The 118,095-nt window shown below is 42.5% G+C and overlaps 4 protein-coding genes, 1 long non-coding RNA gene and 1 other non-coding gene across 15 annotated transcripts; 4 read left to right on the top strand and 2 right to left on the bottom strand.

Annotated features, from left to right (window-relative positions):
* The first annotated feature begins 5,296 nt into the window (after positions 1–5,296).
* On the top strand, positions 5,297–8,698 carry RAB42 (RAB42, member RAS oncogene family). Its single transcript, XM_074297625.1, has 2 exons — positions 5,297–5,688; positions 7,065–8,698. Exons 1-2 carry the CDS (start codon positions 5,453–5,455, stop codon positions 7,486–7,488), a joined length of 660 nt encoding a protein of 219 aa, XP_074153726.1. The 5' UTR covers positions 5,297–5,452; the 3' UTR covers positions 7,489–8,698.
* Positions 8,699–14,718: 6,020 nt separating this feature from the next.
* LOC141563872 (ras-related protein Rab-39B-like) lies at positions 14,719–17,425 on the top strand. The gene is made up of 2 exons (XM_074305600.1): positions 14,719–15,010; positions 16,771–17,425. Exons 1-2 carry the CDS (start codon positions 14,778–14,780, stop codon positions 17,198–17,200), a joined length of 663 nt encoding a protein of 220 aa, XP_074161701.1. The 5' UTR covers positions 14,719–14,777; the 3' UTR covers positions 17,201–17,425.
* Positions 17,426–18,234: 809 nt separating this feature from the next.
* TAF12 (TATA-box binding protein associated factor 12) lies at positions 18,235–36,465 on the bottom strand. Of its 2 annotated transcripts, none has more exons than XM_074305603.1 (6): positions 36,370–36,465; positions 28,092–28,343; positions 26,179–26,256; positions 25,419–25,533; positions 18,987–19,075; positions 18,235–18,694 (listed from the first exon to the last, which is right to left on the bottom strand). In XM_074305603.1, the coding sequence occupies exons 2-6, from the start codon at positions 28,257–28,259 to the stop codon at positions 18,659–18,661; spliced, it is 486 nt and encodes a 161-aa protein (XP_074161704.1). In that variant the 5' UTR covers positions 28,260–28,343; positions 36,370–36,465; the 3' UTR covers positions 18,235–18,658. The 2 variants fall into 2 exon arrangements, with proteins under 2 accessions (XP_074161704.1, XP_074161702.1); XM_074305601.1 differs by having other exon boundaries at positions 36,317–36,462.
* Positions 36,466–42,534: 6,069 nt separating this feature from the next.
* LOC141563871 (uncharacterized) lies at positions 42,535–61,318 on the bottom strand. Its single transcript, XR_012488528.1, has 3 exons — positions 61,195–61,318; positions 59,313–59,439; positions 42,535–42,778 (listed from the first exon to the last, which is right to left on the bottom strand). It is a non-coding gene; the product is annotated as an uncharacterized LOC141563871 (long non-coding RNA).
* LOC141565266 (U11 spliceosomal RNA) lies at positions 42,639–42,781 on the top strand. Its single transcript, XR_012488942.1, has one exon. It is a non-coding gene; the product is annotated as a U11 spliceosomal RNA (small nuclear RNA).
* On the top strand, positions 59,745–98,753 carry GMEB1 (glucocorticoid modulatory element binding protein 1). 9 transcript variants are annotated; one of them, XM_074305594.1, is made up of 10 exons: positions 59,745–59,763; positions 71,947–72,104; positions 89,692–89,774; positions 90,189–90,313; positions 90,998–91,101; positions 93,174–93,331; positions 93,780–93,914; positions 94,671–94,808; positions 95,196–95,318; positions 97,892–98,753. In XM_074305594.1, exons 2-10 carry the CDS (start codon positions 71,977–71,979, stop codon positions 98,590–98,592), a joined length of 1,695 nt encoding a protein of 564 aa, XP_074161695.1. In that variant the 5' UTR covers positions 59,745–59,763; positions 71,947–71,976; the 3' UTR covers positions 98,593–98,753. The 9 variants fall into 9 exon arrangements, with proteins under 9 accessions (XP_074161695.1, XP_074161697.1, XP_074161692.1 ...); XM_074305596.1 differs by lacking the exon at positions 59,745–59,763 and adding an exon at positions 60,375–60,506 and having other exon boundaries at positions 93,783–93,914; XM_074305591.1 differs by lacking the exon at positions 59,745–59,763 and adding an exon at positions 60,375–60,506.
* The last annotated feature ends 19,342 nt before the right edge of the window (positions 98,754–118,095 follow it).

The raw sequence follows: 118,095 nt of genomic DNA, 5'->3' as shown, positions 1-118,095 counted from the left end.
TTTGGTTGCATTGGTTTTGTTTGTGCAAAAGGTTTTTAATTTTATATGATCTATATTTTGTTTGGTCCTAATTTTTTCCTTTATAGATTTGACAGATAAACTATTATTCCATGTTCTCCCAATTTACTTAATAGTATGACTTTTTATGTGTAAATCATATACCCATTTTGACCTTATTGTGGTATATGGTGTGAGATGTTGGTCTATAGCTTATTTCTATTGTATTGTTCCCTAGTAGTTTTCAAGAAATCTTCAAAGAAAACTTTCCAGTTTTCTTAGAACAAGAGTGTAGAATAAAAATAAAAATAATTCATCAGTCACTTTCTATAAGAGACCTTAAAATGACAGCTCCCAAGAACATCATAGCTCATATCCAGAGCTTCCACATCAAAGAAAAAAAAATACTGAAAGAAACCAGAAAGAATTTAATTAGGAAGCCAGGATCACATATAATTCAGCAGTTAACACTATTAAAAAATGGAGAACTTCCAATTGATCAGTAATGAACTGAACCAGCTACACACAGTGAAAGAACTCTGGGAGATGACTATGAACCACTACATAGAATTTCTAATCCCTCTATTTTGGTCCACCTGCATTTTTTATTTCCTTCACAGGGTAATTGTACACTATTTCAAAGTCCAAATCTTTTTGTACAGCAAAATAACTGTTTGGACATGTACACATATATTGTATTTAATTTATATTTTAACACATTTAACATGTATTGGTCAACCTGCCATCTGGGGGAGGGGGTGGGGGGAAGGAGGGGAAAAATTGGAACAAAAGGTTTGGCAATTGTCAGTCCTGTAAAATTACCCATGCATATATCTGGTAAATAAAAAGCTATTTTAAAAAATCTGCTATAGTACAACAAGTAGAAGGAATCATCCTGGCAAGAACAAACTGATAGCTCTTTGTTTCATAGCCAAGGCTATAATCCACTGCTCACAGCTAAAATGAGTCCATAAAAATTAGCTGGAATGGACCTCAGCTTTAATTAATTAATTAATACATCTATGTATTCATGTGAAAAAAAAAAATGGAGAACTTGGAATACAATATTCCTGAAGGTAGAGGACATAGCCTTTCAGAAAAGAATAACTTACACAGCAAAACAGAATAGTAACCTACAGGGAAAAAATGGATTTTTGGTGAAATAGATAACTAATCCTTCTGAAAAGCCAAATTTAGACAACTTTATTAAGATCTATTGAATTGATGAGATAAATACCTAATGATGAGGTTTGTACCTCATTAAAATTTGGATTGAGGTCTAGTGGCAGGATTGGGGTACAGGGAGTCACTTGGAGCTCCCCTGCAACCCCTTTGGATTCGGCACAAGGATACAAAGTTAAATCAGGTCTAGTAGCTGCGAGAATCCCTTATAAATGAATTTACAGGCCTGAAAACCTAGATTGATAAAAAGAGGTTTATTGCAGGGTTTGGAAGCAAGGTGAAAATCTGATTAGTAAAAGGCATTAGATAGAGGAAGAAATACACCGAAAGCGCCAGGACAGAGTGTCTGATGCAAAGCATAGTTGCTGGCATCTTTCAATTCTCTGCCAAGGGATGATTCCACCTTGGCTCTTTTATTTGCTTCAAGAAGCCTAGGCTAGTGCCAAATTCTTGGCGGGCTTTTCAGATAAGGAAGAAACTGTTTTGGGGAAACCTGAGCAGCTAGTTGGGGTTTGAGAAAATCCAAGCCAGCTCAGATCTGGTGGGGGCTGGGTACAAGCCCAAACTGGCTCAGATAAGGATCTTTCCCCTGGGAATACAAAAGGGTGGTTTTGACCAGATCTTGAAAATCAAAGATCAGTCCCAAAGGAAGATGGAAATCAGACAAGGAATCTTAAAGGGGCTATCGCCCCTCAAAATGTTCTCAGCTCTAATACTAAATCTGCATCACTCATGTATCTAAAGTTGAAACAGATTGTCTCTCTCCCTTCCTTGAGGTCCCTTTAAGAACCCCCCCCCATGGCTGACCTTTGATTTACAAATCCTGGTCAGTGGGTTTTCCCCATCCCCCACCGGATCTGAACTAACTTGAGTTTTCTCAACCCCCACAGTTTAAACCCATTGAATTCTATTCAAAGCTGACCCTGGCTAAAAGCCCACCAGGAACCTGGGACTTCACCCACAAGCACCTTTAGGTAAAAAAGAGCCAAACTGGAGCTCTCTTTTTGCAGGAGCCCTTCCCCCCAAACATGGTACCCTTCCAGCCATGGAAGGGTTCCTGCCTGCCCAGCGACCACCTCTGGCCCTGGCATCTTTCTACCTTTAACTTTACTTCCAAATCCCTACAATAAACCTTTTTATCAATCTAGGTTTTTGGGCCTGTAAATTCCTTTTATAGGGGACTCTGCGCCATCAAGAGACTATCTTTACGCTGACCCAAAAGGGGTTCCCCCTTCCCTAACTCTCAACACATACACACATATATGTATGTGTATATATGTATATTTTACATATTAAATGGAAAATTAGATCAAAAGAAAGGAGAAAAGCTTCCTGCAAAAAATGGGATTTAAGCTGAGTGTTGAACAACTAACTGCAGGTGAGAAGGCAGAGCAGTACAGTCATGGGAAACAGAGAAAAGGCATCAAGTCAGGAGTTGGAGGGCAAAATGAGGAGCATCAAGAAAGCCAGTGATGGTTTTTTTTTTTCAGTGATGTTTAATCTAGCATACTTGCTGATTGATTTCTCAGATTCTTTCTAAGTCTAACATGATAACTATAAAGGTTTAAGAGAGAACATTAGATCCTTTTTTTTTCCAACATGTTTTCTAAAAGCATTTTTCTATATTTCTATATCGTCAGACTGAGGGGAAAAATGAAACTATACAAGTTGCCATCACCTGCCAAAACTGCCTTTTAACAATTTACTTTGCTTTAATTAAAATAATACTACCACCAACAAACATACAGTTTCACTAAAAAGTATCCTACTTGATAAAATAATACATTTACTGAAAATATTGCCAGTTTCATTTTGCATCAGATGTCTTTAAGAGCTGAGTGATATAGGAATGTATATTTTTATTCAAAATAAAAACATTGTTTTAATATTACTGCTACTCAACTCATTCCCACCTAATTCAGTTCCTTAAATGTCAAATATGAAGATACAGTAACTAATTCACTCAATCATTCAGAATACAAGTTTGGATGAAGATATTTTGTAGGAATGAGAATTCAACAAATAACTTCTTTAAAGTGTAGGAAAACAATCCTGAAATCTCCACTCAAACGTATTTGACAAAAAAGGAAAATGACAAATGTTGCAGGCGTTGTGGGAAAAAAGGCACACAGATGTAGCTGTCATTCTGGAAAGTAGCAGGAAATGCTCCCAAAAATATTCAAAACTAACTATTGCTAAACTTCAAAAAAACCTCTTATCCAACAATACTAGTAGGCCTATCCTCCAAAGAAATTTTAAAAAAAGAAAGGCATCCAGATGTACAAAAATAATTATATCAGTTCTTTTTATAGTAGCAAAAACTGTAAACTAAAGAGGTGCCCATGAATTGGGGATGGTTGAAAACATGATGTGTGAATATCATAAGAGTATTATGGTATAAGAAATGATGAAGGGGATAGCTTTAGAAAAATCTGGGAAGACATGAACTTGTTCACAGTGAAGTGAGCTGAGCCAGAAGAACATTTATTAATTCCTAATCATATTGTAAAGAAAGACGACTTTGAAAAACAGGAAGCTTGACCAGCCATCATCTGAGAGGATCAGTGATGAAACATACTAGCCACCTCCTGACAGAGGGGTGAAGGGCTCAAAATGCAGAAGAAGACATCTATTTCTGGGCGGAGCTAATGTAGGAAGTTGTTTTGACTGATACTGCATTTTTGTTCAAATATTTGTTTTTTTTATTTTTCTCCTTTCTTTTCTTTTTCCTTGATGATGTGAGGAAGAGAAAGAAAGTGGGAATAAGAGTGGAATCCATCTCCAGAAAAAAAGAAAAGAATAAAGGGTCATGGAGAATGTTTTTAACCTCTCAGAAAAGAGGCAACTGAGGGTATTCTCCCATCAGCTGGAGTTCACTGGGATCATGGTACATTACTTTGGGCATCTCTTTCTCATCCAGGCAGCCGATAGTCAACAAGCATTTTATAAACACCTACTCTATGTCAGGCACTGTACTGAGCCCTAGGGATACAAAGAAAGGCAAAAAGTCCATCCCTACTCTCAAGGAGCTTACAATCTAATGGGGAAACAGCAGGGCAAACAACTGTACAGACACAAAATGAGAGATTATTTGACAGAGATCGGGTCCAAGCCTTATCGGGGCCTGGGCAAGGCTTCTGGCTTTGAGTTGCTGGTTGTCCATCCTGCTGAGATTTATTTGTCAATAGGGCTTTTATTTATATGGATTTTGTAAATATATAAGAAGCATCTCCTTCCCCTTAAAGCTCTCAGAGATCGGGTGTGTTTCACCTTTGTCTCCGCATCCCCAGGGGCCGCCAGCCGGGGCTCGGGTCTGAGTCACAGAAAGGACCCCAGATATCACCTGCTGCTTTTCTGAGAGGAGGGACCGGGTCATTTTGCTGTTTGTCTCTCCTTAGTCTGTTCCGGGAACCCTAAAAAAATGCATGCTGCTTGACGGATGGATTCTCTACCGGTAAAATAAACGGGTTGGATTGGACGATCTTCAAGAATCCTTCCAGCCCCGGGAAATTTTCTCTAGAAGAGCGGGGAGGGGGTGGGGGGGGAGAAGCTAGGCGGGAGCTGAGGGAAGTCCCCGGGGCGGGGCTGAGCTCTCATAAACCCGAGGGTCTGCTTCAGCTCCCACATCCTCCCGCTGTCCCGGGGCGGCTTCTCTCGTCCCCGTCCGCCTCAGGTTGCTCCGGCTGCCGGCCTTCTGCTGTTCTTTCCTACTCCCCTCGGCCTCATCGTGCCTCGGTTCCTCCCGAAGCCGAGCTCAGAGGTTCCGCTACGGTGCGCCCCATCTATTCCTGGTCAGTCCGGTGGGGCCCAGGTTCCCACAGCACCCCGCCTGCAGGAGGCTCAGCTCAGGTCCGCCCCGTCAATCTCGGGCTCCTCCAGCACGTGCCTTCCAGAGGGCAGCTCAGGACCCCTTCAGCACCCCGCTCTCAGACTCCTCTCGAGTCTGTCCCGTCAGTCCCGCGTTCGGGAACCTCGGCTTGGGCTGCCCCGGCGGTCCCTGCTTCCTCCAGCACCCTGCCCTTCGGAGACTCCGCTCCGACCCTTCCGGGTGGTCCCTGCTTCAGGCTCTCCTCTCCGGTCTGCCCCGTAGTTCCCCGGTGCAGCACCTCCCCCTCCCGCCCCTTCGGGTTAAATGGCTTATGTCGGTTCCGCTCCGAGAGTCCCCAGTTCAGTCTGAAGTTCGGCTTCAGCAGCTCCCCTCTAGCGGGCCCACAGCGTCGCGGTTCAGCGGCTCCCGTCGGGTCCGCCCCGTCGGCGGGGCACGAGAGCCCCGATGGCCGGGGAAGCCCCGCTCTCGTCCTGCCAGCTCCAGTTCCGCGTCTTGCTGCTGGGGGACGCGGACGTGGGCAAGTCTTCTCTGCTGCGACGCTACGTGGAGGGAGACTCCTGGGCTGATCCGCCCCCCAGCTCCACGGTGGGCGTCGAGTTCTACAGCAGCATGCTGGAGCTGGCCTCGGGTTCGAGGGTCAAGCTGCAGCTCTGGGACACGGCGGGTGACGAACGCTTCAGGTCTGAGGGAGCAAAGACTGGCTGGAGAACTGGGGGAGAGGGAGGGGTGGGGGGATGCTGCTAGAGCTGGCTGACGGGGAGCTGGAAGGGACCCCGAGCCCCATCTACTCCGAGCGCCGCAATTTGGCTGTTGGGGAAACCTGCGTGTCAGCGAAGGGAAGGGACTTTTGTCTGAGGTCACACGTAATATGGGGCAAATTCGAATTCGAACCCAGATCCTTTGGGCTAAAGCAGTAGGAATGCTAATGGAAAGTTAGAATTCTGCCGCTCCTTTTCCTTGTTTCCTTGAGCAAGCTGTGCCAGCCTTAGTTTCTCCAGCTCTAAAATGGGAGGATTGGAAGCTGGAAGTGGCTGGGAGGGGGTGAGGTGGAAGGGGATCTTGGATATGGAGCTGGGGGTGACCTCATAGGTCCTTTCTCCCCATTTTACAGATGAGGAAATTAATTAAACGAACCAGGCTTTTCTTAGTGTTCCCTCACATCCAACAGACATTAAAGTGTCTACTGTATTTCCTGCCAAGTGCTAGGTGCTGGTAATCTATTATATTCACTTATTATTATATGCATTATATATTATATACCTAAGGTGACTTAAAACAAAAATCTCTGCTCTCATTTTACCTTACACCCCTAAGAAGACTGTGCAAACGTTATCTCAGGGGGAGTAGCCCTGGGTTTGCTGTAGGATTTCAGTTCTGTCACCTTGATTTATTAACAGTGAGACATTGGGCCAATCACTTCTGATTCAATTTCCTCATCTGGGGGCCGAGGTCTTTAAGGCGCCTCAATAGCTTCTGAAACCCTTTTCAGCTGTGTTTGAATGCTCAGGATCCCATTGAGAAGGATAACTAGACCGGGGCTAGTTTTTAGAAGACCTGAAGGGAGTTGTTGCACCCTGGAAGCTGAGGGGGTTGACTCTAGGCAAAGGGGTGCAGTTTGGAGGGAGACAGGGGGGACTCCGCATTTGTCAGCAAGATTCTCAGAAGTCTCACCTCACAATGACCAGCAGGTAGAAGGGATTTTCACCGCTGGTCTTTCAGAGGACCAACTTCTTGAGATAGAAGCCTTAGTTTAGGAGTTTTCTCTTTCTCTTCTTTAATGTATTTATTTTTAATACACACTGTTTCATGAATATGTTGAGAGAGAAAAATCAAAACAAAAGGAAAAAAAAAACATGGGAGAGAAAAAAACCCAAAATGAACATAGCATATGTTGATTTACATTCAGTCCCCATAGTTCTTTCTGGATGCAGATGGTGTTTTCTATCCAAAGTTTATTGGGATTGCCTTGGATTCTTTTCTCCCTTGATAGTAGATATGACTTTTTCTGGGGTACAGGACCTCACCCATCTCTGACTCTTCATTTCTCTCCTCCCAGGAGCATAACTCGGTCCTTTTACCGGAACATGGTAGGTGTCCTGCTGGTCTTTGATGTGACCAACAGGAAGTCCTTCGACCACATAGAAGACTGGTACCAGGAGGTGGCTTCCATTCAGGGACTGGACAAGGTTGTCTTCCTGTTGGTTGGCCACAAGAGTGACCTGCAGCAGGCTCGTCAGGTGTCAACCCAGGAAGGAGAAACTTTAGCTTCAATTCTGGGTATGTCTTTTCTGGAGACCTCCGCCAAGACCAATAGCAATGTGACTCTGGCCTTTGAGACTCTTGCCGATGGAATCCAGCAAGCCCTTCAGAATGGGGAGATTGAAGTGGATGGAGCCTGGAGGGGAGTCAGGATTATTCAACGAGCCCAGCCTCCCCAAAACCAGCTCAGAAAAAAGCCAGCCAGTCAGTGTCAGTGTTGACTCAGGGAATTAGGTCAAGATGGACAGAATGGGCTCAGAGAACACAAGCCTGAGCTAGTTGGTCCCATTCTCAGGACCCAAAGAAACTCAAAACTGGAAAGAATCTCAGGTCCTCTAATCCAGAGGAGAATAGAGAAACTCAGAGAGGTCGAGTTACTTGTCCAACCTCACACAGCTCCTCAGTGACTGAATCTCTTTAGAATCTAATTCCCCTGACCTGTACATCTAATGCTATATTACATCAAGCTGGTTCTCTGTGTCCCTATTCCTCTGGGGAAAGACCAGCAGGCCAGATTCCCTTGGATACACATTGAATTGTCTGCTGGTAGAAGATGGGGAGATCTATTACCTCTAAGATAATTGTCTTCATGCAATGTTTTAAGGTTTAGGGACAACTAAATGACCCAGTGGACCTAAATATGGTCAAAAGAGGTTGGACACAATTGAAAACAACTGAATGGTGATTGAGGTCTACAAAAGGGCCTTACAAATGTTATCTCATTTGATCCTGATAACAAACTTGGGTGCTGCTGCTCTATTATTCCCATTTTACAGATAAGAAAACTGAGGCAAAGTGCAATTAAGTGAAGTCCGTGGTCACACTGCTGGGAGATTTGCAGTCAGACCTTCCTAACTCTCTCCATTGTGACATTTAGCTGCTTCAATAAGAAGTCCTCAGCTTGGCACTAAAGGCCTCAGGAGCCTGGCTCGCTGCCCGTTATTCATCATCATACACTTCACCTATTCTTTGTTTTAGACTAGCTGGCCAATCATGGCACTGGCTGATCTCGGCCCTCACAACCTTACAGCGTTCTTCCAGGCCCAGCACCTGGTGCCTTTCCTGACCTTCAGCCCCTCCCCAAGACATTATTGCTGTCTTCTCCCTTCAAATGACTGTGGGTAGGCTCCTCTATGCACATATTGTGGACCCTTCCCATTCCAGTTGGGGGCCCTCTTTATATTTCTGGGCCTCAACCTAGAGCCTTATACATAGAAGGCACTTAATGTTTCTTAGCTAGAACTGGGATCTCATGCCGGAAGAGAGACTAAACTGAAGGCTGGAAGTGCCCTAGGGAGTCTTCACCTGAGTGAGGGAAAGGTTCTAAAAGGTAAAAGCTCTTTTTAAAAACCCCATTTGTCTGGAATGGCTTAATTTCAACTTTCTTCTTCATCATGAATTTAATAATTACCAACAAGCATTCAGCATCCAAGGGACAAAAAGAATCTTTTGTGAACTTCTGTTAGATTTTAGGTTTTTTTTTTTTTTTTTAAATATATTAAATTTAACAAGGTAGTTACAAAATTGTCCTCACTGGACCTCCTTTTGAACTTTTCAGTTTAATGTATTTTTAAAAAGTGTTTTATTGCAACTCATCTCCCACTCTAATATAAATTGCAGTCAAGCAAAACCCATCAACACATTAGTTGGGTTTATCTCATTCAGCATCCCTGGTCCACTACCTTCATGCTTCATCATCAGTACTTCCAACTTTCATGGCTCATTACATTCACCAGAACTAAAATCTTTTGAAGTTTTCCTTTCCTTTCCTGCGGTCATTATATAAATTATTCCCCTGGTTCTGCTCTTTTCATTCTGCATTTGTTCTTACAGATCCCTCTACATTTCTGTAGCCCGTCACATATGTCTGTTATATTCATCTAAAGTTTGCAAAATGATTTATAAACACTGTCTCACTGGATCTTCATTACCACCCTGGGAGGCAGGTGCTATTATTATCCTCATCTTACAGATGAAGAAACAGATTGAGAAAGATTAAGTGCTTTTGTCCACAGTCACATATCAACCCTAATTTATCCAGTCGTTCCCAGTCAATGGGTACATAACCATTCTCCTTTTCAAAATTTTCTAGTTCTCCCCTCCAAGAGATTGCAGAACCCACTTCCTTACTGCTCATGACCCTCAGTCTGGAGAAAGATCTTAGGTAAGGTCTTTGGTCATTGTTCAGAGCTTTCCTGTATGGGCCACAGTCTGTCAGTCTGGTGGCTCTCAAGAACCTACTAATTTTTGCCATCAATAAAGAAGGGCTAAAAGCCTGGTGGTGCCTGATTCAGTCCAGTTTTATTGTGGGTGGTGGGGAGGAAGGGAGAGAGGGAGGAAGAGCAAGGGGGAAAGAGAACATTTAGCATTTTTCTTCAGGCCTGAGTTCCTGCCATGGCCCAGACAATCCTTTCACTGGGGGGGTTGGAGGGGTGGAAGATGGGTTACCTTGTATATCAGCCTTTCTCCCTTGGGTTATTTGAACTCCAGGCTCAGCCTAGATATGCAAACAGGGAAGTTGGGTGCTAGCCACCCAAGTCAAAGAGTGGGGAGGGAGAGACAAGTTTCCAGAGTCTGTTTTGGAGAAGAATCAGCCAGAGACTTTCTTACTCTCCCCTCCCCTGCTCCAAAATGGGAGTGGTAGCGGGGGATGGGATGGACTGATAGACTAGACTCAGAAATCATGAGTATAGGTGAGTAATTCACTCAATCTTCCCGTATCCATTTCCTCATCCCTTACAAGGGTATTGACAAGACAAATATATATGCATATATATACACACACACACATATGTATATATATATATAGTTTGTGTATGTGTGTGTGTATATTTTGGATGGGGGTCTTAGAGGAAAGGAAGAACTGAGCTTCTGGTGTCACCAGTAGAGAGACCTAACACTGAAGGAGCAACATTACCTTTTAAGCATCCAGGCTTAAAAAACTACTTGGGCTACTCACAAGCTAAGTGATTTGGCAACTAGGTAAAGCAGTGGATAGAGTCAGGAAAACCTGGGTCAGAATCTGGCCTCACACTCTTAACTAGCTGTGTGATTCTGGGAAGGTCATTTATCCTCTGCCTCAGTTTTCCCAACTATAAAATAGAGATAATAAGTGAAAATACAAATATCTCCTGAAGATGTTGTGAGGATCAAATGAGATAACATTTATAAAGGACTTAGGAGAGCCTTGTTTCTTTCCTGGGCAATCATTGGACCATGGGAATTTCCAACTTCCCAAGGAATTTACCTTGTTCTGGGAATTTCATACTGTTTGAGAGACTAGAGAGGAAACATCACATTTTTTTTTTAATATTTCTTTTCTTTTCTTTTTTTTTAAATGGTATTTAATTTTTTCCAAATACATGTAAAGATAGTTTTCAAAATACTTTTTTGTAAAATTGTCTTTTGAATTTTTCTCCCTTATCTCTCTTCCTAAGATAGCAAGCAATCTGATATAGGTTAAATATGTGCAATCCTTTTAAACATATTTCTATATTTGTCATGTTGTACAAGAAAAATCAGACCAAATGGAAAAAAAATCGTGAGAAAGAAAAAAAAAACAAACAAAAAGGTAAAAATATACTTCTATCAACATTCAATCTCCATAGTTCTTTCTCAGGATACAATTGGCATTTTCTATCCCAAATCTAGACTCTTCATCACCAATAGCTATTTTCCAAGAAAAACTACTGAATTGGGGGTGAGCCACACTGCCCAAAGCAAGGATGTGGTCATTTTACCCATCTGAAGTAGATTCTGATTGAGAAACACTGACCTTTCTAGGCCTAGTACATTCTTTTTTTTTCTTGTGTTTTTTTTTCCCCCTAGGTCTGTGTTTTCTTTCATAACATTGAATGAGATGAGGTGAGATCTTTCAAGACAGTTGTAAAAATTGAGTAAGGCTTCATCTACTTCAGAGTTTGAGTAGGCCTGAAGGACTTTGAGCATTGATTCTCCAAGAACCCCATGAGGAAACGAGGGTTCTCTAAGATCTCTCAAACCTCTAAATCTATGATTCCACAATTCCCTTCAGCCCAGAGCTCTTCTCACATTTTCTCCATCTCCTGTTTTATAAACCCCAGCTTTATAAAATTGTTAAATCTTATTTTTATTATAAACTCAGCATTAAATGAACATGAGTATTTCAATAAAAAGGACATAAAAGAGATGGAAAATCATTGCAATAGTTCCCTGCTTTCTATGTCCCTTTCCAAGCTTTCTCTGCTTTTTCTTTCCTCTGTTTTGTTTGTTGTTTTTGCTTTCAGTATCTTTACCAACTCTGTCTCCATGCAAATAAGTTTCCTCCCTTACAGCCAGTAAGAATAGTCAACACAGGTTGACACTTGGCTGTGATGGAGAGTGCCGATCTTCTTCCTCTCCTCTAGTCTATCACCAGTCTGTTGAAAGGCAGTTTTTTGAAGTCAAAGTTAAAATGAATGCAAGTTCTGGAACTTTTCAAGGTGTCTTACTATTAAGATCCTCCTTTAAATTGTTCTCCTGAACTTCGAGTTGCATCAGTTCACACAAGTCTTCCCAGGTTTCTCTGAAATGACTTCAAGGTTAGCATGTCATCTTTTGGCCCCCTCACCGAGGCTGGCTTCTCTTGTCTCCCAGTCCTTGACACTTGACAACAGGAGGAAGGGGTTGGCTCACTTCCCCCTCCCCAATTTCACTTTCAAGCCCTCTGTTTGTCAAGTCCATTCTGCAACCACCTCTGCCCTTTCAAGGTTCACTCCATCCCGTCTGGTTCCTTGCTACTGGAATCTCTAGGTCATTTTCTCTCCTTTTGAGGAAGTTCAGTATCTGACTCATAGTTTTCTTCTTTGCCCCAAACACTCACTATGGCTTTCAGGCTCCTTAGCTTCCTTTACTTCCATGACCTCTGGCCTCCTGTCTTGTCTGGCCCTACATAGGAATGGCCAAACTTTGGGAACCTCAATTCTCTGCAATGCAATCTGTACCAAGTGCTGAGGTTCTGCAGATATTCACACATCACAGATGGAAGAACTGCTCATCCAGTCTTTGCTCTATTGCTCCATGAAGTGGGGAAGTGGTCCTCACCTACTGGAGCAACTCATTCTACTTGGGGTCAGTCCTAACCATTACCAATCATCATCATCGTTAACATTTTATTATACACTGTGCTAAGTTCTTTACCATTATTGTTTCATCCTCATAACAACCTTAGGAAGTAAATGCTATTATTGTCCCCATTTAGAAGAAAGAGGGGAAAAAAAAAAAAAAGAAATAGGGACAAATTAAGTGACTTACTCAGGGTCACACAATCTGAGTCAAAATGTGAATTTAGGTCTTTCTGACTCTAGCCCATTGAGCCCACTCAGTGTCTTAGACCACTATAAATACTGTCTGGTTCCAGAAGCCAAACCATACTCCTCCAAAGCTTGTTTGGCTGCATTAATCCTCTATGGCTACCAGGTGTGAATCCTTCTGGTTCCTTCCCCTTCACTCCTGACTTCTACTACTTTATATGTCGCTGAATGTCAGCTTCCACTCTTAGTAAGCTCCCAGTCTGGCATCAGACACTTAACACTTACCTGTGTGACCTTGAGCAAGTCACTTAATCTCAACTGCCTCATGGAAAGAAAAAAAAAAAAGAAAGTTCCCTCAGGTCCTCTCCTGATCCAGGTGCCAGAATCTACAGTGACAGCCCTGAAGCAAGATGGGGAAGGTCGGGGTCAACAGATTTTGCCATATTGAGCTCCTGGTGACTAGGGCTTCATTCAACTCAGTGTGGATATTGTGGTCACTAGTGACTCCTTCATTGATCTCAGCTACCTGGTTTATATGTTCCAATATGATTCCGTGCATGGCAAGTTCAAGGACGCGATCGAGGCTGAGAATAGAAAGCTGGTGATCAATGGAAAAGCCATCACCATCTTCCAGGAGTGGGACCCCACAAATACCAAATGGGGAGATACTGGAGCCCCATATGTTATGGTGTCTTTACCTCCACTTGAGGGGTGCCAAACGGGTCATTATCTCTACCCCTTCTGCTGACACCCCAATGTGGATGACAGGAATGAACCATGAGAAATACAATTCCCTTAACATTTGAAATGGGGAGAGTTTTTGTTTGCAGATACTTAATGAATGCTTGCCCATTGACTGAACTCCAGTTTCTGCAGAGGAAGCGGATTTAACCTAGAGATGTTCTAGGGAGGGATGCTGGGCAAGATCTGGGAGAGCTGGGAAGGAGCCCGTGGGGACTTTAGTTAAGCTTTGAATCCATGGGAGTAAAAATCCGTGTGCTGGAACTGTCCCATATCTGGGTTTGGGTTGTTTTCATCTGGGAACTTGGGATTCTGCTTACAGGTAACAGGGACTGCCCAGAAAGGGCCCTTTGCTGTTACTTTAGACAAATACTTAACCTCAGTCTCTTCATCTGGAAAATGGGGTTAATAACACTTGTACTTCTCACCCCTTAGGTGTTGAGAAATAGGACTTTGCAAACTGTGCCAGGTAGAGATATGATTTATTTTTTCCCCCCTCCTCCCCCCAGGATTAAATGAAACCATAAATCCAGAGTACTTTGTGCACGACAATGCTTTACTATATACCGTCCGCTGTACTTGGCAGCTTGTTGCTGGCCATGGGTCAGGTACGCCTCCTCGCAGAGAGCCCATAATGGGCCTTCTTGGCCACAAGCACCGGCCCTCCCCTTCCCCATCCCCTCGGCAGACCCACCTTCCAAACCTTTTCCTCACTTCTCCCTTCACCGAAGACTTGTTCTCCACAGAATCATTCAGACTCTCCCAGTGTACCGTAGAATTTTACAATCTCCCCTGAGAGGAGGCCGTTGGGAGGTTGGCCATGTCTGGGAGGTGCTCAGGCTGTTGGAGTGAAGGCTCCCGTTACTTTCCCTTCTTCCCCACTCTCTCTCAGAGGCTGGAAGTCCCCTGAGTAATGAGATCCCAGACCAAGGTCAAGATTAAGGGAGGGGGGAGGGAGGTGTCCTTAAGCCTGAACCGGCCTAGAGCGGTGGGGGAAGGCAGCGCCTCTCAGGCCCCCCCAGCTTCACTCTGGCAGCATTCTGTGAAGCAGAAATCAATAATATGTTCATGATTTGTTGTCTGAATACCTACTCTGCTGCTTGCTGTCCTTGGAGGCTCACATAAAAAAAGGGCACAGAAATTGGAAGACCTGAATTCAAATCCTACTTGTGCCACTGGGGCAAACTGCTTGCTGGGGACTCCCTGTCCTCCTCTCCAAAATGAAGGGGCTGATTTTTCAGGTTTTCTTCCAGCACCTCATGGTGGGGAGCTGGGATCTCTGCTCTGGGGGAGTCCTGGCTTCTGGGTCTGGCAAGGAGAGGCTAAGAAGTTTCAAATGACGCTCTCTTGGTTGCGGAACACTGGGTGTGTCCCTGGATGTTGGGACCCAGGGTTTCTCCTCCCCTCCCTGCCTGCACAAACTTGCTGGGTTCTGAAAGCTGCCCAGAGCCCAGAAGCTTCCCTCCTGCTCCTGGTAGGAACTCCCCCCTTCTCCTCTCATGGCTCCCCCCCTGCCCATGGATGCCCTCTGGCAGTACCAGTTCCGCCTTATCCTTCTGGGGGACTCTACAGTGGGCAAGTCCTCCCTGCTGAGACGTTACACGGAGGGCGTCTTTGTGGACTGTATGGACCAGACGGTGGGAGTAGATTTCTACGTGCACTTTGTAGAAGTAGAGCCTGGGGTCCAGGTGAAGCTCCAGTTCTGGGACACGGCGGGCCAGGAGCGATTCAGGTGACTATGTCCTAGGAGGGGCTCAAGCTGTGTTCTCAGTGCGTGTTTTGTCCTTGAATGACCTTGGCCAAAGCTCTTCCCAAGTGGAGGTCAATTTTCTTCTCCACAGAATGAGAGCCCTCCCAGCCCCTTCCAGCTCCAAGATTCTGGGAATCCAGAGTACTCACGGGCTAGTGGTATATGGGGGCTGGTAGTTCTCGGGGCAGCCCAGACAGGGGTGGAAAATGGGGCTAGAGAATGAGGGTAAGGAGATAGAACTGCACAGTGGGCAAGGGGAAGACCCCAGACCCTCCAGAGCCCCACCAGAGCCCCCTCTCAGCTTGATCCTGGGTCCTGGGTTAACAGACCCCCAGGGTTACCATGGACCCCTGGAGCCCAGGCTGAGCTGCTCCCAGGGACTCTGCCCCCTCACACTTGGTGGCAACAAGCCCAGGAGTTCCCTACTCATGAAGAACAGAAGACATGTACGTGGGGGGTCTGGTCATTGCTTGTTAAGGAAGGGGGCTGGTGCAGCAGCTTCCAGCCAGGCAGGAACCCAGGCGGGGTGGCTGGGAGGCTTTCCTCCTGCCCTTGGGGCTTGACAACTGCTCCCACTTCCTTTTAACCCTCCACTGGCCTGGGATGGGAAGCTAGCAACCCAAAAACCCTGGCTGGGCCCAAGAAGAGCGGATCATGTTTTTTATCTTTTCTCTCCCCACCTCCCAGTGCTCAGAGCAGAAGAGTGCTGGCTTGCTTTTGGCCTCCCTCCCCCCCTCCCAGCGTGTCCCATTCTATTCTTCCAACTTCTTCCTTGTCCCATCATCAGAGATTGGATGTGGGCAAGTGTTTGAGGGGGGCCAATCAGGGGTCAGACAGGTCTGAGTTTGAATGCTCCCTGAGCTTATGGCCACAGGTTTAGAGCTGGAAGAGGCCTCTGAGGCCATCCATCTGTCAATCAACATTAACGAAAAACTTACTATGTACAAGCATTTTGCAAAGTAGTGAGAATGCAAAAAAACGTCAAGTCGCTGACCTCGAGTTTACAATCCAATACAAATCACATAGGCCTATATGTATGTATATTGCACATGTGTTATAACCCAGTGGGATACAACATACAAATCACACATGTGTACGGACACATTGCACATATATGTATTGTGGGACAAAAAGAAGACAATCAGCCCAGGAAGGGTGCTCCTGTGGGGCGGGATTTTCATTGGGATTGACAGAAGCCGGGAGACCAGGGGGAGTGGTTGTTCCAGGCGTGGGGGCCAGAGCTAGAGATGGAGCCTTATGTAGTCTGACATATCACGTCACACATCTGAGGCCCAAGAAACTGACTTGTCCAAAGCCACACAGGTAAGCAGGATTTGAACTCGGGTCTTTTGATTTCAGAGCCACTAATCTTCCCACTATATACCTCAGCTTCCTTACTAGATGTGTCACTGAGGTCAAGTTATTCCATGTCTCTGAGCTTGGGTTTCCCCATAAATTAAAAAAAAAAAAAAAAAAAAAAAAAAAAAGAGTAAAAAAAACCTCCTGGGGCTATTTATTGCAAAGACCAAATGAGATCAAATGTCAAGCATTATATAAATGTAAATTATCTGGTACTAAAGTCTGTGAGGTAGGGAAGGTATGATCATACCAATTTAGCAGATGGAAAAACTGGGGTGAGAATAAGATGGCTTGCCAGAGCTGTGGGAGGGGCTCCGTCTCTTCTGCCCCCCACAGCCTTCCTTTAGCAGGGAGAAGTGACTGCTCTCTCTCTGCTGATGAAGGTCAGTGACGCGGTCGTACTACCGGAACTCGGCGGGGGGGCTGTTGCTGTTCGATGTGGCCAACCGAGCATCCTTTGAGAACGTTCCCAAATGGCACCGGGAAGTCCTGGACAAAGTGAAGCCCTTCGAGGTCATCTTCCTGGTGGTGGGGCACAAGAGTGACCTGGTGGCTGAGAGGCGGGTGAGCCCTGAGGAGGGAGAGCGGCTGGCCGCCTCCCTGGGAGCTCGTTATGTGGAGACCTCAGCCAAGAGCGACAGCAACGTCGCCCTGGCTGTCCAGCTGCTCACCCAGGACATCTACGCAGCCGTGAAGAAGGGGACCATGGGCCCGAGCACAGAGTGGGACGGGGTGAAGAGCCGGGTGCCGGCCCGCCCTTGGCCACAAGAGCAGAAGGCCGGCAGGGAAAGGTGGAAGTGTCCATGCTGGTGACAGCTCCTCTACATGCATGAGGCGCAGCACTTCAGCAGAAAGATCTTTTCCTCTCTTCCTCTTTCATCCATTCCTTTCTTCTTTTTCTCTCTCATTACCAACACTGGGCACAGTGAGCACTTAAAAATGCTTCATGATTGATTGGTTTCTGGTCAAGTCTCAGTTACCTGAAGGATGACTTATCTACAAATATTTGCATTTTTCACAACTTTGGTCAACAGTACTGAAGGGCACCAAGGAATTAAATCAATTGCTAGCTCTGTTACTGAATGAGTTGCTTCACTTCTCAGCCTTACTTTCTTCATCTGTAAAATAGGCTTGATAAATACTAAAAGCCAATTAATGACTAATAACTCATGATAATAAAGTAGGCTAATACCCTACTCCTTTCATGAGGGTTATCATAAAACAACTATTTTGTTCAAATGATTAGGTTTCTTGGTTTTTGCTCACTGGCCCTAGTCTTAACTAGTTTTCATTGCCTAGAATATTTCCATCAGTCATACAGGCATGACTATAGGAACAGCTTCTGTTGATGTTCTCTAACTGTAAGGCAGGTTCCAACCCTTAATCAATTGCTCCAGATTCCCAATCACAACTAGGCATTGATCCCAAAAGAGGCAGGGAACAAAGGTAGTCTTGGAAGAACCATTTCCTGGGTTGTTTTGATGATCCTGGCCACAGGAGGTTTCAATCTGAACTTTTAGTTCTATGTGGCCCTCTGGATTGATTGTTTCTTGAGGGGATGGGTAGGGGCAGAAAGGGGATGGTGGCTTTTAGGCTATACTGCTGTAAGAATTCCTTACAGGACAGGTTTTTTTCTGCTCAATTGCAATAATTAAGCCTGTCCCAACCAGTGATCTGACTGGCTTTTGGACAGAATACTGGAAAATTCTATGAGTGGGTCCTGAGACCTCTGGTTAGAAATGCAATTCAATTAACACTGCCCCCTGGCGTCTATAGTTTTCCATTATCTTCTCTCTTCATTCCTTCACCCCCAAAGTAGATGCAGCAGGACTGGGCACCCTGCACTGTTAGATTAATAACATCTTTATTTTTGAAAAACAAATCAAAGTCATATTTTATATAAACACTGACATTACAAAGTATGGGGAAGGAAAGGGAAACAGAACTTCTACCGTCGCACCAAACAAGACCAGGATGCTCTCTGTCCCTTGGACAACCAAAACCACTTAGGATAAACCACAAACAAAACCTCCTTTGGGCCGAGATACATTGCTCTCTTCTGAGAGGGCATGTAAAAGGAAGGGGAGCTGGGACCATATAATGGCTAGGGTTTTTGGCAGGTCTCCTCAGTCACTAGAGATATTGCTGTACTGTTAATAAAAATATATATGCTTCTCTTTAAAGCATAAAAAAAAATTCCATAGGCGATACTGTGGAGACCTATCTGGTATCTTCCAATGCAGTGCCGTCTTCTCCCTGCCCTCCTGTGGGTTATTTCTTGGTTGTCTTGCGGATCAAGGCCATTCTCTGAAAAAGAGAGAGAGAGAGAGAGAGAGAGAGAGAGGGGAAGAGAGACTGAGATCACATTCAACGGACTCTTAAGCCCAGAGTGAGGTACGGTAGGTAAAAGGAAAAGGAAAAAGAAAATGCTGGGAATGGGGACTCATGACACTAAAGACCAGTAGTGGGCTCAGGGGACAGAGTCGATGTCCACTAGAATAGGATGGTACGTGCCCATCAGAGGGGGTTCTGCTCCCCACCAGCTTGTCTTGGGGGTGGGGACTAAGGGATACATGGACAGCCGCTTTGTCCCCCATACCTGTTTGTGAGCCTCTGTGGTGCAAGCCTTTTTGTAGGGCCGTATTTCTTCTGAACCAAAGCCTGGGATCCACATGTTCCATTGGCGCTCTGGAAAACAGAAGGATGCCAAGGTGAGAGGAGGAAGTCTGTGGAAAGTCAGGAGGTCCTGAAATCCCAGCAGGGGAGGACTGGACCAGGCCCCAAGCTACTTTCATCCCTCCTAAGAGGCCAGGATTCTCTTACCTGTCTGAGCTGACTGGTTACTGGCTCTCAACCCAATGTTCACATTCTCCCGTGGCAGGAGAAGGCCATACAATCTGGACAAGTCTCTGGCTACTGACTAGAGAACAACAGCTAGAAGCGACAGGCAGAAGAAAACACTGCAGATCCCTGTTGTGTCTGCCTTAAGTTTGAGATAAACCACACATACACACATCTTTAATCCCAGAGAGAAGAATGTACATTTATCTGTACAGGCTACTGTTTCCTGCTCCCTGCCCATGTCACGCACAGTCATCCTACCACCCCCCACATAAGGTGCCAGCTGCCCAGTTCCCCCATGCCCAGAGATATACTAACTACCCTGGGCTTCAAGGACCACTTCGGTCTTCAGTTCCAGGTGAGCCATGCTGGTTGGGTTCTTTCTAGCCCTAAGACTGATTCTTGTCTTCTCTGCCAGAGAACAAAGGAAAGTCGGACACCTCTGCCTTAACTGCCCTATTATTCTATCATGAGCAGTGTTCCTGTCTATTCTGTGATCTTCTTTTCCCAATATAACTTAAAAAATTCTTTTGGTTGTCCTTAGTTCTTCTGTATCCAATCACTGAAGCTCTCTCCTCACTTTGTCCCTCTCCAATTAGCCCTAGGTACTAAAGGAGGAAAAAAGCATACAAAACATAGACAAGGGATGGTTCTTGCTTAGATGAGGTTTATGAGAAATTATAAGAGATAAATTTTGCTGGTGGTGGGGATATGGAAAAACAGGTACATGAATGCACTATTAGTGGAGTTGTAAACTAAATCCAACCTTCTGGAGAACAATTTGGAACTATGCCCAAAATGTGCATATTCTTTGATCCAGCAGTGTCTTTACTGGGTATGTATTCCAAAGAGATCATAAAAGAATGAAAAGGACCTCTAAACACAAAAATATTTATATCAACTCTTTCTGTGGTGGCAAAGAATTGGAAATTGAGGAGGTGCCCATCAATTGTGGTGTATGACCATGATGGAATATTATTGTTATAAAAACGGCAAGCAGATTAGGTTCAGAAAAACATGTAAAAACTTATATGAATTGATAAAGAGAAGAGAGAAGAACCAGAAAACTATATAAGAGAACAGCAATATTGTTAAAAATGATTAACTATGAATTAATTAGCTACTCTGATCAATATAATGATCTAAGACGATTCCAAAGGACCCATAAAGAAAAATGCTTTCCATCTCCAGAGAAGGAACTGATGAACTCTGAGGGCAGAATGAAGGATACTTTTTAAAACTTTTTTTTTCCCATCATAGCTAATATAAAAAATTACTTTGTGTGACTTCACATATAGATGGTATATTCCTTGCCTTCTCTATAGGGAGGAGTAAAGGTGACGCAGAGAATCAAACTCAAAAAACCACTAAAGTAGTTAAAAAGTAAAAAAGAAAAATAAAATGTGAAGTGACATATAATGTTCAAAGTATGCAAAGAAGTAAAAGTAAAGCTTATGCAAGGTATGAAGGGAACAAGGCAAAGTCACTATCACTTTGGAGAACCAAGAAGTCAGAGAAAGCCTTTGTGGAAGGCCTAGAATTCAACATCAAGGGTGGATATGTGAGGTAGGGATGAGGGGAACAGTACCTAGCCCTACTTTAGCTAGGTCAATTCAGAGTCAGTTTGAGGGGAGAAGCTGCCAGACAACCTTTGGGATCTTGCCTTGTGGTGTCTGGAGCACCTTGGGTGAAGATTTACTGAGTTGATTTCAAGGGCTCAGGACCTATTTATTGATCTTGTTATGATTAATAACTTACTCAGGCTGTAGGTGTACATATGTCATAATAGGATTTGCTTCAAGGCAGCATGGGACAGCAGAAAGAATACTGGGCTTTGGGTCCAAACACTGCTTCTGTTCCTTACTACCAGCATAGCATTGGAAATGTCACTTACCCTCTATGAACCTCAGTTTCCTTATGTATAAAATGAGGTGTTGGACTACCCAGCATCAGTTGATAAGCATTTATAAAGCACTTTCTATAGCCAGGGAGGAAGAGACAAGGCAGACCCCGAATAGGTCTCTCTTTCGGTTCGAAAGCTGTGAATCCTTTAACATGAGCTCAGTGAAGCACTGGTTTGGCTTCATACCTACTATGAGCCCTGGGATCTATAAGCAGGTGGTAACAGCAGCCAACATTTACAGACAGCTTGAAGGCCTGCAAGGCACACAGCAACCCTTCTCTCACTTACAAGCCTGTGAGAAGGGGCCTGTTATCTTCCAGAGGCTGTCCCAGGCTGGGTGACTTGGGGACCTTTCGGCTACTCAGCACACACACTTGCACACAACAGCTGCCCATCCTGATATGAGCATTTCAGGGCTCTGTTACTATGGAGTCCTTCCCAGTCATGTCTGATTCCCATTTGGGCTTTTCTTGGCAAATACTAGAGGGGTTTGCAATTTCCTTCTCCAGCTCATTCTACAGGTGAGGAAACTGAGGCAGAGTAAAATGACATGCCCAGGGTCACACAGCTAGGAAATGCTGAGGCTGAATTTGATCTCAGAAAATGAGTCTTCCTGACTCCAGGCCCGGCATTGTGTGCTATGATGCCCCTAAACTCTTGTTTTTATTATTTATAAAGTGATTTTTTTCACAAATATGTGGGACAATAATTGTGAATGATTATCATCCTCAGTTTACATATGAGAAAATGGATTTAATCCTGGGATAAATGCCCTTCCCACAAAGATGTGGCCTTGGAGAGCTGGCGGGGAGGAGGGGAGCCCATGGATGCTGCTTCTGAGCAGACATGACTCAAGAGTTTCCCAGGACTGGGAGGATTTTGTCCTTCTGGGCTTGGACAGAAGGAGAAAAAGAAAAGGGACTAGGTCTGGAGGCCCACCCGAGGAGAGTTCACAGCCCCTCCACTACCTCTGGCAGGAAGCAGTAGGAGAGAGCAGTCTGAGAGGGGAGGCCAGATACTGACCAGACCAGGGTACCAGGAGCAGAGATATCTGCAGATAAAGTGGGACCAGGCAGAGGAACAGAAAAGCAGCACATGTGAAGCCTCTGGCTGGTGAGATGACTGATGTCCAGACTCTTCACTTCCCCTTCTTCCTTGGAGAGAGCCCAAGGGAATCTTACTCCCTTTTACCTACTTGACCATGTTTCTTCTTGTGACTACTAGGGAGGAGAAGACACTCTATCATTTTGTAGCTTGCTATACCTTGATCTCTATTTTTTGCTGATATTGGTATTAAAGTACACGTCCATCAATTATGACTTCTGTCCTAGTCAATAAAAAGTTTGGGATTGAGATGAAACTCCGGGGCAGCTAGGTGGTGCAGTGGATAGAGCACCAGCCTTGAATTCAGGAGGACCCGAGTTCAAATCTGATCTCAGACACTTAACACTTCCTAGCTGTGTAACCTTGGGCAAGTCACTTAACCCCAGCCTCAGAAAAAAAATAAAAAATAAAATTTAAAAAAAGAGATAAAACTCCAAAGGGAGAAGAAAATTTCCCCCCTACAGACTAAAGTGGGAGTAAACTAGACTTCTTATGATCCCAGAAAGAAATTTAACAAGTAGAGAGGAGCTGGGCCTGGTATGATTTATCCATGAGCCTCCTCCTGGCACTGCTGCTGGAACCAGCTCTTGCTGTCCCAGGGACTCCTAGCACACAGGCCTCTACTTGAGTTCAGAGTCCAGCCTCCACATAGATCAGTCCTCTTCTCATCCTCTACTCCATGCACGAAAGTTTAGGGTCACAAAATCAGTCAGTGCTGCAGCTGGGCCTTGAACCCAGGACTTCTGATCATAAGTTTATGTTCATCCTACTTGATGTTCAGCATGTTCATGTAAACCACAAGAGACAGAAACTATGCTCTAGGCTATTGTCTGGGTCTTGAACTTCTTCCTCTCTAAAAAGAGAAGTCTCTTAGGTCCCTTTCTAATAATTCCCATACTCTAGGATTCTATGAACTGATGTACTAAAATCCCAGACTCTGCATTCATATGCATTTATATGCTCAGTGTTCTGACCCACTGTACCACTTTGTCTACTGAATGTATAATAAATGATTCTAATATTTAACAGGTTAACTTTTAAAAAATAAATATGTTTGAAATGTTAGGTGCTTTGGACTTGAGTAAGGGAAACAAAACAAAAATTTGGTGTGATTTGTTTACAAAGTCTTGGATTGGGGTCAAGGTTAAGTAAATTAGAACAGCTCATGTTAGTTTTTGATTTAAATCACTGACTTAAATACAACTTTTCAGATATGGGCTTTTTGTATAATTCAAGACACCATTCAATCACACTGGGCATATAGTGGGAGGTAGGATACAATTACTTGGCAAGGCAAAGACCATCACTACCTGCTGCTGACAGGGAAGCTTAAGGAAGAGCTGAACAGACAGCTGGGTGCTACTTTCAGAGCCTCTTACACTTCCACCTACTGAGGAGCAGACCTTTCCCATGTTCAGCCTTGGGCTAGAGGTTTTACTATGCTATTACTTGCTCCTGGGTCTCTGAAGTCACTAATTTCACCCTGGTTTTTTATTTTTAAACAGCTTAAAACAGTTGTTGTGATGAGTATCATTTTCATGTGTCATCTCTTTGGCAACAAAGCAATTAATGAGGTTTAAAATGGTGTCCCTTCTTCTATCCCTTGGCAGAGAGCAGGCCTTCAAGGACCTTTATACTGAGACATGAAGAACTCACTTTGCACAACTTCCACTCTAACCAAAATGACTCCTTGTCAAGCCCCAAGACTGCTCTGCATTTCCCCACTTGCTAAAACATCCTTTTTCCTGTCTTGTACCCCACCAGCTCCCACCTCCTCTAGGAAGCCACTAAAAGACCACAGCTCTTGGCTGGACTTTCACATTAGAGCTGATGCTATGATTATTAATACAAGTGTCATTTCAGAGCACAAACTCCCAGAGAGCAGGCCCAAATCTTATTCCTAGGGTCTAGGGCTAAAAAGATTATCCCACTCCCTTTGTTTTACAAAAGGAATTGAGACTCGAGGGTTTAATTACCTAGCCCAAGACTACCCCCGGTAAAAAATAATGGAGCCAGCACCAAAACCCAGGAATTGTGATTTCACCTCCAGTGGCTTCCCCCATCCTTTGCTACAAATGCCTGGACCATGGCCCACACTCCACTGCTCCTTGGTGCTTTTCACTTATGGGGTGCTCAGTAAAATTACTGCTTAGTTGCATTAATGAAAATGGCTTCTGTTCCTGTATCCCAAAGAAATCATAAAAAGGAGAAAAGGACCCACATGTGCAAAAATGTGGCAGCCCTTTTTGTAGTGGCAAGAAACTGGAAACTCAGTGAATGCCCATCAGTTGTAGAATGGCTGAATAAATTATAGGATACAAATGTTATGGATTATTGTTCTATAAGAAATGATCAGCAGGATGATTTCAGAAAAGCCTGGAAAGACTTACATGAACTGATATTAAGTGAAGTGCGCAGAACCAGGAGTACATTGTATATAACAACAAGATTATGCAATGATCAATTTTGATGGATGTGGCTCTTTTCAACAATGAGATGACAGACTGAATCTGCATTGAGAGAACTATGGAGATTGAATGTGGATCACAACATAGTATTTTCACCCTTTTTGTTGTTTGCTTTTTGTTTTTTCTCAATTTTTTTCTTTTTTGATCTGATTTTTCTTGTGTAGCTTGATAATTATGGAAATATGTTTAGAAGAATTGCACATGTTTAACACATATTGAATTACTTTCTGTCTAGGGGAGGGGTGGGGAAAGGGAAGGAGAAAAAATGTGGAACACAAGATTTTTCAAGGGTTTACTATTTTTGCATATATTTTGAAACTAAAAAGCTATTATTAAAAAATAAAATAAAATACTATTTGCTCTTTTAAAAAGGCCCCTGCTCCTCCACACTGAAATGTGTCCCTGTGAATTAATTTCTTAGAGCTTCAAAACCATAAGAGCAGTAGCTCACATTGCCTCACAACTCCATTAAAGTAATAGCTCCATTTTACAGATTAGGGGTCCCTTGCCACAGAGACAAGAATTGGATTCAGGACCCCACTCTATCCCTAGTAGGGATCCAATCCAGCTCTTGGCTATTTCTCCCAGAGTAACTTGGGGCTTTTTCCCTCCAGTGGTCTCACACCTCATCACAGTGACTCAACTCCAGCCAGCATTCCCATACCTTCTCCTTTTAGGTCTGCAGCAGCCATTGCAGAGCACAATTATCACTCACCTAAATGCAGCTGGACATCTTTGACCTCTAAAGTGTTAGATTTTCGATGCCGGGCCAGTTGGCACGCTGCCGTCACTACACTCTCAATGAAGTCATCAGCGATCTGTAGTAGCATCTGGAGAGACAGCAGGAAAACAGTCCAGCTCTGAGCTCTGGCAGAGACTGGCACAGCTGCCTGAAGTGAGCAGGACTGCTGGGAAGGGCCTCCAGTCAGCAGTGGGTGAGGTCGTTACTCTTAGGGGCAAAGGAGGACCACTTTGGCCCCAAATATGATTTCTTTGAATGCCCACCAGTCACTTGATCCTATCATTTAGTGGGAGGAAATGACAGGTATTTGACCAGGTCTGCACACACATACAAGAAGGGCAAGAGAGGCCCTGGAGGATGAGAGGCCACAAGCTATATCAGCTCTGTTGACTTAATTCCTTGTTATTCTCTCCTATGGATCCTGAGTACCACATCAGGCAGAGGACATGGATTTGCTATTTAATACCTTGATGGGGAAATCTGCTTTTCTCTGGCCTTTAATTTCTTCCAATACCAAAGGGGTTGGGGAGAAATTTTAGCTCATTCTAAAGAAAACAATTACAGTTGCCATGTAGAATTGGATGATCCCTCACCACTGAGAGTACTCAAGTAGAGGCTGGGCTACTATGAAAGGAATTCTCAGATTAGGTTGAAGGCTAGGAAAAGCCCATTATGAGTGAGTGTAACCAAGGTTATCCTCTTCCCTCATCATCATCATCAGCTGGTGTCCTACCTCTTCCACATCTTCATCCAGCTGTTCATTGGGATCTACTTCTCTAACCAGGTCCTGTAATTTCTTCTTGGTCAAAACCTAGCAAAGAGGGAGAATTCTTAGCCTTGTTTTAAGAAAATACAAACAGGTCAATTTGTGAGGAGAGTTAAACAGATGGTAAATGCAAGGTCTTTGCACATCTAGAGAAACCATGTAAACCATGAAGGTGTAGAGATTCTGAGAATCTGGCAACTCCAGACACACCTGAGGATCCCAGCAATGGGCCCCCATTTTGTTGTCCCTGATGCCCCCATGGCTGCCTCCTGGCTTTGCTAGATCTATGGGGAGCATGCAAGGAGGAGACCAACAGGAGGTTGATAGTGAAAGCTGGCCTTTTAGTCCCACCCCAAAGGGCTTCCTTACTGAGCTTTACTTCCTTGACCTTCTCCCACTCATGCAGGCTGCATGCAAAAAAGGCTTTATCTTTGGTTCATATTGTTGTCTTTTGTTTCTCATACCAAATCATTCAGTTCTGATGATTCTTCCTTTAAAATGTTTTTCAGATTTGTCCTTCTGTCAGCTGTCTCTACCCTGATTCGTGGCTCACACTTGGGTAACTTCCCAGCATGGCCCTTCCCATCTCTTCTACACATCCCATACCCAGAGGTCTCAAACTTATGGTCTCCTAACTCTGAATGCAGCAGAACAAGATCAAAATGTAACTGGAAACATTTAACAAAATAAGTAAAAATACAATTTAACAGAGGAAGGAATGCTGAATTTGGAGACAAAGGACTTTTGTTCAGATCCTGACTTGGCCCTTTGACCTCAGAACTTCAACTAACCTCTCTAGATCCCAACTTCCTCATCTATAAAATAGGGAGGTTGGACTAGATGATGTCAGAAGTCCTTTTCGATTTTCAATCTCCTTAGAAGGAGATGGGTGGCTAAAGTGCTGGGCCTAGAGTCCAAAGACCTCAGTTTAAATCCAATCTCAGACACTAGAGCAAAGTCACTCCATTTGTCTAAGTTTCTACAATTGTAAAATGGGGATAACATTTACCTCACAGAGTTGTAAATGAGATGATAATGTTAAAAAAAAAAAAAAAAAAAAAAGTGCCGGACATGCAGTAGGTACTGTACTATATGTTTATTCCCTTGCTTTTCCAAATTTACTTCACAGTCCTATCTAACTTCCATTCCATTCCAGTCAAGTGGGCCCATTGGTTTCTATATATAACATTGTGCTTTTGCAGAGACTGTCCCATAATTGGAAAATTCTCTCTCCTTATTTCCAGTTCCTTTCAAGACTTAGCTATAGGAACCCTTCTCAGGAGAGCTTGTTGAGTGTCCCCCAGATACTAATGTTCTTTCCCCCATCCCAAATTACAATGTATCCAATATGTATGTATGTTGCAGACTTTTGAGCACCCAAAGGATAGGGGCTGTCCTGTTTCTGTATCTCTAATGCCTGATATAAACTCTCTTTTGTGGTCTGGTCCTTTAATTGCATTTGTATAAATATCTGTTCCCAATGAAACTTCCTCTGCCAATGCTGATGGGCAACTATTCTGCTATTCATAGTTTTAAATCCAGGGTAATACAGCTTCAATGTCAGAGGCAGGATTTAATCCTAGTTTGTTTTGACTGAGTCCTGACTTCTACTTATTACATACTTTTGCCTCTCACCTGGTATGTAGTAGGTGCTTAATTATAGCAAAACTGAGTTCTCAGAATAGTGGCTGGGTTGAAAAAATATATAACTAAGTGGAGAAAGTTACACCGCATTGGCTCAAACATCTTTGTCCTGATCTTTTCTAACAACTTACCCCAATGCTTGCATCAATTCCCTTTATTACAGAAAAATAAGAGTACAGAGCACAACATGGCCATTAGAAACAATGAACAAAACTCCCAGAAGGCCAAGCTGATACCTGATTGCTTTCTGGACTAAGACGCCCCCCTGCCCCTGGGGGGCCTGGCATCTTTCCCACTGTGGTACTGTTGGCCATGGACCCCTGAGGGGGGGTGCTTGAAGGTTCTGGTTTTATGGATGAGAAGTTGGAGAGGTTGATCAAGGCTGAGGGGCCAAACTGGTTCATAATCTGTCGGGCTTTGGCCTTCAGTTCATGGAGCTTGTCAAGATCCTGTTTTTTTTTGGGATTGTGGGGACCAAGGCCAATCAACTGGGGAAAGAAAACATAAAAATATATTTCAGAAGCACTAGTAACAAAGGGCAGACATTTCACAAAACTGCATGTTTGTTAGAGGTTTAGAACCTGGGTTCATTTGAAATAGTCACAAGTTTATACCTTTGATTATAAAAACAGAGATGGAAACCAATGCATAACTTACCTGACATTTGGAAACCATCTCTCCTTTACCACCTATCTGAAATAGTCTTCAGAACAGGAAGAAGGCAAATGAATCAAAGAATCACATACAGACATTGACTAAAAAAAGTAAGATATTTCTGAGGTTTACATAAAAACAGAACACTTGATATTGATAAAGACATAGGATCATTTGGAGAAAATATGTATTAAATCCAAATAATATACCAGACTCACCTCTGTAGATAGGAGCATAGCCCTAGTAATTCAGAAATGATTAGTAACCCATGTTAACACACCACATCATGCACCAACACTCAATGCAGTTATGTCCAACAAACGAAGCTCAACAGTTTTTAAGAGTAAGTTATCTTTTATCAGCAACAGCAATTTTGGTTCTGTTGTTAATCTTTAAGATGCCAAATCAGCCTTTTAAAAAATATCCTGTTAGCATGGCAAAGATGATGCATACTCAAAACTCTGGCCACAAATGCCATGGTCCCATTCATTAGCTTACTTACAGCTATCTGAGTGTCTAGATCTTTAATTACATCAGCAACTGCTGTGAGCCCAGTGAAAGGAGGGGCAGCCATTGCCTAAAGTTTTCTCAAAGGAAACAAATGGCACCAAATGCTTTCTCCTCCTATGTCACAACTTGGGCTGTCAAGTCTTATTAGCCAGAGAAAGAAGGCAGTGGAGGCTGCTTGTCCTTAATGAAAAAGGGCCCCGAGTGGCCAAGCCAGTTTTGTTAAGGCTTGCTCTGAGGGGTGCTCACCAGCTCCTGGAAGGGTAAATGTCTATTGTTAGAAATGAGCTCAGAGTCACCGAAACCGACTGCAGCCAACCAACAGGTGGATTTGTGTGGCCTGGCTGTCCCACAGCAGGGTCCTGGGGCTAGAATCGGGATCCCATACAACTCCTTCCAGAACTCTGGTCTCCTCTGTGTTCTGTGCCTGGCTCACTGCTCAGCAGCTGCTCATTAGGGTCACTAATGATGACTGGCTCCACATGGGCAAGCTCTGCTGCCTCACAGTGGGATCTTGGGGCCTACACCAGTGAGGAGAAAACTGGCCAGAGGTAGCACAACAGAAGGGCTGCACCATGTGCAGCCCTTGTCTAGGGATCTGTCTTGCTGGGGTTGGCCATTGGGTTCCCTTCCCCTACCCCCCCCCCCTTTGAGATTCTGTCACAAGGTTGGCACCAAGATTTTTTTTTAACCACATGAACTCATGATGACTGTATACAAACGGGTAGAGAGAAGTTATAAATCTGTGTTGCTGAAATGTATATTTGTTTAAAAATTTTCACTTTTTTTTTTTTTAAAGGTTATAACTGTACATTCATTTTTTACATATTTTCATATGAATCATGTTGGGAGAGAAAAATCACAACAAAAGGGGAAAACCATGAGAAAAAAAAAAAAAAAAAAACAACAGTTGAGAACAGTATGCCTTGATCCACATTCAATCTCCATAGTTCTCTCTCTGGCATTTTCAAAAGTTTATTGGGATTGCCTTGGATCATGAATTACTAAGAAGAACTAAGTCTATTATAGGAGATCATCCCATTTTGCTGTTACTGTGTACTGTTTTTTTGGTTCTGCTTGCTTCACTCAGAATCAGTTCATGTAAGTCTTTCCAGGCTTTTCTGAAATCAGCCTGCTCATCATATGAAATATATATTTTGAGGTATTAAATAATGAAATATTCTGTAAAAAGCTACAAACGGGCCAGAGAACCACTGGAGATCAATGTAGATGTGCTCCCTTTTAACTACTGACTCTACGACAATTCCCATAAATACTTGAAAGAGTAGAGAATATAAAGGTGGTGTTTTTCTTTCTGGCTCTAGGTTCATGTTTCAAATATTTAAGGTAAAGTTTCTAATATGAGTGGCAGTATTAAAAATGAAATTTTTTTTGGAGATTTCTCTTTAATGGACTCTTATCAAGACAAGATTTGAACTGCATAGCCATATAAATCACAGATGACAACATGAACACATACAAACAACAAGAACCATCACAGATAACTCAAGAGTAACTTAAAGCATAATTCCAAAGACATTTATCCTTCATCTCCTCTCAGAGCACTTTGTATTTTTACACATATATCACATGCTAAATCATCCTCTACGTGTTACAATCTCCCTTTTCCCTCTAAAAGTTAAGATCTTTGAAAGCGAGACTTGTCTCACTGATCTTATCCTCTGCCCCTTGGCTATATGTCCCACACAAGATAAGGGACACTTGCTAAATGAACACACATATTAGGAGACATGAAAATTAGCCATGTCTTCTAAATTCTCACAGGTGATGTCTACATAAGCTGTTTCTTCCCTACATGATAACCAGGTCCTCATGATTATGCTCAAAGATCTAAGTCCCAATTTCTTAAACTGTGATAACTGAATGTAGGAGTTGCAAATTAAGATTAATTATACATAAATGTTTGATTTGCATATCAACTTTATATACCTTCATACTTGGGGTCACATAAAAATTTCTTGGGCAACATGGGGTCATGAGTGAAAAAAAATTTAAGGAACCCTGGTCTAAATGAACCAGGATATTGTCAGCAGCAACTATTACAAGGAGTGGTTAGGTGAGAATGACAAAACTATGTGATGTAAACAATTTGTTTTCCATGATGTAAGATATCATGGCTGTCTCTGCATTACTTTTGCTTTCTTTCCCCTATTGCCTAGAAGGTTATCGTCCGACCATATAATCCTAATTCCTAAGTCATTTCCCCAGTGACAAAGTGATTCCATTAACATTCAAATTCAGTTTCTGGTTTTTGTTCCAGATCAAGGTCAACCTCCTTATTTTGAGTGGTACCAAATTCAACATGTAGATCACAGACAGCTTTGGAACTATTAGTGGCTTTCTGAACAACCAACTCTGTCCAATTATCTCTGGCAACTTAAAATGCTTTTTCTGCACCTATTGAGATAATCACATGATTTCTGTTAGTTGTGTTATTGATATGGTCAATTTTTTCCTGATACTGAACCAGCCCTGCATTTCTGATATAAATCTTGAAGAGTTTTTAAATATGTTTTAAGTATAGTGTTGAATTAAATGGAACAATATGGAAGAGTACATGATGAGATCACACTTGTTCTAGGGGAGGCAGACATGATATTTGTTTTTGTTGAGGCAACTGGGGTTAAGTGACTTGCCCAGGGTCACATAACTAGGAAGTGTTAAGTGTCTGAGGGCACATTTGAACTCAGGTCCTCCTGACTTCAGGGCTGGTCCTCTATCCATTTCACCACCTAGCTGCCTTGTGATATTTGTTTTATGTGGATTTTTATTTGCTGTTCAGTGCTACTAAACACGGTCCCTCAGCTGTTAATAAGCTTTGTAACTTATGCAATGGCAAAATAGGTCTGGGCTCTGAGTTGTGACTTGTTTTAAAATAAACTTTTTTGAACTTTTTTTTAATGGGTCTCTCTTTCAGGAAACTTGGCCATTAAACAAAAAAAAACAAACAAACAAACAAAAAAAACCCTGCAACTACTCAAACTATTCAAAGACAAACCAAAAATTATAAGAGGCATGGGAATGAATGCTGGATAGAATACTGCACTTGTAATCAAGAATATTCTGGATGCCAGTTCAAAAACTTACTAACTGTGTGCCTTTAGACAAACAGCTCTGTACCTCAGTTTCCTTATCTGTAAAATGAGGTTAGACTCAATCTCTAAGGTCCCTAACAATTCTAAAAATAAGATTCTATGAATGTATTATACAAAAGATATTATTAGAATAAGTATGTGGCCAGAAAAATAGATGGGCTGGTCACAGAGCAAAAGTGAAAGATACTGACACAGGTTGCATGCTCCACTGGGACCCACAAAGTGCCAAGAGAACAGCAAGCTCCCACAGACTGGGTGGGGATCTACAAAGCTGATTCATGGATTAAGTATGACAGGATGGGCAAAAATGGATGAGTTGCAATCTGATGGAAGAAACTGCCTACACTGAAGAGACCCCAGATCCAGTGGATATTATCTCCCTTACTGAATGGCAAGGTCCTTGAGGCAGGAATGACACTTTTGCATTCTCCTACATCCCCCACTCCCAAAGAAGAAACAATGATAGGACATCATGTAGGAGCCTGTGTCAGAGCAACACATAGAGGGCCTACAGTGAGAGAGAGAAGGAAGAGATCAGAGGACTACACACAAATCTAGAGCTAAAAGGACCCCAGGGTCATCTATCCAATTCCCTGGATGAACAATAAAGAAGCTTTCAGAGAGGGAAAAAATGACCTGTCCAAGTAACAGAGATATTGAATGATGAAACTAGATTTTAAGAGTGGGAATCTCAAAAGAAAGTGAAAGAAGAAACAGAGAGGACCCATTTCATTTGGCCCTTGAAAGGCCTGAATGGGAAAAGTCAGCATGGCAGGAAGTTGTGGGTACCGCAAGATCTACAGGGAATATAGCATCTACACTGAGGGAAGGATGGCTTGCTGCTCTCTCTGCAAAAAAGTTTTCTGATTCCATTGTTGTTTATGTTGTTGGGTTAACCAATATCTGTATTATAATACCAAGGAGTATTAAGGACTATTAGAAAAACACAGACTAGCTGGAATGACGGTACAGGTTTGTAATCCCTGCCTCTGGAGGAGACTGATGCTAGTGGATCCCCTGAGTTTAGGAACAATGAGCTGTAATCTTAGTGCCAAATGGATGTCTACATTAAGTTAGGCATCTATACAGTGAACCCTGGTGATGGTGGGGTAAGCAGGCTGTGAAAGGAGTCAGAAACCAAACAAGTCAAATTAGCACATAAATCACCTGTAGAGTCAGGAGAGGGTTGAGGGGGGAAATAATGAATTCAGTTTTAGACATTTTGCCTTTAAGATATGCATAGGATATCTAGTTTGAGATGTCCAATAGGCAATTGGAGATGTAAGACTGAAAACTGATAGAAAGTTAAGGGTTGGACTTGTAGATCTAAGAATCATCTATAAAGATAATATTTGAAACTTTGGGATCTTAGCTGATGAGATGACCTTGTAAAATGAAATGGGGTGGGAGGAATATGGGGACAGAATCTTAATGGTCTTCTATGGTTAGTGGGCATAGAATGGATGAAGATCCAGAAAAGGTGAAGGAAAAAGGGTGGTCAGGCAGTTAGAATAGAGAAGTGTCACAAAAGCCCATAAAGAGTGTCAAAGGCTGATGAGAGGTCAAGAAGGATGAGGATAGAAAAGCCCATTAGATTTGGTGATTAAGAGTTCATTAAGAACTGAGTGTGGACCACAACACAGCATTTCACTCTTTCTTTTGTTTGCTTGCATTTTGTTTTCTTTCTCATTTTTTTTCCTTGATCCGATTTTTCTTGTGCAGCAAGATAACTGTAAAACTATGCATACATATATTGGATTCAACATATATTTTAACATATTTAACATGTTTTGGACTACCTGCCATCTAGGGGAAGGGGAGAAATTTGGAACAGAAGGTTTTGCAAGGATCAATGTTGAAAAATTACTCATGCATGTTTTGTAAATAAAATAAAAAGCTTTAATTTAAAAAAAAAAGTTCATTAATGACTTCAAAGAGGGCCATTTCTAATTATCCTGATCTCTCTCTGGCCACTGGCTCTGGGAGGAGGAAGTGAGGCAGGTGACTTTGCCCAGCCCCCCCCTCACTTTGGTGAATTCACTTGCTGTTGTGGCATCCCCTCCCTTTATGTCATGGCCCTCTGAGAACGAAGGACAAACAACAGCAATGACTTTGGAAAGAGCAGCTTTGCTTGAATGGTGGAGCTGGAAGCCAGACTGCAGAGAGTTAGGAGAGAAACAGGAAAGGAAACAGAGGGATCTACTGTAGACAGGTTGGCCACCAAAGGAAGGAGAGAGAGTAGCAAGGATGGATGGACTGAGTGAGGGTTTTCTGAGGATGAAGGAAACATGAAAGGGCCAGCAGACAGGAAGAGACTGAAGACTAGTGACAGAGTAGAGATGATAGAATCACTTTTATAAGTGAAGAGACTCTTTGGGAAGGACCACTTGAGAAACAGGAATGAGGAGAACAACAGCAGAAGGCTGCAATATAAGCTAAGATTCTCAACTGAGAGGATAAAAGGAGACAGAGCTATGGAAGGTTTGAAGGATGAAAAGGTGTGCAAAGAGTAACCATAATAGGAAACATAAATGTGCATTTAAGGGACTGAATCCCAGATAACACACAGGTAACAGGTAAATTCAACTCCCTGTTAGATTGTAGGCTCTCTGAGGATAGGAACTATGTTTTGGCTAGGACGCCTTAAGGAATGCTTGTTGCTATTACTACAACTTTAAATAAAATTAGAGATTGTTAGTGCCGAATCTAGGGGCTGAATCAAAAGAGATTTAAAATCTCTTTTAAAAAAATGTATGTGTATGTGCATTTAATTTATACACTTATTTTATCTACCACTGAAAGGAACGGTATTAAATTACATGAAAACACAAAATGCTTTGAAAGTTCATATATATGTATATATATATATATATAAATAAAACTTCTGCTATTTACCGACTCAATCGTACTCTAAGATGTGTGTATGACCATTAACAAAGTCCTTGTTTTCCCCATCTCTCCTCATTTCCTTTACTGTGTGTGCATCACCAATTACGTGTCCTTGTTAATTATATAGTTGCTGTTACTTCATACTTTCTGGTCCTATTTTCTTAAGGTTTGGAAAAAAAAAAAGCAGTACTTGTGTCAATTCATTTGATCCTCAAAACAAACCTGAGGTAGGTGCTATTATGATCCCTATTTTGTAAGTGGAAAAACAGAGGGTACCTATGTTAGGTGATTTACCCAGAAGTGTTTGGGACTGAGTCTTCCTGATTCCTGAGAGGTGTGTGTGTGTAAGGTGGGTGATGGTGTGTTGTGTAGGTGTACACCTAGTTGTGCTTAATGTATTAAAATACAATTTATACATTTTCATTAACAATTTTTGGCTTGGGGGATGCTTTATGATTTTACAAGATTCTAGAACATTCCTTGAACTTTTGGGGGTTGCTCAGACTTTTCTCTCCCATCTTCAAACCAGAACAATCCCTCAGAGATCAGTTCAGAAAACTCCTCCAGCGGAACTTCTCCGTCCCTCATCTCCGTCTAAACCTTTGAACTGACTGCCCTCCATAAAGCACCTGTGGCCGTTTCATGGCTTACTTGTATGCATGCCTTATATCTGCTACTAATTAAAAAGTTCCTTGAGAGGATGCATTGCCTTACTTATATTTAAATCCCCATAATAACCAGCTTCTCGAACAGGAAGGACTGCCAAGAGGAAGTGATTATTACTGATTTTTAGACAAGGTTCTAGAATAGCTCCAGAGTCAATGATGCCGGGAGAAGGGGGGGGAGGGAGGGTCCCGGCACTTTTCCTCGTCCTGACTCTCGGCTGTCTCCTAGAAGGAAAACTACTTGAATTCTGCACGAGAGGAAATTACCCTAAAAAGTTGGAAGGAGCGATGCTGCCTCGAGCCCACTGCCAGCTCCCCTCGCCCCCAGACCCCCTTCATCCCGAAGACTGCTCCCGTCCCTCCATCAAACCCAGCTCCGACCTACTCTCCGGCCCCAGCCACGCCCCCTCCCCACCCCGTCCCGGCTTCCCCCAGACGCAGCCCCCTCCCCTGGGCTCTCCCGGACCCCGCCTTCTCTCTCACAGCTCGGGCGCCCTGCCCCCTGACCCCAGGCGCCCCTTCCTTCACCCTGTCCCTGCGCTCAGCACAGCGCCGGGCACCGGCAGTTCCTTCTGCCTCACTGAGCCTGGCACACGCCCCGTCCCCATTGCTGGCCGGCCCCGCACTCACCCGCTGCCAAGCCTTATCTGTCCATGATCTCCGGGCTCCCAGCCGGCACTTACTTGCACTACTAACTGCCGGGTCCGACTGTGCTTTCCTCAGCGACTACTTCCGGCAATCGCTCTCCCCGCCTCGCGACCCGGAAGTCCAAAGTCGTTTCCGGGCGGGCAGGGTTCGCGCGCTCAGGAGCACCTCCTCCACGTGATCGGTGCCGGGCGCACGCGTGCAGTTTGTAAGCTGCATTTCCTACTGCCCGGTCCCGGAGCTTTGGGGCTCACTCCTGGCTGTCACCGGTCCCTGCTCCGGCTTCGTTGGGAAAGCCAGCCTGGGGAGGGCGAGACCGCGCCGGCCGGGAGCCCCGCCTCCTTCCGCCTCCATTCATTCATTCATTCATAAACAGTAAACGCCCCCTTCGACCGGGCTCTGAAGCTGAGAGCAGCCGAGCTCACCGACGGGAAGCAGCGCCTGCCCCCAAGGAGCGCCCAGTTGACCCATGAGGGCCGGGGGCCGCTGTTGCCTTGAGCGCCTGCTCGCCCCCCTCCCCCCACTCCACCCCTTAGAAGCCTTCTTGCATTTAACTCCTTTCCTTGCCTCCTGAGGTCCTTCACCCCTGACACTGTACCCGCCATCTCTGTGCCTCTGCCCGGGATGTCCCCCCAAGTCCGGGACGTTGCCCTCCCCGCGCTGACTCAGACCCCCTTGCTTCTTTGAAGATAACTCGAGGTCCGGTCCCCCTCCCCCCTCCTCGTCCTCCCCAAACGCTAGTGACAAACCCTTGTCTCCCCCACTAATTCCTCTTAGCATCTAAGACGGAGGCTGGCTTTGCTTTTCCGCGCTATCCCTAGCTCACTAAATGCTTAGTAGTTACGTGATTCTATTTTCTTGCATATGTTATTTCTTCCCTGGGAGGTTTGTAAACTCTTGGAAGGGAATTTTCATCTTTTTTCCCCCCAAGTAAATGCTTGGCGCCCAGTGCAGAACTGCCGCTGGTTCAGGACAGTAGCGGTTTGTAAATATGTGTTGAGATATATAGGAGTGTTAGCTAGCCAGGTGGGTCAGTGGCTCGGAATCAGGAATATCCGAGTTTAAATAGGAGCTCGGATTCATTAGCTGGAGAAGGAAAAGGCAAAGCTGTCCAACATCTCTGTGTGACCACTGACCCACCTCGCCAGGAGACTGCCGAGGGAACCGCGGTTCTGGAGTCAGGAAGGAGGACCCGAGCTCAGACTCTGGGCGTGGACTTTGTGATGAATCACGAGTGAGTCACGGTGGGAGAGAAGTCCAGGGGCTGCGCTCCAACATTTACTGCCTCTCAGCTCCCTTCGTTGTGCCATAGCCCCTTTAATTGTCCTGACTCAGTTTCCCTAATTGGTTCTGCCTCAATCCCCTTAGTTGCAAACCCCTCCTCTGCTTCATTAAGACTGACGGCCACTTGCTATAAGGTTATAAATTGTCAATGTGAGACTCCAGATAAGGGGGAGTTCAGACTTCCTGGCTCCTAACTCCTGTCATCAAGAATTTATGGTCCTGAAACTTCCCACTCTTTTTTTTTTTTTTTTTTTTGAAACAACTTTGTCAGTTTCCTCCTTCATACATAGACAGTCTTCTTTTCTCCTTGCTCAATTTAAATTTATATTTCTGGATCTTTCCTTACACATACATACAGAAAGAATCTGAAACTTCTTTTGCTTAAAACAACCTCATTTCAGTCTCTATCATTACCCATAGACAGTATCCTCTTCTCTTTTATAATTATACTTATAAATATTTATACATAATATATATATTATAATTATCTCTTTTATAATTAAAACACTTTTTTTTTAAACAGCCTAGGTAAGAATGTGATTTATGATCCCTTCCTTTTCTCTCCAGGTCTTCATTAAAATATTTTTTGCTTGTGGTATCTTGATTCCAAGAAATTCGAATTCATTTCTTCCTTTTCTTCTTTCCTTTTTTCTTTTAATTTATTTGTTGGATAACTATGAGATTGTTCGTTGCTGTTTTTTGTTGTTCTTTCAGACAGGATGGACTTCTAAACTATAGCTTTCTTTCCTCCTGGAAGCAATTAAATAGTGACTCATCGCCTATTCTTTCTTTGGTTTATGGACTAATTTACCTTTACCTAGTTTCTTTTACTGCCTACATTTGCATTTTTTGAATGTTTGTTTCCTTATCTTTATTTATTTTTTAAATTAATTTTATAATTATAACTTTTTTTTTGACAGTACATATGCATAGGTAATTTTTTACATTATCCCTTGCACTCACATCTTAGCCAATCTGACAGGTGTGTAGTGGTATCTCAGAGTTGTCTTAATTTGCATTTCTCTGATCAATAGTGATTTGGAACACTCTTTTCTTCCTGCCTTTGTTTCTAGAGTCCTATAAAAAAAACCAAAAATCTGGGATTCTCACATTTGCCACTGGATACTTTGAGATGAGAGTCTTGTCCAGTCAATTAAACTCTCCAATAAATAAAACATTAAAATTCTCTAATCTCTTATCTTGCCTCAGTTTCTCCAGCATTACACCTTAAGGAGAGATGACACTGAGCTGGAAATCTGGAGACCTAGGTGAGAGTGATGTGGTTAGTGGCAGTGCAGAGAGTTGTGGGAACCCACTCTGTTTGAGGCAGGTCCTATGTGAAAAGAATTCACGAACTAGGAAAGTTTGTATGGCAAAAGGAAATTTTTATTCTGTTGGCACTAAGAAGCCAGTTTTGCTAGGAAGACTGACTTCCTCAGTGGCAAGGTCCTGGCAGAGAAATAACAAGAGGTTTTCACTGAGAAAAAGGTCTTCTCACAGCAGGCAGAAATCCTGGTAAGCAACTGTGCCAAGAGGTCCCTTGGCAAAACATAATTCTTACTTTGGACTTCTGCAAGAAAATGTATTATGTCCAGGCTAGCTTTCTGGAGGGCCTCAGGATCAGTCAGAGTCAGGATCAGTCAAAGTCCTTGGTCTTTAGGAGGAGAAGTAAAGGAGCAGGCAAGTTGCCACAAGGCTTGGCAAACATGAATCCTGGACTGGAGTCTAGAGTCTGAAGTCCTCTCTCCTCAGCGTGCCTTGGCAGAAAGACTGTGACCCTTTCCCTCAGCCCTCCAATTCTTGCCTCTGATTATCTCATCACAACATTCAGCAAGTTCCAATCATGAAGAGAGCCATCACATCATCATATGTTTATATAACCATCATCACACCTTGAGTAGGTAATTAGTCTTAAGCATCTGATGTCTTAGATTCAAGTACACCTTTTCAGAGTTCCAGCCCTCTACAAAAATGAGTTTAAAATTGTCTTTTTATAAGAAAATCTGAGACTGGGGTTTTAATCCAATGAGATTCCTTCAATGTTGTCACTGTCCCCAGGCCTAGATTTCCAGTTGAATGAAACCACTTAAGTTTGAGCTAAGAAGGAGTGGTCCTGGATTAATTTTCAACTCAATAGAGGGTACAGCTGGTGTTATGACCAGAACTTGAAACAAGGTACTGAGTGGAACTGAAGATACAATGGTTAAATCTAGTTTATCATTGATTTAATTCTACAACAAATAATGGTTTCCTAGTGATACAATGATTGGAGTATAATCAGTATGGAACATATAAGGAGGGACTGAGAGCCAAAGAGGGGAAGCTCTTAGCTTATTATGCCCCTTCAGTGGGCTCTCCCCATGAAGTTGAATGACTTTGATCAAATTCCTTAGACTTCTGTTTCCTTTTCTTTAAAAATAAGTCACTGGACTGCAGATACCAAGAGCTTTTTGGACGGTCTGAAGAATCATTCAAAATTCAAACATCTTTTCCCATGGCCCCCTCAAGTCTCAAAGTCATAATCAACCTCAAGGGAGTGGAAAAGGCTCACTTCTCATTTGTGCCAGGTGTTTTTTGTTTTACTATTATGAACTTAAAACCAGGTCTATCTAGATCAAGATTTCCTGAAGCTTCCAAAATGATTAAATCTTGGGGAGATTTACTCCATGCTCAAATGTAGCCAATGACTGAATTAGAATAGTAAGTGGTTAAATGTGAGAATTGGGTGAACCACATAGATTCCATGTTGTGATTCAATTCTGGAGTCATCTAAATTCCTTCTCTATCCAGTCTAGTCCAATTTCTGTCTTGTGAGAAAATTTTACTGCATTGTTTGAATCTAGTCTTGCTTGGCTGGGAAGCTGAACCTCTCCTACCTGTTGTTTAGAGATCCTGAACTAAGGACCTAGGTTATGTTGACCAGAAACCTAGCAAAAATCAGAGATGAATGAAAGGACCTTCCTTACAATAATACATCTAAAGCAACTCAAGTGTCTTCACTCAAAAGTGACCCTATACTAATCAAATGGTTGTTTTCCTTTCATTGAAAGACTTGAGAGGAAGCCTCTTTTTCTGGCTTCAGGAAATTCACTCTTCTTCCTTCTGATTTGGAAAGTCCCTCATCTTTCCTCCAATTAGGAATCAGATTACTTAATTTTGTATTCTGGTTAATTGTTTTCTTTTAATTAATTGGTCTTATTTGATTAATTGTTTTTAATGGGTTAAAAAAATCTGTTTCCCTCTTAGTGTTCAGAGCCAAAGCTGAGGGGCCTGATTCTAGTTTTTTGGATTATTGGCATGGATTGTTTAAGAAATCAATATATTTGGAAGTGCCATTTGTTTCCTCCGTTATTTAAATTTTTGCCTGCCATACCAAGAAGTGCAAGCATTTCAGTTTATTTAAATAGGAACTACTGAGGTGGTGCAGTGGATAGAGCACCAGGCCTAAAAGTCAGGAGGACCTGAGTTCAAATTTGACCTCAGACACTTAACTGTGTGACCCTGGGCAAGTCACTTAACCCCAGCCTCAGCATAATAATAATAATAATAATAATAATAATAATAATGAAAAACAAGATAATTTCTTTTAAAAAAAAATAGGAACTATTGGATGAAGGAAGTTGTTTTGTTTTGTTTTGTTTTGTTTTTTCCTCAAGATTGGGTAACTCCTCACTTTACTTTCCAATAAAATGGAAAATCATTTCTCTCATTTGAAGAGAGGCTCAAAAGATACCTTGCTTTGCAAGCATTGAACTTCCAAACCTTAATTTTCTCATCTGTAAAATGAGGCTAATAATCACAGTTTTAAAATCCATGCAGGCTATTTATAATGATGGACAATTCTTCCTATGTCTCAAAATCCCTCAAATAAGTAAATTACAGGTGAATTAGAGACCTGCATTGCTTGGATCAAAATGATAAGGCTGAACAATTTTTAAAAAATACACAATATATGTCATTTTATTCTTAAGCAGCTGGCTTTGAAGAAAGTTTTTAGATTATTCTTTTTTAGCTATTTGTATATAACATCATTGCTGTTAATATAAGTTATGAAATTTATTATATTTGCACTATTCAGATTAGCAATTAAAGGCTGTGCTTACGAATTGCATTTAAAATAAGTTATATATTTGATATAAGAATTATATATATTACATTTGTTATGCAGATTAACTAAAGACGTGAGGAACTTAAAACACTGAGAGTAAGAGCTCACTCTCTTCCTATTTTTATTCCCTATCTTCTTACTCTATTTCGAAGCCTCAAGTTCATTCCAAATGCCCTCTAACAAATCTTTCAGCAAAGCTGCCCACTACTTAGCAGCCTGGACTCAGGGCTCGGACAGACTGACAGCCTGGGAGTTAAGAAGAATCTGGAGGACCCGGGAGACCCGGGCAGCCAGTTTGTTAAGAAGCATATGTTAAGTACTTACGCTCTGGCAAGCCCAGGTCTAATACGAGAAAGATATGGACAGGATAAATTAGATAACCTTACAGGGGGAAGGTACCAGGAGTAAAGTAGGTCGGGAAAGTTTTTTACCGAAGGCGGGGGGCGGGGTTAGCTGAAACTGGAAGGCAGCGGCTATTCAAAGCAGCTATTCTCGACTCAGGGCAAGACACCTCACCAGCGACATTTACAGGTGAGGGAGCTGGACCACAGAGCTTTTTCTAGGACTCGCGGAAAAGTTGGGACTAAGGGCACCCAAATCAGTAGCTCTCGGATATATCCTCCCACTCTCCTTTTCTACTGGAGACAACCCGCACCCGCTCCCAGTTATAGAGCGACCAGCCCCTGACTTCCCAGAAGGAACCGCGTGCTCATTTGCATACCAGAATTTGGCTTCAAAGACCGTTGTGCGGTGAACTACCTTCCAGCCCCCTCCCACCTAAAATCACGAACATTGAAAAAAAAGAACATACCCCACAGACTCGAGTTTTGTAGAAAGAAGCTCCGAGATGATCTCACCCTTACTTTAGGATATGTCGCTCTGTATCGCTATCGTAGTCCGGCCAACGCTCGCGTTAAAAAGGGCTTCTGTCGTGCATGGCACACGTCGAGCGGCGGGGTTATCCTCGGCCGTTTTTCGTGCGGAATCGACATCAAGAGATTTCGGAAGCACAATTTTTGTTCTCTGGGCAGCTGGTGATCGTTGGTCCTGGCGCCCTATATGTATTCCAAAAAACAGGTTAACTTTCAGCCACTTAATTTGGTGTGCGGCGAGTGGTGGGGATTTGTTAAAAAGTATTCGCATGTTTCTTAAGTCTCTATAATGTATCTAATGGTTCTTTTATAGTATTTTTTTGTAACCTAGAATTACTATCCAAATTCTAAATTTCTGAGAAAGGCTGTTTTTGTGGTCTGGTTTGGTTCACTTCACTTGAGTCGTTTTTTTTTTCTCCCAAAAAGTAATAGTTAAATTAGCTTTGAGAAGCGGGAGCCAACTCACCTGGAAATTTCTGGAACCAATGAAATCAGATCTAATCCTCGATTTCAATTGTCTTTTTTCTATCGAGTTGTGCTTTCCCTCATTTCAATATTAACCAACAACTTTTTAAAAATTAAGTTTCTATTTTTAGCAATAATTTTTCTCCACCACCCCCCCTATTGAGAAGAAAGGAAACCTTTGTAATAAGTATAATCAATCAAAACAATTAGCTATATTGAGAAATACACATCTTGAGCCCATCACCTATTACAGCTCCTTTTACATTCGTTGAGTCCATCACCTCTCTGTCAAGATGACTAATCACCGCAGCCTGGTAAGAGTTGAAATTTTCAAAATTGTTTACAAGCCTTTTTATTATTACTCCCTCACCAGGAGCTAAGCTTTATGTTCGTTTGTCGCCAGGTGCCAAGGCTTCCCTTGTCCACACGGTGGTGCCAGCGAGCAACGAAATATACAACGAGGAAAAGAAGGAACTGCTATGCTATCTCCTTCCCTGAAGAACAAATGTAATCAATATTTGGGGCTTAAATGGACAAAACACCAAAACAAAGCTTTTCTTTTGTTCCCCACCCCCACCCCCACCCGAGATAGAAATCGAAATCCCCCTTGGAGAGGAGTGGGACAGATTCCAGCTCTATCCATGCAACCCATTAGTTGCACCTATACATTTAGACAATCTAGATGGATGACGATCTCACATATGACCATATATGTTCCCTTTATATAATACACACATACACACAGATAAAACTTATCTGTATACATTTCTATAGAGAAAAATATATAAATATACACATGAATGAAATGTATGTGTGTATACTTATCCCATATAAACTTCTGTTGGGCATTTAAAGTTCTTCACAAACCGATCTCTTCTGACTGTTCCTATTTTATATATTAGAATGCTCCATGTTCTCCATAGTCTGGTCATACTGGCTTTCTTCCTGTCCTGAACATATGACTCTCCATCCCCTAACTCTGTGCTTTGAGTTGGTCAACAAATGCCTGCCCCGGATCTGCTTTGGGCAACATTACCCTTTCCTAGTGCTGGAAGGTTTCCTTATATGAAAAAGGGGTCATTTGGACTATATAACCTCTCAGGCCCCTTCCAGCTGTAAATGTGCGATCCTTCAATTATAGCTCTGAAGGGGGACTTACATTATTCAGCCCCCACTGGAATTCCCTCACAAAGGCAGAACAACATTCTTAGCTTGTCTTAGTGATTATTTTATTCTTCAGAAGGTGAAGGGATGAGGGGGATCTATTATTCTAGACTAGCTTTTCATCCACATGGAAGTTACTGAAGAAGAATGATGTAACATTTGAGGGATGGGGGGATGTTTTGTCTGGCTTCACATGTATAATTGATAATATGCTGTTTGTCTTCTCATTGAGTGAGGGAGGAATGAGAAGGAGATAAAGATTTTGACTTGAAATTAAAAAAAATTATGTTAAAATTAAAAAAAAATACTTGGAGAGAAGTGACTACTTCATTTTAGAATTTTTTTTTTTTTTTTTTTTTTTTTTTTTTTTTTTTTGCTAAGGCAATTGGGGTTAAGTGACTTGCCCAGGGTCATACAGCTAGGAAGTGTTAAATGTCTGAGGTCAAATTTGAACTCAGGTCTTCCTGACTTCAGGGCTGGTGCTCCATCCATTTCATCATCCAGCTGCCCCCCCATCTTAGAATTTTTAAAGACCAGAGATTCATGGGGCATCTAGGTGGTGCAATGGATGGAGCACTAGCCTTGAATTCAGGAGGACCTGAGTTCAAATCTGTTCTCAGACATTTAACACTTCCTGGCTGTGTGACCCTGGGCAAGTCACTTAACCCCAGCCTCAGGGAAAAAAAGAAAAAGAAAAAAGAAAGACCAGAGATTGTTAATTACAAACCCCTTTTGGCAGTCTGATGAAAATGAATCATGGAAAGAATTTTTAATCTTTTTGGTGTGTTGGTAAATGTTTAACAACCAACATTCTGGAGGGAAAAGAAAACATATGCATGATGCACTTTTAAGTTAAATCTGTATCATCAGCATTTTTCCCAACACTTTCTTAAATCTAGGAAAAAACTAACAAAACAATAAACCAAATCCTGATTTATAGCATTTGCTCTAGCACATCCGTGAATGGACCCCTTGTATAGTCTGGAGAAGTTTATGAACCTCTTTCCAAAATAGCGTTTTTCTTTTTCTTTTCAAAAATTTCTTTCAGAATAATGTTTTTCAATGCATAAAATGAAACACACAGGATCACAAAGAAAACCAAATGTATTGAATGATAGTTATTAAAATATAGGGTTGTGTTGTTCATCTTTATGCCCACATGATTTTGTCAAAGTTCATTTCTTTCAATTAAGAGAGTTGCAAGTAGATCTATACTATACTAGTGGGGATCCTCATCTCACTCTATCAGAACTAGATAAATCAAACCACAAAGATAATAAGAAAGAAGTTAAGGAGGTAAGTAGAATTTTAGAAAAATTAAGTATGATAGTCTTTTGGAGAAAATTGAATGGGGATAGAAAGGAATTTTTTTTTCCAGTAATACATGGAAGCTAAACAAAAATTGACCATGTTTTAAGGCAAAACCCCCCTCAAAATCATATGCAGAAAGGCAGAAATAATTAATGCATTCTTTTCAGATCATGATGCAATAAAAATTGTATGCAATAAAGAGTCAAGGAAAAATAGATAAAAAATTAATTGGAAACTAAACTAATCCTTAAAAATGAGTGGGTAAAACAACAAATCATAGAAACAATAATTTCATCCAAGAAATAGCTGGGATGCAGCCAGAGCAGTTCTTAGGGGAAATTTTTAAAATTAATTTTATAATTATAACATTTTTTGACATTACATATGCATAGGTAATTTTTTACAACATTATCCCTTGTATTCCCTTCTGTTCCGAATTTTCCCCTCCTTCCCTCCTCCCCCTCCCCTAGATGGCAGGCTTTCCCATACATATTAAATATGTTATAGTATATCTTAGGTACAATATATATGTGCAGAACCTAATTGTTGTTGTTGTTGTTGTTGTTGCAAAGGAAGAATTGAATTTGGAATGTAAAAATAACCTGGGGAGAAAAACAAAAAAATGCTAACAGTTTACACTCATTTCCCAGTGTTTCTTCTCTGGGTGTTAGCTGATTTTCCACCATTGATCAATTGGAATTGGATTAGCTCTTCTCTGTGTTGAAGATATCCACATCCATCAGAATATATCCTTATGTAGTATTGTTGTTGAAGTGTATAATGATCTCCTAGTTCTGCTCATTTCACTCAGCATCAGTTCATGTAAGTCTCTCTAAGCCTTTCTATATTCATCCTGCTGGTCATTTCTTTTTCTTTTTTTTTTTTTTTTTTTTTTCTTTTCAAAGTAAAATCCATTTAATCAACATAATAAAAAAGTAATATCAAAGCTTACTCACATACAAATAGGCATATACTTTTCCATAGCTTGTAGCACCTCATTTAGGAAGGTAACACATAGCAGAGATAATAACATGTAAAATAAGAGGTCAAACATGCAAAATACAACTGTGTCCAGTGAACACATGGAAGGGAACACACAGTACACATTTGGCTATCATAATGCATGTGTCTGCTAGTCATTTCTTACAGAACAATAATATTCCATAACATTCATATATCATAATTTACCCAACCATTCTCCAATTGATGGGCATCCGTTCATTTTCCAGTTTCTAACCACTACAAAAAGGGCTGCCACAAACATTTTGGCACATACAGGTCCCTTTCCCTTCTTTAGTATTTCCTTTGGATATAAGCCCAGTAGTAGCACTGCTGGATCAAAGGGTATGCACAGTTTGATAACTTTTTGGGCACTTAGGGGAAATTTTATATCTCTAGATGCATACTTAAATAAAATAAAGAGAACATCAATGAATGGGTAATACAACTAAAAAAAAAAAAAAGGTAGAAAAAGAACATTAAAAACCTTCCATTAAATACCAAATTTGAAATTCTGAAAACAAAATTCAGTTCTCCCACCCTTGTCTAGATTTGTTTGTTTAAGATAGAATAAGAAAAGGTAATGGAAAATGGATATAGAAAAATTTAAATAACTGAAAAATAGTATCAGAAACACTAAAGATCCTAATGAGATAAATTTGATAATAAAAACAAAAAACAAACAAACAAAAAAGACCTTTTTCTGCTCTATTAGGGGAAAGAGTAAAATTAAAGATTAAAGCTGATTGGAGGGAATGTATTGATACTAAGAGATGCCTGAGATAAGAAAGATTTATTGACCTTTCATTTTAGTGTTCCTTCTTATAAAGAGAATACATTTTAGATTAGAAAAGATGGAACAAAAGTAGCCAAGAGGAATATCAGACCCAAGGAAAAAAAGGAAGTGAGACCAGAGCACCACTGCTTTTGATGAATTCTACTTGCTGGCATCTTACAGCATTGGAGACTGGTGACTATGGTTGGGGAAGTATCCATAGTGTGATATTTCAGTGATAAAGGGAAAGAGGGCAGAAGACAAAAAAGAGAAGACAAAGGAATCAGTAAGTTAAAGGCCTGTGGTTTTATACAATGGAGGGATTTTAAAGGAATTTCCTTAGGAAAGAGGGAGGGAGGGAAAGGGAAAGAAAAGAAAAAAGAAAAATAAGGGGAAAAAAGCTTCAATCAAACTTCAAAAGAATATACATAAGAGTTCAGAAGAGATTAGCCAGGCAGTGTTGATGTTATCATACTAGGACAACGTTTAGGACTGTATCTGAGATTTCATTGGTATTGGATGTGGTTCCTATTCTCTACCAATACAAATTTTACTTTCTTTGCAACATATAGTCTTTTCTTTCTTTTTTTTTTTCTTCTTTATTTCATTAAACAGTTCTCAATTACATGTAAAATAATTTTTAGCAATCTTTTTTTCTGAAACATTGACTTCTATATTCTTTTTCTGTCCTGCCTTTCTCCCCTTTTTTGAGAAGGCAACGCTTTTATTTCCATTATACATGTGAAGTCATGCCAAATTTATTTCTATATTAGTCATGTGCAATATCTTAGTTTCCAGGGGCCACTAAGACAGTGAATGGCTTGCTCAGGGTCATAGAGCTAATGTAATCACAGGCAAGATTTGAACCTAGACTTTCTTGGCTCAAAGAGGATGTAACTAATCATTATGTCATATTGTCTTGCTTATATGTTAAATTTGTTATATATTTTTTAAAGAGCTGTACACAATAAGCATTCATTTTGTCTTATACAACCCTCTTTTCCTACTCTATAATGTAAAAAATATATATATATAACATGTTTATTTGCTATTTGTTATTTGATATTAACAAGACCAAAAAAAGACAGCAATTTTGACTAATCCTTTGAAAAAATTAAACATATTTTATTAAAGAAACAGTTTGTGACTATCTAAAAAGAAAAGGGTTGATCACTAAGAGCCAGCACTGCTTCCTTAAGAACAGGTCATCCCAGCAGGTGAATTTCAGAAAAATCTACAAAAAATTACATGGATTGTGCTGAACTGTGCTGAATGAAATGAGCAAAACAGAACATTGGAAACAGTAGCATTCATGATGATCAGCAATGATAGACTTGGTTCTTCTCAGCAATACAGTGATCTAAAACACTTCAATAGACTTGGGATGGAAGATGTCATCCACATCCAGAAAGAGAAATGTAGAGACTGAATTGATATAGAAGCATACAATTTTCATTTTTTTGTTGTTTGCTTTTTCTTTCTTGTGGTTTTCCCTTTCTGATTGGATTTTTCTTTCACAACATGGAATATGGAAATATGTTTAAAGTGATTATACATGTATAACCTATAACAGATTGCTTGATGTCTTGGAGAGGGAGGAGGTAATCTAAAGATTACCTATCTAAAGATGTGATTGGAAAAATAAAATACTAATCAGAAATTTTTTAAAAATAAAGGTAATCCCAGACTAATTTGATTTTTTTTCTTGACTTATGATTCTTGGCTTTTTATTATTAGCTTTATAAATGAAGAGAATGCTATAGATCCATCCATCAATAAATACTGATTGAATGACATGGGCCTATTATTTGTATTGTGCTGGGAAGACAAAGGCAAATGAAGTTCCTGCCTTCAAGATGCTTACATTCTTAAAGGGGGGGGGGCAATAAGTATAATTTCTTTCACACATATATTCCCTAAACATACATCTTAATACCACTGGCCCCTAAATTTGTGCCTGCTCTTGCCTCACTGTGTGTCACTGTGGGAGAGTATGCCCCAGATCTTCTGGTAGGGAATATGTTATAGCAAGTGTTTTTACTAAGTTCCTTTGCTAAGGGCTAATTATCTGCCTCTTAGTAGGAACTGTACCAGTGAAACTACCCCATGAATTTATGGTTCTTTAATTAAACTTTCCAACTTCCAAAGGCAGAAATATAGAGGTGGGGGAGAGAACTTTGTAAACACTGGACCAGCAAAGGCACTACAAGGTAGTTATAAGCAACAGCAAAAGGGTGGTGTAAAGAAATGCTCGTTTTACTTGTTTTTTGTTAAATTTACAAGAAAAATAAAATTTTAGATATTTTTTAAAATAAAAAATAAAGAATACTTGAAAAGTAGTAATAGATGAGTATAACTGACTACTCTGGCCCCACTACCAAGGACCAATATGTTAACTTTCACCCCTCTGATACCCTTAAGGAAGTTTGGGGGATAGTTTTTGCTGTTGGCTCAATTTCTCCATTTATTGTATTTCTTCAATTTTAGGGGTCCCTAGAACCCCAGTTCTATTTAACCACTTAATAGTTTGATTAACTTTTTTTAAAATTAATTTTATAATTATAACATTTTTTGACAGTGCATATGCATAGGTAATTTTTTACAACTTTATCCCTTGTACTCCCTTCTGTTCCGAATTTTTCCCCTCCTTCCCTCCACCCCCTCCCCTAGATGGCAGGCATTCCCATACATATTAAATATGTTGTAGTATATCCTAGGTACAATATATGTGTGCAGAACCGAATTTTGTTGTTGTTGCAAAGGAAGGATTGGATTAAGAAGGTAAAAATAACTTGGGGAGAAAAACAAAAAAATGCTAACAGTTTACACTCATTTCCCAGTGTTCCTTCTCTGGGTGTAGCTGATAGTATCCATCATTGTTGATTAACTTTTACAAAGAGACATCTACTTTAAAGGTATAGTTATACCAAGCATGTAAATATTTCTTCCTATAACAAAATGATATAATTTTCTCATGTGGCCCCTAGTTCTCAAGGGAAAAAAATGGAATATTAGGTTCAGAGTTTAATTCAGTTCCTTTATAGCACAATTAGATCCCATGCTGAGAGTTCAAAGCCTCTTGGGCTTTCATCCTGGCTTTTCTTCCATCTAGCCTGGATGCCTCACTTCAAAGCTCCATTACCCATCGCTAGACCTGAAAAGGACAAATAATACAGTCTGAAACCCCAAATATTTTTCCCTAGGCCCACAAGGCCCAAGGCAGAGGAGGGGAAAAGTAGCTCTTCTCCCCATCTGGCTTAAAAAAGGATCTTTGCCCCCCAAATCAATTAGAATGAGTTTGTCCCTTTCTGGTAATTTTAGAGAAATGGAATTAGGGTTAGACATAGTGACAAGATCTGCACTTTGTGGAAATGAAGAATTTCTTCTCCCAGAAGCAAATCCCTGACTACATAGCTGCCTCCTTGGGCAAAGTCCAGTTACCTGAGAAGGCAGGAAAGGCAGGGTGAAGCTAAGTTGTGAAGGACTTTACACATCAAATAAATTGATCTGAGAAGTAATAAGGAGCCCCTGAAATTAACTGGGAGTGTGCGTTGTGCATGTTTGAGTGAGAGACAAAAAAACTCGGTTAGATCAGATTGTTTTGGCCATTATGGAACATGGCCCCATGGAGAGGAGAAAACTTGAGACAGGATGATGAGTTAGGGGCCACTGCCTCAGACCAGTGGAGAGGGGACTGAAAGCTGGGACAGTGGGCCCAAAAGGCCTGATGGTAGCCTGCTAGGGTATGGGACCCTGCCAGGAGGGAGTATCCAGGCCACCTTGACCTTTGATGCATAGTAAGTTTTCTGCCACATTTCAGAAATGCCCTTGTTGAGCAAGGAACAGTGATTTGTGACCATGGGAAAGGTTTTGGTCTGAGGGTCACAGCCAGTGGCTCTCATGAGCAGGGATCCTGGATAGGGCTCTCACCTGTGAGTGGGTTGTGAGATGGCGGGATCAGGTCTTGTCCCAGTGGCAGATGCCATGCATATGTAAAGCCCAAGAGCCACTTCTCTGAATGGTAACTGGGGATTGCCTAGTATCCACTCCCTGATCACGCTTGCAAAAATGCATGTCAATAAGGCTGTCCAGCATAATAAAGGAGCTCTTTTCACATTCTAAGAGTCTCCCACCTCATTCATCTGTCTCTGAGATCAAAGGGCTCATGTGCTTTGAGCTCTCAATCAAAACATCAGCAACAGGAGATAGATTGGAGACAGAAGGGAAAAGACAAAGCAACTCACAAGACATGGGTGAAGAAGGAAAATCAGGGAAAGAGAATGTCAAGGTGAGTGACTGAGAGGATCCATGCTGCTCGAGAAAGAAATATGTGGTTTGGAGGATAAATCCTAAGTTCTATTTTTTAGAAGAGACTGGTAACAGAGTAGACAGAGAGCAGAATCTGGCCTTAGATATTTATTGTGTGACTCTGGCCAAGTGACCTAACCTCTTATTGCCTTAGTCTCATCAACTGAAAAGTGAGGAATGAACTAGGTTTAATCTTTGGATGCTTCTGAATAATTATCTCTTTGGTACTTCCTGCTAAAATCTGGCTTTTATCTACATGTCTACTACAAATGGAGAGGGTGCTAAGCTCCTATGTAAACATATAGATAAATTTTAGAGTTTTTTAAAAAAGTATTTTATTTTATTCTAAACAAATACCAAGTAAAATGAGCTTTTCTGTATGTACAATAAAAAAGAGAAATAGGCCATACAAGAAGTGCAAATCTTTATTGCTTTTTTTCCCAAAACATATAATAAATTCAACATGTAAGTTTTAGTTGTCCTGCTTATCTATATTCTTTTGTGACTTTTTTTTCCTGTTTTCTGTGCATAAATAGAAGATTTCTGTGACTCTTTTCTCTCTTCTTTTTCTGAGTCTTTCTCTTCCTCTTCTTCCTCTTTGAAATAAATGTAACAAGAAAACCTTTATAACAAATATACAAATTCCCATATTAGCTGTGTCCCAAGATTTTTAAAATTCATTTTGTAAATGGATTTTGTAAATTCATCCCTTTGGTGTCCAGAAGACAACAAGTAGTTTCATTATGGGTCATTCATCACTGGTTGACCATTGAATTGATCTAAGTTTTCAAGTCTTTCAAAGTTGTTTTTCTTAATAAAATTGTTCTTATTGTATAAATTGTATGTATAATATGGTAGCCCTAAAAACTAATGTAACGGTAAGTTATGAGAGGAGCATGATGTCCCAAAGGGGGAGAGTGCCATGATGGTTTCATCAACCAGTATACAAATTAGAAGGCCCAGCCTTGGAAAGTGATATCCACATTTTTCTTAGTTCATTGACAAGTTGAAAAAATACAGAAGAGGATGCCCAGGCTGTTGAAAAGCTTCAAGATTATGCCATAGGAGATCAGTTGAAGCAAGGAGGGAGATTTAGAAAAAAAGGAGATTTAGTGGGAGCAAGAATGCTGCCTTCAAGTAATCAGAGGTGAGAGGTGGCTAAGAGGTGACTTTTGTTGTGTGGTAGAGGATTCAAATTTGTTCTCCTTAATCTCAGAAGGAAAAACTTGGGATGATGTAGAGAATTAGCAGAGAGATAATGCAAAGAAAGCCTTCTTTAACAACTAGAAGTCTTCAAGGATGAACTCCGCTGCTGCAGGTAGTAGTGGGCTTCTTATATGGTAGGGGAAGATCTTCAAGTAAAGGCTCAATGACCCCTTGTTTGGGTATTGCAGAGGAGATTATCAGTCATGGATTATTTGGATGAGAAGTCTTTTCCCTTAAAGAAGCTTGGCACATTGGGATGGGATGTTGGATTTTCTTTCTTTCTTTTTTTTTAATCACCTTATTTTTATTTGTAAAAAAGGGAAGTGAGAAAAGATAAAAAAATGGGTGAATTAGAAAGAACTATTCAATTAGTAATAATAATTGTAAATGTGAATTTTAATAGGAAACTTTATATCTCTAAATTCTTTTTTAAATTTTATTTATAATTTTTGACAGTATATATGCATGAGTAATTTTTTTATAACATTATCCCTTGTATTCATTTTTTTTATTTAGAATTTTTTTCCCACAGTATATATGCATGAGTAATTTTTTTATATAATATTATCCCTTGTATTCATTTTTCCAAATTATCCTTCCCCCTCCCTCCACTCCCCCCGATGACAGGCAATCCCATACATTTTACATGTGTTACAATATAACCTAGATACAATATATGTGTGTAAATACCATTTTCTTGTTGCACATTAAGTATTAGATTCCGAAGGTATAAGTAACCTGGGTAGATAGACAGTAGTGCTAACAATTTACATTCACTTCCCAGTGTTCCTTCTCTGGGTGTAGTTATTTCTGTCCATCATTGATCAACTGGAAGTGAGTTGGATCTTCTTTATGTTGAAGATATCCGCTTCCATCAGAATATATCTTCATACGGCATTGAAGCGTACAGCGATCTTCTGGTTCTATTCATTTCACTCAGCATCAGTTGATGTAAGTCTCTCCAGGCCTCTCTGTATTCCTCCTGCTGGTCATTTCTTACAGAGCAATAATATTCCATAACCTTCACATACCATAATTTACCCAACCATTCTCCAATTGATGGACATCCATTCATCTTCCAGTTTCTAGCCACTACAAAGAGGGCTGCCACAAACATTTTGGCACATACAGATCCTTTTCCCCTCTTTAGTATTTCTTTGGGATATAAGCTCAATAGCAGCAATGCTGGATCAAAGGGTATGCACAGTTTGATAACTTTTTGGGCATAGTTCCAGACTGTTCTCCAGAATGGCTGGATTCTTTCACAACTCCACCAACAATGTTTTAGTGTCCCAGTTTTCCCACAGGATGTTGGATTTTCAGCCAGGAAGATCCTTTTACAATTTCACTTACTAGCTATGTGACCATAGGCAAGTGGCAACTTCTTTAAGCCTCAGGATAACTCTTTTAATAAGAGTATACATTTTAGTCAAATTTTCTTCTTTCCTTCTCCTTTCCCCCTTCCCGAGACAACAACTTTCTGAAGTTCCCATATAGAAGAAATCACCACCAGTAATTCCCACAGAGACAATATCACAAATCCCAACACAAAGACTGAGAGCTGGAAGAACCCTGGAAGTCACTGAGTCATGTTTCCCTTTGGATGTTGCATGTAGCCCAGGTCTGTCCCTTCCCTACCCACCTTAGGTAGGAGTTATACCTATTAACATGCCCATATCTATTCCATCATTAAAAAACTCACTTGATACTCAAATTTAAAAAAAAAATGAATGCTAAAATAAGTTATGCTTAATGGGGAAATATTTAACAAAACAAAATAAAAAAAACCACAACAAATCTTTTACTTGATCCTACCATTCCCCATTAGCTACTGTCCTCTATATTTTTCCTATTCTCCACTACCACTTTAGCATCACTTTGAAAATGTCTTTTACATTAAATGCTCTTCCTTTTCTTTAATTCTCTTCCAAATTTTCTATAATCTGGCAAGGAACTGGAAACTGAGTGGATGCCCATTAATTGGGGAATGGCTGAATAAGTTCTGGTACATGAATGTTATGGAATATTACTGTTTTAAGAAATGACCAACAGGATGATTTCAGAGAGGCTTGGAGAGACTTACATCAACTGATGCTGAGTGAAATGAGCAGAACCATTGTACATGGCAACAATAAGATTATACAATGATTAATGCTGATGCACGTGGCTCTTTTCAACAGTAAGATGATTCAAACCAATTCTAGTTGTTCAGTGATGAAGAGAGCCATCTATACCCAGAGAGAGAACTGTGGGAACAGAGTGTGGACCACAACATGGCATTTTCACCTTTTTTGTTATTGTTTGTTTGGTTTTTTTTCTCCTTTTGATATGATTTTTCTTGTGCATCATGATAATTGTGGAAATATGTTTAGAAGACAAGCAGAACCAGAAGATCATTGTACATGGCAACAAGAAGACTATACTAACAATCAATTCTGATGGACGAGGCTCTCTTCAACAAAGAATTGATTCAGACGAGTTCCAATTGTTTAGTGATGAAGAGAGCCATCTACACCAAGAAAGAGGATTGTGGGAACTGAGTATGGACCACAACATACCATTTTCACTCTTTCTGTTGTTATTTGCTTCCATTTTTGTTTTCCTTGTCAGGTTGTTTTTTGTTTTTTTTCTTTCTAGATCCAATTTTTTTTTGTGCAACAAGATAACTATATGGATATGTATACATATATTGGATTTAACATATATTTTAACATGTATTGGGGAAGGGGTGGGGAGGAGAGGAAAATATGGAACAAAAGCTTTTACAATGGTCAGTGTTGAAAATTTCCATATGCATATGTTTTGTAAATACAAAGGTATAATAATAATAATAGAGTGAAAGGGAAGAAAATAGAGGCACCCATTATAAATGGCATTACTACTATAGACATAAAACTATCAAACACAGCAGATGATGTGTTTTTATTTTTGAAGTTGTGGCAATAACACTATTTTGCCAGAGTTTGGAGGCATCTTCATGTACACTTGATTACTGTATTCTAGTCATTATGCCTAAAGCTCTTTTGAGTATACTTTTGTCAAATAATAACATTTCTTAAGTGTCAAAAAAAGAAATATGTTTAGAAGAATTGCACATATTTATTCTATTACTTGCTATTTAGAAGAGGAGGCTAGGGAGATGATAGGGAGAAAAATTTGGGACACAAGGTTTTACAAGGGTGAATGTTTTGGATTTTTAAAAATTTATCTGTTAAAGCTTTTTATTTACAAAACATATGCATGGATAAATTTTCAACATTGACCTTTGCAAAACCTTCTGTTCCAAATTTTCCCCTACTTCCCCAGGCCCCCTTCCCTAGATGACTGGTAGTCCAATACATAAATGTTAAAATATATGTTAAATCCAATATATGTATACATATCTATACAGTTATCTTGCTGCACAAGAAAAATCAGATCAAAAAAGAAGAAAAAAAATTGTGAAAGAAAGCAAACCGTGAGCAAACAACAGAGAGAGGGAGAATGCTATGTTGTGTTCCACACTCAGTTCCCACAGTCCTCTCTTTGGGTGTAGCTGGTGTATTCATTATTGAACAAATGGAACTGATTTGGTTCATCTCATTGTCGAAAAGAGCCACATCCATCAGAATACATCCTCATGGTATTGTTGTTGCCATGTATAATGATCTCCTAGTTCTGCTCATTTCACTCAGCATCAGTTCATGTAAGTCTCTCCAGGCCTTTCTGAAATCATCCTGCTGGTTATTTCTTACAGAACAATAATATTCCATAACATTCATGCACCATAACTTATTAAGTCATTCTCCAGCTGATGGGCATTCACTCAGTTTCCAGTTTCTTACCACTACTAAAAGGGCTGCCACAAATAAAATCTTCACTCTTAAGATTCCCAACATGGAATCTAGTCTCTTTTTAAAAGAAGGGAAAGCCACTGCTTCTTTAGGATATTCATTTCACTTTGTCCCCTCTGGATGGCTAGGAAGTCATTTCCCCCTGATACCTAGTCTAAATTTACCTCTTCATAACTTTTTCCCATGTATTTATCAGATGCATAATTTCTTACACTAGATGGGTATTTCATTGAATTCAGAAGCCATAATTCTTTTTGCTCTTCACAATTTATGGACATCTATTTTGTTTTTCGTTCTTTGTTGTTTTCTGGAGACTGCTGTAGATATTTTGGTGTGTGATGATTTTCTTTGGGATATAGGGAGAGTCTCTGGTTCATAATGTATTTAGGGGATTTTGATCAAGTTATTTGCCTAATTCCAGATCAAATTCCAAGATAATCATGTTATTTCTTAGCTTTACCAACAATTTATTAATATGCCTATCAGTCTTTCTAACACTGAGTTTTAGTATTTTATTGTCTTTCCCAATTTGTATGACGTCAGGTAAAGCTGTAAGATTGTTTTGATTTATATTTTTCTTATTTTGGGAGATAAGCTATTTTATATACATACATTTATATATACATATATATTCGTATACACATGTATGTATATCACACATGGAGACATAAATAATCTTGGACACCAATCTTTTATCAGAACAATTTGATACAAATATTTTTCCCCATTCTACTACTTGCCTTCTTATCACAGGTATATTAATTTTTTCTGTGTAGAAGTTTTTCAGCTTCATGTAATCAAAATCATCTGCATTATTTTCTTAAATTGCCTCCTTTTCATTGTTTGCTTGAAAATACATCTCCTGCTCATTGCTTTGGGGATTATATTAAAAAAAAAAAAGTAAAATAAAATATTTTTGAAAATGTCCAGAGTTGTCTTGTGTGGGGTATAGTACTAGATTGTAGAGTACATGAGGATTGGGGTCTATAGGTAAGATATAATTGAACTAAAAAGTGGAGTTAGGGACCTGGAAGGTAGAGGTGGGCTAGGAAGGACTTTACAAAGCAGAGGGTTTCAAATCTGATGCCACAGGCAATGAGAAGTTACTGAAATTTATTGCATAAGGAGTGACCAGATCAGACCTGTGCCTCAGGAAGATCATTTTGAAGGCTGAGTGGAGGATGGACTGGAATGGGGAAGAGTTTTATGACTGGAAAACAAATCAGCAGGTAATTGCAATAGTTCAGGGGCAAGGATAGAGGCCTACACCATGATAATGGCTTGCAGAGGCGAGAAGCAAGAATCTACAGGAGATATGCAGGTAAAAACTGCCAGGCTTGAAGGATTGGGGATGGGGGTTAAAGTAAGGAATTGAGAATGATTTATATTTGCAGCTTGTGCAACTTGAAGGATGGCAGTACTTTCAATAGTAATAAAAAAAACTGCAAACAAGGGAGGGTTTAGAGGAAAAGATAATATATTCAACTTTGGAGATGGGAAGTTTAAAGTCAAACTCCTCTTAGGACGTCTATGGGACATCCCATTCTAGATGTCCAATAGACAACCAGGGATGCGAGCCTGGCATTCAGAGAAAGGAAGGCTGGGTAAGTCAAAATGAGGATCAGAGAGACAGCGATAACGGAATCCTAGGAAGCGGAGAGATGCCATGATAGAGTCCTGTGGGCTTGAGCTGGATGAAAAACTAGCGAAGAAGTAGGAGAAGGAACCGACCAACCCAAAGGAGAGCCGGGAAGGAGCAGGGCTATGGAAACCTGGAGAGACAAGAGGACTGATGCAGAGGCTGCAGAGAGGTGGAGGAGGGTGGGGGCCAAAAAAAGCCATGAAATCCATTAAGAGCTCATTGGTGACCAGGCTTGGAGAGGTAAGAAGGCGACTTTGTCCTTTGTTCTCTGAGAGATCAGGAGGTGGCCAGGAGCCCTGAGTCAGAGTGAGGGGGCTGCGCAAGGTCACCTGCCTCATTCCCGCCCAGAGTCCAGTGGCCAGATCAGGAAGGTTGGAGTTAAGAAAGTGAGAGTAAAGGAATAGGAGACACGGATTTTAGCAGAAAACAGACATGAGGAGACAGCGAATGGGGATGGATGGAACAGAGGAAGGCTTTTTTTGGTTTCTTTTAAAGAGGAAAACACAAATTTTTGGCACAAGGGAAGTAGTAAAGAAAGTGACTGAAGATAATTGAGAGAATTGGGATGATAAAGGGGACAATTTGCTAGAAAAAACCTGATGGACGGACACTTAGTAAACTAGGAAGTGCTTGCTGATTAATTGATTGATGTCACTTTAGTTTAAGTGGCCTAATCTTAACCTTCTCACACAGAGTAGTGGACCAGACACTCCCTCCTTCCTGAACTCTGATGATAGAATTAAAGTAAGCAAAAGAAGGGAGAGCCTTTCATTCCAGGCCCAGACAAAGCAATAATCCCACCTCAGACATTCCCACACCGCCCCCTTTCTTAGGATCCCGGACACTTTCTACTTCTCTTACAGTGATTGCTGTCTTGTACTAATTAATCATCTCCTATTCTCGATTTCAACTACAAAATCTGCTCCAGCCAATCAGTCAATATGCATTAAATGCTTTAAAAGAACCAGGGTTACAAAGAAAGGCCTGGAAAGATTTACACGAACTGATACTGACCAAACAAGCGGAACCATCACTGCACAGTAATGGCAAGAACGGCCTTGATCCACATGAAAGGCTCGGTTCTTCTCAGCGGCTCAGTAATCTGAAGCAGTCCCAATAGACTTTGGACAGAAAACACCACCTGCATCCAGAAAAAGAACTAAAGAAGCTGACTATAAATAAACACAGTCTATGTTCACTTTTCTTCCACACCTGCAGCTTTGATGAGGTGCCAGCGGGCAGGCAGAGGTGGGCGAGCATTCGCTTGTTCCGCCTCTGTCCGAATGTTACAGCTGGGATGAGGGTGATGTGCCCAGGGTGCTTGTGTGCTGGATTGCAGGGTGTGGCTTTTGTGTTTTATAGCAACTGTGTGGTGTGGGGGAGATGGATGTGTGTGGATTGGAGCGTTTTGTGTTTGTTGGAGTGAGTTGGGATGAAGTGTGTTGTGTATGCCAGAATGTTGTGGGTGAGTGCTTTTTTTTTTTTTTTTTTTTACATATAATAGGGGATTTTGTAATGTAATAAGATTTTGTGTGTAGTATTTGTGTGTCTCAGAATGTTTTTGTGTTGTACACTAGTGTGTACATGTTGGAGGGGGTTTTTGTAAATTGCAAGAGTGTGTGTTGGAGTGAGATTTTTGCAAGTGTATGTGTGCTTATGTGTGTTGGACTGGGTTCTTGCAAACTGCAAGCGTGTGTGCGGGAGGGGGGGTTTTACTAGTTGCAAGACTGTGTGTGTTGAGGGGGATTTTGTAAGTTGCAAGTTGCAAGCGTGGGGGGGGGGGGGCTGGGTTCTTGCAAGCCGCCAGCGTGTGTGCCGGAGAGGGATTTTGCAAGTTGAAAGCCTGTGTGTGTGTTGAAGGGGATTTGGTAGGTTGGGTGGACCGTGGGAGCTTCGTGCGGGATGGGGTCGTGCAGGTGGACGTCCTCGGGAGGCATCCAGGTGGACCAGCACGCAGAGCCTGGCTCCTCCGGTCGGTGCCGCAGGGAGTTGTCCCGAAAGGGAGGAGAGAAAAGGGAGGAGGAAGGGAGCGCTCTCGCGGTAAAGCCTCTAATAGGGCTGCGGCCCCTTTAAGGCGCCAGCTCCCTGGCGGCGGCCGGAAGTGTTGAAGCCCGGACTGGCGGCGCTGGTGGCTGCGGCAGCGGCGGTTTCTGCGCATGCTCCGTCGGCCTCCCGAACTCGCCGCCCGCCGCCCGCCCGCCGGAGACGGTGAGGAGGAGGAGGGGGGAGGGGTGGGCGCGCGGGCTGCGGCGGGGGTGGGGGGCGGAGGCGGGAGCGGGGGCCGCGCGGCGGGAGGGGAGGTGAGGCGAGCGCGGAGGGGGAGGGGAGGCGAGAGGCGGGGGGGCTGCCTCCGCGGGCGCCTCCCCACGCCCCGTGCGTGCCGCCGCCGGGGGAGCGAGCGGACGTCGCGGCGCCGCGGGGGGGGGGTGACGGGGGCGGGGGAGCGACGAGGCGACGCTGCCGTGGCCGCCGTGGCCGCTGCCGCCGCCGGCGGGGCCGCGCGAACCCCGAGGGGGGAGGGAAAGAGTGAGGCAGGCCGCGCGCGCCCCCGGCCCGGCCCCCGCCCTCTTGCCCGCCGCGGCCCGCGCGCCCCCGCCCCGGCCCGGTCTCACTATCCCCCCCATCCCCCGCGCGCGCGAGCCCCCGCGGAGCTCGCGCGCCCCGGGCCCAGGCAGGGCAGGGCAGGGCAGAGCAGGGCAGGGCCGGGCAGCGAGCGGGCGGAGCAGAGCGGGGCCGGGGGCCGCTGCGTGTCGGGGACCTCAGGCCGCCTGGTCCTCTTACTGGGGAGGAAACTGAGGTCCGGGTTGTTGTAGGGGCCAGCCCAAGGTCGCCCGGGCTTGGGGACCCCGTCCGAGCCGGGACGGGAGGACTGGGAGGGAGGGTATTGAGAGCCTACTGTGTGCCGAGCTCTGTGTAGAGCGTTGAACAAACCAGCTCTCATTCGATCCTCTCAACAACCTTGCTCAAGGATTGGAACTCAGGCCCCCTCCTCCAGAGGCTCGGCCACTCCACCTGGCCGCAAGGGAAGCTGGCGGAGGGGCCCCCGGACCACCCCTCCCCCGCCTCTGTCGGTGGGGGGGGGGGGAAGTGAGCGGTGCTTGTAAGAGCAGAGGTCAAGGAAAGAGCCCCGAGTCCTGCTGTATTCTTCCCCCCCCTTCCACGCATGTCTAGGGCCTGGGAGAGTTAGGGGTGTTTCTGAAGGACCCATCCCTGTTACTGATCAAGGGAGGAGGCAGGAGTGCTGCCAGAAGGCTCCTGCCCCTTCTACGAATGTGTGGAGGACCCATCCCCAAGTCAGGTCCAGGAAGGAGCAGGAAGCCTCTGAAGGACCCCATTCCTCTTCTGTAGGCGGAGAGTTGGGGGCCTCCAGGGCACCCTTGTCTTGGGGCCAGAAGTAGTGCTGGGGATCAGGAATGGAGTCCAGGGCCGTCCTGATGGAGAGCCAAAAGCTGAGGCAGTGGAGGACGGCCCCTCCTTTATTTAACTTAATAGGGAAATTTTGATTTCATGTATTTAAAATACTTAAAGTCTGACAGTTCTGTCTGCTGCAGAAGAGCTTCCTTGGCACCTCCTTCCCCCAGTGGCAGCAAGGCACTGCTCTGCACGCCCCAGTTATTTGGGGGTTGAGGTAGCTCCTTGAAGGTAGACAGGCCCTTCTTGGTGTCCTCACACTTGGCCAGAGCTTGGTACCTCGGGCTACCTGCCGGGGTTGGGATCTCAAGGATTGGGGCCTCTGGCAGGGGGAGCACCTTGTCCCCCAGGGTTGGCTCCAGCTGAGGTATTCAGCCCAAGCCAAATTAAAACGTAATTGGGAAATCATCTTAAAAAATCAAAATGCAATAAAATGAATGCGAAAGGGCTTTTCTCAGCATGTAGCTCTCAGGCTGTAATTTAGTGGGCCCTATTTCTGTTTGAATTTGCTGTCACTGGCTTAGAGCATTGAGTAGTTGACCTGTTCAGGATCATGAAGCTAATGTGTATCAGAGACAAGCTTTGAACTCAGGCCATTTTTCTCTCCATATTGCAGTGGACATAGTAAACAATAACTGCTTGTTGACTGGCTCAGCGATCATTAAGTGCCTGCCAAGTGCCAGGAAGCCAGTTTACGCCTTCAAGGAACTTACATTCTAACTTGGAAGCCATACAGAAAGTCCCTGCAGAGGTATAGAGAATGGGCACTAGGGGCTGGGGAGGGGGGGGGGAAGGAGGGAAGGAGGGCAGGAAGGGTCTGAAGTGAGATTTGGTATGTGAGCTCAGGAGGCCAAGAATTCCACACACCAATGGAAGATCCGAGGATTAGATCAGTTTGACTGAAACTGAGCATGCAGAAGGAGAGTTTAGAACAGGCCACAGGCAGACTTGGAAGGGCCTTAAATGCTGCCCTGAGCACTTTGTAAGGACTTTGGGAAACAAGAGTGGGTTTGGAAAGAAAGATGAGTTCTATTTTGAGTCAGAATTCGAAGTGCCAACAGTACACCCATTTGGAAATGTCCGGTAAGTTATTTGGTGATCTGACTGGACTGGAAGTCATCTGCATAGAGAGAATTGAATTTAGGGGAGCTGATAAGATCACTGGGAGAGAGGGAAGAGGACCTTTCAGCGCCTTGGGTTACACTTACAGGCATTGATCCAGCAAAGGGAAAGCCTAGAGAGGAGAGAGCACCCCTCTGGAGAGGATGATGTGACTGCAATAAGGCACCTCCTTCAGAGATGAGGCCTATCCCCTGTGCCTTCTAACAGGGGCTCCTGGAGGAGCCTTCTCATGTAGGGGGGAGGTTCAAGGAAGGAGCCCAGCTTGCTCAGAGGCCCCATAGTGTAGCGCAAAAAGCACTAAAGTTGCTGTTGGGACTTGGATTAAGATCTGTCATCTACTACTTATGTAGACCATTTAGCTCATTTATATAATGAGGTGGTTGGATTTAACCCATTTCATGTTGAGGACCCTTTGGACAGATTAAGAAGTAAAAACACATTTGTTAAGCAACTATTATACATCAGGTTCTGGACTAAGTGTTTTTACAAATATTGTCTCATTTAATAAGCCTGAGGATGTCTCAGCATGTTTTGTGTACATTAATAGATGAAATTTCTTTCTATCAAAGTTCATAGATTTCCTGAAATCTGTTAGTGGATCCCAGATTAAAAACCTCTTGATGCAATGATCTTTCTAATCCTCTCTGGTTTTAACTTATTAGATTGTGAACTCCTTGAAGGCAGGGATTGATTTTGCTTTTTTCTTTGTAACCCTATCTTCCTTGGTGGCATTACCTCACCAGACAATAAGTACTTAATAAATGCTTATGGATTCATTGATTGGATCTGTGATAGTGTATGCTCTCCCAGGGGATTGAGAAAGTAGATCTGGGACTTTGGATGCAGAAACATTTTTGGAGTGAAGAGGATCAAAGGTTGAACTTCCATCCAGGAAAGCCTGTGAGCAAATCCTACCTCAGTCACTAACTGACCAGGGCTTGATCACCTCGTCTCTCCAAACCTTAGGAAATTTATCTCATCTGTAAAATAGGGACAATACCCATCCTACATTCCTTGCCCAGTTGTGAGGCTCACTGTAAAGCTCTTGGTAGAATTTTTTAAAAGCTCCGCATAAATGTCAATGTCTTATTGAAGGAATTCCCCCTTCTCCCTAATTCAAGATATGAGCAGAAGCATAAAAGGACCCCTGCCATTTGAGGGAGTCAGGGAAGAAGCATAGGATAGTAGAATTCCCCTTCTGTGCTGGGATGGGAAGGGAAGAAAGGAAATCTTCCAAGGTGAGGCCTTAAAGAGAAATTTTATTTAGTTCAACCTTGATTGGCTGTCTAGGTTTGATATTTAACCTCTCTGGGCCTTAGGGGACACTCTGAGACTATAAATTTCCAGGAAGGTTATAAGTTGTTTTAGTTGAGGAGTTTCTTCATCCTTGAGGAAAGTGATGAAATTTTGACCAGTCTCCTACCCTTATTGAGTACTTGTTATCTTGACCTATGTTTGACCTGGAGGGTAATACAGAAATTAATTAAGAAAATGGCCCAAACTTCAATTGAGTGGTTTTTTTTTTAAGTTTAAAAAGAAAAATGATTTCCACCATTCTTATTCTCCTTCCCTTAAGTGAACTCTCCATTTATAAGAAAAAAAAATTAAGCAAAAGAACAAGTTCACTGTCTGAGTAAACAGCATTCTCTCCAGGCATCCCATCCCTGTAAGAGGAGGGAGGTGTGTTTCATTCTTTATCCTGGGGTACCATAATTGGTTTTTCTAGGAACTAATTCCTCTGCTTCTGAATGTTTTTTCCATTTATATTTTAGTGATTGTGTAAATTCTTTTGGTACTCCCTATTTTCACTCTACATCAGTTCACACAGCTATCCCAGTATTTCTCTTTGAGTTCTTCATTTGGCATTTTTTTCTGCACAACAGTATTTTATTACATTCATTCACTATAGTTTATTCAGCCATTCAATTTCACGCAGACTTATTCTGGCCCTCAATTCTGGCTTTTAACTCCAGTTGTAATCCCTTAAACCCTACTGGGATTGACTCTTTGTGAAGCTCTGCTTCACTTCAAGACATCACTCGGGATGTCATTGGACAAGCAACTGTGGGATGACCTTGCCAAGCTCCCTGTTGACCACTCATTGATTCCCATCTAGAACAGAGATTTCCAAGCAGCTATTCAGAAAGCTTTGGTCACCCTGACTGTGGTTCTTTGTAACTTAATTTCCCTTGATCGCTGCATTGAATTAATGAGAAAGAAGGAGAGGGGGGGCGCCTAGTAGTGCTGCTTCAAGCATACCTTTCACATAAGAGTTGGCTGAGTGTGGACTGCTCAGTGGGGCTCCCCACAGAAGGACAGATAAAAGTTTTCCTGACCTTAGCTCTTAGGAGTTCAATAAATAGGTAATTGGGTAAATTACTTTGTCCAAGATGTCTTATGTTTTTGTTTTGACCTTCGTTTCTGAGGATTCCCTCCCCACTCCCCTTCTACCCCATGAAGCATCATAAGGTCATAGATGTAGCATTGGTAACAAAGAAGAAAGAGGGGGAAGAAAAAGCAGCTCTGCAAAGCGAACCAACACATCCATCAAATCTGACAGTATGTGGAACGTTCCACCCATAATTCTCCACCTCTGCCAAGTAGGGAGCAATGCGGTGTTTTACTTTTACAGGTGCCCTTATCATTGGAATTAAGGGATTCTCTTATTCTGGGACGTGGTGAAAGAGGCTGTGTTCTCTCTAGTCAGTACCCTTTATGATTTTATAAACTGATTATATTCCTTTCCAGATGAGAGGGAATTAATCTGGTCTGTTATCACACAGCAGCTCCTATCCTTTTGGTTAATGTTTCTGTTGATGTAATCAAGTACATTAGAAAAGCAGGCAAACATTTATTACATGTGTTTGGTTTTTATTTTTATCATGGTGACCATTCAAGAAATGTAAATAGGTTTCAGAAGGGTTTATATAATTTGTGGGCCAGCCTCTGACTGCTAAGTCCAAACCTCTTTTCTCTTCCCCCCAACTCCCATCTCATTTTCTTTCTCAGTAAGGGGTCTCATATGACTTTACTGAAGAGAGATAGAAGCCACTTCTGATGAGCTGTCTTCCTCTCTCTTCCCCTTTGCTGCTAGATAGCTAAAAAAAAATAGCCTACACTCCTTGCTTTCACTTCCTCATAACCTCTTGAACTTCATTCTCCTGCAATCTAGCTTCCACCCTCACCACTAAAACTACTCTTTCCGAAGACATCCATGAAGCTCCATTTCTATTCCTTATTGCCCATCTCGCCCAGATCCTCCTTAGGCTTTCAAGACACTGCCTCCTTGTTGTCTTCTTAAACCTGTCTAACCGCTCCTAAGTCATCCTTCCAGGTTGATCCTCTTCCTATTCCCATCTCTGAGCTGGGTGTTTCCCTGTCCTCCACTTTCTCTTCCAGCTTTTCTTGAAAGAATGCATTCTCTACCCTGGCTCCTGTCCATTCCTTCTATTCTGAGGATTCCTCCATTTTCTTCTCCTGACCCATTCTCCTCCCTAAGCTCATGTTAGCTGGAAGGCAGAAGTTTTGAGAGGAGACCAGTCAGAAGTCCTGGATCAGAATCCAGCCAATTGGCCATAGGGACCAGAATGGTGGCTGTTCCCCAGCTGAAAGTGATCTATCCCTGCTCACATTTTCTTGGAGTGCTTTTAGGCTCTGTCTTTTATATTCTATATCACTTTTACTACCCAATTCTAGATCATAATAAATTTGAGAGAAGGGACCCTGATCGTTTTTCCATCTTGGTGTGGTTAGTACATTGCTTTGCACAAAGAAGGCACACTGAACTTTTGTTGAATAAATTATTATTAGGGTACTAAGCAAAAGAGAAGGTGGGAGAGGAGATAAGGACTTCCAGTAAGTTCCTAATCTTTTGTGCTTAGCTTAGTGTAGAGAATGCATCCAGGGCCCTTCAAAACAACTTTGGCTGCTGAAGCCAGAGATGGAATAGCAGATTGGGAGAATCATGAGTCAGTACACCAGAACAATATGACAAACATCTGTTAAGTGCTTACTCCCTGCTTGCTGGTGGAACCATGAAGCTTTGATAAGACATGTCACAATCCCTGCTCTGGTATGGTTTGCAGTTTAATAGAATCAGACCCAATATGGCAGTTCTTAATGAGTTGTCAGTATTTTTGTGTCGTGTTTTGTTTGAAATTAAGGCCTCCTTGAGACGCCTTTAGACCAAACCAAGAATCCCTTCTTTCTAGGGAATTATGTGGGCCTCTTTGCTGAATAACTGACTTATGTCCAAGTGTGCTGGTCCTGGGGGTTCTGAAACATGGGAGGAAGAGATTTATAATTTGACATTTGGCCTGCTGGGGGAAATTATTTTAGTTAATAAATCAGAAATGCATGGGTTACAGTAAAGTGTGTTAGTGGCCAAAAAAAAAAAAAGAAATTAAGGCCTGCTTGGGGGGGCCTCCAAGAACCAAGGTTAATGAGGTCCATTGTTGGTTCCTCAAGGGTAGGTTTTCAGGTCTTACAGTTTTCTGAGGTGATTCCTTATAAATGCTGGTTTTAGATAGGATCCTAGGGAGGCATTCTCCCACCCCCTCTTAAATCCTAGGAAAATCATTACTAAGCCTTATCTGCCTAGCTCTGTATAAACTATGAGAATACTAATACAAAATGGAAGACAATCCCTGTCCTTGATGAATTTGAGTCTAATATTAGGGTGATAGACCTAGAGGAGTATGGGGGGGAGGGAAGCTGGGTACAAATAGAATGGTGGGAAAGGAGACTCACACAGCTTTTCCAGCGGTCACGGGAGGATGAATTTAATTATGGTCCTGGAACTAGAAAATGGATATGTAGGGGGAAGGTAGAGGTCCCTAGTAAGGGACAGCAAGAGGGGACAGTAGATAGGACCCTGGACTTAGGAAGACCAGAGTTCAGATTTTGCTACAGACACTAGCTGGCTGTCTGACCTCAAGAAGCCAATTAAGTCCCTCATCAGTAAAAGAGGGATAATAATAGCATTTACCCACAGAATTTTTGTGAAGATAAAATAAGATAGTATTTGTTAAGTGCTTAGAACAGTATATGTGTTTAGTACAGTCATTATTTAATAAACGATGTTAAAAAAAATAAATATGGCCCCAGATTACAAGCAATATATCCTACATTCTTTTCTCTTATCTCATTTTCCTTTCTTTCTTTCATCTATTCCCATCCTTTTTCTCTATTTTTTCCTTACCTTTTTCCCTTCTTCCCTTAGTTCTTTTAGTGGGACATAGTTAATTTTTGCATGGATATCTCTTCCTACTGTGGCTAAAAAGTGTTGATACTCTAGCTTTGAGTAAGTCAACTCAATGGACATTTTATTAATGTAGTACTGGCATTATGCTTTGCCTCACTATTATTTTCCTTGCCCCTATAATAAGCCAGTAAACCAATAAACATTTATTTTGTTGTTCAGTCATTTTAGTCATGTCGTGACCAACTCTTTGTGATGCTATTTGGGCTTTTCTTGGCACAGATAATGTAGAAGCTTTCTATTTCCTTCTCTAGCTCATTTTATAAATGAGGAAACAGGCAGGCAGGATGAAGTGACTGGCCAGGGTCCTAGAGGTGTCTGAGGCTGGATAAGTCTTCCTAACTTCAGGCCTGGGTCTGAGCCCCAGCACCACCTGGCTGCCCAGGCATTTATTAAGCACCTCCTATATGCCAGACAATGTCTGTGCCAGACACTGCACTAAATGCTTGGGAGAGGGTTGTAGTTTGCCCTTTGTTCTGGAAGAGGACCATGAGTCAGGGAGGGGATGCCATGACTTGAAAGTGTGTGGGGGGGGGGGGCTGGGCATTTGCCCCACTTTCTCCTCCAGAACCAGCTGGGACCAGCAGCAAGATACAGACAGAACTATTGGAGATGGTCCTGGATACCCTGGGAGCCCTCAGCCTTTTTTTTTCTTTTCTTCTGAGGCTGGGGTTAAGTGACTTGCCCAGGGTCACACAGCTAGGAAGTGTTAAGTATCTGAGACCGGATTTAAACTCGGGTCTTCCTGAATTCAAGGCTGGTGCTCTATCCACTGCGCCACCTAGCTGCCCCCCTCAGCCTTTTTTAAGATAAGATCTTCAACAGGTCTCTCTGGTTGATTGAGGCCACACCCATTCAGTATTAAGTCTGAGTAAGAAATGAGGCAAAGAATGACCTTTTTTACCTTCTAAAAAAAAAAAAAAATCTGGTGAACCAAATTAGTTCCAATTGTTCAGTGATGAAGGGAACCAGATACACTCAGCAAAGAACTCTGGGAAATGAGTATGAACCACATCATAGCATTTCCACTCCTGTCCACTTGCATTTTTGTTTTCCTTCTCAGGTTATTTTTACCTTATTTCTAAATTCGATTTTTCTTGTGCAATAAAATAACTATGGATATGTATACATATATTATTTAACATATGTATTTAACATATATTTTAACATATTTAACATGTATTGGCCTATCTGCTATCTAGGGAAGGGGGTGGAGGGAAGGAAGGGAAAAGTTGGAACAGAAAGTTTTGCAAGGGTCAATGTTGAAAAATTACCCATACATATATTTTGTAAATAAAAAGCTATAACAAAATTTAAAAAAATATCTAGGAGGGGAAAACTCTTCTGGTTTCTGACCAAACAGAAACAATTGTTGTTTACCTTTAGTTTGAGTCATTGGGGGTACAACCATAGCCAGGATGTTCTGGTTGGCCTGGAGAACCAGAGTGATTTGGGTTTGAGGCACAGTCCTTAAAAAATAAATCTAGCTTGTTAATCCCAAGCTATCTTGCTTGGTTTTAGCAATCAAAATTTTGATTTCTTTGGATAGAATACCCTCAGTAAGGGTATGACACCCTATGTGGAGAAGAGGCAGGAAGAGAAAGAGGGAGGGAGCTGGGCAGTGGGGATCCCCCCTCAGCCTGCTTGTCCTTCATTCTCCAAGAGAACCCTGACATCAGGAAGGGGACGCCATGCCTTTGGAACGAGTTGGACTACAGGGAAGCTAGATTGGGCACAGTCACCTGCCTCCCTTTGTACTTGAGCCATCTGGGTCCAATGGTCAGACAAGGGGAGGGAAAGGCAGCTTCTAAAGGGCTTCAAAGGGAGCTTTTCACACGGGCTGGGGGGGGTCGAAGGAAGAAGGGGAGTTTGTAGCAGAGCCCTAACGGGCTCAGACCTGCCTTTGGTGGCTGAATGGAGGATGGATTGGAGGGCAGGCAGACCCCCAGCAGCTGAGAACCTGGCCCAGGGGGTGGCAGTGTCAGGGGAGAAAAGGGTTATATTCAGAAATGTCACAATGACAAAAATTAATAGGTCTTAGCAACAGATTGAATATTGAGAGGAAGTGAAGGAGAGTGAAGAGATCAAAGGGGTCTCAAGCATGGTGTGAGAAAGCCCAATTTCTTTTTTGCTGGGGGCAGATTAGGACAGTGGAAAGAGCCCTGATTTTGAAATGAGAGGCCCAGAGTTCAGATTCTAGCTCTGCTGCTTATGGCCTAAAAGTTACTCAATCTTTCTGAGTCTTTTTTTAGTTTCTCTTGGGTCAAATGAAGGAGCAGCACTGGCTGACCTCTATGGTCCGCTCCAGCCCCAAATCTGTCAGCCTGTGACCCTTTACTTCTCTGTGCCTGGTTTTTCATATGGTTTTCCTGGATGACCCCTTCCAGCTCTATAGTTCTGGTCTTTATTCCTACGCTAACAAAGAGCATTGTGGGAGAGACACTTTGTGGTGTGCTGGTAAATGAGCTCTGAAAACAAATGCTCAACATTCTTTTCAATTTAATCCGTATTTCTAACATTTTTCTCTATTACTTTCTAAATCTAGAAAATCAACAAAACAATAATTCAAAACCCTGATTTGTATCATTTGCCAATTCTATAAATGGTCACACTGAAAATTTAACGACCAGCTATCTAGAACCTGTCCAATCTGGCTGTAGCCCACTACCAAGTGTAGGATTATGCGGGATTATGACAAGAGAGCTGGGCTCAGAGTCAGGAAGAACTTCATCCCAAATCTCCCTCTGCACCTGTAGCCTGGGCAAATCCCCTGGCTCCTGTGAGCCGGAGCTGCCTGCAGTAGCCACCCCTCCCTCCCTCCCCCGAGCTGTTGTGCAGGTCCTAGGAGAGCATCCTTGTAAAGTGTCTCCCTGGCCTTAGCAGGGACAGGACTGGTAGGGAGAACCCACTCCTAGGCCTCTGGTCCTTTCCCTGAAATTCCTGAATTGGAGATGGCAACATCCATTTGCTTCCTCCCCAAGCAGGGCTTTGGGCATCCCATTTGTGCAGGCTATTGTGGAGAGTGAGAGCTAATACAGGGCTCGTTAATGTTTCCTGATTAAAATGGCCTCTTCCCTTTGGGAGCTTACACTCTTGGGAAGAGTACACATGGTTTACATGGCAGATATTTACAGAACGCACACACATGCTGAGGGCTTGTTGGACAGGAGCCTAAAGGTCATTCTTCCCATACCCTTTGTTTTGACTGGGAAGCTTTTCCATAGTTTGGATTCTCAGGGATCCCTGCTTGGTACTGATTTTGTCCTGGATGGTTTCTTCCCTCTGGGCCTTCACTGCTGAAGGCCCTAGGAGTCACATTTCACTCCCCCCCCCCCCTTTTACCTACCTCAGGGTTCTTTGATGCCTTTAAGAGATAGGGGGAGATGACTCTGTTGATTATGTATAAGCACCCCAGTTCTACTTAACCCCTTGAGCCACCTAATTTTCTTTTTCTTACTTTTTTTTTTTTTTTTTTTTTTTTTTTTTTGCTGAGGCAATTGGGGTTAAGTGACTTGCCCAGGGTCACACAGCCAGGAAGTGTTCAATGTCTGAGACTAGATTTGAACTCGGGTCCTCCTGATTTCAGGGCTGGGGCTCTATCCACTGCGCCACCTAGCTGCCCCGAGTCAGCTAATTTTCTACAAAGAAATACTTCAAAGATATAACAAGAATAAATGTACACTCCCCTCAACCCAAAGCCTGTGGAGCCTGATGAGCCCTACATCCCTCAGTCTCTCTGTGGTCCTCATCGTACTGAGTCCTAAGTCCAAAGCTGTGCTGGAGCCCCAGGCCCCTGGCTTCTCAGGACTCCTCTCCTACCCGAGCATGTCGCTGATAGAACTTCATCCCTTTCAGAGTTCTCAGCCTCCCGACTTCATGTGAAAGATGGCCAATGCGGAAGTGAGTGTCCCTGTGGGGGATGTAGTTGTGGTGCCGACTGAAGGGAACCAGGGAGAGAACCCTGAAGACACCAAAACCCAGGTGATTTTGCAGTTACAGCCCGTGCAGCAAGGGTAAGTGAGCACTACTTTGGATACTCTGAAAATGAGAGCTGTGGAGAGTGCGCCAGCTCTCAGCCCTGCCCCTTCCTCTGGCGCCCTGGCCTGGTTCATTAGTGCTGAGGGCAGGCAGGCAGGCACATAACCAGGGGTTTAGGGGCAAGTTCAAGGAAGATGTCCCCAGGCTTATTGAAAGGGTCTTTGGACCCTCATGAAAACGGCAACCAAATAAATACTTGCCATCTACAAAGTACTATGCTGGGCGCTATAGGAAGTGGTGTGCTGGAACACCTGTACTAAGGACAGATTGTTAAATTTTCCATGAGCACTTACACCTCAGAAATTGGCAAACATAATAAATTAGGACGTAATTTAATGTCTTGTTGATTGTTGAGACTTAAAGTGATGGAGAAAGTGTGAATAATGCAGAATAAACTTAAAAGTTTGTCTTAAATCCAGTTATTTTCTTAGTGAGCTGGTTGTTAAACATTTGCCAGCACCACAGAGGCTGTAGTAAATACAAAGACAACTGGTCTCCACCCTGTGCATCTCACTATCTGTTTGGAGAAAGGAAGAATTCATAAAAAGATAATTAGCATCATGAGGCAATATATTTGGAAAGGGTTAGCTTCTTAGGCTTCCGTGTTACACATTTGACCCTAGGAGATCAGGGAAGGTTTCACAGAGGATGTAGCACCTGAATTGGATGTGAAAGGAGTAGGAGGAATTAAACCTGCAAAAATGAGAGGAGACATTTTTAGGGACAATTTCTTCCCAAAATAAGGGTCCCAACATTGCAAATACTCCAATCAACTAGGATGAATATTTAATTTTGTCTTTAAAATCTCCTTGGCCTCTTTTGGCATTTTCTTCAAATTTTCAACCTTTGTAAGTAGAACATAGATCCTAGAGTCTAACTTGAATCTTTCCTGTTTGGGTCCCCCCTCCCTCCCCTGATGGCACAATGGTATAATAATTTATTATTGTTTTTAAAAAAAACATTTTAGGCAATGCCAGTTTATGACCACAAAAATAATAACATGGTATCCATTCAGGTTACTTTGTTTGTTTTTGTTCTTTACTCTTCATTGACACTGATTTTAAAGGTTCTGTTGGTGTCTTTTGTACTTTATGCCAGTCATTTCCCAATATCCCATATCTCACACACCCTGCACCTTTTCCTCAACAAAAAATAGTAGTTGAGCAAAGCCAGTTTAGGAGTAAGAATCACATCAGCCAATAGTGTGTGCCCCATCCTACCCTGCAGTCCCCCCCATCTTTCTCCCTCGAGGAAGGTCCTGGATGGGGAAGGAGCTGTCTCAGGAGAGCTTCTGGCCATCAGCAGCTGCTTCCAGTCACGGGGCTTCCACCTTCCCTGAAGGCTGTTGGGTGGAAGGTAGATGCAGGGGTGTCGTGTGGTCCGGATGCCCGGCTCCATCTGGAGAGGAACTGGACGGGATGACCCTTGTTGGGGTCCCTTCTGAGCCTCATGTTACATGATTCAATGGCTACCACATGGTCATTTCTTCACCACAAATGTTACATTCATCTACCAGTCTGGGCAGCACATGGCAGTGGGGAGAGCACGGGGCCTGGAGTCAGGAAGACCTGGGTTCAAATAAAATTAAACTTAAGTTTGTCTTAGATCCAGTTGTTTTCTTAGTGAGCTGGTTGTTAAACATTTGTCAACACCACAGAGGCTATAGGGAATACAAAGAAGACATGGTCTCCACCCTGTGCATTTCACAATCTGTTTGGAGAAAGGAAGAATTCATAAGAAGATAAAGGTTCAAATCCAGCCTCAGACATTGAGCAGCTATATGACCTTTCACCTTGTGTGCCTCAGGGTCCCCCAAGGGAGCTGGAGAAGGAGAATGGCAAGATCTGTGCCAAGAAAACTCTCCGTGAGTCACAACTGAACAGTAACAATCACCAGGGTCTTGGGTCTTTCTTTAGTCAAGTGGCTTCCATTTCCTTGCCTCACAAAAGTACTGCTAGGAATATATTTGTAGATATTAGACCTAAATATAGGACCCTTCTGTCCTTGACCTCTTTGGGGTACAGACCACAGACTCTCCATAGACTTTGTTCCTTTCATCTCTTTGGTTCTGTCTCTTCGTTGCTTCATTCTGTTGCCTCTGGGGGGTTCTCTTTTGGTCTGGACCTTCTCTTAGCTTCCTTGGACATATGCCCTTCCATTGAAGGATAGGAATAGCTTGCCTGTGTTCATTTAGAACCAGTTACTGTTCCTGTAGACAGAATGACACTTGTTAACAGCTAAATTAGCAAGAAACAAAAAACAAAACCCAGCTTCTCTTAGGATTTTTTGACACAGATACTAAGGTTTTTGTGAAGTTGAGTTAGGGATTGATTCTAATTGTTTAATATAGATAGGAGCTTTTTAAGAAATGGAGGCCTAGTAAGCTTTAATTTTTTTTTTTTAACAAAAGGAAGAACTGGTGATGTGCATAATGCAAATATATTCTATAAGCATCTCAGAAGACTCTTAGAAGGTCTGAGGACATTAGGATTCCACCACCATCCTCCTATTTTCCAGTGCCCACAGTGCCTTTCACATAATGGTCAGTATAGTAAACACTATATAAATGTTAGCTATCATTATTATTATTAAATAGATGTTTTTGAATTTAATGAGAATTTTGCAGAATATTTATGAGATTGAAATTGGATTCACAATGAGGTATTCCTTAATGCCCCATTGTGAAGTAGAATTGACCTTGGGTTCTATCCCACTCAAATAAATTAGTTTTATTTATTTCTTTCTCTTTCCCAACTCAGAATTATACATAAAGTATTCTTTATATCCATTTGGGGGATTCCTCCTTTGTCACAAAGAAAATTTTGAGCAAAACCCAATTGTAACCAACTGTATCACCTGACTGGATTTGACTTGTTGAATATCCATGTTTCTTCTTCCTGGTACTGAGAGAGATCTCTGAGATCAAGTTTGGTCTTTGCAATTACTTTGAGTTCAATAGCATTTTTTAGTGTTGTTTTCATTTACAAATAAAGTAATTATTTATATGATTCTCTTTATTTTATTCTTTTTAACCTTATATCAGTTCATATAAAGTTCTTGCAAGCCATATTTTTCTAAAGTCTTCATATTTGTTGTTTCTTATAGTGCTATAATAATAATGTTAAATATTCCTATGCCATGATTTTTTAAATCAATTTTTTACTACCACAGAGCATACTGCTCTGAATATTTAATTTTGTGTAGAACTCTTCTTTTTGCCATTCATCTAATGGGGTAAAAGCCTAAGTGAAAAGGCATGCATAGTTTAGTGACTTTTCTTGCCTGATTCCAAATTGTTTTCTGGAATGAGGATTTTACAATTTCACTAACAATATTAATAATATAGTATGTTTATTTCCTCACAGCCCCTCAGAGCTATTTTTTTTAATGAAAGCTTTTTATTTTCAAAACATATGCATGGATAATTTTTTAACATGAACCCTTGCAAAACCTTGTGTTCCAATTCCCCCCCCTTCCCTTCATCCCCTCCCCTAGATGACAAATAATCCAATATATGTTAAACATGGTAAAAAAAATATATATATGTTAAATCAAATGTATGCATACATATTTATACAATTATCTTGCTGCACAAGAAAAATCAAATGAAAAAATGAGAAACAAAATAAAATGCAAGCAAACAACAACAAAGAAAGTGAAAATGTTAGCATTTGTGTTGTAATCCACACTCAGTTTCCACAGTCCTCTCTCTAGGTCTAGATGGTGTTCTCTCTCTTTTTTTTTTTTTTGTTTTTGCTGAGGCAATTGGGGTTAAGTGACTTGCCCAGGGTCACACAGCTAAGAAGCTTTAAGTGTCTGAGATCAAATTTGAACTCGGGTCCTCCTGACTTCAGGGCTGGTGCTATAACCACTGCACCACCTAGCTGTCCTAGATGGCTCTCTTCATTACAAGATCATTGGAACTGGTCTGAATCATCTCATTGTTGAAAAAAGCCATATCCTTCAGAATTGATCATCATGTAATCTTGTTGCCATGAACAATGATTTCCTGGTTCTGCTCATTTCACTTAGCATCAGTTCATGTAATACTTGCTATTTGTAAAAATCATCTTTTCCAAATTTGGAGCAGAAGATTTTGCAAGAATCAGGGTTGAAAATTTGCCCATGCATATGTTTTGTAAGTAAAAAGCTATAATTTAAAAAAAAAAAATCTTTACCAGTAAAAAAAAAAAAGTTGTGAATTAAAACCTTTGAGATGTTTTAATTTATATTTCTCTTATTAATAATTTAGAGCATTCTTTCATTTAGTTGTTGACAACTTGTATTTCTTCTTTTGAGAAGCTACTAATTGATTCTTTGATCAATTAGCTATTTGAGAATAGTTCTTGTTCTTATGTATTTCTGTTAATTTCCTGTATATCTTGGATATCAGACCTTTATCAGATATAAAACTTATTTGATATAAAGTTCTTTCTCCAGACATTAGTTTCTTTTCTCCTGTTTACCTTGGTTTCTTTAATGATCCTGGTCTCTTTAAGGTTAGGTCATTAAATCACCAATTTCACAGGCCTGGCCATATGGGTAAGGCCTCATTACAGACTGTCTGAAGATCACCTTACGTAATTACCTAAGACATGGCCATGAAGTGACTCTTCTTTTGGCTGTAACTGTTCGTATGGATTTTGCAAGGAATGACTGCTTGGATTCTAGATGTGTTGAAATATAATAGAATTTCTGTGTAATGAGTCATAGAGCCCTAGGATTTGAAGTGACCTTCAGTACCATTTAATCCAACTCGCAGTCTATTTTAGAAATCTCCTCTGTAGCTTCCCTGACTGGTGGATACTTCCAATATTGAGGCTGGCTGACAAGGTAGCCTGTTCATAGAAAGGTGCTAAGTCCAATCACCGTACCTAGCTCTACCTTTTGGAGTTACATGGAATAAGAATGATTCTTCTCTTGCCTTCATTTGATCCAGGAAAGAGATTGTCTTCCTTCTTGAGGTGCAGTGGAAAGAGCAGAGTTTCAAGCCAGAAGATCCTGGTTTGAATCCTAGTTCTCCTTCTTATTGCTTGTGTGACCTTTCTCGGCTTATTTGTCCTTTGAGTCTCAAAATTTGTTTGAGCTCACCGTGGAGGTCTTTGTCAAATCTGAATTTGTGATCCTTTGAAATAATTTTGAGCCAACAATCACGTGCCCTTAACTCTTGTATTCTCCAGTGTCCCTCACTACCCACTCACTCACTCTGCTGTAGACACGGCTCAGCTCCTCCTAGGCCCTTCTCTTTTGACAGAGGTCCTGTGGAACCAAACACAACTCTTCAGAGTGTCATCACCTTGGTCCTGCTTGTTCCTTCCCCAGTAACACAGATGCAGTTGGCATTTGGGGACTACTGTCAAATGAAATCCTAGTGTTTTTTCTGTGAACAAGAGTTTAAGCCAGATTTTTTTTTCCATTCTGTACTTTTGAAGTTGATATTTTTTCTAGCCCAAATGCTCCAGCTTTTGTACCAACCCCCTTTCAATCCTATTATATTTTAGGATCAATATCCTAAGGTCTTTGCTACATAGAATTCCCAATCCCTTTATTTTTGGCCACCTGCATTTTTTATTACCATCACATTGTACACTATCTCAAAGTCCTATTCTTTTTGTACAGCAAAACAACTGTTTGGACAAGTATACATATATTGTACTTAATTTATACTTTAACATATTTAACATGTATTGGTCAACCTGCCATCTGGATGGGGGAGGAGGGGAAAAATTAGAACAAAAGGTTTGGCAAATGTCAATGCTGTAAAATTACCCATGCATATATCTGGTAAATAAAAAGTTTAATTTAAAAAATATATATTCTAAAGTCTTTGTGGATCCCAAGTCTGTCCTTCAACAGTTTAACTCTCTTCCCCAGTTCTGTGTCATCAGTAGATTTGATACAGCATATCTTCATCCAGGTTATTGATAAAGTATTGGGTAGAACAGGACTGAAGACAATGGCTTCCCACTATGTGTTATTTGTCCTTTAATCATCAGTTTTTAGAAAGAGTCAACCAGCTGGGATCTATTTAACTTCATGATCCATACTTCATACTTCCATTTCCATCTTGAGGATCTTATTAGAGATATTATCAGATGTCTTACTGAAATCCATATATGTTATATAGTAGCTGTGATGCAACTGGGTTTGGAGTCCAATGGGCTCTCCCCTTTATTAGCCGTGTCAGCTTAAGCAAGGCCTTGATTTCTTTATGTGTAAAATGGAAAAATTTGAATTAGGTTGATCCCTAAGATCTTAAGAGTTCTGATGTTTGTAATTCTGTGATAGCAGTAGCACTTCTTGGATCTAGGAACATCATCAGTGCAGAAATAAAAGCAGTTGGTAATGATTTGTTTCTCATGGCTCCCAGCTATCATTTCTTCCTTTTCCTGAGAACTCACAAACCATCTGTTTAATAATCTCTTCTGTAATTTTGCTGGGCTTGATGTCAAGCTCATCAGTATCATAATTCCCCCCCACACCCCTTTTTTGAGGAGGGACATTTACTTCATTCTCCAAGTTCATCTTCCTTCACTTTTACAGATCACCCATTTTCTCAAAGATAATGAATAGTTGTTCCTTGATGACTTTTGCAAGTCCTTTTGGACTTTTTTAGGGCTTGAACACTTAGAACTCTGTTAAAGCACATGGATGTTCTCTTGCTGTTTTCTTCATCTTCTTGTGAGCGTGTCTGGGATGGCCGCTGCATTTTGGAGATTGCTTTCCTTTAGAGAGTCTTTACTCTCTTCTACATACAGGAGCAGAAGAGTTCGGTAACTCTGCTTCTTCTGTGCCGTCTGTTGGCCTGGCACTGTCTGCCTTAACAAATGGCCTTCTCCCCTTCTCTTCTTCCCCCAGCCTACCTCAGCGCTGTCAGCCTCTCGGGCCTGGTGCTTTGTCAGCGGCCGACTTTACAGGGATCCGGGATCTGATCCTCCCCTGTGGCCACCTTTTGTGAGGTGCCCCCAAAGTGGGGGCCTTTCTGAGAGCCCTTTCTGAGGCTCCTGTGGTATGTCAACTCTGGCTCAGATCGGCTTTCTTGGAGTTTGGGGTGGATGTCTAATCATATGGGCCTTCCCACCCTGGCCGTGAGGGCTGTCCACAAGGGAGCCAGAAAAGGAACTCTAGATCCCCCCAGTCCTTACCCTTTCTGGCTGTGACATCACAGGTCCAGCAAAATAAACAAATATGGACATGTAGACTGACACATTTGTGTGTTTTATGTGTGTGAGTGAGAACTCTCACTCTTTGGGAACACTTCCTTACCACAGTAACTTTGGGACATCAGTCCCAAAGAAGAGATCTAAAAAGATTTTTTTTTAAAGCTCCACAAATGTGGAACATTGCATATATATATATATATATATATATATATATATATATATATATATATATCAGATTTTTTTTTTTTTTTTGATGTGTTATAAGGAATGGTTTCTCTATAAGATGAGAGGGAGAGAAATACAAGGGGAAATCCAGGTGATATAAAAGATAGCAATGAAATCTTAAAAGTTTTTTTTTAAGAAGGAAAATGAATTCATAGTTTTTCCTGGCTGAGCATATAAGAGATAAAGAGATTGAATAGGATGATATGGCTATTTACTGATTATTTGCAGTATTCCCCTGACAAACAAACTACTCTTAACAACCTGAGGGCACGGCTGCCCCCCCTCCTTGTAATAAACTCTTGCTGTTGAGGAAATCTTGCTTGGGTTGGGAGGGTGGGATTGATTGGGCTGAGGAATCCCAGGTGGTTCTTTGGCGTATTTGCCAGTGATGTTCAACTCTGGGGTGGGGTGAGGGTGGGGGTTACTCAGCTTATTTCATTTTGCCATCACCTGATGTCATGTCATGCTTCCCGCTGGCCAGAATGGCCTGAGAGTGTGTGCACCTGCATTGAGCCCCAGAGAATGGAGAGCCTTTGGGGTGCAGTGGTTAGCGGTATCCTTTTGGGCTCAGGCCACAGTCCCTTTGGGAGCTTGTCCTGGGGTAGGAGAGCACTCATTTTCAGGTGGGTAAATTCTATTGTGACCTGCCTATTGATTTTAACAACCTAGGTATTACCAACTACTACTTTTTGCTATTAAAAAATCTTCCAAAATCTACACTATTCAGATTTGTTTTACTTGAAGGATGGAATAGAAAAAAGAGGAAAGCAGCTTTTTTTTTAAACCTGTGTATGTATGCAGTGAGGATTTCAGCATGTTTTTATTATTCTGCTGTTTTCCTACCCCACACACTCTATTCCCTATTTCAAAGTGCCTAACTGACCTATTTTAGCTGCACTTGCTAATGTAAACTTTAAGCCAGATATTATGTTGATTCTAATACTGGTACTTAGCACTGATCTTATAAATTTTATTTTTGAGGGAAAACTCAAAAAAAAAAAAAAAGTAGACATTCTTTTAAAAAACTCCATTGTCCATCCCTAGTAGTAAATTTAAAATCTTTAAAAGATGTATTAGGGGGCAGCTAGGTGGCACAGTGGATAGAGCACCAGCTCTGAAGTCAGAAGGACATGAGTTCAAATGTTAGACACTTAACACTTCCTAGCTGTGTGACTGTAGGCCACATTTGCCTCGGCAAAAAATAAATAAATAAATAAATAATGTGTTAATTCTTATGCCAGTATAATAAAACCACTTAGTATAAGCATTAAATTGTCATTTGTTTAATCTTAGTAGTTATTATAAACATAACTTACCATATACAAGTTTGTAGATGGTATAAGAGAATTAGTTAAATATAGAAAATTCTTTTTACTACTTTAAAAAATATATCTTTGAGAATTAAAAAAGAGGAAATTGAACTGTATAATTATAATGGCCAAGTAGTGATCAGAAGAATTTATTACCCTCTTTTGTAAAAGTAGCATAATATAGATGAGAGGATCATTGCTTATATAGTCAAACTTGATTTTAGTTTAGCTAAGCTACTTTTCTTTCTATTTTATTTTTCATTAAAAGAAATAACTCCTTAAGTAGGAAAGGAAGGATACCTTTGGAAGTAAATGTAATGTGAAAGCAAAAAAAAAAAAAAAATCAATAAAAATTAAACATTTTAGAATATCTATTTATCGAGGTAGAGCCAAAATGCCCAAGTGGCAATAAGAAGTACAGTGAGTTCTACCACAGAATTTATCCACGTAGATCTAGCATATTTCCTACACCAAATCCTAATCAGAAAGTCCAAGAAAAAGTCACAGTGAGTCCTTTTTCCAGCCTAGTTGGCATAGGGAGACAGAAAGAGAAGTCTGTGGACACCTAGAATGGGGTCTGACCAAGAAGGTGCCATGAAGAACATTCCTATGCCTAGATACTGCACTGGCACAAGACAGGGCCTTAGATCTGAACTGAGACACAGTGAATTAATGTGGGAATGAGCTATCACAGCTTGGTAGCTTTCTTCTGGGACCTAGATCCAGGGCAGACTTAAAAAAGGTCCCTGTCCCTGAGTTGGGCCCTAGCCTGTGTATTGATCTGAAACTCAAGGAAAGCTTACAGTTTGAGCCAGCTGAACTTTCTAGCTAACTGATAGTAGTTAAACCCACCTCACTCTACTGGAAGTAGCAAACCCATAGGTCTGTTACTCAGACCCAAACCTACATCAAGAACTTGCAGAGGAAAGACAAGGGGGCAGTGACCAGACTTGCTTTGGAAGCACTGAAAGCTTGCATGTCTCCTGCCTGAGCTGCCATTGAAAGCCTGGAAAAATGCAACACTCAAACAATAGCAGTACTAACTCAGACATTCCCTCTAAAAGTATACAGACTCTGTAAGAAATTACCAACAGAGAGTAATACAGAGAGGCTTAGAGAGACTTACATCAACTGATGCTGAGTGAAATGAGCAGAACTAGGAGATCATTATACACTTCAACAACGATACTGTATGAGGATGTATTCTGATGGAAGTGGATATCTTCAACATAGAGAAGAGCTAATCCAATTCCAATTGATCAGTGATGGACAGAATCAGCTACACCCCAGAGAAGGAACACTGGGAAATGAGTGTAAACTGTTAGCATTTTTTTTGTTTTTCTCCCCAGGTTATTTTTACCTTCCAAATCCAATTCTTCCTTTGCAACAACAACAACAACAAAATTCGGTTCTGCACATATATATTGTACCTAGAATATACTATAACATATTTAATATGTATGGTAATGCCTGCCATCTAGGGGAAGGGGTGGAGGGAAGGAGGGGAAAAATTCGCAACAGAAAGGAGTACAAGGGATAATGTTGTAAAAAATTACCTGTGCATATGTACTGTCAAAAAAATGTTATAATTATAAAATTAATAAAAAAATAAAATAAAATAAAAGTATACAGAGCCCAGCCCTAACATAAAAGTCAGGAAGTAGACTGGAAGAATAAGCAAACAAACAAACAAAAAAGAATTCCACTATTTAAAAAAAAGCTGTTGACAAGAGATGCTCAAGATACAAATCCAGAAAAAGAGAATGAAACATCTATAAAAATCTCAAAAGAAAACACAGCTGGAGCACAAGTTCAACTTTAGTGCCCAAAAGAGATAAAGCAGGAGTTTTTTTAAAAAAGAGTTTAAAATGTTTTTTAAAAGAAATAAGAGAGCTAGAAGAAAAAAATTGGGACAGATAAAAGATCTATGAAAGAAGGAATTAATAGCATGGCACAAAAGGCACAAAACTTTGCAAAAGCAACAAACTCCCAGAAAAATGAAAGAAAATGTAGGATATTTCATAACAAAAATAACTAAGTTAGAAAACATTCAGGAGAAAAATAATTAAAGAATGATTGGATTACCTGAACACCATGACCAATAAAATAAAATAATCCAGTTATCATATTTCAAGAAATCTTAAAAGAAAATGCTCAGATCTTTAAAAACAGGAAGATAAAGTAGAGAAAGATAGAATCCTTCAGTCATGTTCTGTAAGAAACTCCAAAATGAAAGCTCCCAGGAATATCATAGTCAAAATCCAGAGCATCCACAACAAAGAAAAAAGTACTGCAAGCAGTAAAAGACGTGATTAAAGAAACCACAGTATTTACCCAACCATTCTCCAATTGATGGACATCCATTCATTTTCCAGTTTCAAGCCACTATGACAAGGGTTGCCACAAACATTTTGGTACATACAGGTCCCTTTCCCTTTTTTTAGTATTTCCTTGAGATATAAGCCCAGTAGTAGTACAGCTGGGTCAAAGGGTATGCACATTTTGATAACTTTTTGGGCATAATTCCAGATTGTTCTCCAGAATGGTTGGATTCTTTTTTTTTTTTTTTTTTAATTTTATTTACTTTTATTTATATTTTTTGACAGTATATATGCATGAATACTTTTTTTTTATAACATTATCCCTTGTATTCATTTTTCCAAATTATCCCCTCCCTCCCCTTGATGACAGGCAATCCCATACATTTTACATGTGTTACAATATAACCTAGATACAATACATGTGTGTAAATACCATTTTCTTGTTGCACATTAAGTATTAGATTCCTAAGGTGTAAGTAACCTGGGTAGATAGACAGTAGTGCTAACAATTTACATTCACTTCCCAGTGTTCCTTCTCTGGGTGTAGTTGTTTCTGTCCATCATTGATCAGCTGGAAGTGAGTTGGATCTTCTTTATGTTGAAGATATCCACTTCCATCAGAATACATCTTCATACAGCATTGAAGTGTACAACGATCTTCTGGTTCTATTCATTTCACTCAGCATCAGTTGATGTAAGTCTCTCCAGGCCTCTCTGTATTCCTCTTGCTGGTCATTTCTTACAGAGCAATAATATTCCATAACCTTCATATACCCTAATTTACCCAACCAGAATGGTTGGATTCTTTCACAACTCCACCAACAATGCATCAGTGTCCCAGTTTTCCCACAGCCCTCCAACATTCATCATTATTTGTTCCTGTCATCTTAGCCAATCTGACAGGTATGTAATGATATCTCAGAGTTGTCTTAATTTGCATTTTTCTGATCAATAGTGATTTGGAAAACTCTTTCATATGAGTGGAAATAGTTTTAATTTCATCATCTGAAAATTGTCTGTTCATATCCTTTGACCATTTATCAATTGGAGAATGGCTTGATTTCTTATAAAGTCAATTCTCTGTATATTTTGGAAATGAGACCTTTATCAGAACCTTTAACTGTAGAAATGTTTTCCCAATTTGTTACTTCCCTTCTAATCTTGTTTGCATTAGTTTTGTTTGTGCAGAAACTTTTTAATTTGGTGTAATCAAAATTTTCTATTTTGTGATCAATAATGGTCTCTAGTTCTCCCTTGGACACAAATTCCGTCCTCCTCCACAAGTCCGAGAGGTAAACCATCCCATGTTCCTCCAATTTATTTATGATTTCGTTCTTTATGCCTAAATCTTGGACCCATTTTGATCTTATCTTAGTATATGGTGTTAAATGTGGGTCCATGCCTAGTTTCTGCCATACTAATTTCCAGTTTTCCCAGCAGTTTTTGTCAAATAATGAATTCATATCTGAAAAGTTGGGATCTTTGGGTTTGTCAAACACTAGATTGCTATTTTTATTCACAATCTTGCCCTGTGAACCTAACCTATGCCACTGATCAACTAGTCTATTTCTTAGCCAATACCAAATGGTTTTGATGACTGTTGCTTTATAATATAGTTCTAGATCAGGTACAGCTAGACCACCTTCATTTAATTTTTTTTCATTACTTCCCTGGAAATTCTTGACCTTTTGTTGTTCCATATGAATTCTGTTGTTATTTTTTTCTAGGTCATTAAAATAGTTTCTTGGGAGTCTGATTGTATAGCACTAAATAAATAGATTAGTTTAGGGAGTATTGTCATCTTAATTATATTCGCTCGACCTATCCAAGAACACTATCCAAGAGAATGGTTGGGTAAATTATGGTATTTGAAGGTTATGGAATATTATTGTTCTGTAAGAAACGACCAACAGGAGGAATACAGAGAGGCTTGGAGAGACTTACATCAACTGATGCTAAGTGAAACGAGCAGAACTAGGGGATCATTATACACTTCAACAGTGATACTTTATGAGGATGTATTCTGATGGAAGTGGATATCTTCAACATAGAGAAGAACTAACCCAATTCCAATTGATCAATGATGGACAGAATCAGCTACACCCCAGAGAAGGAACACTGGGAAATGAGTGTAAACTGTGAGCATTTTTTTGTTTTGTTTTGTTTTGTTTCTCTTCCCAGATTATTTTTACCTTCCGAATACAATCCTTCCTTTGCAACAGCAACAACAAAATTCGGTTCTGCACATATATATTGTACCTAGGATATTCTATAAGATATTTAATGTGTATGAGAATGCCTGCCATCTAGGGGAGGGGGTGGAGGGAAGGAGGGGAAAAACTTGGAACAGAAGGGAGTACAAGGGATAATGTTGTAAAAAAAAAAAAAAAAATTTACCTATGCATATGTACTGTCAAAGAAAATGTTATAATTATAAAAATTAATAAAAAAGAAAAAAAAAAGAAACCACAATAAAGATCACAAATGATTTAGCAACCACCATTATAAAAAGCAGAAAACTTAGAATATGATACTCTAGAAGGTAAAGTTTGCATAGCCTTATAGCCAAGAATAATTTACTCTGCAAGACAGTATATTCCTAAAGTGGGGAAAAAAATGGATCTTTAATGAAATAGAAGATATCCAAGCATTCCTGAATGTAGACTAGAGTTACATGGAACCTTTGAAATGCAAACAAAGAAGCCAAGAGATACATAAAAAGGTAAAAAGATAAACATGAATTTAGAAAGATAAAGACTAACCTAGGATAAACTGTTTACATCTAAATAGGGAGAGATTATATGTCCCTTTTGAACGTTATCTCCCTGGGGTAACAAAGTCTAATTAGACCTAAGGCCTTGGAAGGATACTATTATGTCTTAATAATATTAATAGAAGAATGGAAAGGGAGGGAAAAAGTAATACACTAAGAACTGGGGGGGGAAGGGAAGGGAAAGGAAAATAAGAGAAATTATCTCATGTAATCAGGGTGTGCCGATAGAAATCTGAACCAACATGGAAGAGGTAAGGGGAATTTGTAACACTTAAACCTCACTGTCAACTCTCTTGCTCAAAGGAAGGAGAAATATATACATACACATGAAAACACACACAGAGTCAGGCATATTTCATTCAAAGAAATAGGAGGGGGAAGGAAAGGAAAGAAAGGGGAAGGAAAGGAAAGAAAGGAGAATAGGGGAATCAGATCTAATATGTACAAAATGTTTATAGCATTTTTAATTGTGATAAAAAATCAAAAACAGGTTGTATCGATCATTTGGAGAATGGCTGATAGATTGTTACATAAATGCAATGGAATACTATTGTACTAAAAGAAATGATAAAGGGCATAGGTCCTGAGAAACTTGGAAAAATTTATACCAATTGATGCAAAGGGAATTGAACAGAACCAGGAGAACAATTTGTAGAAAAACAAAGAATTGTAAAATCAGATTTAAAAGACTTAAGAACTCTGATCACTATTAAAGCACTAGCTAGCTTTTTCTCCCGCCCCATCTTGACCCCTCACTGAATCAGCTGAACCCCACCTTGTCCTCTTCTCCTGAGCCCTTGACCCTTACTCGGTCGCCAATGTTGTCTTGCCAAACTTAGCTTTGATTTATTTCCACCTTTCACTGCCTTCACTCCTATAAAATACTGATTGACATAGTTGGAGGAAATCTTGAAACCATGCTGACCAGGCCCACTACATGTTTGTGAGACAGTCTCCACTGGACCCTCACCACAGCAATGCAATTTTTTTATACTCTCCAATTGAATCACTTTTCCACTTATCACAATAACCTGAACAAACTTTGTCATCTTCCTTAAGCTTCCTGTGGCTTCATCAGCCCCTATTATCCCAGCTGAGAACCCTGTTGCATATTTCACTGAAAAATTGAGACCATTCACCAAAAAGTCCTTGTCCCCTCCTCCTCATCTCATTTCAGTTGGGTGTTTTCTGCAACAATATCCTCCTTCATTTGTGTCTCATATGAGGGGGAGGTACTTGCCAAGGCAAACTTTAATCTCCCCCTGTCTACTTGGCTGCTTCCTTACTGCTTACAAACATGCCCATTTCCCCTCCTCCCCCCTTACAAAACCCTCACTTGATGTCTTCATCTTCCGAAGCTTTCCTGTCCCTTTTTTGAATCATCTGCAATGTGGCTTCTGACCTCATCCAGCTGAAACTGCTCTCTCCAAAGTTACTGGTAATCTCATAATTACCAAAATTGAATGGCCTTTCCTTGTCCCTCATCCTCCTTTGCATCTCTGTAGCTGAGACACTGTTAATCATCCTCTTCTCCTTAAGAATCTCTTCTTGAATTGTACATGTTTAATATACACTGGATTACTTGCCTTTTAAGGGAGGGAAAAAATTTTGGAATACAAGGTTTTACAAAGGTGAATGTTGACAACTATCTATGCATGTGTTCTGAAAATAAACAGCTTTAATCAAACAAAAGAATTTCTTCTTGCTGGGTTTTCTGACACTACTTTGTGCTGGTTCTCCATGCTGACCCCTCCTCAGCCTCAGTTGCTTAATCTTACTCCAGGTCATGCCCACCTACTATGGGCTCTGTCTATCCAAGGCCACCTTTTTTCTCTTGATGATTTCATCACTTCCCATAGATTCAGTTATTATCTCTATGCTGATAATTCTCAAATCTGCCTATCTAGGCCTAGCTCCTGGCCTGATCTCTAAACTCCCTCTCTCCTACTTATTTGATACTCTTAAACTGGATATCCTGTACATATCTTAAATTCAACATGTCCAAAACTGATTTCATTGCCTTTTCCCCAAAGGACTCCCTGCTTCCTGATTTTCCAGACCCAGGCTCTTTACTCTCACCATGATCCAGATCTAATCACTTGCAAAATCCTGTGTACCCTCCTCATTGACATTGCCACCACTCTTGTACAGCTCCCTGGAACCCCATGACTGCAGGATTGCAATGGCCTGCTGGTTGGTCCCTTGGTTCCACTCCGTTCTCCTCTCAGCTGTCAAATTAATCTCAAAGTCTGACTGTGTCATCTCCCTGTTCATTAAACTCCCTGTTATTTCCAGGGTCAAATATGAAATCCTCTGCTCTGGGTCAGAGCCTGCATGGCTGGGCCCCATCCATTGGTCTTGACTTCCACCCTGTCTGTGGAGTCCAGCTCCTTGCTGTCTCCCCATCCAGATTTTCCAGGCATTTTTCCTGGCTTCCCTCAAGTCCCAGCTAAAACTCCACATTCCTCAGTCCTCCCGTAGCCTGGCACCTTCTTCCTTCTGTGGATTATCCCATTTGTCCTGCACGGATTTTGGCTGAACTTTGTGTTTACATCCCCCCCAGTAGATCTCCTTGAGAGCAAGGACTGTTTTTGCCCTTTTGGGTATCCCTAGCACTTAGCTCACGGTTCATGGCACACAGCAGGCATTTAATACATGCTTGTTAACTGATAGGATTCGGCCCAGTTCAGTGATATCACTGACTCAGGGAGGAGGGTGCCATATAGTGGTTGGAGATATGAGCCTGGAGATCAGGAGAGGGGTAAGGAATGGGGAAGGAGATCTGAGAATAATTAACATGGAAAGAATCCGTGGGGTAGTGAGTGCCCTCTGCCAGTATAGATCATGGCTCATCTGTAGCCTCCAGACTTAGGACTCTGAGGTTCAGTGATTTGCCTGTGGTGATGTGTCAGTCAGGACTTGAATCCAGGTCTTCCTGATTCTAAGACTAGTAGTTGCCATCCTTTTGTGTTGTTTGAAGGTACAGTTTCCAGTAGGTTGGAAGGTTTTATGGTGATTTGATTCACCATAACAATTAGGAGTTTAGAGTCAGTTGCATTTTCTGCTAAATTCTCTGAGATTGCTTGATCTGATCAGATCACTGCTTTGACTTGGAAGACCCCTAAGGTATCCTAGGGGCTATAGCAAATTTCTGGGAGAAGCAGGTAGATGGATCCTGCTTCTGACACTGCTGTGACCTTGGGCCAGACCGTTTAGCCCCTCATCCAAAAAGAAAGGAATATTATCTCCCAGCACTCTGGAGTCTTGTGAGATTTAAATAGGCCCTTACTAAAGGTGAGGTGATGTAGAAAAATGAACTTTTTTTTTTTTTTTTTTTTTTTTATTCTTTTTAACTTGAATCTCGGAGGTAATGTTACTCATTGCCTTGTTAGGCCCTTCTTAAATAAGGGTATTCATTCTCAAGCATTCTCAGGTTTGAAAGAATGGCCTCTCACACACTCCTCGATGTATTAGGGAAAAGTGGAGGTTAAGTGCAACCCCTTACAGGAAGCCATGTGCTCACTTCCTTCTGGTAAGAGAAGTGGACTTTTTCCATTTCTTTGGTGATATGCACACATCAGCCCTGGGCACTTGGTTTACTCGGAATAATGTGAAGCACTAAGGAAGGATTTTGTGTGAGGTAGGCTCCTTTTCTGTATTGAGCCCTAAGGGACAGATTAAGAGTATGGACATTTCTTTACTCGCTGCTATGAATCTTAATTTTTTCGTGATTTATATAGTTTGTTTATCGATGGACACTTTTACAACAGGATTTATGAAGCGGGGTCGGAGAACAATGCAGCGGTTGTAGCCGTAGAAACCCACACAATACACAAAATTGAAGAAGGGATTGGTAAGTCTGTCTGCTCAGGTGGTGCTTACTGACTTGAGTACACCGTACTGAATTTTCACTAGCCTCCTTTCCCTTGTGATCTGACTGTGCCCCTTGTAGAATGGTGTTGCCCTTTGGCACAAGCACGTTGAATGATCATTGCTTGCACCCACCTCCTACTTCTGGCCAAGTATACTACCCGGGGGGGGGAGGGGGGCAGATGGAGTCTCACATAGGACTCCAGACTCACAGATGTTTTGGCAGAGGATGTTTTTGGTTTGGATTGTAGCTGAGCAAAGCACATATTTGCTGCTTTTGATTAATAAACTTCACAGCAGCTAGGATTTCCTTAGTCTCACAAAAGGCCTGGCTAAATGTGGGTTTGGATTCTGGCTTTCTGAATGTCTGGAGTAACTGAGGAGTTTCTGTTTGCAGATGCTAGCGCCATCGAAGCCAATGAAGACATGGAAATTGCTTATCCCATCACCTGCGGGGAAAGCAAAGCCATCCTCCTCTGGAAGAAGTTTGTATGTCCAGGAATTAATGTAAAGTGTGTCAAGGTAACTTTCCCTCCCTTTCTGTGCCTTCCTCATATGGGCTTCTTGCATGCAGGGGGCTTGTTGGTGCCTCCAAACCTGCCCTGCTCTCTTTGTCCCTCTGACTACTAGGTGTTTCTTTGTATTTGAGGTCACAGCAACAAGTCAGAGAACAGCCTTCAGCAGCCCATGAGTGTCCGGCAAGACTGCTCTTCATGTGCCAGTCTTATAAGCCACAGCTGCTCTCACAGAGAGTAATTACCACCTGTGGTGTCCTCTTTTAATTAGGAGGGGCTAGGGGGTTCCACCAGCACAGTCCCCTCCCTCCCCCCAGTGCAGGACCACTCCCCAGGAGGATTTCACCCACATTATTCTGAATGCTGCATCAGGCAGCATGAGGGGATGGCCCAGGTCAGCAGAACGCCCACTCTGCTTGCCTCCTTCTCCTACCCTTGGTGACTTGGGCACTGATCTGGGGGGTATTGTGGGAGGGGCTGGGGGGATTTTTCTTTGGCACAGGGAGGGCAGGCTCAGAGCTGTGAGAGCAGGAGCTAGGATGAAGCAGGCTGGGCATGGGCCAGGAGGGGGTCTGCACATCTCCACAGGGCCACCCCAGTACCGGGGCCTCTGTCTCTGGACTCTGGTGTCTTTTTGCCTTTTGCCTGGCTGAGTTGACGCCTGTTGTTTGACTTTGCTTTTTGGCTTCAGTTCAATGATCAATTGATCAGCCCCAAACATTTTGTTCATCTGGCTGGCAAGTCCACCCTGAAGGACTGGAAGAGAGCCATTCGTCTGGGTGGGATCATGCTGAGGTAAGCTCTCCTGGCAGCTGTCAGCCCTGGACAGGCCTTGACCAACAAATCCACAGGGTTGTTTTCCCCTCCCATATAAAGTGTCATGCATCTTTGTCTTGCTGGCTTGGCTGGCATAGCTGATTTATTTATCTGATGGCACCTGAAGACCCTGACCACTTCCGGGAGGGGAGCCGGTCCAGACCAGTGCTGGAAATTTCCGTAAAGCCAGATCACAGGGCAGAGATGCCAGCAGAGGGGGGCATTCAGAGACTGCCTGCATTGTACGTCCTGCTAAGCTGGAGCGGGAGTAGGAGAGAAATGGGACTAGTGCGGGGCAAAAAGCTCCAGTCCTCTCCCTTGAATTGAGGGAGCTAGCTTTCATTTCCTTTTGGGCTGGTTTGATGGTGATGGAGAGTTCTGGGTCAAGGACAGTGGCTTAAAGAGCTTATATGTAAACTTGGGCATTGCTGCTCTGTACACGTACACACAGTGCACACACCCTCACTCACTCACTGGAGCCTTACTTAATCATACTCCTGGAAGACATCCGTAAGTCATTTTACATTGGGTTTTACATGGGATAGGAAATGTAACCTGCATTTATAAGAATATTCCAAATTGTGGGGTGTAGAGTTACATGGGAACACACACACACACACACACACACACACACACACACACACACACACACTTATAAATAATTTAGTCCCACTCCCTCATAAGTATAGATGGGGACTCAGGCCTATTGAGGGGAGGTCACTTGCCCGAGATGATTAGGTATCAGCAAATTTCAGAGCCTTGCTTGGCCTGCTCCCTCCAGGTTCAGTGATGTCTCCCTGCCGGTGTTTTATTGCCTTTATTTTCTTAGGTGAAATTGCACTAAGGTTACCGTGTGTGCTTTAAGCACTCACCCAGATGATCTTTGAGAATCCCATCTCCTTGCATACTTGTGATGTGGGCAAGGGCTGTGCTTCCCTCCTTAGCACTTTGCTCTTCAGAACCACAGAATCTCAGACCTGAAAGGGAGCTGGCTGCACAGTAGCCCCAGGAAGGGCCCTCCCCGCCTCTGCATGGAGATCTCCGTGAGGAGAGAGTCCCCCTTTCTGCTTTTGGTTACCTCTACATTTTAGGAAGTCTTAGCCTGGTGTTGGCGCTGCGGTTTGAGATGAGAAAGGGCCTTAGAGGCCATCAGGTCTACCTCCCTCATTCTGGGGATGAGAAAGCCGAGGCACCAGAGGCTATGGGCCTTGCTCAGCTTCCTGAGCTACTCTGAATGAGTGGGAGCAGAATGCACACTCGGGTCCGCCCGACTGCATCCAGGGCTCGCTCCCCCGCCACCTCACTGCCTTGGGACTTTGGCTTGTCTCACCAGGGAAGCTAATCATGTGCCCCCCGTGTCCCAGGCCCAAAAGGGTTTGGGGGTGGCCATCAGAGAACCTGTTCTTGAGGTCTGGTAAAGCCGAGCCCTGAGCCCAGAGAACAGGAGGGAGGGCCAAATCCTGGCAAGGCAGCAGGTACCATTGTGACAGGAGGGCCCACTGTGATGAAAGTGTCTCCAGGCCCCATCCAGGCCCTGGCCCTGGAGACGGCAGTGTCTTGTGGGCCCAGCTCCAGGCAAGTGCTCTCTCGTGGACAGTCCAGCAGGACCCGGGTTTTCTCCATTCGGAGTCGCACAATACCTGCTGTTGTCAGTGAGGAGGGAGGGAATGCCGCTGCTGAGGCTTGGGCTGCTTGAAAGGGGTTTGCCAGCCCTGTCCAGGCTCAGAAACCACATCCCAGCCGCCGCCTCCCTGCTCTGACCTCCCTCTGGGGTCTTTAACTCGGGACACAGCTTGTTTGCACGACCTCCTGCTTCCATTCCTTCTGGGTTTGGTTTCCACAGGCCTGGGGGGGCAGCAGACCAGGGCAGTCTGTTATTGCTCCGAGAAAGAGGGGCTCTGTGTGTGTGTGGGGGGGCTATGAATAGTAATAAGCTCATGAAGATTTTCTATAAGTTGAGGAATTTTGGATGGTGCTTGACACTTTTGTTTTAGCCCTGTATGTAGAATCCAGACGTGTCTGAGATTTTTGTGTATTTTCCCTCCATTCAGGAAGATGATGGACTCTGGGCAGATAGACTTTTACCAACATGACAAGGTTTGCTCCAATACCTGCAGAAGCACCAAATTTGACCTCCTGATCAGCAGTGCCCGCGCACCTGTGCCGGGGCAGCAGACAGGCATGGTGCAGACGCCCGCTTCGGCTGATGGTAGGGGGTAGGACACCACCTGAACACATGCTTTGTCTTTCTGTAGTCCTCTCCTCTTGCTCCTCCCCCTCCCTTGTTCACTCGCTCCCCAGCTACAAGTGTCCTCATAGGGGGCAGGAAGGAGACCCCCTAGGAAACAGGCCCCTTCTCATCCTGATGGGGGTCTCCTTTGGCCCTCTGGAGCATTTGTGCCCCTTTTGTGAGTCCACCCCCTCAGCAGCTATGGATCTGTCTGTCCCTTTACTGGATCTTATTCAAGACTTGACTGTCAGGTGTTGGTTGGTTTTCTTGGAGTCAGACTAGGGAGTGAATACAGGTTGCCCAGGCTGGACTCTAGAAACCCAGCTCTGGCCACAGCTTCCCTGTGATCCTCATGGTGGCTGGCAGCGAGAACTCGGTGCCTCCTGTGCCACAGACCCCCTGAGCTCTCCCTCTGATGACCCTTGAGCAGGTGGAGTCACACAGATCGCCATTTCAGAGGAGAACATGGACGAGGCAGGACTAGAGTGGAACTCAGCTCTCACTGCAGCTGTCACCATGGCCACAGAGGAAGGGCTGAAGAAGGACCCCGAGGAGATTTCAGGTACCCATGAGGCGACCTTGGGCAACTGAGTCTGCCCATCACCCCCTTCTCCCGGACACTTGGACCATTTGTGACGCTTTTTATGATTACTGAGAGTTACAGTCTCAAGTCTCTCTTTCCCCTACCTCTCTCTTTCCCTCTCTTTCTTCTCACTTTCTTACCTTCTTTTTATGCTCTCCATCTCTGTCTCTCACTTTGTGTTTCTGTCTGTCTGTCCCTCTCTGTCTCCGTCTCTGTCTCTGTCTCTCTGTCTCTCTGTCTCTCTCTCTCTCTCTCTCTCTCTCTCTCTGTCCCTCTCTGTCTCCATTCCTGTTTCTGTCTCTGTCTCTGTCTCTCTCTCTCTCTGTCTCTGTGTCTCTGTCTCTCTCTATCTCCCCTTCTCTCCTTCTCTCCCTTCTCCATCTCCCTCTGCCCTCTCTTGCCTTTTTTCCCTCCCCTCCCTCTTTCTGGGTCTCTTTCTCTCCATCATTCCCCCAGCACATTTCAAAAGCCAGCCCTCCTCTGAACTCCAGAAGGAGAATCGAGGGGGGTGCAAACAGGTGCCTTTCTGGACACCCTGGATATCATTTTCAGAGGCAGTCCTTAAAAGCACTGTGGGGACACGGTTGCCCCTCCACCCCAGTATGATGGCCCCTGCTCTGATCTCCCCTCCCCCCGGGCAGCTGCTCTGAGGAGGCGGCTCCCCCGCCCCAGCCACCACATAGAGCACTAGCCATGCTGTCCATTCTCCAAGTTCCCTCTTCCTCCTTGTGCCAGAAGACACCCTGATGTTCTGGAAGGGCATAGCTGACGTGGGGCTCATGGAGGAGGTGGTCTGCAACATTCAGAAGGAGATTGAGGAGCTGCTCAGGGGTGTTCAGCAAAGGCTCCTTCAGGCCCCCTTTCAGATTACAGGTGAGCCAAAAACGTGACCTGGGCAATCAGCAGATTTATTATAAAATTAACAATGAGCCTAAGAATAGCTCACCTTTTCACAACACCCACTGCACACCCATTACCCCTTGGAGCTCCTCCAGAGTCCTCTGCAGCAGGTGCTATTTTACCTTCATTTACAAATGAGGAAACTAAGATCAGAGAGGTCTTACGGGGTCACATCCTTGGGAAGAGGGATTTTTCCAGATTTTGGAAGGCAGGGGTAGCAGATGATCTGAAACATGGGTCAGGAAGGTTGGGGCATCGGGGGGGGGCGGGGAGGCTGGCCTGGAGGTGGCAGGTGAGCCCCTGATGGTAGAGAGGGAAGCGCCTGCCTGCTGCCCTCACCCTTGTGGGCTCTTCTTCCAGATGCTGCTGTCCTCAACAATGTAGCCCACACCTTTGGCCTTATGGACACGGTCAAGAGGGTTTTGGATAACAGGAGGAGCCAGACGGAGCAAGGAGAAGAACACTTTCTCTTCACTCTGACAGGTGACAGTCTGATAGATTTTAGACTTCTCTGCCCTTCAGTCCTCGCAGGGACCAGCACAAGAACTTGTCATTGACCCGGGAGGAAAGGGTAAACCTTTTTATCCAAAGTCATATCAGAAAGTATCATAGCAAGGTTTTGTATAAGGGAAAAAACTGTATAACAATGAGAGCTATCCAAAAGTGATAATGAAGATTGATTTAGAAATTGTGATATCCTAGCAAAATGGAATGAGCTGCTTCAAAAGCAAATAGGTTCCCCCTATTGAAGGTGGGCAGGTGAAAGCTGGATAGTGCTGTGGGTAGAGCGGGGTATTCTGAATCTGCGACAGGGAGAGAGGACAGAGCAGATGGCTTCTGAGCTCCCCTGCACCTCAGTGCTTCTTCGTCTGCAGCTCCAGGAGGAGCCCGCGGATGTGCCAGCAGAAATGGATGTAGAAGTGGCACGGGCCTCCAGAGTAAAATTTGTTTCCATTGACAGCATTTCCATTTCAGCTTGAGCAAGCATTTCCTTCCCAACAGTCAACGTAGTACAGCCAGGACACGTAGCATTATGTGAGGAAACAGGAGACCTGGAGAGGTCCAGCCAGGCCTTCCCTTCTGACTCCAGTCCGGGACCCCTGCCACCACAGCCAGGGGTCCCCCAGGGAGCCCTAGAAGGCCACCCCTTTGGCAGAATTGGTCTGTTCCCCACCAGTCTTGACCCTTTCTTTTGACTTGCCCATGTTGCTTTATCTCTGGTAATAACGAACAGTGGGAATATGTGAGCTCCTTGAAAACTCATCTTGTTTTTGCCTTTATTTATCTAACTAGCACTTTGCACAGTGCCTGGCACATATGCTTCTTGACTTTAAATCCATGTTAAATCAGATTTAAATCTGAGCCAAAGGAGCAGAAGGACTATGACAGGAGTGTGCAGTGCAGGATGAGAGATGGTCCAGGGCCTGGAGGGGGGTCTCACAGCAAGGGTCAGCCGGATCACAGGACGGGCGAGTGACTAGTGCCTGGTCAGGAGGCTCTCAGAGCCGGGGGGGAATTGGTCTCTTCTCTTAGAGCCAAGGAATTGCCAGAATGGGGAGGGACAGGGAAAGCTCTCTGCTTCATTAAAAAAAATCCCCATGGCATCTGTGTGGAGGATAGACTTGGGAAGCTGGTGCAAAGGCACTGCCATAATCTGGGTAGGAGGCGGCGAGGCCGGCATGAGCACGGTGGCTCAGGAGCAAGACTGCAGAGATTTGGCAGCTGCCAACCTCTGAGGAAGTCATGGGGAGGAAGAAGAGGGACTGTGCTTGGGACACTGAGTGTGAGAGGCAGCCGCGAAGGGTCCAGGAGCAGCGACAGACTGAGACCGGAGCACACGGGGGACACGAGGGATTCTCTTGCCACAAAGAGACTCAGGGAAACCTGTGGTTTTAGGACAGGCCCTCTCTCTCCCCACTGCTTCCAAAGCAGCCATCTAACTACAGGAGTTTTTCCTTCTATTGAATTTAAGTTTGCCATTTTGGAGCTTCCTCCCACTGCTTCTGTTTTTACTTCTGGAGCCCTGCAGAACAAATTTACTCTCTTCTGCACAAGAGCTCTTCACATACTTTAGCATTGCCACCATGTAATCTTCCTTTTTCCATCTGATCCTCAGTTAACAGGACTTGAGATCCTTCCCCATCCTGGTTGTCTTCCCAAATCTTCTCTGACAGCCCAGTGTCATTCCAGCTGTGGGGCTGAACACAGTCATAAACACCAGAGAGCATTCTACGCCTCTCGGGGCAGCCTGAGAGGCCGTTAGTTTTGTTGGCTGCTGTGTCACAATCTTAACTCATACTGAGTTTCTAGTCCATTAAGACCCCTAAATAATTTTCAGACCAGCTGCTATTTAGCAGCTTTTACTTGGGAAGATGATTTTTTTTTTTTTTTTTGAAGTGTAAGTACAAGTACAAGATGATGAGAATAATCCTCTCTGTACATGCATTGCATTTGCACAAGTGTTCACATGTATGGGCAAGGGGCATTGGGGCAGGGAGCCCTGTGATTTCTCCATGCCTAGGGACAGCTGTAATTCACCAGATAGGGCAATCAGTGTGGCCGCAGCAAGTGGCAGAGCCCTTTTTGGGGTCACACTTTACACAGGAAGCTCCTTACTTAGACTTGCTTCTCTCTGAATGAGGTCCCCGCCCCAGGCTCTGCTCTTTGGGCTGTTTTTGTTCAGCGTAGGTAGAGCAGGCCCAGACCCTGGGAAGAAAGAATGGAAGTCTAGAAGTGGGTATGTCCTGGGAGAATAGTGTGTGTATTTCCCACGGGGGGGTCCTCAGATGCAGGACTTGGCTCAGCAAGCAGATCTGGGGTCCGAGACAATCATCTGGTGGGCCACTGCCCGTGAGGGGCTAAGTTTATAAGTTTATGGCCCTAAGTGTCAGAGGTGAGATTTGCACCCAGGATTTGTGGACTCCATTCTAACACTCTCCGGCACACTACACTACTTCTGTCATGTTGTTGTTGATAAATAACATCTTTTGAAAATATCATTAAAAATTTGAAGAGATTTTCCTATTCTTTAAATGAAAATTGTGTTTTCCTTGTAGACCTGGAACGCCAGTTGGAAGAGCAGAAGAAGCAGGCCCAGGAGCACAGGCTGAAGGCACAGACTGTGCAGAATGTGGTCCTGATGCCCATGAACAACCCTAAGCCGCCCAAGAGGCCTCGCCTCCAGCGTCCCGCCTCTACCACCGTCCTGAGCCCCTCACCCCCCGTCCAGCAGCCTCAGTTCACCGTCATCTCACCCATCGCCATAGCGCCCGTGGGCCAGTCCTTCTCCATGGGCAACCTTCCCATGGCCACCCTCAGCCAGGGCTCCAGCCCCGTGACTGTGCACACGTTGCCTTCCGGCTCTCAGCTCTTCCGCTACGCCACCGTCGTCTCCTCTGCCAAGACCAGCTCCCCCGATGCAGTGACCATCCATCCCTCCTCCAGCCTGGCGCTGCTGAGCTCGGCCGCCATGCAGGACGGGGGCGCCCTGGGCAACATGGCCACGGTGGTGAGTCCCGTGGAGCTGGTGGCCATGGAGTCCGGCCTGACCTCGGCCATCCAGGCCGTGGAGAGCACTTCAGAGGACGGGCAGACCATCATTGAGATTGACCCGGCCCCAGACCCGGAGGCCGAGGAGCCTGAGGGCAAGGCCCTCATCCTGGAGACTGAGCTGAGGACTGAGGAGAAGGTGGTGGCGGAGATCGAGGAGCACCAGCACCAAGTGCACAATGTGGAGATTGTGGTCCTGGAGGATTAACTGGGGGCCGGGGGCCAGGAGACTCATTCTTTGTTTGGGATTTTAATGGTTTGTTCATTTTTACCACTGTCCTGCTCATTTCCACATAGGATCCTTTTTTGTTTTGTTTTGTTTTTCCAATTTAAAAAAAAAAAAAAAAAAAAAAAGGAAGAAAAATCTCAGTAATGTGACTGAACGTGCTGGTCCCCTGCCTCCCCCTCCCCTGCCAGGTAAGCCATGGACAAGATCAATTGCCCTTCTTGAGGGAAGGGAGGAGACTGCTCTGTGGCCCGCCTCGCTGCTGCCTAGAGTGTTCTTTTAGACGCGCCAACCAACAGGGTGACCAGGACCTCCGTCCAGAGGCTCTGCCCAGGCTGCTCTGTGGGAGTGTTTGTGCCGCCCAGAATGGAGCCTTTGCTCCTGGGGAAGAAGAGTGGGCCCCTGAGGGCCAAGGGAAGGCTGGCAGAGGAAGATGGGGGGGTGTCCTTCAACAAGGATGTGGGCAGGAAGGGCCCTCCCTCCCCAGGCCCCCAGAGGGCCACAGCCTGTGGGAAGGGCCTTGGGAGGAAGGGGGGGGGAGTGGCCACAGGGCTTTCCTTCAAGACAGCGAGGTCCCCAGGTAGGTCCTCCCCACTGCCCCCAGCTGGAAGCTTGGCAACCTCTGGGGGAGGAGTCCCGATCATCAGATTCTGGCCCTCCCTCCCTTCCCCACTCTGGTGCTGGTTGATCTGGGGATGATTTCACCTTTTCCCTTGTGAGCCCGTGCTCTGAAGCCATCATTTCTTCTCATTGCATAACTCCAGGAGCAAGAGAATTCTCCAGATCAGCTGCTGCTCTGACTTGGAAGCGTTCCCCCCCTTTTTTTTGGCTTTGGAATCTAAAACAGCCGCCCAGGTCTTGGTGCTTCCTCTGATCCTTATCACTATCCCTAAACCCCAGGTGGCTGTCTGCTGGAAACCAAACCTTTCCAGGCTTTGGATGAGAACTGCAGAACCCCTCCTCCCCGTTTGCCCCTCCCACCATGTCCCTTCATTATTTCTTTTACTTTGGATGCTGCTGTTGCTGCAAGATACTGAGCTGGTAGCAGCCATTTGGGCAGAAACTGATGCTGTAACCAGCCCTTTTGGTGGGCACCAAGCCGATGTCTCCTCCTGCGAGAGCTGGACTCCCCAGGAAAGAAGCATTGTCTGTGACATATTATAGGAAATGTACCGGGAATGTCAATAATAATGTATCTGGGGGTTTTGTTCAGTTTCCCTTTTTTCTCTCTAAGGGCTTTGGGACGTGGGGCAGCTCTGTCTCTTTTCCCTTTTGGCTTCCTCTTGCCTTGGGATTGGGGGGGGCAGGGGGCAGGAGGAAGCTGATTGGGGTGCAGGAGATGTAGGGGACCTACTGGATTCCAGACTGAGAAGGAGCCCCCCACACTTGGCCAGAGGGAAGGAGGCAGGGTTGGGGGAATTGGATATTTTTTATTAAAAGGAAAATTTGACCCATGGTTTCTTGTCTCTGGAGGGCACCTACTTGGAGCAGCCACCTTCTTTACCTCAGAGGCTGGAGAAGTAGTCAGTTGACTGGGGTTGCAGGAGCAGCTGCTAGGCGTAGGGAGAGGAATGGGGAAGCCCTAGGCTGGGCAGAGGGCTTATGGGCCCCTGGGCAGTCCCTCAGTTAACGAAGATTCTTCTGAGGAAATCCCAGCTCCCGGCCTGGGGCCTTCCCCTCCCCTCAGTCCTCCCTGCAGATGCCAAAGGGAAGAAAAAGTGGCCTCCAAAGCCAGCAGGTGAGGCTTCTGCCTCCGCCAGGGTTTGGGCTCTGGCTTTCCAAGTTCCCCAAGACACTTTTTTCAGAAGAATGAACCATTAGCAGCAAACGGGCTCCCTTGGTACATAGAACAATATCCTCTTTCAAGCTGGAAGGGACTGTGGACATTATGACAGTCCAGCTCAGTCCAACATTTTGTAGCTGAGGCAACTAAAGCTCACATCAGAGCTGAGATTTGAACCCAGGCCCTCTGACGGAATTGAGCACTCCCCATTCCAAACCCAGGACCACCTACCTGCCAGGCCTGGAGATTTCTCTCCCTAAGTAGTTGTGCCACAGGCAGACCTCACTTTCCTGTGAATGTTTTCCAGCTCCCCTGGAACACACAGCTTGGGTCAGAAGGAGGCAGCCCTGCAGTCGAGAGGACCTGGGTTCAATCAGGGTCTCTAGTCCAAGCTGGATTAGATTAATTCATCTTTGAAGTCTTTTTCAACTCTAAAATATCTCAAGTGAAAAAAAGCATCCCCCTCACGGACTGTTGGTGGTGCACCTGTTGGGCTTTTCTTGGGTGGAATCCATTTTTCTTCACCAGCAGAGTTGTTCCCCTGGTGAAAATAAAGAGCTTCGCTGCTTTCCCACCTCTGCCTCGCCCGTCGTAACCAGTCTGTTGCCAAGGCCAGGCTGCTTCCTAGTTAAGGGCTAAGGAGACTCGCCCCTTCCCACTTCTAAGCAGCTGAGTTCATTGATGCCAGAGAAGAAGGAAACGTGGACGTTGTACCTAAGTGTCCAGCACAGTGCGAAAGGTGCTCGAGTGCGTTAAGTGCTTGCTGGGTGCCAAGCGGAGCGCTGAAGGAGAAGGAAAGCATGATAGAGTGTGCAAATGCTTACTGTGTACCAGGAACTGTGTATAAAATAAAAGCAGTCCTGCTAACTGCTCAGCCCTCTCTGGGTTCTCCCCTGAGGGGGGTGGGCGGCCCGTAAGGCCCCCTCCAGCTCAGTGGTGGTATGGCTTTGAGTACAGTGCTTATAGCAAAATTGGCAAGGTCGGGGCATGCAATGGGACAATCTCTGGAACTCAGTGTGCCAAGGAGGGCAGAACTCGGAGTCAGCAAACTGCCTGGGGCTGAGGTCAGGGGAGCTGAGTTCAAGTTCTACCTCAGATACTTAGCTGTGTGACCTTGGACAAGTCACTTAACGCTGATTGCTGTCCACTCCCCCACCCCCCCAAAAAAGTCCCTCTACACCATCTAAATGGGAAGGGGGCAGCACAGCATGTAAAAGGAGGAGACATCTGGGGGTCTGGTGGGAAATTATCTGAGGAAGTATGAGATTCGCTGTTAAATTCATCTGAAAATCATGACGTCCTTGAAAGCTGCAGAGTGGGAAAGGAAGGAGCTTCCTTAGCTGCCCTCAGTAAACCTGGCTGTCAGGTGGGGAAATTGGAGTAACAAGTGAAGGAAGGTATCGTACCCAGATAGCCTCAATTGGGGGGAGCTGTGTGCTCTTTGACCTCTCGAAGGGCTTCTCCTTCAAAGATGCTTTCATTCTCTAAGAAGCTTGGGAAGATGACATGCAGGGCTCCTCTGAAAATGAATAAGTTAATTGATTTTTTTTTTTGGTCGAGGCAGAGTTGAGCAACAGAGATGATCTCTGGTCCTATGTCATCCTTTGGGTTTCACCTGGGAAAAGTAGGGGGAGGGGGACAGCACAGAAAAGCCTGAGTTTGGAAAATTAGGGAGGGAAGAGGAAGTGGGGAGTATACAATTTTAGGCCCCAGATGCCAAGGGAAATGGCCCTTCAGGTGGACATCGGGCTATGGTCCAGTCTCTTAGACATCTCTCCCATCCCTCCTTGCCTTCCTCACACGTGGTGAGAGTCACAAGCATCCACTGTCCCTTTACTGGATCATCTATTTGGTCTCAAAAACTTTCCACAACCTGGAACCTAGTTGTTTTAGGCAATACATGCTCCAGAGTTCTTGCCTTTCTCAAGGGACCAAGGTGGACAAGCTGGCTAATGAGGGAGAGTCTCCTAGAATTGACTACAACCCTCCTTCTGGGGTCTCTGTTGGCAGGAGGTCATGCTCCCAAGCCTGGAACTACCTTCTGTTCTCCGGGAGTGCTCCTAAGATAATTTCTAATGCTTAATTTCCCATATGTCAAAGATGGAATATCTCCATTTCTGCTTCTATCTTTTTTTTTAAATATTTATTTATAATTTTTTGACAGTCTATATGCATGAGTAAATTTTTTTAAACATTATCCCTTGTATTCATTTTTCCAAATTTTTCCCTCCCTCCCTCTACTCCCTCCCCCCCCCCATGACAGGCAATCCCATACATTTTACATGTGTTACAGTATAACCTAGATACAATATATGTGTGTAAATACCATTTTCTTGTTGCACATTAAGTATTAGATTCCGAAGGTATAAGTAACCTGGGTAGATGGACAGTAATGCTAACAATTTACATTCACTTCCCAGTGTTCCTTCTCTGGGTGTAGTTATTTCTGTCCATCATTGATGAACTGGAAGTGAGTTGGATCTTCTTTATGTTGAAGATTTCCGCTTCCATCAGAATACCTCTTCATACAGCATTGAAGTATACAGCGATCTTCTGGTTCTGCTCATTTCACTCAGCATCAGTTGATGTAAGTCTCTCCAGGCCTCTCTGTATTCCTCCTGCTGGTCATTTCTTACAGAGCAATAATATTCCATAACCTTCATATACCACAATTTACCAAACCATTCTCCAATTGATGAGCATCCATTCATCTTCCAGTTTCTAGCCACTACAAAAAGGGCTCCACAAACATTTTAGCACATACAGGTCCTTTTCCCCTCTCCTCAGTATTTCTTTGGGATATAAGCCCAATTCTGCTTCTATTTCTTTGTCTATATGTATGTATGTATGTAAGTTCTTGGCTTTTTGGTACCTCATAAAAGATTAAGACCTAAATAATTTACTCTGCTAGCTGACTGGTGCATTAGTGAAGTAGGAGGTAGGCCTTTACAATTAGCATCTCATTGGATCCTTACATTTGAAAATATTAGGACAAGATAGAATATATGTTTCTGTTTCTATATGTGTATATACACGCATGTCTATCTGTATGATCCTCACAACTCTGGAGTGAGTAGGTGCTATTCTTAACTCCCATTTTACAGCCAAGGAAACTGAGGCAGGCAGTATTTGAGGGCTTCCCCAGGATCATACAGCAGGAAGTGCTATCTATAGAGTCAGGTCTTGTCTCCCGGCCTGATGCTCCCAGAGGCCAGGCTTGTGGCTCCAAATTCAGCCCTTCTGCCACTTCACCACTGCCTCCCAGCTAGATCTCCTGCCCTTCTCTGTTCACTTAACCAAACTATAAGCTTAAGATTAGGGCCTAAAGATAGCATTTCCTATTTAGGTTCTTGGAGCTTCCTCTTGATTACATAACGAACAGGTGGATGGACTCCCACCAGCTCCCCCTACTCCACTTCTCGCTTCTAAGCATTGGCCGGGGCTCTGCATTAGACAAGAAGCTGTAGGAATTACAAAGACTAACGAGAAATTCACCATCCTAACAGAATTTAGGAGTCTGGAAACGGGTGAAAGCCCTCCTAGGACAGGCTCCAGCGGCATCCCGCCTCATTTGTGCATGAGGAGGCGCCCTGGACTGGCTGGCACTCAGCTGCTCCCCCCGGCATTCCCTTGGCACCCAGAGTTGCACCAGCATCCCACTCCCTGGACTTCCTAGTTGGTGATAGGGGTCATTGCTACCTATGGCATGTAGGGTGGCTGTGACGGTCTCCAGTAGTACATGCTAGAGAAGTGCCAGTGGAAGGGCCTGGCATCAGATGCCACTCGCCACCCAAGTGAGAGGGATGAGGGTTTGCTAAGAGCCCACTGTGTGCTGCACTAGAAGTATTTCATTTGATCCTCACAGCAGCCCCTGTAGGTAAATGCTATTAGTATCCCATTTTACAGGTGAGGAAACTGAGAGGAAGGGACTCATCCAGAGGGAGTTGGCTAAGTGTCTGAGGCAGGATTTGAACTCTTCATCTCAGGCTCAAGAAGCTCTCCCAGAGCTAGAACACAGCAGAAGAGTCATCCCTCGATGTTGCTAAGAAGCCGTTTCTAAGTGCGTTATTTGTTTTTTTTTTTTTTTTTTTTCCTCCAGCAGAAGCAAGGTGGTCCCTAGGGATGGCAGGATTACAGAGCCCTGAACAAAAAAGCCCATTTAATTGACTGTGTAACTGAGGTGCAGTCGTCCCTGAGGGGGCAACGTGAAGTCGCAGTCAGGCGCAGTCAGACTCAGACCCTCTCCAGACTGCGAGTTAGAGTTAGGTAAGGCCTTTTGCTAAGTCCTGGAGATGGCCCCTTCTCTCCAAGAGCTCCCCCTCCCACAGGAGGGAACAACATATGTAGGAGGCTTCAGCTGCAGCAGGCAAGCAGATGGCAATGGCTCCTGAACGCCATCGCCACTGATAAAATCACATCCGTTCTGATACCCAGCCACCGGCCGCTGCCAAGAGCTAGTGCCTGAGCCCGTCCTCCTGGGCCTTTGGGGACCGGGGCTACAGCCCCCGCTGTGGGGAGACGAGCAGGACCTGGGCCCGGGGGAGATGAAGGCCTGGATTTCCCATCCCCCAATGCTCAAATCACAACTTCCTTGCTTTTTAAATTCAGGGAGGGAGGAGATGGAAGCTTGAGCAGGTGGATCTTGCTTTGCAAATAAAATTAAATTTGAAACAAATCCCAAATGCTACACAATAGCTTAGTGCCTGGAACTTGAATCTCACCCACTCACCTAAGGATATATGATACCATCACCCTGCCCTTCTCCAGGCTGCTGGGGGTGCCCCACTTGGCAGGGCCTGCAGAAGGGCCAAGTGCCAGCAAGGTAAGGAGTCAGGACCCCTCCCCACCAGGCAGAAAGCTCAGTCCAACTCTGATCTCATCTATCAAAGTATAATGACACTGTTGTACTCCAAGTCACGAGGTCCAGGATTCAATCCCACCTTAGGATCCATTCTTTCTTCTTTGAGGTCTGGCACATTAGCCCCCAGCTTCTTGAACTGTGATTCATGACCCCACGTGCAGTCTCGGGAGTTACAACATTATGATTATCAGTAAATGATTTGTGCACCTATTTTTATATACCTATATACCCAAGGTCAAGTAAAAATTTCTCAGGCAAAAAGAGTGGAAAAGTTTAAGAAGCCTTTCTGAGCCAATTTTATATTTAATAGTATAACTATAAAATATATTTTACACATTTTTATAAAAGGTAATATATTTTATAAATTATACTTTATATATTTAATAAAATATAAAATTTTATATATTTAATAAAAGTAATATATTTTATGAAATATAAAAATGTGTAAAATATATATTCATAAAATATAAAATGTATATTTATGAAATATATTTTAATAAAAATAATAAAAATATATTTTATAAAAATAAAATACAATATAAATAGCATAAAATAATTGTAATTAATAATAATGATAGCTAGCATATATTGCTTAATATGTGCTAGGCACTGCATTATACAATTATTATCTCATTCACTCTCACAACAACCCTGGGAGATGAAATTCTTCCTATTTTCATTTTATAGACGGGGATCCTGAAGAAAACAGCTTTAAGTGACTTGCCCAGAATCCCACAGCTAGTACGCATCTGAGGCTGGGTTTGAACTTCCTGACTCCAGGCCCGGGCTCCCATTTACTTCCCTTTCTGGCACTGACTAAGGCTCATTGCAGAAGGAGCTTGGTCTCATAGCATCTCCTCAGCCTCCAGGTGGAACCTTTCTGAGATGTTTTCAGGCCTATTTTTTTAAATTTACCAATAAAACTAAGAAACAGATTTTTTTTTTTTTTTTTTTTTTAAGTGACTTGCCCAGGGTCACACAGCTAGGAAGTGTTAAGTGTCTGAGACCAGATTTGAACTCGGGTCCTCCTGAATTCAAGGCTGGTGCTCTACCCACTGCTCCACCTAGCTGCCCCAGATTTGTATTTTTTAGGAATGGATCCAGAATTGTAAAATCATTTCTGTAGGGAACTTCTTTTCAAGCAAATATTGCTCAGCCCTGCCTCTTAGACAGGGGCCGGGAGTTCTAAAAGGTCTTGGGGGGGGGGGGCTGGTGGCCCAGCTGGTTTGTGTAATTCTGGAGGGATCATCATGCATCTTCCAGCCCTGACTGAGAGGAGGCTGAGTTGAGAGGGTGCTGACAACAATTGTAGTCCCTTCACGAGTGTAAAAATAACTGAGATTAGCACCTAGTTAGCAAGAAAAATGAGTTAAAAATAGGAAGCTAGCAGTTGGCAGGGCGGAATGAGCTTTTTTGGTATCTCCTCCAACCCCCACACCCAGTTTTTGGTACATTGGCAAGTTAAGGGACTTTTCCAAGACCTCACAGCTAGAAAGAAGATCGGGAGGGGAAGAAAAAAAGGTCATTGGATAGCCCCAGAGTGCCCAGGTGTGAGGAGGAGAGGGCTCCGGATGGGCAGGCCCCCATTTCTGGAACTACCCCAGCTGTTCACACTTGACAGACTTGCTGATTTGGGTGTGAGGTTAAAGGTCAGGACACCATTAGGGGGAAGACCACCTTGAGAGCTTGGGGCTGGTTTTGTATACAACTATTTAATGACTGTTTCATGAATTGAATTGAATATTCATGTGCCAAATTTAAAAAAAAATCAAAAACTCATTTTTCAGGGGGAAAAAAGTATAAAATAAGATTGAGGACAGTAGGAACAAAAGAAAGATTCACATTGCTGTAGGAAGGAGTAACAGGGGATGTAGAAAACCCTGAGAGGAGCAAGAGATCAGGAAAGGCTTCCTAGAGGAGGCCAACCTGGAGCTGAGCTGAGCCTGAAGAAGAAAGATTTGGGTGCATTTAGGCGTCAGGACATAATGTATGGAATGCTGGGTTCAGAATTGTCTCTGAGCCTTACTAATTGTGTGACTTATGAGCATGTCACTTAATCCTAGGAATTTTGGTACGCACATACTGGACAATATGAGGAGCTGGGAGAAAATACAAACAACTAGGTCTGTTAACTGAATTCTCGCCCTGAAGTCTATCAGATGAAATTTGAAGGTTTTCCAAGTGTGGTTCTTGGCTATTTAGGAGATTTTATATTTTTTTTGCACTAGGAAAACTTGTTATTGGGCTTTTTCCAGGGATTTTGGTAAAGATTTGATATTTCTACCACTGCCAGCCTAGGTTTGTCTTTCTTCAGATATTTTTTGGCCCTAGCACATCTCCTTCCTACAAATTATAGTGCCTGACTTGGTCTTCTATTTTTAGAAACTTTTTTTCTACTTGTTACCCCTTTTCTCCTGAGAAAATGTTCATGATTCCAGGTATATACGTATATAAAGTAGTTTTACAAATCAAACATTTCCTGATAATAAACCATAATTTTATGACCTCCACATCAATTATGAAACCCCATATGAGATTGTGAACTACAGCTTAAGAAGCTGGGTCCTATTTCACAAATATCAAGGACATAAAAATCCGGTGGAGTTTTATGATGCTACTCAATTGCAATCTATCAACACATATTAAATGCTTACTGTATACAGAACACAGAAATAGATGCTGGGGAAATATAAAATCTAGTTAGCACATAACCCTTTGCAATCAAGGAGTCTACATGCAGTGGAAAGACTAAACTTAGGTACAGAACTCTTAACATGTAATATTCCATGATAAGAACCTTAGAAAAGTATAATAATGTGCTATGTGAAGCTGGAGGGAGAAGGTTTGCATCAGTTGGAGGAAGAGCATCCCCAGGAAGGTTTCCTCAAGGAGATGGCATTTGAGATCTTGAAAGCAATAGTAGTTGGGGTGAGTTAGCTGACAGTGGATAGAGCACTGTCTCTGAGGTCAGCAGAATCTGAGTTTAAATCTGGTCTCAGATAATAGCTTTTTTTTTTAAAGTAATATTAATAATTCTCTTAATCCTAATTATCTCTCAAATTTAAAAAAAAGGGGAATAATAGTAATTCCACATTAAATTAAAAGTAAAAGTAAAGCAAAAAGAGGAAGGGAGAGTAATCAAGGCTTTAGTGCCAAATCAGAAGCAGACAGTTTGTTACTACTGATCAAAGACTTGTCCAGTTTGGCATGGAAGGAAGGAATTGTGGTCAGGCCCCGAACCCAACACAGTATATATGGATCCCTCTTGATCCTGACAACAATCCTATAAAGTAGATGCTATTATTATTCCCATTTTACTATGGAGAAGGATTATACAATAAGTGTCTGAGGCTGGATTTTCTTGATGTCAGGCCTATATCTCTACTCACTGCACCATTTAGGAACCTCATGGAGGCAAGTATAATAGGAGATATCTCTGGGAGGGAAGGATGACATTGGAAGGTGGAAGGTCATTCCAAGAAATCTCAGCTTTATCCAAGAGGCAAGGACCAGATTCATCTTGTAAAAAAGATTGTTATGACAGCTTTGTGGAGAGTAGATTGGAACAGTTGTTGGGGTTCAGACATCTATGACTCTTCATGATCCCTTTTGGGGTTTTCTTAGCAGAGATACTGGAGTGGTATTGCTATTTCCTTCTCTGGCTCATTTTACAGATGAGGAAACTGAGTTGACTAAGCTCACACAGTGTCCAAGCCTAGAGTTGAATGCAGAAAGGACTTTTTTCTGACTCTGGGCCCAACCCTATATCCATTTTACACCTAGCTGCCAACACTGGAAGGGAAAGTGATTTAAACAGTTACCTCAAATCTTGCCCTTTTCTTTCTCTGCTTTGACTCTACCTGGTTTTGGTGTCAGCACCATATCTGTGTCATAAAAGGAATTTGGTAGGACTTTTTTTATAAGGAAGAGCTGTCATGAGGTAAGACTGAGGTTGGTGATAGTAATAAAGAAATATGAAAAATATTACAGAGATAAATTTGAATGTACCCAGGAACTTATAAGATGAGAGAGATATAGGAGAAGAAAGAATCAATGATAATCCTAATGACCCCATGAATAGCAGGATCATTGACCACAGTAACAGTCAGAAAAATTGAGAAGGGGGCAGCTAGGGGGGCTAGTGGATGAAGCATCAGCCCTGAAGTCAGGAGGACCCGAGTTTAAATCTGGCCTCAGACACTTAACGCTTTCTGTCTGTGTGATCCTGGGCAAGTTGATTAACCCCTATTGCCTCAGCAAAAAAAAAAAAAAAAAAAAAAGAAAAAGAAAAATTGAGAAGGAAAGACAATAAATCCTGTTTGGGTGTAATGTTCTCTTCTCTAAATATATAATCGTTCTCTTGGTGCAGGTTCCTTGGGGAGCTTCTGGAGGCAGCCTTAGTTTCAGTTCAGTTCAATAACCCCAAATACAACCAGGGGTTAAAGTCCAGATCCTTTATTTTCTCCTTTAAGTCTTATCTCCTTCCTTGGGCCCAGTTAGCTTTCTCAGAGCCTTCTCTCTCTCCTTGGTTCCCCGAGAGTTCTTGTCTGAACATCTCCAGCCAGCACAAAGGTGGATGTGGGAATGACTCTTGATCCCCCCTCCGAGAGTGGGATTGTGGGTTTCCCAGAAGTCAATCCTAGTTGTGAATCTCCCAAAGTCCTCTTTGGGCCTGAATCTCCTTCCAGTGGGCTTGTCCTTTTATATGCTCTCTAAAGGTGTAAAGTCTAATGTGTGAACCAATGAGCAAACTCCTTTAAAGGTATGAACCAAGTCCATTACCTTGTCTCAAGTTCTGGCCCATAACATCTCCTTGTAGGATCACATCAATTATACTGAACCATGCTAACTCAGATAACTATTGTCTCTATTCATTCCAGTGACTTAGCACCTTGTAACAATCCTAACATTTGGGAAATGCTGAGTTTGAGGAAGGGGAATTGGGAAGAGGGGGACATCACAGGAGGCAAATGGAAATACCAGCCTAGACTAGAATTTTTCAGTGAGGCCAGCCTAGACCATAGATTTGGGAGTCATCAGCACAGAGCTGACAGCTGGAACCTTGGGAATAGTAAATGAGATTGTCAAGAGGCAAGAAGGTTGAGGCCATACCCAGGGGAACCAAGAAAGGGAGAAACAGAAGGAGCTAATTAGGGAGCTCCGGGAGACCCGGGCGAAGAGTGTTTCTGAAGCAGAGAGAAAAGATCTTCAGGGCCAGGGGGTGGGGATGGAGGGGGAGAAGAAAGAGGAATGATTAGTCTGTCAAAAGCTAAAGAAATCTAGGAGGACAGGGAGAGAAAAAAGGTCATAGGATTAGGTGATCCAGGTCACTAGTGACCGAAAGTTTTCAATAGAGCAGTGAAGAGAAATGCTTCTAATTGAAAATAGCCTGTACTGGACTGAATGGGAGACAAGCTAGATTTAAGCTTTAGCTCTATTTTCTACCTTTATTAAGAAAGGAAGTCAATAAATAGACAATAAACATTTATTAAACACCAACTATGTGCCAAGCACCGTGCTAAGCTAAGAAAGGTAGGAAATAGGCATTTATTAAATGTTTACTATGTTCTAGACACTGTATTAAGTGATATTTATACCAGCCCATGGGAAGTAGGTGTTATTATTATATCCATGTTACAGATGAGGAAACTGAGGCAGATAGAAACCTCACTCCATAGCCAGTGCTCTAACCACTGCCCCTAGCTATCTCCACAATATAAGCTTAATAAATGCTTATTGACTGATTAAAGTCCTGAGATCTCACATCTGACTCATTGGCCGGCTCTTCTCAGGTCTGGTGAACAATGGTCTAAGTCCTTGTTTCCTCTCTCCTTAAAACCATCTCAAAGTCGTCCCTAAGGAATCTTGGCTCTGAGCTCCCCTGTCCCACCCCCCAAAGGCTGCAGGCAGCCCCCAACTCCTTTCCCGTTTTCTCTTTGCCTAATCCTAGAACTCTTCCCTTTCCCCATTAGGATTTAGAACTCTTTACTTGCCTTTGCCCTAAGGCAATTTAACTGCTTCAGGAATGAATTCAGGGAAAGTGAGGTAGGAATCTTCCTCTATTACTCCAGACTTCCCCTTATCCAGCAGCATGCATTCTGGAAAAAGAAAAAAATGAGGGAAAAAGTAAACAAAGACCCAAAGAGAATATGTAAACTCTTGCACAAAACTTTAGGAAAGAAAAAAAAAAAAAAAAAAAAAACATTAAATGCAGCTTTCTACAGGCAGCTCTTCTCTCCCTCTCCTGCTATTGCCTGCATATATATGGCCAATTTTTCTCCTCAATAGATTGTGACCTCTGAAGTACAGGAACGGTGTTTTTGTTGTTGTTTTTTGTTTTTTTTTTTACTAATTTTTACTAATTTAATATCTCCCTTGCTTAGCACATGTATCTGACTTATCGTGACCCCATTTGGGATTTTCTTGACAAAGGTGCTTCCTTTTTTTTTGCTCTCCTTTTCCATCCCATTTTACAGACGAGGAAACTGAGGCAAACAGGGTTAAGTGACTTATCTAGGGTCACCCAGCTAGGAAGTCTTTCAGATTTCCTGCGCCACCTAGCTGCCCTCAAAGGCACACAGTAAACACTGAATTAATGCTTGTTGAATGATTGAGATTAGGTTTGAGTAGGGTGGAGTACAGTGAGAGGATCTCCTCCCTATTTCAGGAAGCCAAGTCTCCCTCAATTAAAGTCAGATCAAGTCTGATCAAGAAAAGGGTCAATGGAGAGGGACTCAAGTCTCACTTCCAAGAAATGGAAAACTCTCTAAGGGACCACTGCTGGAGAAGATGAGGGTAGAATGGGAGTTTCTAGGGTGTAAATAAAGGCATTAGTTTTAGGAAGAATAGGAATTATTGCTTAAAAGGGGACTTCCCAGCAGGGCTGGCAGAATGGAGACAAGACTGATGCCATTGAAAGGAAGAGCACATGCTGAAGTTATAGAACCTGGACTGGAGCATACCCCTGGACCCAGTTCCCTCAAAATCAAAATAAGAGGAGGTACAAACAGACAACCTCGGAGTTGCCTTCCTCCCTTGGTCCTTCAAATGTAGCATTTTTGTGCCTATCTCTTTATTTCTGTACCCCATTAGATTGTAAACCCCTTGAGGAAGGGAGTTGTCCTTTACCATCCTCTGTATTTGAAGTACCTATAGGACAGTCTTAATCTATTATTCATGCTTGTTGATTGACTGATCCTTGTTAGCTCAGTTGGCTGGTCTTGAAGGAGAAGGGGGGAAGTGTCAGGTTCTTACTCAGTGCTAAGTCCTTACTTAACAATTCTCTAGCTCAGGGTTCACACCTTTAGTTCACACCTTTTAAAGGTGTAAACTGCAAGAGAAAATTGACCAAGGACACTTGTGACCTTCTCTAAGTCCTTGGAATTCCCCAGTATTTGTGGTAAAAAAGAAATCTGGAAAGAGAGAGTCTGGTGAAGGTCAAGGAGAAGACTTTCCACACTCTTGGAGGCAGAGCCTGATTCCCACACTTTAGGAGATTCAGAGTCAAGATTTCATTCTTACGTCTACCTTCACTCTGGCTGGAGGCTCCAGAAGCCTCCCAAGAAACCTGCTCTCAGTGAAGGATTATAATTGAGAGACAACAGGACATTGCAGGGAACTAGATTCCAAAGGGACCATTGAAGGACTACTGGGACCCTATTTATTTATTTATTCTTTTTTTTTTTTTTAATTAAAGTTTTTATTTTCAAAATATATGCAAAGATAATTTTCAACATTTGCCACTGCAAAACGTTGTGTTCCAATTTTTTTTCTCTCTTCCTCCTACCCTCTCCCCTAGATGGCAAGCAATCTAATATATGGTAAACATGTGCAATTCTTCTATATATATTTCCACAATTATCATGCTGCACAAGAAAAATCAGATCAAAAAGGGAAAAAAGTATAAATAAAACAAAATACAAGCAAACAACAACAAAAAAGTAAAAAACACTGTATTGTGCACAATCCATGCTCAGTTCCCCCAGTTCTCTCTGGGTTCAGATGGCTTTCTCCATCACAACACCATTGGAACTGGCCTGAATCACTTTGCTATTGAAAAGAGCCACAGACATCAGAATTGATCATCGTATAATCTTGCTGTTGCTTATATATTGCTGTGTTCACTTAGCCTCAGTTCATGTAAGTCTCTCTAGGCCTCTCTGAAATCATTCTGCTAATCATTTTTGTTCTTACAACATTCTTTTTTAGCTCTCCACAGTTTCAATATGTAATTAAACTAAGCAGATAGAGTGTCTAAAAACAAACATGTAATATATATACATAATATGTATATGTATATATATTAATAAATACCAATGCTAGTGTGCGTCATTGGGACCCAATTTAGAGGTGAATTTGTTGCCTAGTTTCCTTTTAAGTCCCAGCTAAAATCTTATCTTTTATTGGGAACCTTTCCCAAATCCTTTTAATTCTAGTGCTTTCCCTCAGTTATTTTCTTCCTATTTATTTTGTATATAACTTGTTTTATATAGATTTGTTTCTATGTTATCTCCTCCATTAGATTGCAAATTTCTTGAGGCATGTTTTAAGGAAAGCATAGGGATTATGACCTTTGGGATATGGCAGGAGTAAGTCTATCATGGTCTTGTGAGAGAGCCTTCTGGGGCACCAACCTTTCTCTGAGACCTCTGGGGCCATCTTCACTATCAGGTTAGTGCAGGTACTTTAATAGGAGGGAGAATGGGATGCTCCCTCAGGCAGGTGGGATACACTTCCCCTACTTGAGATCACAGGCAGGATGGTGTCAGCAAGAACAGGAACACTTTTCATGACCCCATTTTGGGTTTCTAGTTTGGAAGTTTCCAGGTCTTTTGGGACCTTAAATAGGACATTCCAGAAAAGGAATAGGATGGAAAGGATTAGCAGGCAGGAAAAGGGGCCATCTAGAACATAGATTATTAGATAAAGAATGACAAAGAAAAAGAAAAAAAAAATTTAGACTATTCACTTTTATGTATTTATTTTATATCACACGTTCACTATTGTATATTTATTATATATCACATTCACTATTATATATTTGTTATATATCACACTATTCACTTTCATATTTATTATATATCACACTGTTCACTATTATATATTTATTATATATCACATTATTTACTATTTTATATTTATTATATATAACATTCACTATTTCATATTTGTTATATATCACATTATTCACTTTCATATTTATTACATATCATACTGTTCACCATTATATATTTATTATATATCACATTATTTATTATTTTATATTTATTATATATAACATTAATCATTTCATATTTATTATTATCACATTATTTACTGTTTTATATTTATTATATATAACAATCACTATTTCATATTTATTATATATCACATTATTTACTATTTTATATTTATTATATGTAACATTCACTATTTCATATTTGTTACATATCACACTGTTCACTATTATATATTTATTACATATCACATTATTCACGACTTTATCTTCATTACATATCACATTATTCACAGGACAAGTTATATTGAAGGTCAGTCGGAGAAGGGATTCTAGAAGAGTAGTAAGTAAGGCTAACTAATGATGAGACTGGGCATGGAGGCAGATGAAAGAAGAATCTGATTGATGGATTGGGAGAATTCCAATTGGGTCAAAGGAGCAAAGGTCAATACCGGGGTAATTTTTGAGTAGAGGGAAAAGGGGTGGGAGGGAGAGTAAAAAGATAGGTTTCTATTAGAGATCTTCAGTTTCAGATCTGCTGAGTGTGCGGTTTGGTGAGACCATTACCCTCTCAGGCCCACAGAGGCAGCTAAGAGTAGCTAAGAGGCTCTGAATTAACTGTCTGCCTCCATTCTCTCGTCTGTAAAATGGGAACAATCCAAAAAGCAGTCTCAGGATTGTTGTGAAAATTTGTAAAGCATTTAGCAAACCTGACAATGTCATAGAATTGCTCATTGGTTGGGCTTGGAGTCAGCACAAGCTGTGTTCTGTGATCACAGTGGCTGTCTGATCCTGGCAAGCCACTGAAATTCTCAGGGTCAGCAGGGGCTTAGGCCACTGTTATTTCTCAAGTAATCTGACTTCCTGCACCTTTGAAATGATACATAGTGGTCAAAAGGAATTTGAAGAATTCCTTGGTCAGCTGATTAACATGAGTTCACTCTAGGCTTTGTTAGATTATCTGAGAAAATAACCAATGATAAAGTGATGGTTCCTGATAATGGATTCGTATTCTGAGATTATTTACATTTTAAACTGAGGTGACTAGAAGTAAAAAAATTTAGGTTAAAGAAAATGGTCTAGCCAGATCTGGGCTTGCTCCGGTGATTTCCTATTGCCTCGAGGATCAGACAGAAAATCTTTTGTTTGGCTTTTGCTCAGTCAATAAGCATTTATTAAGTTCCCACTACATGCCAGGTACTGTAAGGGGATACAGGAAAGGGTAAGACAGTGCCTGTTCTCAAGACAGTCTAATGGGAGAGACAACCATGTTATATGGGCCACACATAGAATGAGTTATATCAGTACCTGTCTTAGACAAGAAAATGGACAATGAACTAACAATAACGTTCCCCCAATAATGTTATATAAATGTTGGTCATTACATTGAGTCTGGAAAAGACACTTTATACCATATTGGGTTAGAATACTGGAACTGGAATCAGGAAGACCCTTCCCCTCCTTGATATTTATTATATTTCTTCTTTGAAGAATAGTGGTGGTGATCATTTTGATCTACCTTACAAGGGTATTAGGTACATTCATAATTCAATAAATAAAATTAGATTACATTTCCAATCCTTAAAGGACTGGATAAATATTAGCTGCTCATATCAATTGACCAAGAATTTAATGAGAGAAAATGGAGCTGGATTGCATTTGGGAAAGTGCTCTTTGTTTTCAATTCCCAATTAAGCCACCCCCTGACAGTAATTCACTTTTCTAACACCAATATTCTTCCAATGATGTGATGCAGCTGAGGGTCATTGAGCACTACCACTGGGGGAAGAATGGATATTGTGAGCCACTCCTAAGGGCACCAGGGACACTTGTCTGAGGCAGACTTTGAATTCAGGATCAACATTTTAGCCACTGGCCACCTCTACATTTCTTTCATCAACCTCAAATTTTTTGGCCCGTTACTCAATAGATTGACCTGTGCTTTGTTTTGGCCCACTACTCAATAGATTGACTCGAGCTTTGTTTCTGTAACTTTCCTGCCTTAGATTCCTGCTAGTTTTATGGCCCTGGACAAAGTGTTTAACTTTGTGGAGCCTCAGTTAGCTTTTCTATAAAATGGAGATACTAGCTGGAGGAGTCCTCTCACAGGATTGTTATATGTCTTAAATGAGCTTAAATGTAATGTATTCAGAGGGATTTATAAGCTTTTCAGGGGTATGTAAATGTCAGCTGGAACAGTGGAGGGAGAGCCAGCTTGACCCATACCTCCTTCCTCTAGGAAGCAAACTAAACCTTTGGGAGAGACATTTGATCCAAGAATAATAGCTTTGGGTTGTAGCAAGTGGTAGCAAGGTGATGAATAATGTATTAGAAGGCATTCACCTGACAATACCCGTCAGAGGCCTTAGAGTGGGCTCCTTGCTGGTCTTAGGACACTGTTGTAGGGATGCTTGCAGGGATTTCTGATTTTGTTAATGAGGGTCTTCTCTGTACAGGGAGGGCAGATTGCAACCTCTCAGGACCCTCACACTTTGAGGTCTTATCTCAGTTTTAGCCCAGATTCATTAAGCACCTACTAAGTGCCAGTCTTGGAGCTTAATCTAATATACAGAAGAAGCTGAAAAAGGGTATGGAAAGGACTCTTCTATCTCCCCTAATATTTTTTTTTTTGAGGCTGGGGTTAAGTGACTTGCCCAGGGTCACACAGCCAGGAAGTGTTAAATGTCTGAGACCAGATTTGAACTCGGGTCCTCCTGAATTCAAGGCTGGTGCTCTATCCACTGTGCCACCTAGCTGCCCCTCTCCCCTAATAACTTCAAAGGTCAAGGATACTAGTGTAATCATAACCACAATTATAGTAGCATTTTTATAGTACTTTAAACATTTGTAAAATGCTTTAAAAATATCTTTTACTTTTCCCAATTTTAATTGCTGTTAAATAACATTATTTTACAGTTTGGGAAACTGAGGGGGAAAGGTTATTTCCCAGGGAATTCCAGCTAGCGTCTGAGGCAAGCAGACTTGGATGTGGGGGGTGAGAGATAATGAGGAATCCAGTGAATGGTCCTTAATTTTCCAATTGGACTGATGACATCATAATGTGATATCTATATTTGTGGGTGAATGGGATGTAAATGTGATACAAAGTCATCACCGATTGCTCCCTGACTATGGCCAGGATGCAGTCAGTGGAGGACCAAGCTCTACTCACCTTCAGGGCTGTTGGAAAAAATAGTTCATCCACCCATTCGCTGGAGCAAGTCTTTACAAGCTTCAGATAGACTCCTTCCTAACTCCTTGATAGGTTTAAGGCCTGCTAGTTATCCTCAACCTGGTCTAGGCCACGTGCTGAGAAGCTGGGGTGCAGCTTCTTGGAGCCACAGGTAAGAGCTGATTGAGCCCTCCTGGAACATCCCATCAGCCCCCTTGCCCACTACAGGAAAAGGGAAGGTAGATGGGAGAGGGAGGGTTTGCGGGGAAAGGTAACAGACTCTGTTTTGGACAGGTTGAGTTTAAGACTGTCTGTTCTGGACTGAAAGGCACTTGGAAGTGACTGGAGGTCAACAGAGAGGTTGGGACAGGAAAGGAAGAGTGAGAACTGATCCTCAGCATAGAGATGGTGATTAAATCTACAGCAGCTGATGAAATCACCCATCGAAGTAGTAC

Source organism: Sminthopsis crassicaudata, chromosome 3, assembly GCF_048593235.1.
Source record: "Sminthopsis crassicaudata isolate SCR6 chromosome 3, ASM4859323v1, whole genome shotgun sequence".
In the NCBI taxonomy this organism is placed as follows: domain Eukaryota; kingdom Metazoa; phylum Chordata; class Mammalia; order Dasyuromorphia; family Dasyuridae; genus Sminthopsis; species Sminthopsis crassicaudata.
Note: the sequence above shows the minus strand (reverse complement) of the source record. Positions and strands in the feature narration are given on the sequence as shown.

Coding starts and splice junctions, on each gene's coding strand:
- RAB42 (XM_074297625.1), top strand. CDS start 5,453: ATGGCCGGGGAAGCCCCGCTCTCGTCCTGCCAGCTCCAGTTCCGCGTC. Junction 5,689..7,064: donor GCGGGTGACGAACGCTTCAG/GTCTGAGGGAGC, acceptor CTCTCCTCCCAG/GAGCATAACTCGGTCCTTTT.
- LOC141563872 (XM_074305600.1), top strand. CDS start 14,778: ATGGCTCCCCCCCTGCCCATGGATGCCCTCTGGCAGTACCAGTTCCGC. Junction 15,011..16,770: donor GCGGGCCAGGAGCGATTCAG/GTGACTATGTCC, acceptor CTGCTGATGAAG/GTCAGTGACGCGGTCGTACT.
- TAF12 (XM_074305603.1), bottom strand. CDS start 28,259: ATGAACCAGTTTGGCCCCTCAGCCTTGATCAACCTCTCCAACTTCTCA. Junction 25,534..26,178: donor TGGATGAAGATGTGGAAGAG/GTAGGACACCAG, acceptor CTGTCTCTCCAG/ATGCTACTACAGATCGCTGA. Junction 18,695..18,986: donor CCACAGAGGCTCACAAACAG/GTATGGGGGACA, acceptor TCTCTTTTTCAG/AGAATGGCCTTGATCCGCAA.
- GMEB1 (XM_074305594.1), top strand. CDS start 71,977: ATGGCCAATGCGGAAGTGAGTGTCCCTGTGGGGGATGTAGTTGTGGTG. Junction 89,775..90,188: donor CAAAATTGAAGAAGGGATTG/GTAAGTCTGTCT, acceptor TTCTGTTTGCAG/ATGCTAGCGCCATCGAAGCC. Junction 93,915..94,670: donor GGACCCCGAGGAGATTTCAG/GTACCCATGAGG, acceptor TCCTTGTGCCAG/AAGACACCCTGATGTTCTGG.